This window comes from Chiloscyllium plagiosum, unplaced genomic scaffold (assembly GCF_037043375.1).
Source record: "Chiloscyllium plagiosum isolate Xiang-an unplaced genomic scaffold, Cpla_swu_hap1 HiC_scaffold_38, whole genome shotgun sequence".
In the NCBI taxonomy this organism is placed as follows: domain Eukaryota; kingdom Metazoa; phylum Chordata; class Chondrichthyes; order Orectolobiformes; family Hemiscylliidae; genus Chiloscyllium; species Chiloscyllium plagiosum.
In genome coordinates, this window is record NW_028270176.1 from 59,897,610 (window position 1) to 60,041,788 (window position 144,179).

The following is a 144,179-nucleotide window of genomic DNA, read 5'->3' on the forward strand; positions in this document are numbered from 1 at the left end:
TGGCAGTGAGGACGAAGGTCTTATGTCATAGAAAGATACAGATGGAACGGTCAGATGGTTAGATCAATGGCAGATGGAATGTAACCCTGATAAATATGAGGTGATACACTTTGGGAGAAGGAACCAGACAGGGGAGGACTCAAAGAATGGCATCACACTAGGAAGCTCAGAGGGTGCTTCTCCACACATCTCTGAATGCGACTGGATATGATAATTGATGCGTTCAGTATGACTGTAGATAAAGCCTTTATTCATTGACCCAAAGATTATACAAGTTTTATATAGCACTTCGGTAAGGCCAAATGAAATATTGTGTGCAGTTCTGGGACCCTCATTACAGGAAGGATGTGATTGTACTGGATGAGGTGCAGAGGAGATTTACCAGGATGTTCCCTGGGATGGAACATATGAGCTGTGGAGAGAGGCTGGGTAAGCTCGAGTTATTTATTTTGGAGCAGGGAAAATTGAGTAATTCAGGTTTAAGATTACAAGGAGCATGGACAGGGTGAATTGACATCGGCTGTTCTTTTTTGTCAAAGTGTCAGCTTCCTTCCAGTCTGAAACCAGGGAATGGAGAATGGAGAACAGAGAAACATGACACAACTACTTCAAATCTGCCTTCACAGAAAAATACATAAACAAAGCCTTCCCAGCAATAAGAGAAAACCTGAGTCTGATGAGAAAAGGATACAGAATGAAATTAGTAAATAACTAATTTGGAGAAATTATTGGAACTAAATATAATGGGCATAGAAAAAATTCAACACACATTGATGAAATGGGAAACATATTTGAGAAACTGACTAATTACAGGAAAAAAAAACAATAGAGGCACTGAACTTGGATTTTCAGCAAGAATTGTAATAGAGTCCCAAGCCTAGTGTGCAAAGTAAAAACACATGGGATAAGGGATAACATATGAACATGGTGTTTAAATGGAGTGTTGACAGGAAATAATGCGTATGAATAAATGGATGGTTTTCAGTTTGGAAGGCTCATGAGGGATCGCAATGATTGGTGCTGGGGCGCCAGATATTCACAATACATCTCAAACATCTCGTTGAGAATCAAATGCAAAGTTTCCAAGTCTACTGACGGAACTAGGATTTTGAAAAGTGAGGACGATGTGAAAAAATCTTCAAGGTGATTGAAACAAATGGATTGAAACAAATGGTCTTCATGTGGCAGACGAAGAGCAGTGTGGATAGATGTGATGTTGTCTAATTTGTTTGGAAACACTAAAATACCAGCGAACCCTTTGAAAAGGGAGTGGTTGAGAAATGTCAATCTATAAAGGGAACTGCACTTTTCTTTTGTTATTGTTTGGACAGACCTCTGAGTTCCATGCAGGGCTGTGAGTTATGAAGACAGAAGCCAATACTGGGAATACATTGGCACAGAGACCAGTTTACGCAGATCCACCAAGTGGGGAGCTGTAACACTGAAAAGGATCTGGGATCTCCCTGTACACCAGTCACTGAAAGCAATAGTTCAGGAGCAGAAAGCAGTCAGGAAGATAAAGGGGGAAATGACGCTTATTTCAGGGGGACTTGAGTCCAGCAATAAGGGTATCTCAGTGCAACTGTACAGGCCCTTGGTGAGACCTCAACTCGAACATTGTGCAGTTTTGTGTGCAGGTTTGGTCTCCGTACCTAATAAAGGACAAACCTGACATTGAGGGAGTGCAGCGAAGGATGACCAGACTGATCTCTGGGATGACAGGCTTGTTGTGGGAGCAGAGTATAGGGCGACTGAGCCTGTCTTCCATGGGGTTTAGGAAAATGAGTGGAGATCTCAGTGAGGTATGTAAAACACTGACAGGGTTAGATAGATTGGAAGCAGTGATGATAATTCCTCTGGCTGGGACGTCTAAAACAAGAGGTCACAGTGTTAGGTACACTCAGGTCACATTGCATTTAGATAAGAATAAATGTCTGCACTCAGAGACTGGTGAACCTGGGAATTCTCTCTCACATAAGGCTGTGGAAGACAAGGCGCTGAAGACTAATAAGGATGTCGAGACAACAAAAGGATGGGGGAGAGAGCAGAGATATGATGTCGAAATAAAGTGTCAGCCATCATGAAACTGAATTGGATAGCAAACTCAACAGACCATGGGGACGATCGCAGTTCCTAGTTTATAGCTTCACAAGGTTAATCACATTAAGGCATGTGTACAGTGAGTGGGAAAAGTGCATTGAGGAGATGTTCAGACATTAACTAGAATGGGGCAGGCTCAATGTGCTGTATGGCCTATTCCATTCCCGATGTTTCTGAGCGGTCTGGGGAAAGCTCTGTAAATGTTGTCACAAGTTCGCAGATGTTAGAAGGGAGGTCTCTGCAGGGTCAACAGGACTGTGATTCCCGATCCTTTTTCCACACTGAGGCTGGGCCTGGGTGTTCTGTCCGGTTTTATCCTTTAAGACCTCGGAGCAGTTTGATACAATAGTGTGCCTTGCTTGGCCTTTTCAGAGACCATTGAAGAGTTTATCACATGTCTGTGTGTCTGGTGTCACAGTTAGGCCAGACCAGGAAAGCACGGGAGATTCTTTTCCTGAAAGTACATTGGAAAAACAAATTTGTGTTTACAATCGACATTGGCTTCAGGCTCACTGTTACTGACACTAGATTTGAGATCTGGATATTTTATTAATTGTTCTTAACTTCCAACAGCTGCCAGAGCATTAGCCTGGTCTGGATTAGTAATCCAGTGACTTTTCCAAAACAGCACCATCTCCACATGGGGACCTATCAGAAACCACACTGAGCAAGTTATGTCTGTGCTGTTTGACAGCTCTATCAAAAAGAACTCCCAATTTGACTATCGTGATGAGACTGAGAGGGTTGTAATTGGTCAGATTGTAATTATTCCCCGACACTGAGCAATTTTCCACATTGCCAGGGAGATGTCAGAGTTGGAGCTGGAAGGAAACCGCCTCCCCAGGGATACGGCTTGTTGTGCAGCACAAGCCTTCAGTCCTATTGCAGGAATGGGGTCAGGGCCCATTGCTTTTGTCGTATCTACTGTATTCAGCTGTTTCTTCATGTCACGTGCAGCGAATCAAATTGGTTGAAGACTGATCTATGATTCTGTGGGCATCATGATGACGGTGAGTTGAATCATCGACTCAACACCCCTGGCTATGATGGTACAGATACTATTTTCTTGTTTTTTACACTGATGTGCAGAGCTGATCCATTGACAGAATGGGAATAATTCAGTTAATTGTTTAATCGTCTATCACGATTTTTGGCCGGATGTGGCAGGCTGCAGAGTTCGATCTGGGTCTATTGACCTTGTGACAATTTCGCTCTCTCTCCCATTAGATTTGGTTTCATTTGATTTGATAGGAGTCATTGTCGCATGTATCTAAGTAGAGTGACACTCTTTGTTTATACACAGTTTTGGCAGATCATAGTGAGAGTTGGAGCTGCCTTTTTTAGAGACATGGAGTGGCCGAAATTTAAAAGTCTGCTGCAGCTGTCTGTTTTTGAAGAGCCACAAAATAGCCAGAAATTAAAATAGATTGCTTCAGCATTAGTGAAAAAAGAGCCTTTTTAAGGGAATTATTCCAAGCAAAAGAAAGGATAATCTGATTCGCAAGATTCTGAAACATGCCAACATCGTGATAAAGAAAGTTCTTTTTTGAAAAATTGATGATTTGTAACAGAACGCAGATGAAATAATGAAATTGTAGCACAAAAACTTCGAAGAATCTCTGCAAAAGATAACTTATTCTGATCTCAGTAAGGATTCTGTTCATCCACAAAAACAGCAACTCAAGTTATCTTTCAGAAGCTAGCTGCGCCTTTGAAACTGTTTACAACAGTAATAAGTTCTAGTTAAATATTTGGTAACTAATCATGGACACAGATTTCCATGTAATTATAAAACCTTAAAGAGATGCCTGGCATGTCTTGTCTAATTCGCTGAGAAAAAGGTTAACAGTAGATATAATAATAATATTACGAATTTTGTAACAGAATCAACTTTCTAATGTAAAATATGATTCACGGAATTTGATAAGAGATAGCCTGCCCATTGGAGAATAGAATTTATGCAATCCTTCAAGATAAACAATGAGGGATATGACTAAAAAGAGCACAGCCCCGAACTTTGGAATGCATTATAGAAAGATCCCAAGGACCAGAGATAACAACAATCGTTAAACAACCGAAACAAATAAGAACCTCGGGCTGTCCATGCGAGTGTCCATCATTGATCAGTTGTTTTACAAGATTGGTTGTGCAGAAGGGGAGTGGAGGGGACACTGACAAAGTTGTGTTCGATCATTGCAACACAGAACTTATAAAAATACTGTATTTTTACTGCAAAATCGAAGTGGGTCATTGATTTGCCTTCTGATCTGAGCTAAACATTAAGTAAAGGATTTCTTCTCATGTCAAAGCCAGATTCGAGGAAGATCCTTAGGTATTCTCCCAGCATTAACCAGGTTTTGCTTGAATTAAAGTCCATTCCGTGCCTGTGTCCTGTCTGCCTCCAGAGTCTTTGTCCCTAGCTGGGGAATCTCGCTCCTACAATAAGCAAGGACATACAGACCATAGGGTAAAGGAAAAACTTAGTCTGAGGCATACAGGCTACACCAGAAAGGGCATGCTATCGGCAACATCAATGTGAGCAAGATCAGCATTATCTGAAGTTAGAGAGTCCATTCCTTAGTTTAATAATGGCTGGGAAGATGCTGTTCATGAGCAGCTGGTTTGTGTGTTCAAGGTTCTGTATTGCCTGCATGATGGAAGAGATTGCAGGAGATCCAGGGTGCGATGGGTCTTTGATAATGTTGTCAGCCTTTCCGCGGCAGTGAGCTGTGTAAATGGAGACAATGGATAGGACGTTGGTTTCCGTGATGGCATGGGCTGTGCACACAACCTTCTGTCATTTCTCTTACTGTCCTGGGCAGGGCTGTGGCCACACAAGGTCATTGTGCACGCAGATACTTTGCTGTCAGTTGTGCATTTGTAGACATTGGTGAGGGTCCTTGTGGACATGTCAAATGTCCTGAGCTGCCAGAGAAAGAAAGGGCGTTCTTGTGCCATCTCGGCTGTCACATCTAAATGGGATATCGGTTATCGTCACTCAAAGCAACTTAATGCTTTCCACTCTTTCAACTTCAGTTCCATTGATGTAGATGGGGGCATGTTCTCCTCATTTCTTTCTCAAGTCATTGATCAGTTGGTTAGTTCTGCCGACGTTGAAAGAGAGGTTGGTCTCAGTGCAACACATCATGAAGTCCTCTATTTCCGTTCTGTATTTTGACTTGCCTCATTGCATATCTGTCCTACTATGATGGTGTCATCAGTGAACATGTAGATGGCATTCGTTCAAAATTTGGCAATGCACTCGTGGGTGTACAGGGGTATAGTAGGGAGCTGAGGTCACATCCTTTGGGATTTCAGTGTTGAATGTTATTGTGGAAGAAACACACTTACCTATTTTCACTGATTGTGCACTGTATGTCAAAAAGCTGAGGATCCAACTTCAGAGGGCCGAGCCAAGACTAAGGTCAGGGAGTTTGGTGATCAGTCTGAAGGGAATAATGGTGTTGAAGGTGAACCTATAATCAATGAGCAGGAATCTGACGTGGGTGTCCTTGTTGTCCAGATGTTCCAGGGATATGGCACCCGCTATGGATCCATTCCACTGGTAGGGAAATTGTAGGGGATCGAGGCAGGCTGGGAGTCTGGAACTGATGTAGGCCATGACTGGCTTCTCGAAGAACTTCACTCCCCTCAGTCTCCGGCGCTCGAAAGAGAAATGTCCCAGCTTATCCAATCTCTCCATATGACTCAGACTCTTGAGTCCTGGCAACATCCTTGTAAAGTTTCAGTTTAATACCATCCTTCCTATAGCATGGTGACCAAAACTGTACACAATACTGAACCTGGAAATATCTGGAACTGTAAGTTTTACTCTGCTGCCAATTATTATGCAGCTGTGATATTGTTTTATTTTTTGTGTTATTCTGAAATCTTATTATTCATTGAATCCACTGAATGACAATCCCCTCGGGTGAATGTCCTCCTGACTGCTTGAATTTTAATCAATCTATTTTGTTTGGACTCATATTTTGAGGCCGCTGTATATCAGAAAACAGGAAGAGATGATGGATGACTGTGCAGTGTGTGTCCTTTACTGGACCAGCTTGTCTCTCCAGGCACCTAAAGCTTTTATTGTGGGCCAGAGTACCTCAGAATCGTTACATCACAGAAGGAAGCTATTTAGCGCATTGTAGGTCCATGCACATAGAACATTACAGCTCAGTACCTACAACATCATTCAGCACTGCCGACAGATCCACTGACCTTTCTGCCAACCGTACATTTACTAACCCATCCTTCTATACCCTCATTAATGTCATTTTCAGAAGGACAAACAACAGTCATTCCAAAGCAGATCCTTGCAGTATACTACTAGCTATTAAACTCCAGGATGAACATTCCCCATCAACTACCACCTTCTGTCTGATTTCAGCGAGCCGATTTGTGATCCAAACGCTAAGTCACCCACAATTCCACGTCTCCATATTTTCTGGGAGAAAGTAAGGACTGCAGATGTTTGAGATCAGAGTCGAGGGTGCGGCGCTAAAAACACACAGCAGGTCAGGCAACATCCGAGGAGCGAGGAGGAAATGAAGACTGCAGATGTTGCAGACCAGAAAACTGCTTCCTGATGAAGGGTTGACAAGAGAAACATCAACTTGTCTGCATCTTGGACGCTGCCTCATCTGTTCTGCTTTTCCAACACCACACTCTCCATATTTTCTTCAATAGCCTACCATGGGGAATCTTATCAAACGCTTCACTGAAATCCATACACCTCACTTTACCCTCATCCACTGTTGGATGTTGGATTACCTTCTCAATGAACTCGGTAAGATTTGTGAGGCATGACATACGTTTCACAAAACCTTGTTGACTATTTCTAATCAAATGATTCCTTTCTAGATGATAGTAAATCCTATCTCTTATAATCCTTTCCAACACTTTACGCACAACCGAAGTAAGACAGGTATATAATTACCAGGATTGTCTCTTCTCCATTTCTTGAGCAAGGGGACAATGTTTGCTGTCCTCCAATCTTCTGGCACTGTTCCTGTCGACAATGACGATGTAAAATTCCGAACAAATGGTTGCATAACCTCCTCTCTAGCTTCTCATAGAATCCTATGGTAAATCCCATCTGGCCCAGGGGACTTATCTGTTTTCACACTCTCCAGAACTGCTAACATATCCACGTTGCCTCCCAGGTGCAAGGGTACGTGATGTCTCTGATCGTGTTTTCCGGGTCCTGGAGGGGGAGGGGGAGCAACCCGAAGTCGTGGTCCACATTGGCACCAACGACATAGGTAGGAGGAGTGCTGAGGATGTTAGACAGGCTTTCAGGGAGCTAGGTTGGAAGCTTGGAGTTAGAACAAACAGAGTTGTTGTCTCTGGTTTGTTACCCGTGCCACGTGATAGAGATTCGAGGAATAGGGAGAGAGAACAATTAAATGCGTGGCTTCAGGGATGGTGCAGGAGGGAGGGGTTCCAGTTTTTGGATAACTGGGGTTCTTTCTGGGGACGGTGGGACCTCTATAAACAGGATGGTCTACACCTGAACCTGAGGGGAACCAGTATCCTTGGGGGGAGGTTTGCTAGTGCTCTTGGGGGGGGTTTAAACTAACTCGGCAGGGGCATGGGAACCCAGATTGTAGCTTCAGGGTGCAGGGCCTGGAGTGTAGGGAGGTGAGGAACATGGCATCAATTTCCAAGGAGGGTGCCTGTAAACAGGGAAGTGGCTTGAAGTGTGTATACTTCAATGCAAGAAGTATACGAAATAAGGTAGGTGAACTTGCAGCGTTGGTTGGTACCTGGGACTTCGATGTTGTGGCTATTACGGAGACATGGCTAGAACAGGGACAGGATTGGCTGTTGCAGGTTCCGGGATTTAAATGTTTTAGTAGGTTTAGAGGTGGGGGTAAAAGAGGGGGAGGTGTGGCATTGCTTGTCAAAGATAGTATTACAGCGGTGGAAAGGACGATGGATGAGGACTTGCCATCTGAGGTAGTTTGGGCTGAGGTTAGGAATAGGAAAGGCGAGGTCACCCTGTTAGGAGTCTTTTACAGGCCTCCTAATAGTCCTAGAATCATTGAAGAAAGGATTGGGAAGGTGATTCAGGAGATGAGTGACAGTAATAGGGTGGTTGTTATGGGGGACTTTAACTTTCCTGATATTGATTGGGAAAGCTATAGCTCAAGTTCGTTAGATGGGTCAGTGTTTGTTCAATGTGTGCAGGAGAGCTTCCTGACACAATATGTAGACAGGCCAACAAGAGGTGAGGCCATACTGGATTTGGTTCTGGGTAACGAACCAGGCCAGGTGTTAGAATTAGAGGTAGGTGAGCACTTTGGGGATAGTGACCATAATTCGGTGATTTTTACACTCGTGATGGAGCGGGATAAGTGTGTACTACAGGGCAAGAATTATAGCTGGGGTAAGGGAAATTATGATGCGGTGAGGCATGACTTAGGATGTGTGGCTTGGAAAAGTAGACTCCAAGGCAAGAGTGTAAATGATATGTGGAACTTGTTCAAGGGGCAACTATTGAGTGTCCTTGATAATTATGTACCGGTCAGGCAGGTAGGAAAGGGTCGTGCGAGGGAGCCGTGGTTTAATAAGGAATTGGAATCCCTTGTTAAATGGAAGAGGGCGGCCTATCTCAAGATGAGACGTGAAGGTTCAATTGGGGCGATTGAGAGTTATAGGGTAGCCAGGAAGGACCTGAAGAGAGAGCTAAAAGCAGCAAGGAGGGGACATGAAAGGTCCTTAGTAGATAGGATTAGGGAAACCCCTAAGGCTTTCTATAGGTATGTTAGGAATAAAAGAATGACTAGGGTAGGAATAGGTCCAGTCAAGGATAGTAGGGGGAAGTTGCGTGTGGAGGCGGAAGAGATTGGGGAGACACTGAATGAATACTTTTCTTCAGTATTCACTCAGGAACAGGGCATTGTTGTCGATGAGAATACTGAGGCACAAATAAGTAGAATGGATGGCTTTGAGGTATGTAGAGAAGAGGTGTTGGAAATCCTGGAAAAGGTGAAAATAGATAAGTCCCCTGGGCCTGATGGCATTTATCCTAGGATTCTCTGGGAAGCAAGGGAGGAGATTGCAGAGCCATTGGCCTTGATTTTTATGTCCTCTTTGTCTACAGGAGTAGTCCCAGAAGACTGGAGGATAGCAAATGTGGTTCCCTTGTTCAAAAAGGGGAGTAGGGATAGCCCTAGTAACTATAGGCCGGTGAGTCTCACTTCTGTTGTGGGCAAAGTCTTAGAGAGAATTGTAAGGGATAGGATTTATGCACATCTAGATAGGAATAATGTGATCAAGGATAGTCAGCATGGTTTTGTGAAGGGCAAGTCGTGCCTCACAAACCTTATTGAATTCTTTGAAAAGGTGACGAAGGAGGTTGATGAGGGGAAAGCGGTAGATGTGGTATATATGGATTTTAGTAAGGCGTTTGATAAGGTTCCCCATGGTAGGCTACTGCAGAAAATACGGAGATATGGCATTGAGGGTGAGTTGGAGGTTTGGATTAGGAATTGGCTGGATGGAAGAAGACAGAGGGTAGTAGTTGATGGCAAAGTTTCTTCATGGAGTGCCGTCACTAGCGGTGTTCCGCAAGGATCTGTTTTGGGACCATTGCTGTTTGTCATTTTTATAAATGACCTGGAAGAGGGGTTAGAAGGTTGGGTGAGCAAGTTTGCGGATGACACGAAAGTCGGAGGAGTTGTTGACAGTGAGGAAGCATGTGGCAGGTTACAGCAGGATATAGAGAAGCTGCAGAGCTGGGCAGAAAGGTGGCAGATGGAATTCAATGTAGCTAAGTGCGAGGTGATTCACTTTGGGAAGAATAACAAAAAGATGGGGTACTGGGCTAATGGTCGGATACTTGGTAGTGTGGATGAGCAGAGGGATCTTGGTGTCCATGTACACAGATCTCTGAAAGTTGCCACCCAGGTAAATAGTGCGGTGAGGAAGGCATATGGCGTACTGGCTTTTATTGGTAGAGGAATTGAGTTCCAGAGTCCTGAGGTCATGATGCAGTTGTATAAGACTCTGGTACGGCCGCATCTGGAATATTGTGTGCAGTTTTGGTCGCCATACTATAGGAAGGATGTGGAGGCATTGGAACGGGTGCAGAGGAGGTTTACCAGGATGTTGCCTGGTATGGAAGGAAAATCGTATGAGGAAAGACTGAGGCACTTGGGGCTGTTTTCACTAGAGAAAAGAAGGTTTAGGGGTGACTTGATTGAGGTGTACAAGATGATTAGGGGGTTAGATAGGGTCGACAGTATGAACCTTTTCCCGCGTATTGAGTCGGGTATTACAAGGGGGCATAGCTTTAAATTAAGGGGGAGTAGATATAGGACTGATGTTAGGGGTAGGTTCTTCACTCAGCGAGTCGTTAGTTCATGGAATGCCCTGCCAGTAACAGTGGTGGACTCTCCCTCTTTATGGGCATTTAAGAGGGCATTGGATAGGTATATGGAGGATAGTGGGTTAGTGTAGTTTAGGTGGGCTTGGATCGGCGCAACATCGAGGGCCCAAGGGCCTGTACTGCGCTGTATTCTTCTATGTTCTATGTTCTATGTTACGAACTTCAATCCTGTCTAGTATAATAGCTTGTATCTCAGTTTTGGCCTTGACAGCATTTTCTTTTTCCATTGTGAATACTGATTCAAATATTAATTTACAGTCTGTCCTATCTCCTCAGACACCACACATAACTTAACACTACTGTCCTTAGTTGCCATTAATCTTCATTTGGTCAGTCTTTTATTCATGACATACTGATAGAAAGCTTGAGGGTTTCCCTCGATTCTACTTGACAAAGACTTCTCATGCTCTCTCCTGGCTATTCTTAGCTCTTTTTTTAAGTCATTCCAGACTAACTTGTAACTCTCAAGCATCCGAACTGAGCTTTCACGTTTCATCTTTACATAAGCCCCCTTCTTCCTCTTGACAAGAGGTTCAACTTCTTCAGTAAACCACAACATCCTCACTCGACCACTTCTTCCTTTCCTGACATGTATAAACTTATCAAGGACACACAGTAGCTGTTGTTTGAAAACGCTCCGCACTTAAATTGTACCCATCCTCTGCAGGTTCCTTCCCGATCCTATGCATCCTAAAACCTTTCCTAATCGCATCATAATTGCCTTTCCCCCAGCTATAACTCTTGTCCTGCGGTATACACCTGTCCCTTTCCATCGCTAAGGTAAACATAACTGAATTGTGGTCACTATCAGCAAAGTGTTCACCTACCTCCAAATCTAACACCTGGTCTGGTTCATTCCTCAGTACCAAATCCAATTTGGCCTCGGCCCTTGTTGGCCTATCTACATACTGTGTCAGGAAACCATTCTGCAAGCAATGGACAAAAACTGACCCCTATAAAATAATTGAACTTCAGCATTTCCAGTCAATATTTGGAAAGTTAAATTCTTCCATAACAACTACTCTGTTATTTTCGCTCCTATCCAGCATCATCTTTGTAATCCTTTCCTCTACATCTCTGGAACTTTTCAGACGGCAATAGAGAACTTTCAACAGGATGTCCTCTCCGTTTTTGTTTCCAACCTCTTCCCATACTATCTCAGTAGGCAAGTCCTTATCAAGCATCCTTTCTACCAACGTAATGCTGTCTTTGATTTTCAATGCCACCCCACCCTCCCCCACCCCAACCCCCACCCCGCCCCACTTTTAGTACCTTCCTTGTTCTTATTGAAGCATCTAAACCCCGGACCCTCCAACGATCAGTCCTGTCCCTGCTCTATCTATTTCTCCAAAATGGCCACAACATCAAGCTGTACAACTGCACAATTTGGAAACAGGGATGTCAAACGAGGGTAAGTTGGATAGATCAGAAGACAGCATGAGGGGAGATAGACAGGAACGTGCAGAAAATGGAAGTTTTATTTAGAAATTCTCACGGACGGCAAGGTCTTTATCTATTGCCATACCGTTTGAGCACTGTGCGGATACTGGCTGTGGTCCCAGAGCATTTATCGCCAATTATATCACAGAGCTGAGTTGCTGACAGTTAAACAGAGTCCAAAAGGCCAAGTAATTTTTTTTTTCTCTACAGTGAGAAGGTGATTTAATTTAAACAGACTGGGTGAACAGTAGCAGGAACTGAGTACCCCTTCAATACTGAGATACTGTGCCAGAGAAACTCAGTGAGGTGGATCACTGACAGAGGGGAAATCAGCATCTCAGCTGTGAGCCAAATAATGATTGAAAAAGATTGCACACCACTTTCGTGGTTTTGTAATACACATTTCAATTTAAGGAGCTCAATATCATGAGTGTACCTTATTTCTTTGTACTTCCCATAATTTAGTTCGGACAGAAAATCATTTTGTCCCAGTATTTTGTGTTCAATAAACAAATTTTACTCCTCATTCCTCACTTTAGATGTATCCTTGAATCTGTTCTTCATATGAGTTGTAAAGAGTAACAATCCAATACTGATGACTGGGGAATATTATTATCCCTCCCTCCAGTCTGAACTGCCATGTCCCCCAATTCTCTCTGTTTTCTGTCTCCTCCACAATACCATATTCACACTGTAATTGAAGTCCAGTAAATGACACTTCATCACAGTTCACTAACATCGATAACATCAATTGTACAGTCCTCATTTGCCTCTCTCTCAACCTGGATTAACAATCTAAATTGCATTTGACACGTACAATTCTCTGTTATCCATGCTATTTGACTGTTACAACCCTACGTTTCTCAGACACACATTCGCCTCAGATCATGAATTATAAAAATTGTTTAATTGAAATTGTGATACTTGATCAATAGTTCCAGGATGCATGTTTCCATTTATAATCAGAGACGCATGTTTACGTTCTGATAAACTTATGGCATTACTCCTGCATGCAAGACAGATTGAATGGTTGCACTCAATTGATCTACCGTCCTCAAGATTTATTTTATCTGTCACCTTCACATAGCCCATCCAGAAAATGACAGTTTGAATCATTGTTTTGAATTTGAATAAAACAATATTGCATTGAAAGGCGTTGGCTGGAGCTATTTGTTCAGTGATTGTGATTGATGTCAGTCTCCGTGGATCCGAGATGTGTCACTGGAGGGTTTGCCTCTTCTATTAATTAAGGACTCGGTTCAATGTGTTATGCCAGTATGGGCGGGAGCATCAATGACTGGACTAACAGGGATCAGCAGCTCGAGAGATAGGGGGAGGAGAGATCAGACTCTGAGAACATTAGACTGGAATGTTCCATTAATGGATCAGAATCTGAGAACAATAGACTGGAATATTACAATAACAGGCAGGAGTTTATCCTCGGGTCTTTACTACCTTTCACAGCCTTGGATATCATTAGCATCACGGATCGAAGATATCCTTTGGATTATTCAAGGTGGTTACTATCCCATCCTCGCTATAGTTGGTGTTCCTGGTAAGTCATTCTATCTGACCATTAAACTGAGTTGAACTGAATTGCAGTTCATATTCAAATTTTAAAATTTGGAAGTGATCATTTTCAGATCCAGTCAAAAATTTTATTCATTACTGATTATAACATTACTATTCACAACTTACTCAACAATACACGAGGAGAAACCACACTGTTCTTAATCTCCATTATCTTTTTTCTTCATTCTTATTTACATTTCTACATATTCTCCCCATTCACCAATCCTGCCCAAGTCCACATACCGGATATTTCAGTCACCTTCTCAGCCTCAATGCAACTGCTGAATACTTCATCGTTTGTGCCTTTGGTAAATCCAGATATAACCGTTTCAAGCCCCTTCAAAGTATGCTTACGTCACAAAATATTTGCACTTGAGATGGGTAATTTGTTCTCTCCACAGAATCTGTCAGATGGACAGACAGTGCATGGAGGTCAAGTCATTTACTCATAATCGAGCGGCACAGAATAATAATCTTTTGGTGTCTCCTGAAGGAAGTTGATGAAATGCAAATGAAATTATCACCATTAGTTTTAAACAGAAGCATATCTGTTTTCTTCATGTCCTCGAGAGAAGGCAATAGGTTTTCCTTTCATGTTCAGGTCTCTGTGTGACTGCAAACCCACAGCAATGTGGTTCACTCTTTATTATCCTGTGCAATAGCTGAATCAGCCACTCAGTTCAAGATCAGCATTGTGGGTGGCACGGTGGCATGTGGGAGGCACGGTGGCACTGTGGTTAGCACTGCTGCCTCATAGTGCCAGAGACCCGGGTTCAATTCCCGCCTCAGGCGACTGACTGTGTGGAGTTTGCACGTTCTCCCCGCATCAGCGTGGGTTTCCTCCGGGTGCTTTCTGATTGAATCTCCCTCTGAACGTGATATACATCTCCATCGACACCTCTGGTGATGACTGACGCACAGATGTAAGAAACTTCAAAATTCCAGAGAGAATTCAAAATGAAGAGAAAAGGAATGGCTTTTTATACCACAGGAAAGAAGCTGAGACAGCTAAGTGAGGGAACAGAATTATTGTGATCAACCCTAGAGTGTTGTTGAGATAGTATTTGGAGTATTGTGCACAGATTTTCTTTCCTTTATAAGGAATAATCCTCTTGGCAGAAAGAGGAGAAAGGAGTTTCACCAGACTAATTGTTGGGATGATTGTACCTTCGGGAGTGCATGAGGATTAATCTGTTGCGCTTTGAAGAAATAAGAGGTGATTACATTGAAACTTAAGGTGATGGACAGTCACTCATTATATTCCGAACGGAACTAATACGGTGATGAATTCCATGTTTGTTTTAATTGATTTACATGATGCTCGGTGGCTTAAAAGACTCTGAGAACGTTCCTCTCAGTCCACACCACTCCCCATTTCGATTGAGAGAGAGAGAGACAGTCATAACTAAACTCTTCCAACATTAATATAGTGCATTTGGTGTGTGATCATGCATAGAACTTCACGTTATCCACCATCGCGACAGGAGCCGAAGTACCTTCATTGTAAAACAGTTAACTATTCCCACCAGCTTCTGAGCCCCACGGTGAACATGGGTCTGTCTTCTTGGAGATGGAATATGCCTCCTTGAGGCTTGGCACAAAACATTTGGCTTCCTTCCTCACTGCCAACAAAACATGTTAAAGTATAATTTGTTCCACAGGCAATGGAGTCACGAGGAACATTGTGAGCAGTCTATGAGTGCAAATCTGCTCCATTCGTTTTCCAGGTTGGAGCATCAATGACACCCTCCTATTCCTGTGTAAGTGTCTCGAGGGGTGAATGGTCTCCTCCCGGTTCCATAGAATAGGTTAGGGGTCTTAGTGGACTCTGCCTGTTCCTGTTTAACAGCTCAATGTACTGACCAGACGCCTCATCTTCCTGTGGAACAGGTAGGAGGATTGAATGGGCTGTCCCTCTTCTTGTTCAGTCATTTCGATGGGCTGAACAGTTTCCACATATCTGCGTGTAACCAGCTTGAGGTGCTGACTGAGCTCCTCTTTTAACTGTGGAAATGTGCAGTGCCTGGCCGTTCTGTTACATGAATATTACCGACACTTTAACAGCACAAACATGAATGTTGTTTGGGTTTTGCTGAATATAGACACAGACCACTTCAGGAGCTGAGTGGGGAAAAAATGTTCGGAATATTGTGTGATCTTCAGTGAACACTCCGCTTCTGATCTTGGGATAGATGGGGAGGGGGGGGGGGGGGCGCCGGGCATGGGACACATAGACGTTGACGAAGTAGCTGAAGATGTTTGTGCTGAGAAAGTTAATCTGAGGATCTCCTGAAGAGATGTCCCGGGACTGAGAGGATTGTCGGCCACCGACCACAAACATCTTCCTTCGTGCTCTGAAAGACCCCAAACAGTGAGGAGGTGAGACCTGATTCTCATTAAGCTCAAATAAGTAGATGGTCCCGATGACATCCTCAGTCAACTATTGCCTTGATATCAAGGCCATTCAGTCTTTCCTGAGCCCCTGTGTTCACCTCTTGTTCATATCAATAGGTGACGGTGTATGTGTAGGGAGTGTTTTCCTCTCACAGATGATAATCAATGTCAGGAATTATCTGGACTAGAGAGTTAGGGGAGCTACATCACTGAAAGTACTTAAAGATGTGGTACATGAATCTTTGACCTGTCAGAGAGTGGAGGAGTGTGAATAACTGGGCATTAAGGAGGAGTTAATGCTAACAGTAGATCAGCTATGGTCATATATAATGGATTGACCGTCCGAATTACGTATTCCTGTTCCTTATGTTTTCATTTTCTGTAATTTCAAAGTAAACAGCTGTAATTTTCCTGGATGTACTGTTATCGCATGTTGTAATCAGAGAGACCAAAGCACTTTTGAGTCATCTCTGAGTGAGGCTCTACCATGCACTATGATCTGATTAAGGTCTCAACAGCACTCTTCTGTCAGTGTACCATTTTCCTACATTCATTTGTCTTTCAAATGTCTTACATAGATAATTTTGAACAAATGGAAATATCCAGGCATCACAATCTTCTGTGGAAGGGAATTCACACCTTAACAACCCTTTGAGAATCTCTTGTTCATGTTCTGCCCAATGTTGGAGGGTCACTGATGTCTTCTGCCACTCCTCTATTAGTGAAAGCAAAATTTAAATGTAACCAGTTGAGTGCTGAGTCCAATGATGTAGGTATTGGACTGGGTAGTTTTTCTTGAAAAATCTGAGACACAGAAAGTTGAACTGTGAACAAATGGTAAAATGATAGAGTGTTCCAAATGTTTTTTCTGACTTCGAACTTATTCTGCTGACACAAATATCTGGGAATGCGGATTTCTTCCCGGAACAGTTGGATTTGGCTGAATTCCCTTTACTTCGAGCTGTACAGAGATTCCTATGAATCCTCATCAGGAATCCTCCACGAGTGGTAAAGATTACTCAGGATTTTTCTGCTCTCACACCTTGTTTTCAGGCAGAACAAAGTAAGAGAGAGAGAAAGACCAATTGGCTGCTACTTCTGAAGCAAGTAATATTTTTCTCCGTCTGTGTGTGGAAAAATTCACGAATGTCAACTGAAAACCGAACTGGACCATGTGCACTCTCCATGTACATTCTCTGGAATGGGTGATAATGGACTGTATGCTGTATGCAGCATCATTGCTGTTCTGCACAGTGCCTTTCATTAGCAAAAGAAAATAATGTGCCCGTTTTATGATTTGATGAGATGTTTATATACATCTGAGTAATTTTTAAAAATGGGTTGATATCTTCATAATATTTGTGTTAATACCAATGCATCTCATTCAAAAATTATTATCTAGCTTTAGTCTTCTTAACAAGAGAAAATATGTATCCAGCTGAAAGACTTTTCTGAAAATCGTGGTTTAATAAGCTTTCTCATCTGAGACCTAAACAGATAATCCCCGATAACAAAAGGCTTTCATTTCAGGAATGAGTAAAGGGAAGCATCTTTGAACATCTTTGAAAGGAATTGTATCCAGTTGTATTTTTAGTTTAGAGGATTAGAACTGCTCCCAGTGTATCTGATGTGGTCTCAGCAATGCCCTGTACAGATGCAGTGAAATGTTCCTAATTAAACCCAATACCCGCTGCCACAAACAACATAATTCCACTTACCTTCTGAATCACTTGCTGCATCTGCAGACAGACTTCATATGATTCATGTACCAAGAATATGAAAAACATCTGCATCACAGAGTTCTGCAATCTCCCTCCATTTAAATTGTTCCCGACTGCAATAGACAACTCACGTTATATTATTTCTGCTGAGGGTATGCTCACTAAACTTCCCTGTCTACATCATAATGCAGATTCTCTACTCCATTTGAAGATCTAATGAATGATCATTTTGGTGTACAAGGTAGTTCAGCTTTGATCAATTCCGTCCCTTCATCCAGATATTTTACATAGATTATTGATCGTTGATGACCCTACAGTGATCGCTGAGTCAAAACTAGTTACAGTTTTGTTTAAAAAAATCATATATCACTACTGTCTATTTCCTGTTAGTGACAGCATCCCTGTTCCTGTGCAGCCGTTCAGGGGGGTTGAATGGCCTCGCCCTGGGCTGTGTAATGTACTCAACGAGCTGAATTACTTCATCCTATATTCCTGTGTAATTCTTTTGAGGGGCAGAATGGTCTCCTCCCGTCTCATTGTAACGATCCAGTCTGGTTGAATGGGAATGGTCGTCTACCCTGTAATCGCATTGAGAGGTGGATTGAGGGAACAACTCATGGGACAGGGGCAGCAGTATATCTCTGTAACGGCCGGGAGCATGGATTGAGGGAACAACACATGGGATAGGGGCAGCAGTATATTCCTGTAACGGCCGGGAGGGTGGATTGACGGAACAACATTTTGGAAAGGGGCAGCAGTTGGCCATTTAGCGGCACCATTCAGAATGCTCATGGCTGATCCGAGTGTGTCTGACCATCCGTCTCCTGTCTATTCACAATAAACATTGACTCTCCTGTCCGGCAAACATCAGTCAAGCTCAAACTAAAATATCTTAATTAACCGAGTCTTCACTACTCCCTGAAGATGAGGACACCACAGATTGCAGAACTGTAAAGGGAAAGGGACATCCTTCTTTCATTGTGGGACACATTTTTTAAAAACTGTGTTCACCTCATATCAAATCACTGCCCCTTTTCGGATATAGTGGTACAATAACTGGGAATAGCATTTAACTATTCTGCCCTCCAATCTTTTCCCACATAACCACTGACTGTTTCAAAGCAAATATGCTGCTGCTGCTGTCTCAGGAAGAGAATATCTGATTGCATAACACCACACGAGCATTAAAAAAAGGAGCAAAATTAGACCATTTGGCCTATCGAGTCTGATATACCATTCAGTCATTTCTAATATGCTCCTCAATACCATTCTCCTACCTTGTCCCTAGAATCCTTGATCTCCTTATAAATCAAAAACTTATTTATTTGTGCCTTAATGGCACTCGTGTCTGTGTCTTAATGTGCATTTATGTGTGTGTGTGTACATGTGCTTGTTATTTTTGTATTTGTGTGACTATGTCCGTCTGTCTTAGTTTCAGACTGTGTGTTTCTATCTGTGTTTGTGTCTATTTGTGTGTGACTGCTTATGTCTTTGTGTGCTTCTGCGTGTGTGCATGCTTATATCCTTGTATACATTGTGCATGTTAGTCTCTTGGGGTATTTACCAATACGTCCATGTATTTCACTGCCTGCATCTCTGTGCAATGGGGTATCTGTTCTTCTGCGAGTGAGAGAGATGAAGTTGGAACTGACAGTAGGTTTGAATTGAGAATTGCTCTTTATTGAACACTACTCCTTATTCGGTTGGTGGGACGTGGGTGTTTCAGATACTCCACAATAGGTCTCCTGGTCCTCTCCGGCTCTTTCCAGGTTCCTCCCCTCATATCAGGGTAGGGGGATGAGGGAACTGATATCCGGCACTCCACCACCCGGCGTGGCCCTTTCTGTCCTATTCCAGGCTGTTTCTCGTGGAATGGAGAAAGGGAGAGAATGAGTGAGGGTGAGAGTGGATGACCCTGCTGCTAGTGCTGGGTTAGGTGAGGTGTGACATGGTGAGGTGGCCGGAGGGAGACTGTCCATATTGTTGTATCCATGTAGTGCTATTAGTGTGCGGGGCTATTGCATCAGGGACAGAAAATGTGAGGGAGGGAAGGTGCTGAATTCAGCAGCAGGAATGGTCGTGCTTAAGCCTTATTTGGAGATAGAGCGTGAGCCATGGTTGAGGGTAGGTGCTGTAACAGATATACAGTGAGTGTGAGGGAACAGCAAGAATATACGGTGACACTTATCCTGACAAAGCGGAATGGATATTGATGCTTGTATTGCTGGACATGTCTGCAGATCATCTCAGCATCGGGGTGAGCCTCCCCGAATGTCTTATCCAAGTCTATCACTTATAACGACACAGGCTCTGTCCATCAGATTCCACAGAATCAGTTTGGGTGGGTCTAACAAATACCAAGGAGAAACAAACTTGTTGTGTTATATATCTGAACCAAAACTGTCGCGCAAATATTTTGCATCATCGGCTCTGGAAATTATATATGCAACTATACTCAAAGGGAAGCTATGACATAATGATATTATCGTTGGGCTCTTAACCCAGAGACCCAGGTAATGTTCTGGGGACATGGTTTCAAATCCTGCCATGGCAGATTGTGGAATTTGAATTCAATAAGTATCTGGAATCAAGGGTTTATGATGATCAGGAATCCATTCTTGATTGTTGGAAAAACTCATCTGGTTCACTAATGTCCTTTAGGGAAGGAAACGGCTGTTCTTACCTAGTCTGGCCTCCATGTCACTCCAGATCCAAGGCAACGCTGTTGATGCTTAACTGCCGTCTGGCATGGCCAGTAAATGCTGGTTATCCAGCTAAGCCCCCATCCTATGAATGAGTAACAAATACTCGTGGGTTCTGCAGTAATAATGGATGGTGTCAAGTTGCATCGTGACTGAGTTAGCTAAGTGACTGCTAATGTTGTGAAAAATAAATTCCATAAGTGTACATCAGGTAGGTTGAAGAGTATGTTGTGAACCAAACTAGAGAGCAGATCATTTCGGATTTGGAGTTGTGTGATACTGATTAAGGATGATCAGCCATGATCTTATTAAATGGTGGTGCAGGCTCGAAGGGCAGAATGGCCTAGTCCAGATCCTATTGTCTTTTGTCTATTGACTATTTTCTATTGTGTGGTCGGAAGGACTAATTACTAACCTTGCTCTGAAGCAGATTTGGAGGAATAGTGACATTAATATGTTGTATTTTACACGGCGTCTGCATTCAGTTTGGAATGTTTGAACATTCTGGTCAAACATCATGGAAGCCCAGAGGCTAGAGTGTCAACTTCGCTCCAGTGAATTGGGAAAATACAATATAACATTCAGTAGGAGAACAATGGTTGTTAGACCTATATACTATTACAGTACAGAGACAGGCCATTCAGCCCAAACTGGTCCATTCCAAACAAAATGTCCATTCACACTAACCCCATTTCCCTGCCATTTCCCTGTATCCTTCTAATCCGTTCCTACCTGTGTATTTGTCCAAATAAATTTTAAATTTTGTAAATGTACCCGCTTCAACCACTTCTGCTGGCAGCTCATCCAATATGCATACCACCCTGTGTGTAAAAGAAATTGCCCCTCAGGTTCCCTTTTACTCTTTCCCCTCTGACATTAAATTGCTGCCCTCTAGTCCGTTATTGCCCAATCCTGGGGAAAAACGACTGAGAGCATTCACTCTATCTATGCCTCCCATGATCTTTTACACTACTATCAGATCCCCTTCAGCCTCATACATTCTAAAGTAAAAACTCCTAGCTTGTTCAACCTCTCACTATAACTCAGACCATTGAGTCTTGGCAACATCCTTGTAAATTTCTTCTGCACTCTTTACAGTTTAATAACATCCTTCCTCGAGCAAAGTGAACAAAACTGAACATGACGCTACAAGTATGGACTCGCCAACATCTTGTATAACTGCAACATAACTCCCTAATTTCGATACTCTGTGCTGTGATTGATGAGAGGCCAGTGAGCCAAATGCCTTTTTCACTGCCTTGTCTACCTTGGACTCCACTTTCAGACAACCGTGCACCTGAATTCCAAGGTCACTCTGTTCCAATGCACTCCTTAAGGCCCTGCTATTCACCATTAAATTCCTGCCTTGATTTGACTTTCTAAAATGCAAGAACTTACTCTTATCTGAATTAAACTCCATTTGCCATTCCTCGGCCCACTTCCCCACTTGATCAAGGTACTGCTGTAAATTCTGAAATTTCTGATAACCTTCCTCACTGTCCACGATACCACCTGTTTTAGTGTCACCTTGAAACTTACAAATCATGCCTGTACATTCATATTATATAGTGCCAGCACCGATCCCTGAGGTATTCCATTCATCACAGGCCTCCAGTCCGACAAGCATCCTTCCACGATTACTCTCTTCTTCCTATCATCAAGCCAATTTTGGACCTAATTTGCCATGTCCCCCTCAATTCCATTTGATCTAATCTTCCAGAGCAGAGTACCATGTGGAACCTTAGTGAAGGCCTTACTGTAATCCATATAGACTATATATACAACTATGCCCTTGCCAAAGTTACTGGTCACTTCATAAAAGCAGTCTAACAAATGTGTGAGCCATAATCCCCCATTCACAAGACCCTGTCTTTCCAAATGCATGGATATCTTCTCCCTCAGAATCTTCTGAAGTAACTTACCTGCTACAGATTTTAGGTTTTCTGGTCTATAGTTCCCCGGTTTTTATTTGCAGCCCTTCTTGAATAACGGCACACCATTCACTACCCTCCAGTCCTCCAGGACCTCACCCGTTGGCTACCGATGATGCAAAAGTACCAACCAGGGCCCCCGCTATTTCTTTCCAGTCCTCCTGCAGTGTTCCTGAATATATATGGTCAGGACCAGGAGATTTATAGAAATACTACAAAGTCTAAAAAAAGTCTATTTATTTCAAGTAAAACACCCAAGAGTGAGAAAGTGAGTTAACAATGATTAGCATAATAAATTAAAGATTATATTAATCACAGGAAGTGACTTCAGTAGAATTCCAGACATTGTGGAATCCTGAGAATTCACAGAAATTTACGATCCAGAAAAGGAGCGCCATGAAACGGGTAAGGAAATCAAAAAGCGAACATGCATGCAAACAAACAGGAACACAAAGACTGCATAAATCTATGATCTATATTTCAAAGGAAAGAGAAAAGCAAAGTCAAATGTGGAAATCTGCAATCAGGAGAGACGAGCTTATTATGGATAACAGGGAAATGGCCAAGCAAATAACCAGTTACTTTGCATCTGTCTTCAGGGAGGAAGATCCGGAAAATCACCCGGAAATACGAAGTGATCATACAGGACTTGTAGATCGAAAGACATAAAGTCAATTTATATTAGTAACAAGGCTTTACTTGAACATGCAGCTGGATTGAGCATTGCTAATCTTGACAAAGCAGGTGTACTTCATACCAAAATCTTCAGAAATAAACCACTAATAGAAGTATGAGTTGCAATGTCGATGACTGTGTTCCATTTCCCAGTGCATTCTGCATAGTCTGAAAGCCGTTGTAGATAAATAGACATTAGTAAACGTGATCCAAGCACTATGGATGTACGGTAGTGATCCAAGCATCTACAAAGGGGAGAAGAGATAGTGTGGAGAACTGCAGACCAATTAACTTGACATTTGTAGGGAAACTGTTGGAATCTATTATATAGGATGTGATATTCGTTATTTAGAAAAAAAAACAGCAACATTGGAGCATGCATTTCTGAAAGGGAAATTATACTTGACAAGCTTTTGAATTGTTTGAAGTTGATTCTTACAGCATAGATAATGGGGAACCAGTACAGATTAGATGATCAGAAGGCTTTCTATAAGAACTCACACAATGAGTTCGTAAATGCAATGAATGTGAAGGGTATTTGGAGGAATATATGCAAGTGGTAAATTAAAGTTTGGATTGCCTTCCTTTAAAGGACTCAGAATATAGATGTAAAGACATGTTGAAGCAGTTTAACAGTGTGTTGGTGAGACTGTACCTGGAATATTGAGTACAGTTTTGGTCACCAAATCTGAGAAAGAATATACTGACCACAGAGGAAGTTCAATGGACATTCTCCAGATTAATCCCTGAGTTGGCGAGATTGCGTGATGAGGAAACTCCGCCTGTGTTCTCTAGAGTTTAAAATAATGACAGATGGTTCACTGTGAAATTTAAAGAAGTCACAAAACATGTGACAAGTTGGAAATTAACAGGATATTTCCCCGGCTGTCTAATCCGCATTCAAGGGAAATAATGGCAGGATAAAGGACAGACCATTTAAGGCTTCAATAAGGAGGAAATTCTGCACGCGTAGGGGACTAACTAACACAGTGGCATGGAAACCTGCTGGCAGGGCAAGAGTAGGGAGAATTCCAAGATATCCTACAAGTGTGTCCAGCGGAATCAGAACAACCAGGGAACAGGTAGGACTCATTAATGACTTGCCAAATTGCATCCAAATGAGGTTTAGTGGTAGGACACAGAAGGTGGTGGTAGACGGCTGCTTGTGTGACTGGAGGCCAGTGTCCAATGGTATACCACAGTGATCAGTGCTGTGTCCCTTATTATTTGTGATTTGGAGGTGCTGGTGTTGGACTAGGTGGACAATGCTAAAAATTGCAAAACACCAGATTATACTCCAACAGTTTATTCGGCGGCACTAGCTTTCGAAGTGTTGCTTCTTCATCAAAGCGCACAATCACCTGATGAAGAAGTAGCGTTTCGAAAGCTCGTGCCTCCGAACAAACTTGTTGGACTCTAACCTGATATTGTGTGATTTTCAACTTTAATATTTGTGGTACTTATAAATGATGTAGCTGTGAATATGGACGAGGGGTGGGGAGTATGATAAGTAAGTTTGCGTTTGATACGCAGATTGGCCGGTTGGTTGGCAGTGAGGAGAAAGGCCTTAAGTTACGGGAAGATACAGGTGGAATGGTCAGCTGGGAAGATCAATGGCAGATGGAATATAACCCTGATAAATATTAGGTGATACACTTTGGAAGAAGGATTCAGACAGGGGAGGATTCAATGAATGACACGAGGAAGGTCAGAGGGTGCTTCTACACACATCCCTGAACGTGATAGACTGGTTAATACACAATTTGGGAAAGCATTGGGGACTGTAAACATAACCCTGATTCATTGAGGTACAGATTATAAGAGCTATGCGTAACTTTGGTGAGGCCAACATGGAATACTGTGTGTAGTTCTGGAAACCACATTACAGGAAGGATGTGAGTGCACAGGCGGGTGTGCGGATGAGAAGCTGGATAATCTTTGGTTGGTTAAACTGGAGGAGAGGAGGCTGTGGGGGTCGTGATTCAGAAGCATAGGATTAAGAGGAGCATGGACAGGGTGGATGGACAACCGCTGTTCCTTTTAGTCAAAAGGCCACAAATATAAAATGAAGGGTTTGCGGTTTATTGAGGATTTGAGGATTGCTTTACCCCCAGAGTGTGTTGGGGTTGAAATGCACTTCTTGAGAGGGGAGTTGTCATGGTAAACTCAAAACCATTAGAAAATACACGGTTGTCCTCTAGAAATGCCTTACGATTCACGGCTATGGGTATTGTGTCGGGAAATGGGACTCATTTAGACCGTGCTGTATTTCTGATGGTACAGCATCTTTGCTTCTGTGATTGTATGGCTGTGGAAGGCCAATCACTGAGTACCTTAAAATATGAATTGATAGGTTTCTGAAGAATATCTTAACAAAGTTTATAATAGTATTATAAATAGAATTATTAAATAGAATTATTAGTATTAGAAATAGAATTTGTAATAGTTTCTGAACATATGCCAATGGAAAAATTAAGATTAGATTAGATTACTTTACAGTGTGGAAACAGGCCCTTCAGCCCAACAAGTCCACACCGACCCGCCGAAGCGTAAACCATCCATACCCCTACCCCTACATTTACCCTTTACCTAACACTACGGGCAATTTAGCATGGCCAATTCACCTGACCTGCACATCTTTGTGACTGTGGGAGGAAACCGGAGCACCCGGAGGAAACCCACGCAGACACGGGGAGAACGTGCAAACTCCACACAGTCAGTCGCCTGAGACGGGAATTGAACCCGGGTGTCCGGCGCTGCGAGGCAGCAGTGCTAACCACTGTGCCACCGTGCCGCTCCACGATTAAGAGAAAGAAATGTGCAGCTTTCTTACAGTTTGATACCAGATAATTGAGGACCGGGAAATAGCAGAACTATGGATCAAATGCTTCAGTTATGCCTCCACAGAGGAAAACAAAACAATAAAGAAAACTTCCTAGCAATACTCGGGATCTTTAGTCTGGTGAGAAAAAGGGAATAGAATGAAATTAGCAACTAAACAGTTTAGAGAAAGTATCGGACTGACATTAATAGGCATAGACAAAGTCAACAGCGATTCATGAAATAGGAATCATATTTGAGAAAGTGGCTTTTAGCAAAATAATGGAGAAGCTATCAATGCAATATCGGTGGAATCTGAGAAAGATTTTTGGTAAAGCCGAAGCCTATTGTGCGAATTCGAATCCTGTGGGACTGAGGCTAATACATGATCATGGTTTTAGAATGGGAGAGCTGGCAGGAAATACTGAGTAGGAATAAAACAATGTTTTGTTTAAAAAAAAATGGAAGGCTAGTAGGATATAGCAAGGATCGTGGCTTGGGCCCCAGCTATTCCCAATACACATCATACATTTGGTTGAGGGGCTCAAATGCAACATTCCCAACTCTGCTGACAGCACTGAACGAAGTCAGCATGTGAGTGGGTGAGGGGGATGTAAAAAAGCTCCAAAGTGATTGAGATAAGTGAAATTACTGGGAAAATACGTGGCAGATGGAGACCAATGGGAGAGATAAGATGTTGTGCACTTTGATGGGAACAATAAAATGGCTCTCATTTTATTTGAAAAGGGAGTGGTTGAAAAATGTTGCTCTATAAAGGAACGTAAGCTGCATTTTCGATTATTTCTGCGCAGCCCTCTAGGTACATGTAGGGCAGTGAGTTCTGAAGCCAGAAGTCAATACTGGGAATGGCATTGGCACGCTTACCAGTGTACATAGACCCTGCAAGTAGATAGCTGTAACATTGAAATGAATCTGGATCTCCCTGTACATCAGTCACTGAAAGCAATATTGCAGGAGCAGAAAGCAGGTAGACAGATAAATGGCGTGCTCACCTTCATTTCAGGGCAATTGAGTACAGGAGTAAGTGTATTTTACTGCAGCTGTACAGGGCCTTAGTGAGACCCCATCTCGAACATTGTACAGTATTGTGTGCAACTTTACCCAATAAAGGACAAACCTGACATTGAGGTAGAGCAGCGAAAGATGATTAGACTGATCTCTGGGATGACAGGCTTGTTGTTGGAGCAGAGTTTGGGGCAACTGGGCTTATATTCCATGCCGTTTAGGAAAATGAGTGGTGATCACAGTGAAATATATAAAACTCTGACAGGGCGAGACAGATTGGAAGCAGGGATGGTAATTCCCTGGCTTGGACGTCTAAAACAAGGGGCCACAGTATTAGGTAAAGACAGGCCATTTTGCATTGAGATGAGAATAAATGTCTGCACTCAGAGACTGGCGAACCAGGGGTACTCTCTCCCAGATCAGGCTGTGGAAACCAAGGCGCTGAATATAAATAAGGATTTCTGGAAATTATAAGGATAGGGAGAGAGCAGGAGTATCGTGTGAAGATAGATCAGCTATCAGTCCAGGTTGTTCTCCAATAACGCAGAAGCTGTGCTCCTGTGCAACACCGTGTTGTAGAAAATCGTGCAATAAGAATAATGGCGTCTATGGGAAAAAGAGGGTAAGGGACAAACCCCCAAACTATCAATAAAACCAAAAGTTAATTTTAGTCTATCGCACACACTAGCACAGTCTAAATACATCTTTAAATCACATATTGTAATGAAACTGTCCTCTAAATGTAACACTTTCAAACTACAGTCACTGACGACAGCAGTGTACCTTTCACCACAATCTTCAACAGAAAGTGCGTGGGGCTGACTGACCACGTGATGCCGATGGGGAAATTCCAGTTCTCCTCAAGAGTCTCCCACAGTTTGAAATAAAGTTCCTTCTAAATGTAGACTACAATTCCCCGTTGCAGGCTCAGTTTCAAGTCTTTCAGAGCGGATTGCATTCCTGTTTTAGTTGAACACATTGATTGGACATTTTGCAGACAGAGGATCCTGAGGCTGGGTTTTGCTGTTCAGCTGGTTCCCGGCAAGGAATTGCGTCACAGTGAACGGGAGTTCACTTTATGGAAAAAGATTCATGAATCACATTGCGCCAAATTGTATTTAATCAACACGTGTTATCTGAGAACTGCGTGTATATTTAATGGAGGAGCAAAATTGATGGGCTGAAGGGACTACAGCAGCTCTCATTTTATATTTCACAATGGTTAACCATATTAAGGCATACGAATATTGTATGGGTAAAACTGCATGAAGGTGATGTTCGGCCATTAACTAGCACAGGGAAAGCTCAAAGTATTGTGTGACGTACTCATTTCCCGATGTTCCTGTGCAGTCTGTGGGAAAGCGCTGTAAATATTGTCACAAACCGTCAGACATTAGGAAGGAGGTCTCTGCAGGGTCAACAGGACTATGTTTCCCGTTCCCTTTTCTGACACCAAGGTTGGGGCCAGGTGTTCTCTCCGGGTATATCTTTTAAGAGCTCGGACCAGTTGATACAATTGAGAGTCTTGCTTGGCTGTTTCAGAGTCCATTGAAGAGTGTATCACATGTCTGTGTGTCTGGAGACACTTTTAGGTCAGAGCAGGAAAGCACGGGGGATTCACTTCCTGAAAGTACATAGGGTAAGGAGATCGATGTTTACAATCCACATTGGACAAAAGATCACTGTTACTGACACCAGATTTTAGATCTCGATATGTTAATAATTGTTTTTATTATTCTACCAGCTGTCACCAGCTGCCCAAGCATTAGCCTGCTCTGTATTCATAATCGAGGAGAAAGTGAGGGCTGCAGATGTTGGAGATCAGAGCCGAAAATGTGTTGCTGGAAAAGCGCAGCATGTCAGGCAGCATCCAAGGAGCAGGAGAATCGACGTTTCGACCATTCCTGAAGAAGGGATTGTGCCCGAAACGTCGATTCTCCTGTTCCTTGGATGCTGCCTGACCTGCTGCGCTTTTCCAGCAACACATTTTCAGCTGTATTAGTAATCCAATGACAATTCCATAACAGCACTATCTCCACATAGGGACCTATTGGAAACCACATTGAGCTGGTTATTTCTGTGCTGCTTGACAATTCTGTTAAAAAAAACTCCCACCAATTTACTGTCGTGATGGGACTGATGGGGTGGTAATTGGTCAGATTGTATTTATTCCCCTCTTAATGAACTGGACATAGCTGAGTAATTTTCCACATTGACAGAGAGATGTGAGAGTTGGATCTGGAATGAAACAGCTTCGCCAGGGACACGGCTTGTTGTGCAGCACAAGTCTTCAACCCTGCCACAGGAATGGTGTCAGGGCCCAATGTCTTTGTCTTATCTACTGTGTTCAGCTGTTTATTCATGCCACCTGCAGCGAATAGAATTGGTTGAAGACTTTCATCTGTGATTCTGTGGGCATCATGATCGGATGAGGTGGATCATCCACTCAACATGCCTGGCTGAGGATAGTGCAGACACCACATACTTGAATTTTACACTGATGTACAGGACTGTTCCATTATTTAGGATGGGGATATTTGTGGAGTCCTCTCCTCGAGTAAGATGTTTAATGGTCCATCGACATTTCTGCTTGGATTTGGCAGGATGACAGAGCTTAGATCAGATTTGTTAGTCGTGGGATCATTTCTGCCTCTGTACCAGACGTTTGTTCTGCTGTTTCGAATGTAACCAGTCAATTGCAGTAGCTTTAATGGGTTGTCATCAGGTAAAAAATACACATGGTATTGACCCTGGCGTCTTTACCCACACTCGTCACTGAACCATAGATCTGCTTGATGGTAATAGTGGACTGAGAGATTATCCTGAGGGAAAGGTTACAGATTGTCATTGAATACAATTCTGCTTCTGCTGCTGCTGTGATCTACAGCATCAGATGATAACCCAGTTTAAGCTACAAAATCTACAATTCAATTCCATTGACTATCCCTCAGTTCACACCGAGACCCATTCACCCAACACCCCTGTCTTCACTGACCTACTCTGGTTTCTGATGCGCAACTCTTCCATTTTCATATTCTCATTCTACTGAAATTCTTTCCTTGGTGTCACGCCTCCAATTTGTTACTTTTCACAATCAATTTAAGGTACGAATCTAAATCTTTTCCTTTCAGTAATGCCATTTTCTGTATTTGAAGTGAATGTGTTTCTTTCTGTTTTTCTCCCTGACGATGAGTCAGAGCTCTGCAGTGTCAGTGATGCCAGCCTTATGCAGTTTCAGAGTCAAGGAACTTGCCACCATGCGTTATCATTCAGTTCCCAGTGTACTGGACAGGATGTTTGAGCATCTTTGACATATGTCGTTGGAAATTGTTCAAAAACAGAAATTGCTGAAGCTGTTGCAGCATTTTCTGGAGTGAATGCAGATATAAACTTTCAGGTCCATTGAACCTTCTGCAAAGCTCCCTGTTTCTCAAGCAATTTTTGGTATTTTTATTTCCAGTATTAATCGTTATTTGTTTAATTGAAAATTTGTTCTGTGCCCCTATTCATTTCTGGATAAACTCAGCAGGTCTGTCAGCATCTGCAGAGACAGAGAAAAAGAATTAGTGTTTCACGTCTAGTGTGACACTTCTTCAGAACTGAAAATGATTGGAAAATGTGCTTTTAATCCGTAGCCAGGGATAGGGAATGGGTGACAGGGAAAAGAGGGTGTGACAAAAGATAAAAAAGGAGTATGTAAATCGTGTTTAAATTAAGATGTGACGGGGGAAAGGGGTTCTCTCTATTGAGTGCAAGGTAAGGAAGACACAAGCACACAAGGCCATAGGGAGGCCAGGAGGGGGAATGTGGAATATATGGTATTATGTAGATCTGGCCATAGATACGTTTTCATTGTCGAGATAATCACCCCCTTTAGACAAATAAATTCAGGTGTGTGACTTCTTATTGGCACTCGTAAGCGTTTCATGCTGCCTCAGTATTTTAATATGGAGAAAGACAAATAACAGTATGAAGGTTGGGCTGAGTGTTGTTTTACTGTCATGTTTAATATAGTTTCAAATTTGCAGCTCTTATCTTTAAATGCTTGTTCTTGAAGTTACTATCAGATGGAGTGTAGAAGGTTGTGGGCTGATAATATAGAAGTTTACGAAATCATGAGAGGTATGGATCGGGTGAATATCCAAGGGTTTTTCCACAGGACGGGCGAGTTCAACCATAGAAGACATATGTTTAAGGTGAAAGGGGGAAGATTTGAAAGGGACGAGGAGGCAATGTTTTAACACAGAGGGTGGCGTGGGTATGGAATGAGCTGCCAGAGGAAGAGTGCTAGATCCATGTACAGCTGCAACATTTAAGACTCATTTGGACAAACATATGAATGGGAAACATTTAGAGGCATATGGGCCAAATGAAAACAGATGGGATTAGTTTAGTTTGGAAAACTTGGCCAGCATGGACATTGAGGAAAACTTCACGCAGAGTCAGTGTGGTTTTGTTAAAGGGAAATTGTATTTTGCCCTGTAAAATCATGCAAAGTTTTTCTGGAGATGCCTGAGAATGTAACAAGCGGACTTGATAAAGCGGATCTGGTAGACAAGAGACTTTCCAGTGATTTTCCACAAGGTATTACAGAATAAAAGATCTTACTCAAGCCAGAAGATCGTAGGATGACGGATAATGTATTAACATGTGATGATGATTGGTTAACACATAGAAATCGGAGAGTCATGATTAATGGATCCTTATGATAAAGGGGTATCTGCTGGAGTACCATACACATCAGTCCGATGGCATCAGTTATTTACAATCTATGCTGACAGCCTGAAGGAGGGAGCTGAGTGCAATATATATCCGAGTTTGTGGAAGACGCTGAGAACCAAAAGACAGACTGCTATTTCATGGAGAGGACTTCCAGAAAAGGAGCAGCACAAAATTATTGGAGTGTTCCAGTGTATGAAACATAAAGTCAGCATGCTGATGCAGCAGGTAACCAGGTTGGATCATTAGCTGGCTTCCAGAGATGAAAGGGTTGAGTTATTCAGAATCTCTATAAGGGTGAGGTGATTATTCATTGGGGTTTAAATGAATGAAGATTGATACTGCTGAAACATACAAGATACAGAGCGGGCTTGAGAAGGTAGATGCTGAGAAGTTGATTCCATTCGTGGGCAGAGTGTCGAACTCGAGGATATAGATACCGAATAAGGAACATCGATTTCAATCTGAGATGCAAAGTGATGCATTCTTTCAGAATGTAGTGAATATCTGGAATTCCCTAACCCAGAGAGATGTGGAGGGATACAGGAGTCGGCAAAAGGTGGAGTTGAGCCCTGGAGTAGATCAGTGATGTTCTTAATAAATGAAGGGGCTAGCTTGAGGGGCCGAATGACCTACATCTGTTACTATTTATTAATTTCACATGTTATGCTCTTGGAAATTAACAGGTTATTTTCCTGGAAATCGTGTTGCACAATGTTGCATTCAGGGACAGCAGATGATTTGTGTGAGTTAACCATGGGTGGGGTATAGGGGCTGTATTCCCAGCGTATCTAGGTCTGTAACATGACCCACATCTAGAGAAGAGGTTACAGAGAGGGGAAGCCTGGAAAGAGAGCTTGGGGGTGGGGGGTCGATTCCTGACCCAGGCTGGATTTTCCAAGTACATTTCCAAAACTACACCTAACCATCGGAGTGGCCTCGATCTACCCCTGTGTAGCAGGTCCGAAGGGCTGAATGAAACATCAGAACACAGGGCTGAGGGACACGAGAGGGCCATTCGGCCCTTTGACACTACCCCACCAGTAAATAAGTTCACGGCTCATCCCGTTGTGTTCCCAGCTGCACTTTGCTCTCCATGCACCATTATTCCTGATTCACCTGTCTATGCAAATTCAGATTAAGCCAGCCTCGATATAATATAAAGATTCAGTCCTCCCAAACTTCTGGGAAAGAGAATTCCCACTGCAATGAATGCCCACTTGGCGATTTTTCCTAATTACTGCTCTGACTGAGGTTGCAGGGTGTCACCGTTTCCTTTTCTAGTCACACTCTTCCACTGCTCCCAACAAATTTTAAATGTAACCAGGTTGGTGAAATGACCGATCATAAAGGTCTCAGACCGGGGTCAGGTTCAGTGACAGGAACAAGTCAGGCAGATTTCTTTAGTCAGCCACAAGTAACTACTAGAACTAACGGGTGGGCATGTGGATCTGTGGTTAACACTGCTACCTCGCATCCCCAAGGAGCTGGCTTCAATACCAAACTCGGGCGACGCTCTGTGTGGAGTTTGAGCATTCTCTATGCAGGTATCTATGAGGGTTTCCTCACAATGCTCCAATTTCCTCCCACAGTCCAATGATCCACATCTTCGAGTGGATTGGCCATGCTAAATTGCCCATAGTGCCCAGGGATGTGTAGATTAGGTAGGTTAGTCATGGAAAATGCAAGGTTATATGGATAGGGTAGGGGGTGCAGGTCCGGGGGATGCTGTTCTGAGGGTCAGTGTGGACTTGATGGACTGAATGTGCAGCTTTCACACTGTAGACATTCTATGAAAATGACAATAAATTTGGACTATACTCAATGAGTATCTATCTGATCTACTCTCGTCTTGGTCTTGTATGTTTCAATAAGATCAACTCTCTTTCCAAGAGTGACATGTTAAAGCTTTCATAATATAAGGTACTCATTCCTGGAAAACGTGAAGTGAAACATCTCCGAACTGCTTCCAATGTAATTTTATGCTTTCTCAGATAAGGAGACAAAGAAAAATTAATCTCACACTCAGATCTTGAGTTTTATTTTTGTTTTCTCAGTGTTGTGGTTCTTTGTAACTCTCTTCCCCACAGAGCATTGGAGGCAGAGATATTGAATATGTTTGAAGCACAGACAGAAGTTTCATACATAACAACGGAGTCAAGGATTATCGGGGATTGGCAGGAATGTGCGTTGTGGGGGAAATATAGACAGTGGTACCAAATGACACGGCTCCAGAACATCCAGGAATATAATTTAGAACGAAATGATAATATCGATAAAATGTTAAGGGGGAATTCAAGATGGCGGCGATGCAGAAGGTCTGCTTTGCTGGGCTCTGCATCACAGCACAGGCCAAGTGGTTCTCTAAGTCACCCCATCCCAGCCATTTACTTAAAATTCAACACTAAAAGAGCGATAGAATCTTTACTAATCGCGTTTTGTTAAATGGAAATAACAAAACATGGGAAAGGATCGAGTAAGTTCCAACACACGGTGCACACCTCAGAAGCATCGAGCCTGCCTGAGGTTGTAGCTGCAACCCACTATGCTCGTTCCATGGACCCAGTTATTCACCAGGCCTTGGTCACTGAGTTCATCAAGTTACATGAAATGATGGAAGCCATGATTGAACAAAAGTTCAGCAGTAGGCTAGAACCGCTCTCAGCCGTTCTCCAAAAACAGCAACTTGACATCCTTGGAAACAGAACAGACAATGTCAAGCACCGAACTGCATTGACAGAGACCGCGGTCGATTCCTCTCGGGAGAGGATCCTCGCCCTTGAAATACAGGTCCGTACCTTAGCTGAACAAGATGACCAACTCGAGAACAGGGACAGGATGAATAATGTTCACATCGTGGGTATGCTGAAACAGACAGTAGGTGGTCAGCCAGTGAGATTTTTCTGGATCTGACTGCTGTGATTCCTTCACTTCGAAGCTGAAGAGGGACTGGTGAAGACTAAGACCATTCATCGGGTTATGGCGCGCAGGTCAGACTCAGGTCAACGCCTTCGCCCTGTCCTTGTGCAGTTACGTAGTTATGGGGATAAACAAAGACTAATGGAAGCTCAGTGTGGTTTCCAATGGCTTTAATTCACGAGAGCTCCAGGATTAAATTTTTTCAGGACTTTTAAGTAGCAGTGATTCAGAAAAGAACATCTTTTGATATCTCTAAGACCATTCATCGGGTTATGGCGCGCAGGTCAGACTCAGACCAACGCCTTCGCCCTGTCCTTGTGCAGTTACATAGTTATAGGGATAAACAAAGACTAATGGAAGCTCAGTGTGGTTTCCAATGGCTTTAATTCACGAGAGCCATTGATATCAAGAGAAGAGTAAGGGAACTCAGGATTCAGTATACCTTACGGACCCCAGCGATGCTCCATATTGCTTCCAATGGATCCATACACTCTTCTGACTCTCCAAAGAAAGCGTAAACTTTACAGACATTTTAAAGTAAGCTGGATATTTAGATAGTCATGTTCCCCTCTTAAAGAAATTTTGTTGGATTTTTTCTGGTATTAACCAGTGTTAAATTAGAGTCGGGGATGGGTAGAGTTCTTTTAACTTCTTCGCTAGTATTACTACTCGTTTTCTCTTTCTTTGCTTGTGTCAGGGGTGTGGCTTAAGGTGGAGGGAATGACAAATGTGGTTGTGATGACAAAGTGCCGACCTAAGGGCAGTTGAAGCCCGATTTTTGTTATTAATTGCCCTAGATGCCATATTGGTAGCGGGCAGAAAATAAAGTTTTGGGATATGTAAGCGTCCCCAGTGGGCGGGGGATGGGGTAAATTCCCCTATCGAGTGTCATTGTCACTTTGGATTTTGTTTCGTTCATTGTTTTTTATGTGTTTAGCTTTGGAAAGTTTTTAGAGTTTGTTAGTTGTAGTAGTTTTATGTTGTACAGTTTTTAGGCTCAATGAGTCTTTTGTCATTAATGTTCTGCGATGTGTAATTTGATGTGAAACTGTCGAGAGTTCAAATGTTGCTACAGTGTGTTATGGATAATGATGTGCTTAAATGGTGTTCCTGAAATATTAAGGGGAGCCATCTGCCAGTCAAGAGGAAAAATGTACTTTCTCGTCTTAAAAAAGAGAGGGTGGATGTTGTCCTATTGCAGGAGATGCACCTTGATGACAAGGAATATTTGAAGTTACAGCAGGCTGGATTTGATCGAGTTTATTTCTCGTCTTTTAATACTAGGAGTAGGGGAAAAGTTATAATGCATAGGAAGAATCTTCTATTTAAATTACTAGATTGTATTAAACACCCACGGAAGGATCATAATCCTCAAAGCCTTGAACTATAGGAAATAATACAGTACTTTGAATGTTTATTGTCACCCGGCGCACCCTCTTAAAATCTTGTTAGCTCCATTTTCCAAAGTAAGTTATCTTACATCGTGGTACATTATTGTGGAAGGAGATTTCGACTGTCTTACGGCCTCACGGTGGACAGAATATCCAAAGGTCCCCCAATACCCTCGTTATAATGTAAGCAATTATTGGATTTGTGTGCAGAACTAGAACTGGTGGAAGTCTGGGGCAAATTTATTTTCTTCTTTAACTCGCAGAAATGGAACACGAGGGTTGATCTCTTCCCCATCCCTGCCACAATCTTAGATTCGGTGGCATCCTGCACAATTGGGAATATTACCCCAACATACCTGCCCTAGAGGTGTGATAGAATTCACATAAGATTATGTTGTAAGCAGATGGTCTTATGTTTTTGTCAAATCCCGCAATTTTGGTAGCTCACGTGATGCAATGTATTAATTTGCTTTTCGCTTTTTCGGGCTTTAAGATTCACTTTGCAAAGTTGGAGGCCATGCTTATGGGAGGTATTGGGGAAATACCTGATGTTGAGTGCAAATCCTTTTAAATGGTCACGGGGGGGCGCTGTGGTGGGGGAGGGTTTTCCTATTTCGGTATATTCATTACTTCCGTCTTTGATCATTTATTTAACATGAACTATGCGCATTTGTTTGACAAATTTAAACAAGACCATCAAAGATAGGAGGCACTTTCAATATCCTGGCTGGGTCTTATAGTTGGTATTAAAATGAATGTCCTTCCTCATTTACTATACCCCGTGTGAATGCTTCCTTTGACGTTTCCTAGACAGACATTTAGGAGACTTTATGGCTGGTTTAGCTCTTTTATTTGGCACCATAAGCGACTCTTTATCAAGCTAACCAAATTGCAACTACCCCACAGATTGTGGGGAGTAGATCTCCCAGATAAAATCTATCAATTAAGCTCTTTATTATCCTATGTTAGTGCCTGGGCTGCTGAGGAGTCGGCGTCAAGAGGGCTAGATATTGAACCTTCTCAGACAGAGTGAACCCTTATTAGTCTGTTGGTCTCAGACAGATTGACAACATTTATGGAGTATTGCCATAACCCAATAATTATCAATGCTGTTAAGGCATGAATGACAATGCGTCAGATTGAGGCCAATACAGCCAAAACCATGTTTCTTACTCCGATAATTGATATACTGGGTTGTCATCCGGGGTTAATGGATTCCAGGTTTAAACTGTGACGTCGATTCTCCTGTTCTCTAGATGCTGCCTGACCTGCTGCGCTTCTCCAGCAACACATTTCCATCTCTGATCTCCAGCATCTGCAGACCTCATTTTCTCCTCTGAAGAGTAACCCATCCAGACCAATTCCCCAACCATCCTATATTTGCCCAGACTAATGCCCAAACCTACACATCCCTGAACACTATGGGTGATTTATCAATGGCCAATTCATCTAAACTGCACATCTTTGGACTGTGGGAGGACACCCACACAGACACAGCGATACTATGTTAACTCCACACAGCCAGTCACGCAAGGCCAGAACCAAAGCCGCGACCCTGGTACTGTGAGGCAGCAAAGCTAACCACTAAGCCACCACGTGTTATTTGAGGGGTAAACAATGATATCATTTGATCAAATAACTCGTTCGTATGGACTACCTAGTAGAGACCTCTTCTGTTATTTTCCAGATCAGAGATTCGATTTTAAAAAAACACACTTTTAACAGACTCTTACAGTTCTAATAGAGAGAAGAGGATGCCTATTGCTTAGAATACACTCTCTGTCAGTACCCTTTATCATTAGTTGGAGACTGTCCCCTCAGGCGAGACTGTGCAGCTTTGTGATGTCAGCGAGAGAGAGTTGGGAGTTCAGAACACTTCGGAGCCATGGGAGGATATTTGTGAAAATGCTCGAAGAATTTTGATCTGTAATAGGACCCATTCCATGCAGTTGAAAATTCTTCATAGGGTCTATCTGACCCCAGATTGTCTCTCAAAATTCAAAGTGGGAATATCTTCAGCACGTACTAAATGCAGAATGACTACAGGCACTCTTACACATTACTTGTGGTCCAGCCGCAGGCTTCAGATATATTGGAGCACTGTGGTAGTTGTGATAGAGTGGGTCTTGGGGACTGAATTGGAGGTGGACCTGGTTTCTCTTTTCCTTGGCCTGTCCAGGGTACTTTACACGGATGCACATGGGAAAAAAAATCCTTATTTTTTGTGCTAGGAAAAATCTTTTGTTGGATGTCTGAAACGCCCCGGGTAAGTTGGATCGTCGTAAGCTCTTCATGCACTAGTATGGTACACCAAAAAACAGAGATTTACATAAGACATGGCATCCCTTTTTAGATTACCGCGATACAGGCTTATCTGCCATTCTAAGAAGGGCTTTTATATAGCCTTGACGATATTGTCTAATGAATCAACATCCAGAAAGGAAGAACTATGAACATAAAAATGTGTATCAGTTAATGTTTGTTGTTGAATGAAATCTATCGTTATGTTATGCTGAGCTGTATTATTTATTCATTATTTATTGTTTATTTTTGTTTTTCATCTATCTGTGTAGTGTTTTTAACTTGTTTTGTATATAAATGCAATTGGATGTATTTTTGTTCAGTTATTTGAGTTATCTTGTTATTTATTTATTATAATATTAAAAATCTCTTTTTCAATTTTTTTTAAATGAAAATGCGAACATCGATGGAATAGAGTCCCAAAAACTGTCATTACAGAGACCACTCATGGTGGTTTATATTGAGGATCACCACACCTGGGGGGATGGCGTGAGGTTGAGAGAGCATCCCCTTCATGGTAACCTCTGTCAGTGTGAGGAACTGAACCAACGCTGTTGGCCTCCCTCTACATCACAAACCAACCGTCCAGCCATCTGACTTGGAGACAATGTAACTGTTACAGACAGAAACAGTCACAAACAAATGGTAAGAGAAACATTCATAACAAGGAAAGTGGTACAATTCAGATAACAGTTAAGATAACACCTGAGGGTAAAACCGTTCTCTGTTTGCAATTGTATGTTATAACAAGATGTGTTTAGAAGCTGTCTTTGGTTTAATATCATTAAGATGAGTCAAGTGAAATAACCAGAATTACTAAGTGTGATTGCATATCTATAACATAAAATAAGTGTAGATTTTTGTTTGGTCTGTGTAATACATGCTGACAGTTGCATGAAAGTATAAACATGATGGAATATATTGTTAGGAATATACGTCCACGTGGGAAACGCCCTCAAACAGGTGCTTGAAAAAATCCGGGGTAAAGGTGCCTGAGTGCAATCTAGTCAGTGACAGGAACCCAGGGTGTTGAATAAGTGAAAGTTCCTGTAACATATAGTTGAGAAAACAGTCAGATCAGCGGGGACCTTATTAAGTACCAGAACACGTTTGAAGGGCTGAATGACTTCAGCATTATTTGAATTGTGTGTAAATTGAAAAACATACATCTCTACTCCTTCCTCTTATGTGTTACACACTGGGACACTGCCATTTTCCAGAAACTGAGAATTATTTGGAACATTATCTGGGACATTCCATAATCGGCATTCTCCAGAATATTCTATAACTGTGTGTGGGTTTTTTTTTTAGATTACTTACAGTGTGGAAACAGGCCCTTCGGCCCGACAAGTCCACACCGCCCCGCCGAAGCGCAAACCACCCATACCCCTACATTTACCCCTTACCTAACACTACGGGCAATTTAGCATGGCCAATTCACCTGACCTGCACATCTTTGGACTGTGGGAGGAAACCGGAGGACCCGGAGGAAACCCACGCAGACACGGGGAGAACGTGCAAACTCCACACAGTCAGTCGCCTGAGGCGGGAATTGAACCCGGGTCTCTGGCGCTGTGAGGCAGCAGTGCTAACCACTGTGCCACCGTGCCAAGGCGAAAGTTAGAGACAGAGAGAGAGAGAGAGGGGGAAGGTGCTGCATGCGGTAGTGAGAGTGGGGGATCATGAGCCTTGTTCAGGGTTCGCTGCCATAACAGATATACAGTGAGTGTGAGGGAGCAGAGAGAAGACAGTGATACTTATCCTGACAGAGCAGGGAATGTTATTAATGCTTGTCCTGTATTGCTGGACATTTATTCAGACAGCAGATACTGCACTGAGCTGGGTGGTGAGCTCAGAGCATGTTCGGTGGGTCTGGTGATGTGGCTTCCTCTGGGAAGAGAATGGTCCCCCTCTGTACTAGTCCATCCACTATATCCACCATGGTGTAATTGCCCCTTATCTGCCAATCTGCCATTTCCCTGCCCTTGCTCTGTATCCATCTCATCTTTTTCTATCTGTGTATTTGTCCAAATGCCTTTACAATGTTGTTATTGTACCCACCTCAAACACTTCCACTGGCAGCTCGGTCCATATGCGTACCACGCTCTGTGTAAAAACGTTGACCCTCAGGTTCATTTTTACTTTTCCTTTCCAAACATTAACGGATGTTCGCTAGTACTCGATTCCCGAACCTTACAAAAATATTTTGAAGTATTCACTCCATGCACGCCTCTCATGATTTGATAAGATGTACACATGCATAAGAACCCTCTCAGTTTCCTACGCTGTAAATAAATAAATTCTAACCTATCCAACCTCTGCCTATAACTCAGACCCTTTAGCCCAGGAAACATCTTTGTAAATTTCTTTAACAGTCTTTCTTGTTCAATAATATCCTTTTCTAGAGCAAGCTGAACAAAACTGAACACAATACTCCAACTGCAGCCTTACCAACATCCGTACAACTGCAACATTACGTCCCAACGTCTATACTCAATGCCCTGATGAAGGCCAGTGTGCCAACAGCCTTCTTCACTGTCCTGTGTATCTGTGACTCAAATTTCAGACAACCGTGCACCTGATCGCCAATGTCCTTTTGTTCCACTTACACGCCTTAAGACCCTCTCGTTCATCATTAAACTTCTATCTGGATTTGAGTTTCCAAAACGCAAGACGTCACACTTATCTATATTAAGCTCCATTTGCTATTTCTCAGCCCACTTCAGCAGCTAATCAAAGTACTGCTGCAATTTCTGATAACCTTTTAATGTTCCTCACTGTAAACGATGGCTCCTATTTTAGTGTCATCTGCAAACTTACTAACCTTGCGTTGTGCACTCTCATCCAAATCATTGATATAGATAACAAACAGCAATGGGCCCAGCACCGATCCCTGAAGCACTCCACGAGTCACAAGCCTCCAGTCCGACAAGTATACATCCACCATAGTCATTTGTTTCCTAATGCCAAACCAATTGTGTCGCCAATTTGCCAGTTCACCTTGGATTCCATGTGATCTAATCTTCTCGAGCGGCCTACTATGTGGAACCTTATCAAAGGTCTTACTAAAATCCATATAGAATATATCCACCACCCTGCCCTCGTCAACCTTCCTGGTCACTTCCTCAAAAACCTCTAACAAAATTTGTAAGGCATGATCCACCACGCACAAAGCCATGCTGACTGCTCCAAGTCCAACTCTGTCTTTCCAAATGCTCGCACATCTTATCTCTCAGAACCTTCTCAAGGGTTTACCGAAAACAGGTTTGAAGCTTACGGGTCTATATTTCCCAGGCTTTTCTAAGCAGCCATTCTTGAATAAGGGCACAACATTTGCTACAGCCCAGTCTTCTGGAACCTTGGCCCCTAAACTTTTGCTCTCGCCTCTTGCAGTGCTCCTATATATATCTGGTCCGGACCAAGAGACTTGTCTGATTTTGTGCATTCTAATATGTCCAACAGCACCTCTGCTGTGATATGGGCAATAGCAAGATATGACAATTAACCTCCCAAAGGTCACAGGTATTCATGTCTTTCTTCATGTTAAACACAGAGGGAAAATTGAGGACTTCACCAATCTCTTGAATTTTTACACATGCATGCCTATTTTGGATTTTAAGACATCCTATTCTCTCTCTAGTTGATCTTTTTCTCTACTATACAGAATTTGGATTCATCTTCGCAGCCAAGCTTATCTCATACCCCCTTTCCGCCTTGCTGATTTCCTTCTTCAGTAAACTCCTCAATTCTCTGTGTACCTCCAGGGATTCCCTTGATCCGAGCTGCATGAAACTGAGGCACGCCTCTTTTATTCTGGTCAGAGCCTCAATATCTCTTGTCATCCAGGGTTCTCTCTTCCAGCCTCACTGGGCGATGGTGGGTACCTCCAGCCAAAGTGGGTGGGAGAATCGGTTTAACATTGAATGAGAGTGACACCATGGGTTAGAGTGGGTAGTTAATGAGGTGAATTCGATAAGATAGCACCAGGAAACTAGCTCGGCCTCGTGCAGAGAACCCCCCTGTCACACTCAATGAAAATCACTCAAAGATAAATTATTGTTAGATTCAGGCGGATGAGTTGAAGACTCTGCTGACCCCATTCACTGTTACAGAGCTGCAGAACAAATCCTCATCCACAACTCTCCATCATCTGAACTCACACCTATATTCTGTTCACCATCATTCCTGGTAATACTGGCTTATTTTGCCTGATGCTATCGAAATGTCTATATCTCAGCATTCTGAAACTTGTGAGCAAATCCTTTCCATGATATTGTTGCTCAATCTCACCCTCTCTGTCGATACCCAAAACCACTTTCATTTAGAGTCATGCACGGAGACAGGCACTTCAACCAAAACTGGTCCATACCAACCAAAATGTCCGTCCACATTAATCCCAATTCCCTGCACTTGGCCCATATCCTTCTCTGCCTTTCCAATTCATATATTGTTCGAACAAAGTGCAGCGAGGTTTTGTGACATCAAGAAAGGCCTCAGGAAAGATCTCGCTGAATCTACCATTCATCTCACCCTAGCAATCAGATTACACAGAAACAATTTGACTGGAGGTTATAAACAAGAAGTACAAGCAAACACTGGTGGGAGATGTGTATGGAAGTCAATACTGCAGGGAAAAAATGTGTACGTTCCAAACAGGAATTTATATATACAAGCGTTTGCAGGCAAAACCCGACGGGTCTGGTGCCATTTGAAGGAAGAAAGTCGAAAGTTTGGCCCTCGAATAGCACAGCAGGTCAGGGTGCATGCAAGGAGCAGGCAAGTCTATGTTTCAGTCATAAGCACTTCATCAGGAATTCACTATAGAATTCACTTTTTCCTAATCCTTTGTAGGAAGAGAGAGAGTCAACATTTTTAATTTGGGAATTCTTCATCAGAACAGCTTTTGTGTTTTGATCTCCAGTATATGCAGCTCTTTGTTTTATTTTAGATCAGCAATTATCTTGCATGCTGAAGCATTAACTTGATCTGGGAAGAGGGGAAGGGGTGAGGGCGAAGAGCAGGCAATGTGTCAGTCTCAGCTTAAGGCCCTGTTGGAAGCTCTGCACTGGATTTCGGCATCTTTTGAATAGATGTGACAGATCCAGAGAAAGAGGGAGGATGTAGTTTCTCGTGCAGCTGGTCATTGAGTGTCACAGTGCCAAGCGATACTGCCTTACAGCATCAATTACCTGGGTTCGATTCCACCCTTTGGTGACATTCTGTGCGGTGTTTGTACGCTCTCCTTGTGTGTGCGTGAGTTTCCTCTGGGCGTTTGGTTTTCCTCTCACAGCCAAAACTGTCCAGGTTGGGTTCAGTGACCTCACTAAATTGTTCCGCAGTATCCAGGGATGTGCAGGTTCGGTGGATTGTCTATGGGAAATGTCGAGTTTACCGGGGTAACGTTTGGGTTTTTTGGTCGGGATGTTATCTGGAGGGTCAGTGTGGACTCGGTGGGCCAAATGGCATGGTTCCACACTGCAGGGGTTCTATAATTTCTATGTAGCTGCCTGTGTTTGAAAACACTTCCCAGGATCCTACCTATAAGTGCTAACACAATCTCCCTCAACAAAATGTTACACCTTCCGTTTGTCTAACATGAACTCCACCAGCCACTCCTCGGCCCTTTAGCGTATCTGATCAGCGTCCCGCCTTACTCTGAGTTCACTATCGTCACTGTCCACTACCTCACCAATTTTAGTGTTATCTGCAAACTCACAATTCCTACTGTATTCACATCCAAATCATTTATATAAAATGACAAAATCCATTCGATCCTTGTGGTACACTGCTGCTCACAGGCCTCCAGTCCAAAAAAAATAACAGTTCACAAACATTTACTTCGTCTATTACCTTCGAGCCAATTACCTCCAACTCTCCCTGTATTCCTTGTGATCTCACCATGCTAACCAGTTTACCATGCGGAACCTTTTTGAATGCTTTACTAAAGTCTGTATTCTATTCCACAGTTCTATTTCTGTGCCTTCGTCAATCTTATTCGTCACATCTTCAAAATGCTAAACAAATTAGAGGGACGCGATTTCCTCACAAAAAGTCATGTTGACTATTGCGAATCGGAATTTGCATTTCTAAACAAAAGTTAATGCTGTCCCTCAGAATCCCCTCCAACAACTTACCCACCAATGACATCAGTCCCACTTGTCTACAGTTTCCTGCCTTTTCCTTTCCAACTGTTCTTAAAAAATGGCACAACCTTACCTGCGACTGTCCATGATACAAATATCTCAGCCAGAGACCGAACAATTACTCCGCTAGCTTCCCAACGGATCTGGGATACACCTGATCAGTTCATGGATCATAGAACAGTGCAGCACAGTACGGGGCCTTGAACTGCTGATGTTGTGCCGGCAGTTTATCCTACTCAAAGGTCAGACTAACCTTCATGCCCTTCATTGTACTAAAATCCATGTGCCTAACCAAGAGTCCATTAAAAGTTCAGAGGGGGTTAACCACCTTAATGCATTTTAAAATATCCAGCTCCTCATCTTCTGTAATATGGACAAATTTCAAGATATCACTCTTCATTTCCCCAAGTTCTCGACCTTCCATATCCTACTCCACAGTAAATACTGATGCAAAATATTTATTATCTCATCGATCTTGTGTAGTTCCACACATAGGTTAATTTGCTGATCTTTAAGGGGTCCTGTACTCTCTCTAGTTACTCTTTTGACCTTAATGTATTTGTAGAATCACTTTGGAATGTCCCTTACCTTATTTACGAAAGATATCTGATGTTCCCATTTTGCCCTCCTGATTTCCCTCTTGGGTATTAGCCGACATCCCTGGTACTCCACAATGGATTCACTCGATCCCTACTGTCTGTACCTATCATATGCTACCGCCTTTTCTTGAACAGAGCCTCAATTCTGCTCGCCATTCAGCATTCCCTACACCTACCAGCCTTACCCTGCTCATGGACAGTAGCATGCTGTCGGTAGACTCTGTAAATCATTTGTGAAGGTCTCCCACTTTCCCGCCAATAGCTTCTCCAAAGCAGATTTTGAAAGTGTCAACATAAAACGTTCAAAGTTGGCCTCAGTCAACTTAAAACTTTAAAATTTATATTCGCAGTATTCTTCTCCATAAGTATTTTACAACTGATAGTTACTGTATAACAGACTCAAGAAACAGAATGACACCCTCCTGCCCCTCTGTTACAGACTTGAGAGGCTGAATGGCCTTCTCTGTCCCTTTGTAAGAGGGGCGTGTGGACAGAATTACTTCCTGCTGTTCCTGCGCAGCAGTCTCGATGCTCTGAATGATGTCCCAAGGTTATGGAAGAATTTGACAACAGTGCACATAAAACAAGGAGCAATATTAGACAAAGTAAATGGACAATAAATATATACACTGGTTTATTGGCTCTGGAAATTACCCCACCAGTCACCTTATGCAGCGGGTCTGTTACTTTTTCACTGTCGCCGTTTATAAACAGTATGTAATATACACAGTCCTACAGTGTTCTGGCACTACTCTCACATACAAAAGAAGCAATAAGAATATTGTAAGATTTATGGTCCATCCCTAAGCAATTCCCATCCATTCCACCCACACCAAGTAAATGTTCCCTTTTATTGGGATATGAAAAGTGATGTCAGGAAGGGGTTAACTGAACCTGTTTGTTCAGTGACTGTGATTAATGTTAGTCGCCATGGGTTGAAATTACCCCAATGGACGGTGTCCATCTTTTAATGATAAGTGAGCTCCGTTCAATGTGTTATCCCACGTTATAGTGGGAGCATCGTCGACAGTGTTAACAGGAATCAGCAGCTCCAGAGAGACAGGGGAGAGAGATCAGAGTCTGAGCACAAGAATCTGGAATTTTTCAACAATGAATCAGTATCTGAGAACATTAGACTGGAATGTTACAGCAATGGATAACAATCTGAGAACATTCGACTGGAATGTCCCAAGAATGGAAAGGAGTTTATTTTGGGATGTTTGGTTTCTTTCTACATATTATGATCGAAGGTCATTATCGTGGCGGATCAAATATGTACTTTACATTATGCAATATTTTTATTATCCAATCCTGGCTTTTGTTGGTGTACCTGGTAAGTCGCACTGTTCAGTCATTAATTCTATAGATCATGTTTGACAGTAATACTGTTCTTTCATTCACTCTACCCTCCTTGCCACTGTTATTGTTCCTGCTAATACTCTAAATCCACATATTCACTTTACAAACCACTACTAAATTGTTAAACCACTCTCTCCCTCCTTGCTTCTGGCAGTGTTACTCATAGGTTGGTATGTTGACTTGCTCAGTTTCAGCTGTGAACCATGATTCGTTGTATCACTGAACTTGCTATCTAACTATTGAAAGCATTGAGGTCACTATCTTCTGTTCTGGTTACAAATTGCATTTCCTACCTCTGACTCCATCTCATTTCCGGCCAATATCTGAAGCTAAAATAGACAAATAACAACAGTGGTGATCCCTTTGAACATGAACCAATTCCTGACACAATACCCTGACCATTCCTAATTATAACTACTGATAAATCCAGTATATACTTCACTGTGTTATCCCATCTGCTATTTGAACCATGAGCTGTGAAATACAGTCTTAAACATTGCATTCGTCTGTTGCTGACACTCACAGCGGCAAACCTGCAGAAACAACTCTGCGTCAATACTCCACACCTCATATCTTATATCACACAGAACTCCCCATCCATCCATCATTCCTGTGCGCACTGATCTATAATGCTATTGGGTCTGGCAATGCCTTTATTTAATATTCTCAAGAACGTCATTAACAGCTGCCCATGAACTATCTCTCTCTGTCCATTACACCAAGCCCGATCAGTTGTTCATATTTAAACTGATTTCCTCCAAGTGTGCTTTGTCTTAGACAATGAGTTTCACATCTAACACTGCCCCAGAACCACACACACATGCACACATAAAACCCCTTGTCTTGAACTGATGCATGAAGATACAGAGACATTAATTTGTGGGAGCCCATTTACTGTCACTCGCAGTATGGGTTGCAAATTGTCCTGTGTTAGGCAGTTACGCAGTGCAAATGTAGCAGCAATATACCGGCAAAGCTTTACCATACTGCTCTGCTGGGCAGCTGGTCCAGCTTACTGAGCAATATACTGGCATAGTCAGCACAGCTCCCCATGCTGGGCAGATAGTCCACCTTACTGACCAATACACTAGCATAGTCTGTACAGTTCCTCATGCTGGGCAGATATTCCACCTTACCGAGCAATACACTAGCACAGTCTGCACAGCTCCCCATGCTGGGCAGATAGATCAGTGTACTCAGCAACACACTGGGATAGTCTGCACAGTTCTCCATGCTGGGCAGACAGACCAGTGTACTCAGCAATACACTGGGATAGTCTGCACAGTTCTCCATGCTGGGCAGATAAATCAGTTTACTGAGCAATACACTGGCACAGTCTGCATAGCTCTCCATGCTGGGCAGATAGATCAGTTTACTGAGCAATACACTGGCACAGTCTGCATAGCTCTCCATGCTGGGTTGTCTACTTGTCCCAGTGTATAGTTTCTGCGTTTATTCTGTGAGGCAAATTCAGAATTTAGTGAACAAAATTGGTCAGCTGATCTGGCAATGCCTTTATTCAATGTTCTCATTCTTGTGACAACATTCTCAACAACATGCTCTGTTTGTGTCTTAATTGTCCGTTTCTATCTTTAACGTGTATGTCTCTGTCCATCTGTATCTTTCTCTAGCCTTGGTTTTTGGTTGTGTATTGTATCGAATGCTGGCATCATGAAGTTCGGAAATAATATAATGCTGTGTGTCAGGCTATTGTTCACTTCCCGCTGTGTCTCATGTGTTACTCCTTGGACAGGGGAGTGTGTGCTGGACTGTTGTTCACTTCCTGGTGTGTCCCTTAAGGTGATTCATGAAGAGGTGTGTGTGTGTGCAGGGCAGCCGTTCACTTCCCGGTGTATCCCACGTCGTCCTCCATGTTGGACAGCGGTGTGTGCGCTGGGCTGTTGTTCACTTGCTGGTGTGTCCCATGTGGTGCTCCATGGACAGGGGGTTGTGTTTCGGGTTATTGCTCATTTCCCGTTGTGTCCCAACTTGTGCTCCATGTTGGACAGGGAGTTTCAGCATCTTTGACTCATGTCTTTAAAATTTGGTCTGTGCCTGTCTCCTGAACGCCTGTGTTTGCCCCTCTCAGCTGATCACGTGGTCAGAAACACGAGGAGGACCCTGAAGTATAATTATAAAGGAGTAGATATCTCACTTTTAGTGAAGGAAAGTCTGATTGTCTACTGTTATTGAAAAGTTAGTGGAGGGGATGGGGATGGGGATGGTTTGCTGGAGGTTGTGCTGTGAGCTACCTCAGACATTCAGGGAGCCCAGAGGGTTTGGTGACCCAACTCTGGATGGAGCATGGAGACTGTAATTACTTCATCATTGTCTGTAACATGAACAACAAATGGAGCAGAGGCTGCAGAGCATGGACGCTCTGAAACCATGGACTGGGTGTATGTGGGGAAAGGGATCTGCCAAATCTGTGTGGTCTTAAAGTGAGCACAGGCTTTTACTCTCTTCCTTAAACATACACACATACAAACACCCGCTTTTGCTCACACACATGGAAACAAACATACACATCATCTCTCTCTCACTCGCACGCCACCCCACCGCCCCACCACACACTCACACACACTCCACATCTCTCGCACAGACACACCTATAAATCTGAGAGGCTAATTTGCGTTTGCAGATTTATATTTGCGGAGAGATTGTATTTTGTTCAAAACAACATTCAATTTGTACGCAGCCAATCATTGTGGCATTTTATAAAGCCCTGCTTTGGAAATAAAACCAGTATGACTCCAGGGTAAAACAAGTCGGACTACACACACGACCTTCCATGGTTTGTGCAGGGAAGGTCACATCTTAGCAAACATAATAGAATTCTTTGAGGGATGACAAAGTTGATAGTGCGGAAAGGGATGTAGATGTCACATACATGGACTTCAGTAAGGCGTTTGATGAGATAGACTGATGGAGAAGGTGAAGTCGCAGGGGCCCATGGTGTACTAGCTAGATGGATTAGAGAACTGGCTGGGCAACATTAGACAGAGAGTAGTCATGGAAGGGAGTTTCTCAAAATGGACAACTGTTCTGTGTGGTGTTTCACAGGGACTCGTGCTGGCACCACTGTTTGTTGTGATATATTTACATGATCTGAAGGAAGGCATAGCTGGTATGATTAGCAAGTTTGCAGATGAAACTAAGATTGGTAGAGTAGCAGAAAATTGAGGGGATGTCAGAGAACACAGCTGAATGTAGATAGGTTGGAGAGTTGGGTGGAGAAAGGGCAGATATGAGGTGATGCATTTTGGAAGATCCAATTCGAGAACGAATTATACAGTAACTGGAAAAAGCCCTGGGGAATATTGATGTACAGAGAGATCTGGGTGTTCAGGTCCATTGTTCGCTGAAAGTGGCAGGTCGATAGAATGATCAAGAAGGTATACAGCATACTTCCTTCCTGCATTCCTGTGGAGAACCACAGTGGTTAACTCGTCACCAACAGGAGGGAATCTGTTGGAATCTATTGCGTACAAGTATAGGCAGGCCATATTACAGTTGTATAGGACTTTGGTTCGGTCACATTCGGAATACTGCGGACAGTTCTGGTTGCCACATTACTGAAAGGATCTGGATGCTTTGGAAACAGGGTAGAGGATTTTCACCAGAATGTTGCCTAGTATGGAGAGAACGACATATAAAGAGAGGTTTGGTAGATTAGGATTATTTTGATAAGAAAGACGGAGGTTGAGGGAGGACTTGATTGAGGTATACAAAATCTTGAGAGATGTAAACAGGGTGGATAGCAAGAAGCTTATTCCCAGAGTTGGGGACTCAGTTACTGGGGGTCAAGAATTCAAGATGAAAGGGGAAAACTTTATTGGAGATATGTTCAAAAGGTTCTTTGTGCAGAGGGTGTTGGGTGGCTGGAATGCGTTGCCAGCTGAGATAGTAGAGGCGGGGACGATAGCGTTATTTAATATGAGGAAGCAGAGGTGTACAGGTCCTTAGAAAATAGGCGACAGATTTAGATAGAGGATCTGGGTAGACACAGGTTTGGAGGGCTGAAGGGCCTATTCAAGTGTTGTGATTTTCTTTGTTAATTGTAAATACTGGAAAAAAGCGTTTGTTGATACTTGAAAGGAAAATGAAATCAAGATCAAATGTGGCACATCGAATGTGTGGATACGATAATTTATTGCAGAGAACGAAAGGAGACAAGGAGACGAAACAGTTACGTTGCATCTGTCTTCACAGAGGAAGATCCAGAAAATCTCTCAGAAATACCAAGTCACCACGGGACCTTTGTAACTAAAGACTAAAATAATTCATATACAGTTACGAGGTAGTATTTGGAAACAGAACTGGGATGAGGATTAATAAGTCTGACAGACCAGATATAATTCAAACTGAAATTTCAGAGAAAACAGCAACACACATATTGATTGCATTAGAGACCATTGTATTTCTCTGTATTCACTTTGGAAGGTTATAAATGCATTCAAATGATTTACGAAGGAGAAGAAGTAGGAGAGTGGAGGACTACAGTCCAGTTCGTTGTCATCCACAGGAGGGAATCTGTTGCAACCTATTAGATTACATTACAGTGTGGAAACACTGTAACCAAGATCTTATTGGACACTGAGAAAGTAATAGCAAATTTCGAGTGAATTGTTCTGCATTTATGAAAGGGAAGTTACAATTTACAAAATTTTTCTTGAAGATATCTCTTGTATTTGTAAATAATGGCGAATCAGTGAATGTGGTGCAGTCATATATTCAGGAGGAGGTTTAATTAGCACACACAGTAAGTTAGCAGAAAACATTAAAGCAAAGTGTATTGGGAGGAACATATGCAAACAGGGGAAGGTAACCATTAGAGAAACTATTGGAGAACATAGGTGGTGGTAGAAGGCTGTTTGTGTGAACGGTGTACACTGTTGTGCCACAGGTGTCAGTGCTGCGTCCCTTTAAACGCCTTCCTTTAAAGGGAATCCGAATACAGACGATGAAGAATCAGCTAGACTGAAAGTGTCAGCTTGCTCTCTCTTTACGGTGCTGTCTGACTCACTGTGATCTCTAGCATGTGTTGGGTTCAGTACAGATTCAGCTTCTGCAGTGATTTGCTCCTACTAGAAGTAAAGACATTCTGCACCAGTAACACAGAGAGTTGGTGATACCGTAACTGGACTGGACCTGTACAATTTTGATGTCTTGATCTAAGTAAAATATACTGATCACATATACTGAATGGGCATTCTCCAGATTAATCTCTCAGATGGCACAATGGTCTGCTGAGGAGACTGAGTCTGAGATCAAGGCGGGAATCTGTGTTTGAAACTGGAGAAAGCTGATTGATTGTTGTATGAGAACTTCACGTCTATTTACTTGGGAAAAGGCGGAGGTAGGTAGAGAATTCAAGAAGATTGACTGGGAAGCTCTTGAACAGATTGATGTAAGATGTGAGCAGGGATTGATAGTTTTGGCTGGTATAAAACTGGACCAATCCCCAGGTCTAGATCAGTTATATCTCAGGCTGCTGTTGGAGACAAGGGATGAAAGGTGTTGATGCAAATGTTTAAATAGAATCTGGTCACAGGTGAGGTGAACACCCTTTATAGGAAGGGTGGTAGAGATAGAGCAGGGAACTATAGACCAGAGTGTTTCAGATCAGTGTCAGAGAAAAATCTGCAAAACATAGGTGGTGGTAGATGGCTGTTTGTGTGACTGGAGACAGGTGGCCCCTGAAGTACCACAATTATCAGCACTGTGTCCCTTATTATTTGTGGTATTTATAAATGATGTAGATGTGAATGTGGAGGGGGAATGCCAGCGTGATAAGTAAGTGTGTGTTTGACACAAATATTGGCTGGGTGTTTGTCAGTGAGGAGGAAGGTCTTATGTTACAGGAAGATACAGATGGAAAGGTCAGATGGGTGGATCAATGGCAGATAGAATTAAACACTGATAAATATGAGGTGATGCACTTTGGAGGAAGGAACCAGACAGGAGAGTATACAATGAATGGCAGCACACCAGGAAGCTCAGAGGGTGCTTCTCCACACATCCCTGAATATAACAGGGAAGGATAAAAGGTTACGCAAGAAATAATTGGAAACAGTAGGCATAGCGTTTGCTCATCGAGGCATAGATTACAAGAGCTATGTAGCACTTTGGTTAGGCCAAAATGGAATAAACCTTGGGGGTTGTGGGAGCTACATTACAGGAAGGATTTGATTATTCTGGAGGGAGTACAGAGATTCACCAGGATGCCCCCAAGGATGGAGCATATCAGCTATGGGGAGAGGTTTCACAAGCTCCATTTGTTTACTTTGGAGCAGAGAAGGCTGAGAGGGACGTGATTCAGATGGATAAGATTACGAGGGGCATGGACAGGATGGATAGACAGCAGCTGTTCCTTTCAGTCAAAGTGCCAAGAAGAGAGGAGCACACGTTTGAAAGGAAGGATTTACGTTTTAGAGAGGATTCATGGATTGTTTTTTTCACCCAGAGGATGATGGGGTCCGGATTACACTTCCTGAGGGGGGTGGGGTGGCGGAGAGCTATCACTGGTAACCTCACAGCCATTAAAAAGTATCTGGACGAGCACTTGAAGTGTCAAACCATTCATGGCTATGGGACTGATGTAGTAAAGTTGGAATAACATACTGTAATTTTGATGCTACACAGGCTATGCTTCTATGATTGTATGTCTGTGGAAGGCCAATCATTGAACAGCTTAAGACAGGAAATAATAGGTTTCGGAAGAGTACATTGAACAAGCGTGAAACGTAAAAGCTTTTCAAAATGCAATATATCAAGATGAAATGTTGGAGAAGATAATTGTAGCTGCCTTACAGTCCAAATCCAGTGAATGGAGAACAGGAAGATGGCAGACTATGAAGTAATTACTTCAGTTCTGCCTTCATGAAATAAATAAATTAAAAACTTCCAAGCAATTCTTGGTCTACTGAGAAAAAAACAGAAAATTCAATCAAATTAGTAAATAAACAGTTTTGGAGAAAATATTTGGACTGAAATCTGATAAATCCCCATGGCCTGATAATCTTTATCTCTGATTCCTAAAGGCCATGGAAAAATGGATACTTTGCTTACTGTCTTCCAAATTCCTGATGATTTTGACAGGTTTGAGAGCAGCAAATATAACCCCAATATTTCTAAAGGAGACAGGGAGAAAGCAGGGAATTACAGTCTGCCTAGCACCAAAGAAGCAGTCAGGACAATACAATGTGCTTTGCCAGGGAACTTTGAGAATTAAATTAGTTTGAAAGTAATGAACATGGATCATGTCAATGCCAACTTATTAAAGGTGAATCATATTTGTGAAACCGACTGGGAAATAAATTATGGTGAAGCAGTAGATGCAGTGAATTGGGATTTTCAGAAACTTTTTGATGAAGTCCCAAGTCTAGTGTTGCGAAAATGCTACTCCTTTAACAAGGACGTTGCTGTCCTTGTTTTTTTTTCCAAAGGTGTCTTAAAAGCAGTGAATCCGAAATGTCTGTGTTTAACTGCTCTAAAATACAAGCACGTACAATAAGGAGCAAGCTACGCTAGATCTGGTCCTGTGTAATGAGACAGGAATAATGAATGACCTCATAGTTAGAAATCAACTTGAAAGAAATGATCACAGTATGGTTGAATTTAAAATACAGATGGAGAGTGTGAAGATAAAATCCAATACCAGAGTCCTGTGCATAAACGAGGGAGACTACAACAGAATGAGGGAGGACTAAGCTAAAGTTGACTAGTAACAAATAATTTATGTTGAGAGGTGACGAGCAGTGGAGGATTTCAAAGGAATTTTTCAAAGTCTTTAGAAAAAGTATATTCAGTGGAAAGGAAAGACGCTAAGAAAAGGGGTAATCTGCATCGGGTGTCTAAGCAATAAGCGATGCTACCAAGTTTAAAGAGAAGGTATGCAAAGTGACCAAGAAAAGCAGGAACCTAGAAGATTGTAAAATCATTAATACTCAACAGAAAGCCACGAAAAGAGCGAGAACGAAAAGTAGGATAGAACACAAGAAAAAAAAAACTAGCACAGAATATGAAAAGAGGAAGCAGATGATTCCCTAAATATATAAAATGAAAATGAGTGGCTAACGTAAATGTTGGTCCTTTAGAGGATGAGATGGAGAATTTAGTTATAAGATAGGATGAAATGGCCGAGGCATTGAGAAGGTATTTTGTATCGATCATCATAATGGAGGACACTAATAACATGCCAGTAATTGACAAAGAGACGAGGGTAGGTAAGGACATGTATACAATCATTATAACGGTGGAGGTAGTGTTAGGTAAGCTAATGGATCTAAAGGCAGACAAAACCCTGATAAAATGCATTCCAGGGTACTAAAAAGATAGCGGCGGTAATATCAAGTTCAATTGTGGTACTTTTCTAAATACTTGCTGAACTTTGGGGCAGTTCCAGCTGATTGGAAAACAGCAAATGAGACGCCACTGTTTAAAAAGGCTGGTAGATAAAAGATGGGGGACTACACAACAGTTAGTTTAATCTGTACAGTGGGTAAGATGCTTGAGTGTTTTATCAAGGGAGAAATAGCAAGACATTTTGATAGAAATCGGCCCATTGCGCAGACACAGCATGGGTTCCTGAAGGGCAATTCATGCTTAACAATTCTTTTGGAAATTTATGAAGACATTATGAGCAAGGTAGACAGTGAGGCTTCAGTGGATGTGATATATTTAGGTTTCCAAAAGATGTTCGACAGGTGCCACACAATAGGCTGCTGCATAAGATAAAGGCGTTATGAGTAAAGTATTAGCATGGATAGAAGATTGGTTGACAAACAGGAAGCAAAGGGTGGGCCTAAATGAGTGCTATTCATATCTGGACATCCGTGACTAGTGGCGTGCTTCAGGGATCAGTGTTGGGGCTGCAATTATTCAAAATTTATAGAGATGATGTGGTGTTGGGAGCATCCGGAGTTTGTCAAAGTTTGCAGATGACACGAAGATGAATGGCAGAGTGAAGTGTGCAAAGATCTGTGAAACATTTTAGAGGAACACAGATACCTTGCGTGAGTAGGCAAACGTCTGGCAGATGGAATACAATGTAAGTAAATGTGATTTCATCTATTTGTTAGGAGTGCCAGTAAAAAGGATTATTACTTTAATGGTAAAACGTTGCAGTATGCTGCTCTGTTTAGTGACCTGCGAATCCATGTTCATGAAACACACAAGTTTGGTCTGCAGATGCAGCAAGTACTGAGGAAGGCAAATGGTATGTTGTCCTTCATTGCTGAAGGAATTGGATTTAAAAGCAGGTAAGATATGTTGCAGCTGTACAGGGTGATGATGAGGCGACACCTGGAGTATTGTATGAAGATTAAGCCGCCTTACTTGAGAAAGAATGTACTGGCACTGATGGGGTCAAGAGGAGTTTCATTGGGTTGAATCCGAAGCTGAGAGAGTTGGTTTATGAGGAGAGACTGAGTATACTGGGATGATAATCTTTGTAATTCAGAAGGATGGGGTTCGGACCTTATCGAAACATACAAAATAATGAAGGGAATGAATAACATTCAAGTAGGGAGGATGTTTCCACTGGCAGGTGAAGGAAGTAGATTTAGAATTTAATTGAGAACGAACTTCTTCATCCAGAGTGTTCTAATTCTATGGAATTGCCTGCTCAGTGAGGTAGTTGATGCTTTTAAAGCTAAAGTATTTAGAAGGATGAAGTAAATAAAGGATACGGTGCGAACATGGGTCAGTTGATATGAGTGTACGAATAGATCAGCCAAGATCTTATTAAATGGCAGAGCAGGTTCGAATGGCCAGACGGTCTACTCTTGCTCCTAGTCGTTCTGTTCTTCTCTTCTGAGGAAAGGGAAGTGAGCAGTTCTCCCAGCGCAGACCCTCTGCTTTGTTTTGTTTGGCTTGATGTTTCGCAGTTTGGCTGTTTACTGAAAGCAGGCAGTCAGTCGTGTAGCTACCGGAATCAAAGAAGCAGACCCATTCTGATTCGCCCTCACTCTGACATCTCTCCTGTAAGAACCTGGGGTTTATTTATCCTTTTATTTTTGCCATGGTGTGTTTATGGGGATTGTTTCAAATACTTGGAACAACATCCTTAAATTGGAATAATTTGTTGATTTTTCAGATAGTTAAGTTATTCTGTCTGCTATCCTCTTGTGTATGTGTTTCATTCAGCTCCTCACTCCTGGAATATCCACCTTAAACCTGCTTAAATCAATAAGCAAATGTTGGGTCTGCGCTACTTCCTTGAAATGATTTGAGGAGGTCTGTCCTGGACATAACAGTGTGTAACAGCTAGATCTAATTTACTGGCATGGGTTGAGAATGGGACAGTTGAAAGGAAAACGTGAATCAGCAAAAACAGTTCTATATATTTTGGAGTGGAAAGCAATAACTAGTATGATAATCCAGAAATTGATGTTTGCAACCCAACTATTCAGAAAGCATATCAAACATTTCTTCAAGGGTATTTAATTTAATCTTTCCAAATCTGCTGTTGGCCCCAAATTGAGAATGTGAGTGGGTGGTCAGGATGTAAAGAAGTTCAAAGGTGATTGAGGCAATTGGAGGGAATGGGGAAATGCCTGTCAGGTGAAGAACAATGTGGATAGACGTGACATTGAGCACATTGGTTGGAAATATAGAATAACAGGCTAGCATTTCAAAAAGAACTGATGTAAACCTGTTGCTCTATGAAGGTACTTCTGTGCATACATTTGTTGATTTCTTCACTAAACTCTGAGGTCAATGCAGGGCAGTGAATTCTGAAACCAGAAGTCAATACTGGAATTGAGATTGGCACATGCCCAGTGTACATGGAGTCACCAATTGGGGAGCTGTATCATTGAAAAGGATCTCAATCTCTTTGTATATCAGTCACAGAGAGCAGCAACAGAAAGCAGATAGGAAGATAATTAATATGCTGTCCTTCATTTTCAGGAGACTTGAATCCAGGAGTAAGGGTGTCTTACTGTAGCTGTACAGGGCCTTGGTGAGTCCCCATCTCGAAAATTGTGCAATATTGTGAGCGCATTTGGTCTCCTTACCTAACAAGAATAAACCTGACATTGAGGGAAAGCAGCGAAGGATAACCAGACTGATCTCTGGGATGACAGGTTAGTTGTGGGAACAGAGTTTGGGGCGACTAGGCCTGTATTCCATGGGGTTTAGGAAAATGAGTGGAGATCTCGGTTAATATATAAAACTCTGTCATGGCGAGACAGGTTGTCAGCAGGGATGATAATTCCCTTGGCTGGAACGTCTCAAATGAGGGGCCTACAATATTAGATGCAAACAGGTCACTCTGCATTGAGATGAGAATAAATGTCTGCACGCAGAGACTGGTTCACCTGGGGGATTCTCTACTACATAAGGCTGTGGAAGCAAAGGCACTGAATATAAATAAAGATTTCTAGACACTAAAGGGATGAAGTTGAAGCACTAAAGGGATGAAGTTGAAGCACTAAAGGGATGAAGTTGAAGTTGAAGTTGGTGTGGGGATGCATGGTCAGCCATCATTATATTGAAAGGGAGAGCAAAATTGATGGACCGAAGTTCCTACTTCAATTTTTAATCCCGATAGTTAATCAGTTCAACGGATATAGAGAATACAGTGTTTGGGAAAAGTGAATTGAAGAGATGTTTGGCCAAATACTAGATTGGGCAAGGTTCAATGTGTTAAATGACCTACTTCTTTCCCGATGTTTCTGTGCAGTCTGTGGGAAAGCTCTGTGAATGTTGTTACAAACTGTCAGATTTTAGGAAAGAGGTCTCTGCAGGTTTGACAGGACTGTGAATCCCGTTCTCTTTTCCAATACAGAGGCTGGTTCCTGGGGTTCTGTCCAGATTTATCCTTTAAGACATTGGAGCAGTTTGATACAACGGCCTTTCTTGGCAGTTTCGGCGACCATTGAAGAGTTTACCACATATCTGTGTATCTGGAGTCACGTTTCGGCCAGACCAGGAATTCACTTCCTGAGAGTACACTGGGGAAGCGAATTTATGTTGACAATCGATATGGGCTTCAAGGTCAGTATTAGTGGCACCAGATTTTACATCTCAATATTTTATGAATTGTTTCTAACTTCTACCAGCTGCCAAAGCTTTTACCTGGTCTGGATTAGTAGTCCAGTGACATTTCGACAACAGCACCATCACCACATGGGGATCTATGCGAAACCACACTGAGCTGATTATTTCTGTACTGCTTGACAGCTCTGTCAGGAAAAGCTCTCACCAATTTTACTGTCGTGATAGGACTGAGGGGGTGATAATTGGTCAGATTGTGATTATTCCCCTTTTAAGGGACCGGACATAGTTGAGTAATCTTCCACATTGTCAGGGAGAAGTCAGAGATGGAGCTGGAATGAAACAGTGTGCACAGTGACACGGCTTGGTGTGCAGCACAAGTCTTCTGTTCTATTGCAGGAATGGTGTCAGGGCCCATTGCCTTTGTTGTATCGACTGCATTCAACTGTTCCTTCATGTCACGTGTGGCAAATCGAATTGGTTGAAGACTGGCATCTGTGATTCTGTGGACATTATTCAAGCAACACTTCTGGCTGAGGATGGTGTAGACACTGCATCCTTGTCTTTTACACCGATGTACAGGAAGGTCCCATTCGTTCGAGGAATGGTAGAGCAATAGCCTCAGCAATAACTGCTAAGATGTTAGTCTAACAACCCCAGTAATGTTCTGGTGACCCTGAGATCGAATCCTGTTACAGTAGATGGTAGAATTCAAATCCAACAAATGTTTGGAATTAAGTGAGTAATGATGATCATGAATCAATTGCTGATTGTGGGAGAAACCCGTCTGGCTCACTGATGCCTTTTTTGGAAGGCAATTGCCATCCATACCTGCTCTGGACACAGGTAACTCTAGACCCACAGCAAAGTAGTTGACTCTTAACTAATATCTGGGCAATAAATGATGACCGAACCAGTGACGCCGTAATCCCATTGAACAATCTTGATTTTAAATAGTATTTGTGGAATCCTCTTTTATTGCCAGTTGTTTCATAGTTCAACTGCATTTCTGACTGGATGTGGCAGAACTGTAGAGCTTCTATCTGATCTGTTTGTTTTGTATTCATTTCGTCCTCTCTCTCAGATATTAGTCCTGCTGTTTGGAATGTCAGTACAGTGGTCAAGTGCAGTAGCTTTAAATAGATTGTCAACATTTTTAGGTACATATGGTTCTGACACTGGTACATTCACCAACTTGTCACTGAAACATCGATCAGCTTAATGGGAATGATAGACTGAGGGATTATCCTGGGCAAAATGTTACAGATTGTGATTCAATACAATTCACCTTCGGTCCAGCTGTGATCGACAGTACCACATAAATTCCCAGTTTTGAGCTGCAATTTCTGCATTGCAATTCTGCTATCTGTCCCCCAGTTCACACCGACATCCATTCACCCATCACCCCATGACCTACTCTGGTTACTGATGTGGTAACACTTCCATTTAAGTATTCTCATTCTTCTGAGCGTTTGTCCATGGTGTCACACCTCTTACTTGTCATGATTCTCAAACCCCTAAAATTGCCCCGCCGGGCAACACAGTGGGTCTGTGCTGAGCGCTGCTACTTCACAACACTGCGGCCCAGGTTCAATTCCATCTTCTGGTGACTGTCTATGTGGATTAGATTACTTACAGTGTGGAAACAGGCCCTTCGGCCCAACAAGTCCACACCACCCCGCCAAAGTGTAACCCACCCATACCCCTACATGTACCCCTTACCTAACACTACGGGCAATTTAGCATGGCCAATTCACCTGACCTGCACATCTTTGGACTGTGGAAGGAAACGGGAGCACCCGGAGGAAACCCACGCAGACAAAGGGAGAACGTGCAAACTCCACACAGTCAGTCGCCTGAGGCGGGAATTGAACCCGGGTCTCTGGCGCTGTGAGGCAACAGTGCGAACCACTGTGCCGTCGTGCCGCCGTGCCGCCGTGCCGCCCACAGTGGGTTTGTTCCAGGTGCTTCGGATTCCACCCACTGTCCAAAGATGTGCAGTTTAGGTGCATTGGCCTTGTTAAATTGTCCATAGTGTTCAGTTATGTCCATTAGTCGGAGATAAATGTAAGATGTGGGAATGAGTCTGTTTGATTTAATCTTCAGAGAATCGTTGTGAACTTGTTGCGCCAAAGGGCCTGTTGCCACACTATAGCGATTCTAATTCTAACATTCATCTGAATCCTTTCCCTTTCAGTCATGCCACCTTCAGTGTTTAAATTGAATGTGTTTCCCTCTGTTTCTCTTCATGGTCTTCATTAAGCTCTCTGTAGCGGCAATGATGCCAGTCTTACGTCGTTTCAGAAACAATGAATTTCGGCATCTTGCGTTATTGTTCACTTCTCAGTGTATGGCGCTTCATGTTGGACAGGGCATTTGGGCGGCTTTGACACACGTCTTTAAAGCTGTTCAAAACCAGAAATTGCTGGAGAAATTCAGCGTGTCTAGCAGCATCTGTGGAGACAGAGAAACAGAGATAGTGTTTCAAGCCCCGTGTGACCCTTATTGAGAACTGAAAAGAACTCCTTAATCATTTGACAAAAATGGACGAGGGATGATGGGAAACAGAGCATGTGGAGATGCAATGCCACAAAGGAATAAGCTTTTAATTGTGGTGAAAGGGAAGCATATATAAAATGGGTGTAAATTAAAGTATAAATGGGAGAAATGAGTTCTCTCAATTCAGTGCAAAATAAACAAGTCACAGACAAGCAAGCAGAATGCATGAAAAATGGAAAACAGACGTAATGGGGTCAGGCTGTGAAGTCATGGGAATGAATATGAACTCCTTCAGGCTGGAACGTACCAAAGTATAAAAGGAAGTGTTACTCCAGCTTGGGCTGTGCTTCATTGGAACATTACAGCAGATCAGGACCGAAAAGTCAGCATGAGAGCAACGTAAGTTATTGGAATGGGGAGCAATGGCAAGGTCAGAATTATTCCTACAGGTAGAGTGGAAGTGTTCCTTAAAGCAGTCTCTGCTTGGTCTCCCCAGTGTAAAGGAAACTGCATTGTGAGCCGCAATGACAGGAGACTGGATTGAAAGTGTAAAGTGAAATGCTGCTTCACCTGCAAGTTGCGACTGGAGCCTTGGACAGTGAGGAGTGAAGAGGGGGTAGGGCAAGTGTTGCACCTTCTGCAATTGCATGGGAAGGTGTCATGGGGGGAGTGGGGAAGTGTTCAGGGTGATGGGGGTGTCACAGAAGGAATGGTCCCCATGTAATACTGACAGTGGACGGGAGGGGAAGATGTGTTTGATGGTGTAGTCCTGCTGGAGGTGGTGGAAGTGGCAGAGGATGATTCCATGAATGTGGATCCTAGTGCAGTAGGAAGTGATGACAAGAGGAGATATATCATTGTTCTGGGAAGGAGGGGACGGAGTGAGGGCGACACGGTAGGCGATGGGACAGTGACAGCTGAAGGCCCTGTCCACCGGAGTTAGGGGATTTCTGGTTTGAAGAAAAATGAGGTCAGATCAGAGACAGTTCACTGGAATGTGACTTCATCAAACAGAAACAACAGAGATGGAGAAACTGGGAGAATGGAGACAGCATCCGCTGATCGTGTATTCAGCCACATGCAGAAGTGCCTCCTGAATGATTGAAAAGAACCAAACATTTAAATTGAGGATTTCTGTCTCTCATCTGGTCTGAAGAGGGATATGGAAATAGACCCAGATGAAGGTCAGTGTACATAGAGGAGCAGACATTCAAGCAGATATCCCATAACACTCAGCAATTATTGTTTCTGTTCAAAAAGGACTCCGAAGAAGATTAACTGCCCGTGGTTGACGAAATCTATCAAGGATACTATTCATTCGCAAATTAACGAGCATTGTGTGTGCCCAGACCTTGGGCATGAATTTCAGCTGTGCTTCCTGAATTACCTCCAGATACCTCTGCCATTTCTGCTGCATCCTCTTCCCTGCTCATCTCCCCTTCCTGATTCCAGGTTATTCCTCTCCAGTTACAGAGCACATTCTCTCACATTATGGTTCCTATCTGAAGCTTTTTGAACAGGTCTACCTGCCATGCACGAGCATCAAGCTGTGTTTTGTGCTGCCACTTTGCCTCTGGTTTCAGTGTGACTCGACCTCTCCATTCATGTTGTTTTACACCTCCCACTCTCATCTCATTCTGGAAAGTTTCCTTCTTGGAGTAAACCTTATTGAAAATATCTCTCCCCCTTTGTACTGAATTCACACTGTGATCCAAATTTCAAAAGATATACTCAGCCTTCATCTCACTCTGCTAAAGGTAACTGCATCCTTACTGTGTGGTGAAAGAATTCCCTTTCTTACTTTGGATTTGGCTAGATGTCCGCTTTCAGTGTAGGGATCATCACCCTCTTTCGACAAAGCAATTTAAGTGTTTGAATTCCTAATTGCACTGGTAAGGATTTCACGCTGCCTTAGTATTGTTACTTGGAGAAAAAACAAATCACAGTATAACGTTTTGTCTGTGTTGTTTATCTGTCATTTTGAATATTGTTTCAAATTTGCAGTGCTTACGATCAAATGCTTGTTCTTGAAGTTAGTATTAGATGGTGTGGATAAGTTTTAAATGTGACGTCATAACGTTTTTAAAATCACGAGAGGCATTGATTGGGTGGAGAGCCAAGGTATCTTCCACTGGAGAGGGTTGGCGGGAGTGGGGGTGGTGGTGGGGAGTTCAACATAGAGTACATTGCTTTAAGGGGAAAGGGAGAAGACTTAAAAGGGCCAATGGTGCAACGTTTACACATTAACGGTGATGTGTGTATGGAATGAACTGCAAGAGGAAGAGTGTTAGATGAAAGTACAGCTGCAACATTTAAAAGACATTTGGTCAAATATATAAATGGGAAACGTTTAGAGGCAAATGGGACACGTGAAAGCAGATGGAACTAGCTTAGTTAAGCATGGACAAGTTGGACCAAAGGGTCTGTTTTTGCGTGATGTGACTGTATGAATCTAGAAAGCGAGAAAAGGGGAACAAAAGATATGATGTAAGTAAATTGGCAAGAAATATAAAAACAAGCATCACAATATTTTCTGTGTTTATATAAAACAGTTCAAAATGAGTGTGTGACCTTAGGTAGAAATGAAGTCTGGAAAGTATATTGAGGTCATTTGGAGGATGTGACTGGGGAACTGGCTACAGTGAACAGGCAAAAATTACACCAGTACTTTGCCTTGTTCCTCACAGGGGAAGGCACTGTAAGTATGTCAATGATATAAACAAACTGTTAATCAGAGGCAAGTTTCTGAACTCTCTCTAACAAAAGAAACAAGGTTTTTTGACAAATGGACAAGACTACGGGTAGACCGGTCAGCAGTAATTCATAGTTGTTTTTTTTTTTAAAAGTCGTTACAGAATGACTGGTGGTACTGTGTGAAAGATTCCATGACTCTAGATTTCAGGAGTATTCCAGCGAAACTGGAGAACCTCCAACGCGGCACCTGTCTTCAAGAAAGGAATGAGACAGAAGGCAGGAAACATTTAGCCCAGCCATAATTACTGGGAATCTGCGAGAGTCTATTATTAAGGAAAGACTTGAAGAGCATTTAGCAAAGCATGGTTTTGTGAATGGGAAACTATATTTTGCCTGCAAAGTTATTCTGAGAGCCCTGAAAATGTAACATAATACTTGATAAAGGGGAACTGTTAGGCATGTGGCTTACCAGAGATCTTCCACAAGGTATCACAAAATAAAGGTTCTTACACAAGACAGAAGCTCATAGTGTTACGGACAATGCATTAGCATGGGATGACGGGTGGTTAGCACATAGAAATCGGAGAGTCAGGATTAATGGATCGTTATGATGAAGACATATCTACTGGGGTATCACAAATACCAGTCCGATGGCATCAGTTATTTACAGTCTATTCTGACAGCCTGACGGCTGGAGCTGAATGCAATATACATCCGAGTTTGAGGATGACACTGCGAACTACAAGGCAGACTGTTATTTAATGAAGAAGACTCCCAACATAGGGGCAGTAAAAAGAGATTGGAGTGTTCCTGCGTATGAAACATAAAGCCAGCGTGGTGATGCAACAAGTAACTAGATTCATACAGTACGCAGGTTCCTGGGATGAAAGGGTTTAATTATTGAATACATCTAAAATGGTGAGGCGATTATTCATTGTGCTTGAAATTAATGAGCGTGATATTACTGAAACGTGAAGGACACAGAGGGGACTTCACAAGGTAGATGCTGAGAATGTGTTTCCACACCTGGGCAGAGTCTCGAACTGAGAGACGAATAAGGAATATCGATTTGAAACTGAGATACAAAGAAATGTCTTCTTTCAGAAAGTCGTGAAGTCTGAATTTAACTAACCCAAAGAGTTGTGAAGGCTGGGTCACTGAATGTTTTTACAGATGGGCTGGATTGGATTTTGACATATCAGCGAGTTGAGGGATATGAGGGGTAGCAGGAGAGTGGAGTTCATCCCTGGAGACTGAGAGAACGTCCCCATCATGGTGATCTCTGTCAGTGTGGGGAATTGAATCTGCGCTATTGGCCTCCCTCTGCATCACAAAGCAGCCGTCCAGCCAACTGTGTAGGAGCCTGCATAACTGTTTCAACAGAAACTCTCACAGACAAAGGGCAAGAGAAACTTTCATAACAAGGAACAAGGTACAATTCAGGTACCAGTCAAGGTACCATCTGAGAATAAAATGGTCTCTGCTAGAAATTGTGGAAACAAGTGTTTAGATGCTATCTTGAGCTGAATGCAATAAAGTGACACAAGCAAAATAACCAGATTAATAATTGTGTTTATATATCGACAACTATTAAATAACAGTATATTTCTGATTGGTCTGTTGGAAGGATGCTTACTATTGCATGAAAGTAGAACGCTGATGGGACATATTGGTAGGAAAGTCCCTATAACATGGAGCTCAGGAGACAAAGGCTAGAGAGAGGAGGGGGAGGTGCTGCTTACAGCAGTGAGAATGTTGGAGCATGAGCCTTGTTCTGAGGTAGGTGCTATAACAGATGCACAGTGAATGTGAGGGAGCAGAGAGAATGCAATTACCCTTATCCTGACAGAGTGGGGAAGGTTACTGATGCTTGTCCTGTATTTCTGGACATTTCTTCAGACTGCAGATACTGTACTGATCTCAGACCATGCTTGGTGGGTCTGCTGGTGTGGCTTTCTTTGAGAAGAGAATGGTCACCCTCTCCACTACCCCATCCAACAGGACATCAATGCCCCTGTCGACAAACCCGTGGTGTAATTGCCCCTTATGGATGGATAGAACTCTTAAAGATGGTGGAATCAAGGGTTATACGGATTAGGCAGGAACAGGATACTGATTGTGCATGATCAGCCATAATCATAATGAATGTTGGTACAAGTTCGAAGGGCCGAATGGCCTGCTCCTGCACCTATTGTCTATTGTCTATTATCTATTGTCTTATCTGCCATGATCGGTTTCAACTCGGCAGGGATCTCCGAACTGGGAAAGTTCAATTATTTGCCCACTGGCGTTTATTTATGGCATCAGTGACAGGGATCACGGAATATCCAGGGATTTCAGGCGATGATGAATACCTCCAACAGTGCTGAGTGGGAGAATCAGGCTGACATTGAATGACAGGGACACCATGCAGTGGAGCGGGTAGTGAATGAGGTGAGTTCGATAAGATAACACCAGGAAACTAGCTCAGTCTCATGCAGACAATCGCCCTGACACCCAATGAAAATGATACTGAGAGAAATTAGTGTTAGATTCAGCCCAAAATCAAAGACTGATCCCACTCCCAGGTACAACGCTGCAGAGCAAATCCTAATCCAAAACTCTCCATCATCTGAACTCACAGCAATATTCCATTCACCCATCATTGCTGGTCATGTTGGCTTATGTTGCCAGATGCTATCGACATGTCTACATTCAGAATTCTGAAACCTGTGAACATATCTTTCCATGACATTGTTTCTCAAACTCCCCCTCTCTGTCTATATCCCAAACTACTCTCATTTACAGTCGTACAATCCTACTGCACGGAGACAGGCCCTTCAGCCAGAACTGGTCCATTCTGACCAAAATATCAGTCCACATTGACTCCATATTCCTGTACTTGGCCCATATCCATCTCAGCCTTTCTTATCCATGCGTTTTCCGAACAAAATGCAGCGAGATTTTATAACATCCAGAAAGGCATCAAGACAAATCTCGCTGAATCTACCATTCATCTCACTATGGTGCTCAGTTTATACAGAAACAGTTTGACTGCAGCTTAGATCAAAGAAGAAGAAGCAAACATTGGTGTAAGATATGCATGGAATCCAATGCTGCAGGAAAAACTTTGTTTATGTTATAAACAGGAAATTAGATACACGATAATTTGCAGGAAAACCTCAACAGGTCTGGTTGCATCTGAAGGAGGAAAGTCGAAAAGTGTGGTCCCCGAAAAGCACAGCCGGTCAGGCAGAATGCGAGGAACAGGAAAGACTATGTTTCAGTCATAAACCCTTCATCAGGTATTCACTTTAGAATTCACTGCATTTGCAGTTGTCACTTTCTCGCAAACCTTTGTCAGAAGAGAGCAGAGTAAATGTTTCAATCTGGGGAGTATACAAAAAACATTATTGGTTACCGATCTCCAGTGTATGCAGCTTTTTATCTTATTTTAAATCAGCAATTATCTTGCATGCTGTAGTATTAATGGACCACTTATTCTGGATAGGACGAGAAGGGGTGAGGGCAGCTGTGCAGGCAATGTGTCAGTCACAGCTTAAGGCCCTGTCCATTAGAACGTGAATGCTGTGGTGAAGGTTAAGGAGGGCTTGTCAGAGGCACCACGCTGGAATTCGACATCATCTGAACAGATGTGACAGATCCAGAGAAAGTTGGAGTAATAAGCCACTCACTCTGATGGTCGTTAGGTGGCAAAGTGGCTCGCGATAGTACCTTAAAACACCAATGACCTGGGTTCAATTCCACCCTTTGGTCATTCTTTCTGTGGTGTTTGCTTTTTCTCCCCATGTTTATGTTGGTTTCCTTCGGGTGCTTGGTTTTTCTCCCACAGTCTAAAAATGCACAGGATAGGTTCAGTAGCCTCACTAAACTGCCCCAAAGTATCCAGGTAAAAGCAGGTTAGGTGGATTGTCGAAGGGAAATGTAGGGTCACTGGGGTAACATATGTGTGTGTTGGTCAGCATGTTATCTGGAGGGTCAGTGTGGTCTCGATGGGCCAAATGGCCTGTTTCCACACTGCAGTGTTTCTATAGTTTCTATTTAGCTGTCTGTGTTTGGAAACACTTCCCAGGATCCGGCCTACAAATGCCGACCCAATTTGACTCTCAAAAATTTTACACCATCCGTTTGTCTGACATTAACACCATCAGCCACTCCTCGGCACTTTGGCACAGCTTATCAGGGTCCCGTTTTACTGTGAGTTAATCATCGTTACTGTCCACTAACTCACCAATTTTTGTATTACCTGTAAACTCACTAACCAAAATCCATTAGATCCTTGTGGTACACTGCTGGTCACAGGCCTCCAGTCCAAATAAAATATGCCGCACCAGCATTACCTTCATCTCTTACCTTTGAGCGAATTATCTACAACTCTCCCTGTATTCCATACGATCTAACCATGCTTAACAGTTTACCACGTGGAACCTTTTTGAATGCCTTATTAAAGTCCATATCCTATTCCACAGTTCTATTTTTGTGCCTTCATCAATCTTATTCTTCACTTCTTCAATAAACTAAATCAAATTAGTGAGACAAGATTTCCCACATGCAAAGTCATGTTGACTATCGCTAATCAGAATTTACCCTGCCAAACACAAGTAAGTCGTGTCCCTCAGAATCCCTTCCAACAACTTACCCACCAATGACATCAGGCCCACCGGTCTATAGTGTCCTTACTTTTCCTTACCAACTGTTCTTAAACAATGGCACAGCCTTACCTGTGGCTGTCTATGATAAACATATCTCAGCCAGATATCAAACAATGACTTCCCTAGCTTCCCATAAGATTCTGGGGTACACCTGATCAGGTCATAGAACACAGATCAGTGCAGCACAGTACAGGGCCTTGAACTGTTGATGTTGTGCCGGCAGTTTCTCCTACTCTAAGATCAGATTAACATATGTGCCTTTCATTGTACTAACTTCCAAGTGCCTATCCAAGAGTCACATAAAGGGTCAGAGGGAGTTATGTACCATAATGCATTTTAAGATGGCCAGCTTCTCATCTTCTGTAATCTGGACGCTTATGAAGATATCACCATTCATTTCCCCAATTTCTCTACCTTACATATCCTACTCCACAGTAAATACTGATGCAAAATATTTATGTACTATCTCACCAATTTCCTGTAGTTCCACACATAGGTCACTTTTCTGATCTTCAAAGGGCCCTGTCCTCTCCCTAGTTACTACTTTGACCTCAAAGTATTGGTAGAATCTCTTTAAATTGTCCCTTACCTTATTTTCGAAAGATATCTAATGCCCTCAGTTTACCCTCCTCATTTCCCTCTTGGGTATTAGCCTACAGCCCTGGTACTCCTCTATGGATTCACTCGATCCCTCCTGTCTGTACCTATCATATGCTTCCATCTTTTTCTTGAACAGGACCTTAATTCCGCTCGCCATCCAGCATTCCCAACCATCCTTGCATTGCTCATGAACCAGAACATACTCTATCTAGAACCCTGTAATCTCATTTGTGACGGCCTCCCACTTTCCTGTCACGATCTTCTCCCAAGCAGCTTTTGAAATTGCCAATATAAAACGTTCAAAGTTGGCCTGATTCAATTTAGAACTTTACCATTTATGTCAGGGCTGCTCTTCTCCATAAGTATTTTAAAACTGTTAGTTACAGAATAACAGGCTCAAGAAGCAAAATGGTCTCCTCCTGTCCCTCTGCAACAGACTGGAGAGGCTGAATGCCCTCCTTCTATCTCTCTGTAACAGGGTCAATAGGCTGAATAGCCTTCTCCTGTCCCTCTGTAACAGGCTCAATAGGCTGAATGGCCTCCTCCTGACCATTTGCAACAGACTCGAGGGGCTAAATGGCTTCCTCCTGTCCATTTGCAATAGACCTAAGAGGCTGAATGGTCTCCTCCTATCCCTCTGCAAAATACCCGAGAGGCTTTATGGCAACCCTCTTTCCATCTCTAACAGGGTCGAGAGGCTGAATGGTTTCCTCCTGTCCCTCTGTAACAGACACATGGGGACAGAATTACCTTCTCCTATTCCTGAGCACCAGTCTCAATTATCTGAATGATGTCACAAGGAGCAGCACTGCACAACGCCAATGGGCAATAAATAGTGGACACTGGTTTATTGTCTATGGAAGTGTCCCCACTGGTCACCTTATGCAGCCGGTCTGTTTATTTATCTCTATCTCCCTTTATAAACAGTATGTAATATAAACAGTCCTGCAGTGTCCTTGCACTACTCCCACATACACGGAAGAAAGAATAAGAAGATTGAAAGATTTATGGTCCGTCCCTAAACAACGCCCATCAATTCCGCCCAGACTGAGTAAATGTCCCCTTTTATTGGGACAGGAAAAGTGATGTAAAGAAGGGGTTAACTGAGCTTGTTTATTTAGTGACTGTGATTAATGCCAGGCTCTATGGATTGTAATCATCCCAGTGGAGGGGTTCCATCTTTAAATGATAAATGGGTTCCGTTGAATGTGCTATTCCACAGTATGAGTGGGAGCACCACCGACTGCATTAAAAGAGATAGGCAGCTCAAGCGATGCAGTGGGGAGCGATCAGAATCTGAGCGCAAGTGTCTGGAATGTTCCAACAATGAATCAAAATCTGAGAACATTAGACTGGAATGTCTCAAGAATGGACAGGAGTTTATATTGGGATGTTTGGCTTCTTTCTACATATTATGATCGAAAGCCATTATGGTGGCGGATAGAATATGCTCTTTACATTATTCAATATTTTTATTATCCAATCCTGGGTTTCGTTGGTGTCCCTGGTAAGTCTCAATGTTCAGTCATTAATTTTATAAATCATGATTGACTGTAATACTGTCCTTTCGTTGACTCTATTATCATTGTCGCTGTTATTGTTCCTGCTGAGACTCTAAATCGAGATGTTCACTTTACAAACCATTACTAACTGCAGCAATGAACTTGTTAATTCACTCTCTCCCTCCTTGCATCTGGCAGTGTTACTCATGGGTCTCTATGTTGACCTGTTTCGTTTCAACTGTGAAACATGATTAATTTTGGGCGGCACGGTGGCACAGTGGTTAGCACTACTGCCTGACAGCGCCAGAGACCCGCGTTCAATTTCCGCCTCAGCCGACTCACTGTGTGGAGTTTGCACGGTCCCCCCGTGTCTGCGTGGGTTTCCTCTCACATTCCAAAGATGTGCAGGTCAGGTGAATTGACCATGCTAAATTGCCCGTAGTGTTAGGTAAGGGGTAAATGTAGGGGTATGGGTCGGTTACGCTTCGGCGGGGCGGTGTGGACTTGTTGGGCCGAAGGGCCTGTTTCCACACTGTAAGTAATCTAATTTTATCACTGCCCTTACTGCTTAAGTATGGAAAGCATTGAGGTCACTATGTTCTGTTCTGTTCTGGTTACAGATTGCATTTCGTCCCTATGACTATATCCCATCCCCGGCCAATATGGAGCTGAAAAACACTGGCATAGTCTACACAGCTCCCCATGCTGGGCAGATAGTTCAGCTTACTGAGTAATACACTAGCACGGTCTGCACAGCTCCCCGTGCAGGGCAGATAGTCCACCATTTTGAGCAATATACTGGCACGGTCTGCACAGCTCCCCATGCTGGGTAGATAGTTCAGCTTACTAAACAATGCACTTGTACTGCCTGCACAGCTCTCCATGCTGGGCAGATAGTTCATCTTCTAAGCAATATATTGGCATAGTCTGCAGAGCTCCCCAGTTAGTCACACTGCCCTGTCTTTTTTCCCATATTTCACCAATATGGCCTATCTTAATTATCTATCTTAATTTCTATCTTAATTACCTGTTTCTATATTTAATGTGAATTTTTCTGCCCTTCCGTATCTTTCCCTGGCTTTGCGTTTTTGGCTGCCTAATGTATCGAGTGTTGACATTGTGAAACTCAGAAACAATAAAATAGTATGTGTGGGCTGTTGTTCACTTCCCCGTGTGTCCCACGTTCCATGTTATATATGCAATCCTGCAGTGCTCTTGCACTACTCCCACACACATGGAATAAAGAAAAAAAAGCTGACAGTTGGACAGGAGGGGTTCAGCAGTTTTGACTCACGTCTTTGAAACTTAATCTGAAGCTGTCCACGGAAAACCTGTGTTTGTCCCTCTCAGCTGATCGTGTGGTCAGTAGCACGAGGAAGCCCCTCGAATATTGATTAGATTAGATTACTTACAGTGTGGAAACAGGCCCTTCGGCCCAACAAGTCCACACCGACCCGCCGAAGCGCAACCCACCCATACCCCTACATTTGCCCCTTACCTAACACTACGGGCAATTTAGCATGGCCAATTCACCTGACCTGCACATCTTTGGACTGTGGGAGGAAACCGGAGCACCCGGAGGAAACCCACGCAGACAAGAGGAGAACGTGCAAACTCCACACAGTCAGTCGCCTGAAGCGGGAATTGAACCCAGGTCTCTGGCGCTGTGAGGCAGCAGTGCGAACCACTGTGCCACTGTGCCACCGTGCCGCCCCTTATTGTAAAGGGACAAGCATTGAACTTGCGTCAGAGGCTGAGAGGTGCCCTTATAGAGGTTTGCAAAATATGAGCGGCATTGATAGAGTAAATAGACAAAGTATTTTCCCTGGGTTCGGGGAGTCCAGAAAAAGAGGGCATAGGTTTAGCGTGAAAGGGAAGGAGACCTAACGGGCAAGTTTTTCACACAGTGTAGTACGTGTATGGAATGATCTGCTGGAGGAAGTGATGAAGGCTGGTACAATTGCAACATTTAAGAGGCATTTGAATCGGTATGTGAATAAGAAGCGTCAGGAGGGATATGGGCTTGGTGCTAGCAGGTAGGACTAGATTAGGTTGTGATATCGGGTCGGCAAGGACAGGTTGGACCAAAACGTCTGTTTCCATGCTGTACATCTGTGTGACTCTATCATTATATGAAAATCTTCTTACTGACTCCTGTTATTCAAAATTTAGTGGAGGTGTTGTGGATGGTTTGCTGGAGGGTGTGCTGCGAGCTGCCCCAGACAGTTAGGGAGATCTGAGGATTTTGAGACCCAACTCTGGATGGAGCATGGGGACTGTAGTTACAGTCTCTGGGTCTGTAACATGAACAACAGATGGAGCAGAGGCTGCAGAATGTGGAAGCTCTGAAACCAGAGCGTTAGTCTGTGTGTGGAAAGGGATCTGCCAAATCTGTCTGTGTCTTAATGAGGACGCACACACCTGACACCCTTGCATGCACATGTGCACACACACACGCTCTTTTTCTTACACACAAACACACATACACGCGACCTCTCTCTCACTCTGCCCCCACCCCCCGCACACACACTCCGCATTTCTCACATGCATACACGCATAAATCTGTGGGGGTGAATTTGAATTTGCAGAGTTGTACTTGCAAACGCATTCAATTTTGTTTTTTTTTAAAAAATGCACTTTGTAGACCGTCAGTCAATGTGGCATTTTATAAATTTCTGCTTGGATCTAAAACCCGTTTGATTGCAGAGCACAACACAGACGGACTCCAAACAAGTCCTTTCCTGGCTTTGTTCCGGGGAGGTAACATCTTCGCAAACATAATAGATTTATTTGCGGAAGTGAAAATTGATAGCATGGAAAAAGCTGTAAATGTTATATAATGTAAGGTTTTTGATGAGGTAAGCTGACGGAGAAGGTGTAATTGCAGGAACCAGGGTCTACGAGCTAAATTGATGGAGAACAGGCTGGGCAGCAGCAGACAGAGAGTTGCAGTGGAAGGGAGTTTCTCAAACTGAAGAACTGTTCTGGGTGGTGTTTCACAGGGTTTAGTGTTGGCACCGGTATTGTTTATGATATACATAAATGAACTAAAGGAAGGTAAAGGTGGTCTGATTCATAAGTTTGCAGATGCCACTACGATTGGTGGAAAAGCAGAAAGTAAAGGGGACTGTCAGAGAATGCAGCAGAAAATAGATAGATTGGAGAGTTATGCAGAGAAATTGCAAATAGAGTTCAATCTGGACAAATGTGAGATGATGCATTTTGGAAAATCCAATTCAAGAATGAACTATATGGTAAATGGAAAAAAGCCCGGGGCGAAAATGATGTACAGAGATCTGGATGTTCAGATCCATTGTTCCTTCGAGGGGCAGATCTATAGAGTGATCAAGAAGGCATACAGTATACTTTGCTTCCTGCATTCCACCATTTTAAGAAGGGCAGAAAAGAGAAAGTGGCGAAGTACAGACCAGTTAACTTGTCATCCACAGGAGGGATTCTGTTGGAGTATATTTTGTACAAGAGATGACAGGTCATGTTACAGTTGTCTATGGTTTTGGTTCAACAACATTTCAAATAGTTCATAAAGTTCTGATCGCCACCTTACCAAAAGCATGTGGATGCTTTGGAGAGGGTGCAGAGGAGTTTCACCAGGATATTTCCTGTAATTGGAGGGAACTGGCTATGAAGATAGGTTTGGTAGATTAAGATTATTTTCATTAGACTGACGGAAGTTCGGGGGATCTGATTGAGTTCTACAAAATCATGAGAGGTCTAGACATGGTGGATAGCAAGACGCTTATTCCCAGAGAGGGGTACTCAATTTCTAGTGGTCAGGAATTCAAGATGACAGGGAAAATGTTTATGGGAGATATGTGCAGAAAGTTCTTTGCACAGAGACTGGCAGATGCCTGAAATGCAATGCCAGCGCAGGTGGTAGACCTGGTCACGACAGCGACATTTAAGATATATGTAAGGACAGATACATTAATGGATCGGGAGCAGAGGGATATAGAACCTTCGAAAATAGGTGACAAGTTTAGATAGAGGATCTGGATGGGTGCAGGCTTGGAGGACCGGAAGGATCTGTTCCTGTGTTGGATTTGACTTTTTTTGTTGTTCTCGTTAAATACTGGCACAAAGTGTCTGTCCATATTTGAAAGGAAAATGAAAACAAGGCCAAATATGGCACAGTGAATGTGTGGACAGGATAATTTATTGTCGAGAACAGAAAATTGACAGGGAGGCGAAACTGATACATTATGTCTGCCTTCACGGACGAAGATTCAGAAAATATGCCAGAAATACCATAGGACGTTTGTAACTAAACACTAAAATCATTCATACGAGTGACGTGGTAGTATATGATAATATACCTGGATTGAGGATTGATAAATCTGACAAGCCAGGTGTACTTCATACTGCAATTTCAGAGAAAGCAGCAATACATAGATGGATTGTATTGTGGATGACTGTATTTATCCGTATTCAATTTGAAAGTATATAAATGCATTCCAACGATTTAAGAAGGGAAGAAGAAGGAGAATGGAAAACTACAGACCAGTTTACTTGTCATCTGCAGGAAATAATCTTTTGCAATCTATCATAACGAATGTGATATTGGACACTGAGAAAGGAAAAGCAAGCTTCAAGAGAATTATTCGGCATTTATGAAAGGAAAGTTATAATTTACAAACGTTTTGTTTGAAGATATATCTTGTAGACCTAACCATAGAGAAGCAATGGATGCGATATAGTCAAATATTCAGGAGGATTTTTAATCAGCACCCATAGTAACTTAGCAGAAAACATTAAAGCAAAGGGTATTGGAAGGAACATATACAAACAGGGAAGGTAATAGTTACGTTTGCCTTCATTTAAAGGGAATCCAGATACAGACGATGAAGGGTCAACTAGACTCAAATCGTTAATTCCACCCTTTTACTGATGCTGTCTGACTCACTGGGGTGTCTAGCATGTGTTAGTTTCAGTTCAGATTCCAGCTTCTGCAGTAATTTGTTCAGATGAGCAGTGAAAACATTCTGCACTAGTTACACAGAGTGCTGGTGAGACTTTTCCTGGAGCTGAAAAATGTGTTGCTGAAAAAGAGAAGCAGTTCAGGCAGAATCCAAGGAGCAGCAGAATCGACGTTTCGGGCGAAAGCCCTTCTTCAGGAATGCTTATGCCAGCAACACATTTTTCAGCTCTGATCTCCAGCATCTGCAGTCCTCAATTTCTCCTAGATTGTACCTGCAGCATTGTATACAATTTTGACGTCTTGATCTAAATAAAATATAATGATCCCATATACTGAATGGACATTCTCCAGATTAATCCCTCAGAAAGCAAGGTTCTCTGCCGATGAAACTTGGCCTGAGATCAAGGCGGGAATCTATTTGTGAATCTGGTGAACATTGATAGATTGATATATGAGAGCTTCATGTTTGTTTTACTTGGGAGAAGGAGGATGCAGACACAGAATTCGAGAAGATGGGCTGAGAAGCTCTTGAGCAGATTGATGTAAGATGTGGACAGGGATTGATAGTTTTGGCTTGGTATAAAATTGGACACGTCCCTAGTTCCAGTTCAGTTACATCTCAGGCTGCTGTTGCAGACAAGGGATGAAAGGCGCTGATGAAAATGTTTAAATACAATCTGGTCACAGGTAAGGTGCCGAGGACTGGAGAACACCCTTTATGGGAAGGGTTGTAACGATTAACCAAGGAACTACAGACCAGTGAGTACCAGATCACTGTTCGAGAAACTATTGCAGAAAATAGGTGGTTGTCGAAGACTGTTTGTGTGTCAGTTTTGTGTCCCTTATCATTTGTGGTATTCATAAATGACATAGATGTGAACTGAAGGGGCATGGGGTGAATGTAATAATTAGGTTTGTGTCTGACACATAGATTACTCGGGTGTTTGACAGTGAGGAGGAAGGTCTTGCGTTACAGGAAGATACAGATGGAATGGTCAGAAGGGCAGATCAATGGCAGATGGAATGTACCGCTGATAAATATGAGGTGATGCACTTTGAAGGAAGGAACCAGACAGGGGAGGACTCAATAGATAGCAGCAGACTCGCATGTTCAGAGGGTGTTTCTCCACACATCCCTGAATGTGACGGAACTGGGTAATAGATTAGTTAAGAAGTAATTGGAGACAACAGGCATAGCCTTTACTAATCGAGCCATAGATTACAAGAGCTATATGGTACTTTGGTAGGCCAAAATGGAATACTGTGTGCAGTTCAGGGATCCACATTACACGAAAGATGTGAATGCACTGAAAGTGTCGCAGAGGAGATTCAACAGGATGTTCCCTGGAATGGAGCATATCAGCTATGGAGGGAGGTTGGTTACTCGGGTTGATTACTTTGGAGCAGAGAAGACTGAGGGCAACGTGATTTCGAAGACCAAGATTACGAAGGACATGGACAGGGTAGATAGACAGCAGTGGTTCCTTTAAGTCAGTGGTTCCTTTAACTCCAAGAACAAATGAGCACACTTTTAATGTGAAGGGTTTGAGGTTTAGAGAGGATTTCAGGATGGTTTTTCACCCAGAGGATGTTGGGGTCTGGAATGCATTTTTTGAGAGGGCAGTTGTTGTGGGTCATCGCACAGCCATTAAAAGGTACGTGGACAAGCACCTGAAGTGTCAAAACACTCACGTCTATGGGTCTGATGTATGAAAGTGGGACTAATGTAGATTGTACTGTATTTCTGAGTGTACGGAAATTGCTTCTGTGATTGTATGGCTGTGGAAGATCAATCACTGAGCTGCCTAAGACAGGAAATGATGGGTTTATGAAGCGTACAGTAAAAAGAGTGAAATGTAAAAACTTTTCAACATACAGTATACCAAGGTGAAATGTTAGAGAAAATCAGTGTATCTTCCTTAAAGGCTGAAACCAGAGAATAGGAAAATGGCAGGATTATGAAGCAACCACTTCTGTTCTGCCTTCACAAAAGAAAACATTTCAAAAAGTAAGCTCCAAGCACTTCTCAGTCTACTGAGAAAAAGTAAAAAGAATCAAATCTGTACATAAACAGTTTTGGAGAAATCATTTTGACTGAAATATAACAAATCCCCATGACCTTTTAATCTTCTCGTTGATTACTAAGGGAGGTGGTCAAGGTAACAATGACTACTCTGTTTATCCTCTTCCAAATTATTGATGATTCTGGAACTGAATTCACAGATTTTTCCCCTCTGACCTTAAACCTATGTCCTCAAGATTTGGAGGGTGCAACCCCGGGGAAAAGACATTAGCTATTGACACTATCCATTCCACTTGTGAGTATATAAACTTTTATGATTACTTCTCAATCGCTGATGCTCCAGGGAAAGTAACGCTGGCATATTCAGCCTCTCCATAAATCTCAAAGCATCCAACGCTGGATGTTTATAAATCTTTTCTAAATCCTTTCAGGTTTCACACATCCTTCCTCGAAGAGCGAGACCGTAATTGTATGAAGTATTCAATAGTGGCCTAACCAATGTCCTGCACAGCCACAATATAAACTTCCAACTCCTACATTCAATGCACTGTCCAACAACGACAAGCATATGAAACACCTTCTTCAATATCCTATATACCTGAAAAGCCACTTTCAAAGTACTATGAACCTGCTCTCCAAGGTCTCTTTGTTTAGCAACAGTCCCCAGGGAGTTAACATTAAATGTATAAGCTAAGCCTTGATTTTCCTTTCCAAACTGTAGCACATCAGATTTATCTAAATTAAATTCATCTGCAACTCTTCAACCTATTAGTCCATCTGATCAAGATCCCGTTATAATCTGAGGTAATCATTTTCTTTGCCCTCTGCATCTTCAATTTTGGAGTCAAATATGAACTTACTGACCATACCTCCTGTGTTCACATCCAAATCAATTATGTAAATGATGAAGAGCAGTGGGACCAGCACCAATCTTTATGGCACACCACTGTACACGAGCCTCCAGTCTGAAAAAAACACCCTTCACCACAACCCCCTGTCTTCTATTTTTGAGCCAGTTCTGTATTCAAATGGCTAGTTCTCCATGAGATCTCACCTTGCTAACAAGTCTTTCATGGGGAACCTTGATGAATGCCTTACTGAAGCCAACATAGATCATGTCACTGCTCTGCCCTCATCAATGCCTTTTGCTACTTCTTAAAATAAAAAGTAATCCCGTTCGTGAGACATGACCTCCCATGCAGAAAGTCATATTGACTTTCCTTTATTAGTCCTTACATTTCCAAATACATGTAAATCCTGTTGTTAGGATTATCTCCAACAACTTTCCCACTACCGATGTCAGGCTCATAGAACACTTGTCTATTGTTCCCTGGGTTTTCCTTGCCAGTTTGTTTAATAATCGCACCACGTTTAGTCAGCCTCATGTATTCCAGCACCTCAGCTATGGCTATTGATGATAAGAACATCTTATCAAGATTTCCAGCAATCGAGCTTCCCACAGAGTTCTTGTGTATATCTGATCGGGATCTATGAAGATCATTGTGACTACACATCGTTTGATTCGTGAATGGCATGAATGTCCTCAGAAATGATAGATGTGGGTAAAGTTACAATGTTTAAAAGACATTTTATTAAGTACAAGAATAAGTGAAGGTTTGGAAAAATATGTTCCAAGCACTGAAACGTGGGTCGAGTTTAGTTTGAGATTATCGTTCGAATTGAGTGTATGGGCTGATATGTCTTTTTTCAAACCCCCTGTATAACTCTATGCTTGCATGTGTGTTTGTATGTATCTGCATATTTCTGTCCACGCTTGTCGATTTGCGTGTCTCTATATGTGTATCTATCTCTTTGTGTATTCTGCATTAGTGTGTGTATGTATGTTTGCATCTCTATTTCTGCATCTGTGTGGAATGGGAACTGTTTCGTTTTGGTGTGAATCATTTGATGGTGTTCAAAGCCTCCCTTCCTCCCCTCCCTCTCCCTCTGCCTCTCCCTCTTGTGCTGAACATGATACAATGCCATGCTCTGTTGGAGCGTTTTAGGACTTTTCGATCCTTTCTTACATCTAAGATTATTTGTAATGGTAAATCACTAAACATTGCATTTTACTGGATGTGTGTGTGCGTGCCAGTGTGTGTGTATGTGTTTGTGTGCGTCAATGTGTGTGTCTGCATCTGTGTGTGTGTCTATGTGTTTGTATGACTGTGTGGGCAGCTGTGTGTATGTATGTGCGTCTGCGTGTGTATGCATGTATTTGTGTATCTGTGTGTTAGTGTGTGTCATTGTTCTCTGTGTGTGCGTGTCTGTGTGTGACTGTTCATCTGTGTGTGTGTGCATGTGTGTGGGGAATTTGGGTGTCTGTGTATGGGTGGTTGTGGGTATCTATCTGTGTGCGCGTGAGGTTGCTTGCCTGTGTGTTGGTTTGTATGGGTGTGTTTTCTGTGTGGTTTACGTCACTGAGTGTGAACTTCTGTCTGTATGCCTGTGTGTATATCTGTCTGTTTGTGTATCTTTATGCCTATGTGTGTGAATGTGTCTATGCGTGTTTGTGTCTGTGTGTTCATGCGTTTTGCATGTGTCTGTGCCTGTGTTAGGGTGTGTCTATTTGAGTCTGTTTGTGTGTGCCTGTGTTAGGTAATATGTGCATGTGTGGGGATTGTGGGTGTGCATGTGACTGTTTGAGTATGTCTGTCCGTGTGGGTGTGTGTGTGTGTGTTTGTCTGTGTGTGTGTCTGTGTGTGCCTGTGCGTGCCTGTGTGTGAGCCTATGTGTGCGCGTGTGGGGAGTGTGAGTGTCTGTGTGTGGAGGGAGAGTGTCGTTGTCTTCGTGGGAGGGAAGTGTGGCTGTCAGTGTGTTTGTGTGTGTGTCGTTACGTGTGTCTGTCTGTGTCTGAGTCTTCTGTGTATTTGTTTCTGTGTCTGTGTGTCTGCGTGCGTGTGTCTGTCTTGAAAGAGTGTGGTGCTGAAGAAGCGCAACTGTTCAAGCAGCATCCAAGGAGCAGGAGAGTCGAAATATCGAACATAATCCCTTCATTAGGAATTAGGCTTGTGGCCAAGGGGTCTGAAGGATAAATGGAAGGCGGTGGTGCTGGGGAGAAAGTAGCTGGGAAGGCGATTGTTAAATGAAGGTGGGCTGAAGGTGATTGTTTAGAGTGGAAGGTGGAGTGGATAGGTGGGAAGGAAGACGAACAGGTTGTACAGTTCAAGAAGTAGAGGCTGAGTTGTAAGGTTGGATCTGGAATAAGGTGGGGGGAAAGGAAATGACGAAACTGGTGACATCTATGGCTGTGTGCGTTTTGTGTGTGTGTGTGTCGGTCGGCGTGTGTACATCTCTGTGTGTCTGTTTGTGCACCTGCATGTCTCTCTGCATCTGGGCATGTGTGTGTATCTGGGTGTGGGGTAGCTGTGCGTATGTGTGTGAATGTGTGTCTGTGTTGAAAGAGTGTAATGCTGAAAAAGAACAACCGTTCAGGTCGCATATAGAGAGGGGAAGACTGGAAAGATGGATTGGGAGTAGCGGTTCACTTCCTGACCCAGCCTGGATTTTCCAAGTACATTTCCGAAACTACACCTAACCATCGGAGTGGCCTCGATCTGCCCCTGTGTAGCAGGTCCGAAGAGCTGAATGGAACATCAGAATGTAGGGCTGAGGGACACGAGTGTGCGCGTGTAAGTCAGTCGGCGTATGTACGTCTCTGTGTATCTGTTTGTGCGTCTGTGTCACTCTGCATCCGGGTGTGTGTGTGTGTTTGTGTGGTTGTGTCTGTGTGGGTGTGGGGTTTCTCTGAGTATGTGTGTGTGTCTGTGTGCAGCTGTATGTGTGCCTGCGTGTGTGTTTGTTTCTGTGAGTGTGTCCATCGATGCATGTATCTGTTTTTGACGGCATCTGTGTGTGTATGTGTGTCTGTGTCTGTGTCTGTGTGTATGTGTGTGTTTGTGTGTGCGTGTCTGTTTGTGTGCGCGCGTGTGTGTGACTATGTGTTGGATTGTGTCTGTGTATCTATGTATGTGTGTTTGTGTGTCTGTCTGTGTTTGGATGGTGCTGTGAGCTGCTACCCTCCCTCTATCCCTCCCAAACTGAATCCCTATTGATTATCACCCTCCACTCCCACGTGTACAGTTGTATGGGAAGGTCAGCAGAGACTGGCAGCAATAGAAAGCTCAGCCGGTCTGACAGCATCTGTGGACAAAAGTGAATGGACCCTTCATTGGATCTCGTATCTGGGGGGTTCTACATCACTATAAGCACCATAAAGACTGCAGACTCACCTCACACTGATGCACACAGATAGATACACACTAATGCCGAGTCATAGAGACACTCACTCATACACAGAAACACACAGAGACATGGACTGCCTGTCAGTAGTTCTCTTGCTCCATGGTAGCCTTGTCAATATTTCAATATTCTGTCTGGTGTTTGCCAGTGTTTAGGTCTGTCCTCAGGGAGTGTGTTAGTATTGCACTTGATCACAATAGTGAGTGAGTCAGTATTTCTGTGTGGAGTGTGACTGTAGGGAAATTTCAATGTTTGCAGATACCAAACCTGGATGAATTTTAAAGTTCGTGGAGATCAGCGTGGAACTCCAGCAGGACAGTGACACAATGGCGAAGGGTTCAGGTTTGTGGGAGATCAGAATCAATGTGAGGTGCAGTGTGAGGTGATGCACTTTTGTAGGAATAACTCTGAAATAAATCTAATACATTCTGTACCAGTATAAAGGGGTGTTGGAGCAGAGGGCACTGCGTGTATATGAGCACAGATTATTGAAGATGTCAGGACAAGTGTGGAGAGCAGAAAATATTACAGATTGGTTTCAGTATCTGAGATGTTTACAGGAGGAGGTGAAGGAGGGAGTCTCCATGCTCCCTTCCTGGGAGGTGGTGGTGGTGGTGCGTTGTGAGCCTACCATTCTGCCCACCGAGACCTTGGGGATTCATTTGTACCAGCTCAACCTAAAAGGGAGATGGCATCAGAGCCACGGATTTTATGTTGTGTTGGGGTGAATAGAACTGCCAGTGGGTTTAAAGTGAGAATTGCTCGGTTGGTGGGACGTGGATGTTTCAGAATCTCCATACGAGGCATCCTGGTACTCTCTGGCTCCTATCAGAGTCCTCCCCACATGTCGGGTGGGGGTGACGGAATGTATCTCATGCACTACACATAAGCCACTCCCGACTTGGCCCGTTCTGCCCTATTTCAGACTGTTTCTCCTGGAATAGGAGAAAAGGAGGGAGAAGAGTAGGAGTGGGTGGCCTTGCTGTTAGTGCTGGTGTAGGTGGGGGACATGGTGAGGTGTCCGGAGAGAGTCAATATACACTGTTTTATCTATGCAGTGTTATTGGTGTGGGATGTAAAGTGGAGGGAGAGAGAGAGAAAGGGAGACTGCTGGCAGTAGTGAGAGTGGTGGAACATGAGCCTTGTTCAGAGGTCGGTGCTATAACAGATATGCAGTGAGTATGAGGAAGCAGAGAGAATACGGTGACCCTTGTCCTGACAGAACGGGAAAGGTTATTGGTGCTTGTCGTGTATTGCTGGACATTTCTTCAGACCGCAGAAACTCTACTGAATTGGGTGGTGAGTTCAGACCAAGCTCGATGGGTCTGGTAGTGTGGCCAACTTTAGGAAGAGAATGGTCCTCGTCTGTACTAGCCCATCCACCAGGACTTCCATGACTCTGTTGACAAACCGTTGTGTAATTGCCCGTTATCTGCCATGCACAGGGTAAACTGTGCTGGGCAGCTCAAACCGGAGAAAGCTGAACTGTGTGCCCTTCGGCCTTTTGAAGATGACACCAGTGTCAGGGATCACGGAATATCTAGGGCCATGCGGACGTTCATGAGTACCTCTAACCATGAAGGAAAATCGAGCTGGCATTGAATGAGAGGGATGCCCTGGGGTAGGATAGGTAGTTAATGAGGTGAGTTCGTTGAAATATCAACAGGAACTAGCTCAGTCTCATTCAGACAATCCTTCTGTTATACTCAGTGAAAATGTCACTGTGGTAAATGATTGTTAGATGCAGCCCAATGTGTCGAAGATTCTGCTGACCCTAGTCACAGTTACAAAACTGCCAAACAAATGCTTATCCTCAATACTCTCCGTCATCTGAACTCACACCAGTATCTGATTCACCCATCATTCCTGGGAACACTGGCTCATGTTGCAGGATACCGTTGAAATGTCTTCATTTCAGAAATCTGTATCCTGGGAACACATCCTTCCATGACATTGACTCTCAATCTCGCTCTCTCTGTCTATTACCCAAACGCCTCCCATTTGTTGATTCTTAAACTGATTTCGCCGCCATCTTTCCCTGGCTGTGATGTTCACACCCACAGCATCCCTGTGTCAAGATACAATGGAGATATGGAGCTGTAAATGGATTGGAGCTGTACATCATGTTACTTCCAGCATTGCCTGCAAGTTTCCCCACAGTGGGCAGTGATCTAACACAGTGTTACTGAGCAATGCACTGAGATGATGGACACAGTTCCACACTCTGGTCGCATATCTCATTTTGGTTTATAAATCAATGCACTGCTGTGGTCTGCATACTCTGGGTAAATTGTGGTTGCATTGCACATTACACCAACCTCGTCTGCACAGTGCTTCCTGTTGAACACATATCTCATCTGGGTTTATAGATTAATGCACAGCTACAGTGTGCCCAGTATACTGCTCTGGACTGTTTGCAGCGTGGTGTTCAGCAGTACACTAGCCTGGACTGCGCAGTGTTCCATGCTGAACAGATATCTCCTCTGGGTGGATGGTGTCTGGTCTGGTTCGCTGAGGTGGATTGAGAATGTGATACAACTAATCCTTTCAGTTGATATGGCAATACCTTTATTTTTATTCTCATTCATGTGATTGGAACCTCCAAATTCTGACTCCTCCAGCCAGTCTCATTCCCGAACGATAGAGTCTACCTCTATCGTTCGGCAACATGTTGTTGATGAATAATTGTCCAGTTTAATGTGAACAATTGTGCTGACTATTTCCCTCGCCTTTGGCATAGTTCACCCTGGAGCATCAGGATTAACCACGATAAACCTCAATAAGGTCACTCCTCAGAAACAACGCTCCTGGGAATATAGCCCCAGCCCATTTTCTCATTTACTACTCTCCGTGCAGCTCAGCATCACTTGCCACCACCGCCCCACCCAACACTGTCAATATACTTGGAAATCTTTTTGACATGCTTTCTAGTTTAACAACATATTTCCTACAGCAGTGAGAACAAAATTAAAGGCAGTACTACAGAACTGGCAGAACATAGCGTGTAGGCAAAAGTGAATATTGCAAATACGGGAGATTACAGTCGAGAGTGCTGTGCTTGTAAAGTAGATCAAGTCAGGCAGCATCCGAGGAGTAAGAGAATCAATGTTTCGGGCAAAAGCGCTATTCCTGATTAAGGACTTTTGCCCAAAACGTCGAATTTTCCTGCTCCTCCGATGCTGCCTGACACGTCCTGTTTTTCCAGGACCGCACTCTTAACCCAGTGTTAGTCCCAGATGGCCTCCTTCTTCAAAGATAGTAAATTCCCTTTCCACATGGTCGATGGTGCCATCCAGAACATTTTATCCACTTCCCATAGCTTTGCCTTCAACAATCACCCCTCCAAATTCAACAGGTAAAAAAACATTCTGTTCCTCACCTTCAATCCAGCCAAATTTCCAGAAACAATGCATTATCCTCCCCCATCGGCGCCACCTACAAACAGGCCCCCACCGCCATGGATATATTTCCCTCCCCACCTCGATCTGCGTTCCATAAAGAACATTCCCGGCGTGACTCCTTTTTCAGCTCCACGCCACCCAACAACCCATCCGCCACTCTTGGCACCTTCCCCTTCCACCACAAGAATTAGAAAAGCTGCACCCTCACCTCCCCCTCATCTCCGTCCGAGATCCCATAGAATCCTTCCACATCCTTCGGAGTTTTACCTGCACTTCCACACACATTGCCTACACTACCCGTTACTCCTGATGTCTCCTCGACATTGGGGAGACCGGACGCCAATGTGTGGAACACTTCAGAGAACATCTCTGGGACACCCGCACCAACCAACCCCACCACCCCGTGGCTGAACACTTTAACTCCCCCTTCCACTCCGCCATGGACATGCAGGTCCTGGGCCTCCTCCACGACCAAACCTTAACCACACGACGCATGGAGGAAGGAAGGCTTCACTTTTGCCTTGGGACCCTGCAACCACATAGGATCAATGTGGATTTCACCAGTTTTCTCATTTAACCTCTCTCCAACTTATCCCAGTTTTCAACCTTCCAACCCCATCCTACCTGTTCAACTTCCTTCCCATCTATCTGCCCCACCCTCCTCTTCCACATATCATCTCCAACCCTTCCTTCATCTACCTATGAAATTATTAGTTATCTTCCCCAACCCCATCCCCTTCTCATTTATCTCTCAGTTCGCTTGGCCACAAGCTTCATTCCTGATGAAGGGCTTAACAAGAAATGTCAATGTTCCTCTGATGCTGCCTGACCTGCTGTGCTTTTCCAGCACCACTTTCCCGACTCTGACCTCTAGCATCTGCAATCCTCTCTTTTTGTCTTGCCTTAATGTATCCAGAAATTTCCCCAGCAGGCATCTTATGCAGCTGCTCTGTTATTTTATCCCTTTCCCCTTTCTAAATAGAGTGGGACATATACAGTCCCGCAGTTCTCTGGAAAGACACCCACGTACAAGGAAAACAAATCTATAGTCCGTCCGTCAGTAACCCTCATCCATTCCATCGAGACTGAGTAAATATTCTCTTTTATTACGATATGAAATGTTATGTAAGGAAGGGGTTAACTGAGCCTGTTTGTTCGGTGACTGTGATTAATGTTCGTCTCCATCGACTCTAATTATCCCAGTGGAGAGTTTCCATCTTTTAATGATAAATCGGAATCGTTCAATGTGTTATCCCATAGTATGAGTGGGAGCAACATCGACAACACTAACAGGGATAAGGAGCTCCAGATGGAGAAGGGGAGGAGCGATCACATACTGAGAACATTAGTCTGGAATGTTCCAACAACGAACAGGCATTTATCCGATTATATTTCATCCCTTTCGCTATATTATGATTGGCTGTCATTATCATGGCGGATCTATTTTGCACTTCGCATTATTCAATATTTTTATTATCCTTTCCTGTCAATCGTTGGTGTCCCTGGTAAGTCGCACCGTCCAGCTAATTTTTTTTTTCTAGAAACTAGTTATGACTGTGTTACTGCTCTTACATATAGTCTTCACTTCTTGTGACTATTATTGTTCATGTTGAGACTCTGAACCCAGATATTGACTCCACAGACCACTACTAACTGCATCAGGGAACTTGTTCAATTAATTTCTCCTTCCTTGCTTCTGGCAGTGTTACTCATTGGTCTCTGTGTTGACCTACTCAGTTTCAGATGTGAACCATTGTCTCACTATCCATGTTATTTAAATATTGGGAGTGTGGAGGTCATTTCCCACTATTATGTTTACAAACTCCATTTCCCTCCAGAGACTCCATCCCATACCTAACCAATATTTATTTAATTCAATTCTTGGACTTCGGAATCCCTGGCTGGCCAACATTGACAGTCCATTCCTATTTGCCCTGAAGCAGGTGGAGGTGAGCTGCCTTCTTGAATTGCTGCAATCCACTTGCTGTTCGTTGACCCATAATGCCGTTAGGGAGGGAATTTCAGGATTCTGACCCAACGACTGTGAAGGAACAACGGTATATTTCCAAGTCAGGGTGGTGAGTGGCTTGGAGGGGAATTTGCAGGTTGCGTATGACACAGACGAATGACAACTTTGGTGATCCCTTTGGCCATGAGCTGATTCCTGACACCATGCCCTGACCATTATTAATTTTAACTACTCACCGTTCCAGAATGTACTTCACTGGCTTAACCCATCTGCTGTTTGAACCTTGAGCCGTGAAATACAGACTTAATGATGACAACAATCTGCTGCTGACACTCTCGGGTTGAAACCTGCAGAAACAAATCTGCTTCGGGCTCAGACAAAAATCCCATCCAACTGATGTTCCTGAACACGCTGATCTATATCGCTATAGTGTCTGTAAATATCTTTCTTTTAATATTCTCAAACACATAAACTCATCTGTCCATGAAACATCCCTCAGTTTCTTTCTGTCGATTATCCAAATCTCTGAGAGTTGTTCATATTTAACCTGGTTTCCTTTCAGTGTATTTTCTCTCATGCAATGATTTTCACATTCAACCACCCCAACTGCACACCCCCCACCACACGCATACACACGCGCACTCGCACAATTTGTACTGGTCTAATGGAGATAGAAATCTTTCCCAGCTCTGTGTATTTGATATGTGTATCATTCTCATATAATAGTAAACGTTTCCAATACTCCCCATGCAGGGCAGATAATCCAGTTTACTGGGCACTAGCATGGTCTGCACAGCTCTACGTGTTAGTCGGTAATCTTCTCCCAGTTTATGTCGCTTGAAGTGTTCTGTGAAACCAATTTAGAATTTGATTAAACAAACCATTTCAGCTGTTCTAAAAAAACCTTTTTTCAATATTCTCATTCTTGTAATTTTGCTCTCTAAGAGTCGATCCTCCAGTTAGTCACATTACCCAGTCTTTTTCTCCTTATTTCCACAACATGCTTTCAGTTAATTAACTGACTGTTTCTGTCTTTAATGTGAATCGTTCCGTCCCACTGTATCTTTTCCGGGCCTTGGTTTTTGGCTCCCTTGTGTATAGAGTGCTGACGTTGTGAAATTCCAAAACAGTCAAATCGTCTGTCTTGTGCTTTTGTTCACTTCTCGGTGTGTCCCATGTGGTGTTCCATGTACAGGTCTGGCTGTTGTTCACATCCCGATGTGTTCTATGCGATGGTTCATGGACAGAGGTTTGTGCGTCGGCTTGTTCTTCACTTCCCGGTGTGTCCCATGTGGTGTTCCATGGACAGGGGATGTGTGTCGGGCTGTTGTTCACTTCCGGATATGTCCCATGTGGTGTTCCATGTTCAGGAGTCGGGGTGTCTGTCGGGCTGTTGATCATTCCCCGGTGTGTTCCATGGCGGTGGTGGGGGGTGTGTGCCTGGCTGCTGTTCACTTCTCGGTGTGTCCCATATGGTATTCCATGTATTCCATGTTCCGGGGTTGGTGTGACTGCTTTGACTCACGTCTTTGAAAGGTGGTCTGTGCCTGTCCACTGAACATCTGACATCTGTGTTTGTCCCTCTGAGTTGATCGTGTGGCTAGAAACATGAAGAATCCCCTTGAGCATTATTGTAAAGGGCCAGGTATCGAACATCTCTGACAATGCTGTCACTTTTTTAAAAAGGTTCATTTTCTTTGAAGAGAGACCTTAAATGCTGTACTGTCTACTGCAAAAAGCTGAAGTAAATAACTTAGGAGGCTTGTAGGGTTTTTTACATTAATAATGATAAAAATGGCCAGCTCTCACATTCCAGGCTTTCCAGTTTTTCTGAGCTATAACAGTCACCAGGTGCTTACAGTCGGAGATAAGTTGGATGCTTCAGTAAATGGTGCCTCACTGCTATTCTCTCTGAAATTTGTCTATGCTGTGTCCTCCTGGATTGAAGAACTGCGTGCAAGACTGATTGACGTTGGATGTGCCTTTTTGCCAAGGGATGAGTTTAAGGGATGTTAGTACATTGGAACAGTTCTTTAGTAGACGGTACTGTATCTATTATTCTGTTAAGATTCCCAGAAAAGTTATTATAAACTCCTTTTCTTTTTGTATATATTTTTATTAGAGAGTTTAAATAAATTGTGTTTTGCTTAAAGTTACGTGATTTGACCAGCCGCATCACATCTGGAACACCCGTTTGACAACTGCATTTACTGTAAGGTAGTGGGACGGCACAGTGTCTCAGTGGTTTGCACTGCGGACTCACAGCACCAGGGACGTGGACTCAATTCTCACGTATGACTGTGTGGCGTTTTCACATTCTAGCTGTGTCTGCATGGGTTTCCTCTGGGTGCTATGGCTTCCGCCCACAATCCAAAGATGTGCAGGTCAGATGAATTGGCCATGAGAAATTGCCCATAGTGTTAGGTGCATTAGTCAGGGGCAAATATGGTGTAGGAGAGTGGGGTTGGGTGGTTTGGTCTTCCGTGGGCCAGTATGGACTTGTTAGGCCGTACGTTTCCATACTGTTGAGAATCTAACCTTCGACAAGGTTGGCGTCCAGGTTACCATCTTAAAGTATTTTAGCTCAGTCTGCTCTGCTCCACAGCAAACTGGGGGCATTTGTCCTGTTCGAAATCAATAATCCCAAATTGGCTTCAGGATGAGAATCCCTGCAATGTGGAAGCAGGTCATTTGGCCCATCAACTCAAGACCAACCCTCCGAAAAGTAAATTACCCAGATGCATTTCCCTCCCCATTACTCTATATTTACCCCTGACTAATGCAAGTAACCTACACATCGTTGAACAGTACGGGCAATTTAACATGGCGATTTCACCATTTATTTAGGCTGTGGAAAGAAAATGGCACACCTGGAGAAAACCAACGCGGGGACGGGGTGATTGTGCACAGGGAGATGTTTGGGCTCAAAGACAGCGTCTTTTGTTTGTTTCGTGTCTTTTGGTCTGGGTGTTGAATTCGGTTGGTTTGTACAGTGTTTTGTGCAGCAATGGCTATTTCTGTCTCTCAGACTTCTCTGGGTGTGGAAGAAGTGAAGGTGCAGATTTTCAGAAGGTGAGCAAGGCAAAGCTTTTAGAATTAGCAGACAAGCTGGAGTTGGGGGTGTGTTAGCCTGTGAGAAAAGGAGAGATAATTACAGCTGTAGCTTTGCATTTAAATTTTGTTGGAAACACCATCAGAATCTTGGGAAATGGCTGGAATTCGTTTGCAGATAACAGAACTTGAACACAAAAAGGAATTGAGACAGTTGGAAATATGGTTAAAAGAAAAGGAGAGGAAAATGAAAGACAGAAAAAGGAAAAAGAAAAGCAAAAACGAGAGATTTCCAACTTCAAAAGTTAGCAGTTTGAGAGGAAAGTCGACTAAGCATGGTGGCGATGAAGGGAGACGGTAGGGTGGATGAGGAAGATAGTGAGGATGAGCAACTCTATGGTAGCCAAAGGCCTGATGGGGATCTGTTTAAATACATCCAGGCATTGTCTACATTTGATGAGAAGGATGTAGAAGTTTTTTCAATTTCACGAATGCGGTGGCCAGTGACCATGTGAATTTTGTTGATTCAAACAAAGCTGATAGGTGTAAGATGTGAGATATTTGCATCCCTATTGGAGGAGGTATCTGGCCAGTAAGAGGAGGTGACGAAAGCCATTTGAAGTGCATGTTATCTTGTGCCAGGTGCTTTCAGATAGTGTTTTAGAATTTATAATTTCCTCCATGGTTAAACGTACATTGAGTTGAAGGAATTAAACAAAGTAATTTTGAAAGGTGAGTCAGGGTATTATTAAAGTGTTAGAGAGATTCTTACTTTGAATTTGTTTAAAAACTCACTTCCTGTAGTCGTGAGAACTCGTGGGGAAGGATAGAGTGTTGAAATGACACGATTAGAATCTGAAATAGCTAATGATTATCAATTGGTCCATAAATCAAAGTTTGGCTTCTGAGATGGATTGAGAAGAATGTGCTAGATCATAAAATATATAACCGTGAGAGTAAGGTTTAGTGGCATCGACCAGAAGTAGCAGGTAAAGGGGTTACAGCATTAAGAGGTACAGAAATATGTAAAACACTTAAGCTTAGGCATGAGGAGATATGTCATTCAGAAGGACTATTGGAGAGATGAAAAGTGCTCTATTATGTAACGTGTGATTGGAGTGTCCGGTATAACCGTCAATAGAAATATTTAACACTTGGGAAGGACGCCTTGAGCTTGGTGTTGGCGTTACAACATTTCAGCATTTAAATTGCCAATAACATGTCTTAGACAAATATATAGACTGATCATAACGCCTGAACGTTTTTAGAGAAACGTAGGGTGAAAACTTCCAGTCTGTTCAAATAGTGCTATTATTGCTGCCATTCAATTTGGAAGTTCTACAAGTGACAGGACGAGAAACCGTATTTGCTGACACGTTGTCGAGACTTGGATGAAGAAAAACAGAGGCGTTCTATGGCAGGAGTAAACTGACTGAAATAGAATGGAGCTGTGAATGCTTTCAGTGTAAGAAATACATATTGTGACATACTGAAACTGTAAGAACAGAGGGTTTAAAATGAGTCCATCTTTGTATATTGATTTTTTTTTCAAACAGGGAGTTGTGACGATGCTGCCACTTTTAAAAGTTATTTTCTCTTGTTTATTTTTTGTGAAAGGAGGTCCTAAAGGCAGAAATGCCGAACTGCCGCCGGAAAACAGCTTAACTATCTAACTGAGGAGGCGTTTAGATTTTATTAAAACTGTGGGAACAATGGAAGGACAGCGCCGAGCTCTCACAGAGCAGGTCTTCTCGTTTTGATTTTAGCTGCAGCATTCAGAAACTGCTCGGGGTCACAGAAAGGTTGGAAGTTTCAATACATGATCCCTAGCTGCTATTCTCTCTGAAAACTCTCTTAAAGTTGCTTCCTTCTGGACTGGAGAACTGCACATAAGATTTTGTGTCTGAATTAACTTTTTGCCAGGAGGTGTGTTTATGGGATATTCCTGTATTCGCACAGTTAATTAGTAGAAGGCACTGTATCTGTTGTTTGCGTAGGTCTTCCTTTAGAGAAGGCATCACAAACTGTTCTTCTCTTTGATTGTGTTTTAACTACAGCGTTTGAATGGATTACACTTTGCTTAACGTTGAGTGGGGTGACCAGTTGCAACACATCTGGAACACACAGTTCACATTTACATTTAAAATAAGGAAAAGTTAAGGTCGAAGCTGCCTGCTAAAAAAATATTTTGACGGGGTCTGATCTGGTCAGGTCCATAACATTTGTAGCTGACGGGCTACTGACTGCCCACTGCTATTGAATGTTAGTGGAGGGATTGGGGATGGTTTGCTGGAGGTTTGAAGTGAGCTGCCTCAGACATTCAGGGAGAACTGAGGATCCGGTGACCCAACTCTGGATGGGGATAATAGTTACAGCATCTGAGTCTGTAACATGAACAATAAATAGACCAGAGGCTGCAGAGAGGGGAAGCTCTGAAACCACAGAGTCAGTGTGTGTGGGGAAAGGGATCTGCTGCATCCATTCTGGGTTTTCCAGGAACAGATTCCAAAGCTACACTTAACCCAGGAGCAGATTGTGAGGGGACACTGATTGAACATGGAGCTGGTCACAGAGCGGTGTCACCTCCTTCAACACAACTTGCAGCTTCACACCAGGGGGAGGATGGTGCTGCCAATGGCTGTTAGGGTCACTATTTTATTCAGTTTCTATGAACCGGAACTTCCAGGTAAGATTGGGTGATATATACATCATCTCCCAGTATGGAGACATCAATGTCAACATTCGGAAAAGTAGGATATATATGCTGGATGAGATGCATATTTTCTCTCTCAGCAGAGAGCTGCCGGATGTATCCGTGTTTTCTCCGTATAACAGGATTCCTGATGATGTACTTGACTCTGTGCCCCCCCCCGTGTTAATGAGGAGAGCTTCAGGAACTGAAGGAATCTCACTCCAATAATGTTACAATGTGCCCATGGACAGGACATCATGTTGGTAAAGAACCCACTATCCTGGCAGCAGCCACCTCCTCTTCATTCAGAATCAGTCAGCCATTCACATCTTCTTTAGGTCTACATTGACAACAAAGGATAGCCTCTTGGCTAAAGGCTATCCTCTGGATACACGGCTCAAAACACCCACCATTCCCCACTGCCAACCAACCTCATTAAAATATCCTGTGTATACTGAGAGCAATAGGACCACTGGGCTTGTCAGGGAGCAGACCATCATGGAGATAGAGCAACACTTCCCATGTCGGAATGGGTCAGAGTGAATCCTCCAGAACACACTATCACTATGTCATTTAATCCCTCTACATTTCAGTAACATGCCGCCTTTCATTCTTGCTGAAAAAGCTGACAGGGTATACATTCCATTATATTCCACTTGGCAAAGTATTAGTCATTTACTTTACCTGTCAATATCTCCACATTCACTCTCCAAATTCTGTTAATAACTTCATGACTTTCTTACCTTAGTGTCATCACCAAACTTAGTAGCAGTACATCTGTTATATCGTCCTGATCATTGATATCAATTGCAAACAGTTGAGGACCCAGCACTGGTCACTGTATGACTCCACTGGTTACGTTCTGTCAAACTGATTAAGACTGATTTATCCGGAGGGGCTGCTTCCTGTTTGGTAACGGTTCCTCCCCCGTTCCTGAATAAGAACGAGGAACAATCCAGCCCCTCAAGCCTGTTCCGCCATTGAATACAATCATGGCTGATGTCATCGTCAGCTCCGTTCCATTTCCCTGTCTGCTCTCCATATCCTTTCATTTACTCAACGTCCCAGCACCCCTGCACATTGGGGAAGTGAATTACACAGATTCACAGCCCATTGAGAGAAGTAAGTTCTCTTCACCCCTGAATTAAATCTGCTTTGCCTAATCCTAAAACTATGATCTCTTGTTCTAGTTTGCCCCACATGAGGAAATATCCACTCACACCGACATTATCAATCACCTTTAACATCTTCCAGACCTCAATGAGGTCCTCTCTCATTCTTCTCAACCTAGAGTGTATCGGCCCGAACTGCTCAAACTCACTTTTAAAGACAAATTCGTCTCTGGAATCAATCTACTGTATTTGTTCTGAACTGCCTTCGTTGTAACAATATCACTCCTGCAGTCAGGACCACAAACCTGAACACAGTACGCCAGTTCCCGTCTCACTAATACCTTGCAGAGTTGCAGCAATTCTTCCCTCCATTTATACTCTATTCTTTTACAAGTAAATGCTGAAATTGCCCTTGCCTTTCTCATTCCCTGCTGTACCTGCATGTGAGTTTTCTATGGTCTGCACGTGGACACCCAGATGCCTCTGCACGAAAGCACTCTGAAGTTGCTCTCCATTTCCCTAACATGCTGGATTCCTCTGATCAAAATAGTTAATCCCATATTATCCACGTTAAACGTTAGCTGCCACACGTTGGAACATTCATCTAAACTTTTCATGTCCATTCGTAATTTTTCTACATCTCATTTACATCAACCTACTTTTCCACTTGCTTTAGTTTCAGCTGAAAATGTAGCTGCAGTGTTTTCTCTCCTCTCATCCAAGTAATACAATAGATGGTAAATTGTGGGTGACGTGGTCTGAACTGTATGGAACCCCAAAAGTTGCTAATGAAACAACTATTCCATGTCTCTGCATGTTGTTGGCTCACCAGCCCTCTATCCAGGCGAATGATCTCTTCCCAAACCCACGTCCTCTTATTTTACAGCTTAATATTTTGTGCAGCATTTAATCAAGGCATTTTCAAAGACCAGGTGCTTTACATTTCATGGATCCCTATTGTTTACTTTGCTTGTCACATCTTTAAAGAATTCGAGCAAGCAAATTCTTAAAGAAAATCATGCTGATTCTGATGTATTCAGATTTTACTTTGCAAATCCCCTGTTGTTAATTAAATAATAACGGAGTCTCACAATTTCCCGTAATTCACAACAGTTTGCTCACAACCTTTTAGTGACAAGTGAAGATGATTATCCTAATTCCTAACTTTTTGCAATCTCTACCTTCCCTTTCCCGTGTTCCTATGTCACAGGCACAAAGCTTTAAAATATCTGCTCCAATCGCTGTGAAATAGGCATGAGTGTCTGAATGGATTCACTCAGTTTCTGGTTTATACCCTCAATAGGCTGAATGTCCCCATGGTGTTCCTATACTATAGTCTTGGTGGCCGGAATGTCCTGATTTACAGATTCAAAATCTGCTTCTCCTCCTCCTGATAATACGTCAGAAGCCTGAGGGATTGTGGAATGTTCCTGTTGCTGTACAACATTTTGAGGGGCTGAACGGTCTCTTCATCTTGCTTCACAACAGGCTCGAGATACTGTATAATCACCTCCTACATCCCTGAAATGGGATTGAAGGAGTGATTTGTCTCTTCCTGTTCAGATACAACTGACACATGGGTGAATTGCCTCCACCTTTGCATAACAAGTCTCAAATGATTGCATCTCCTTCTTTAGTTCTCGTGCTGAATGGCCTCCTGTTATTCTAGTGTACCAATCTGTTCCGGTTCTTGTGTTAAAGACTTGAGGAGGCTGAATGGACTGATTCTGCTGCTGCATAACAGGATACTGGTGCCTCATGTTCTACTCAGCGTGCCATGTTATAGACTCGAGGAGCTGATTAGCATTCTCCAGTAACTGTATATCAGGCTCCAGGGGCTGAATAACCTCCTCCTGTTCTGGTGTAATAGGGTCAAAGGCCTGAATATCCTTCTGCTGTTCCTGTGTAACAAGCTGGAGAAGTGGAATTAGCTGTGTAATTGTCTTCTGTTGCGGACTATTTCCGGTGTTCTTACCAAACTGCTGTAAGGTTTCCTCCCAGGTTAGAGCAGTCTCAGCTGTCTGGGGGAAGGCATAGCATTGTTGAAAGAACATTGTCCTTCTCTACTCCACCAGCATAACGAGAGAGCAGGTGATAATGTCATAATAACACTTGAGAAGAATGAATAACGTGACGAGATAATCTTAACGTCGAAGTAGGCTTCACCAAATATTTCACCTGAATCTACCATTAATCTTTCCAAAGGCCACATCGCTCATATTCCACAGAATCTAGTAAGGTGAATCTTAGAAATAGCAAGGAGAGGCAAAGATTGACGGAAGTTATATGTCAAAGTGAAAGTTGCAATACAAATTTTGGGTCTATCATAAAACAGGAAATTAGGTACCCAGGTTTGTGGGTACCGCAGTAATAATGATCACTTTTAAACTGCATCAAAACTGTTGTAACCCAAGTGAATAATAATGCTAGGAAAATGGATTTCATGAGCGTATTTGAGATGGTTTCCTTTCACAGTATGTTGAGCAATGAGGTAGAGGTGAGGCTGTTTTGAAATTGGTGTTATGTGATCAGAAGTGCTAATTGAAAACCCTGCTGAAAAGGAGGTTCAGGAAATAATAATATTGATTTTTATACGACGTCTGAATACAAACCAATTGTTTTTGAAACTGTGGTTATAAACCTTGTGTCATGCAATTCACGAAAGTATGAGGCTAAAATTAGATTCAGTGAATTGGAGAAGTACATGAAAAAGATTTACTGGAAGACAGGCAATGGTTTTTGTTTAAGTAAACATCTTAAAATGTACAATATACACATGTCCACCACAGTCTAAACAGCAAAGGGGTACGGTGACTTAACAATAGTTAACAAAATAAGTTAAAGATTGTATTAGATCAAAGGAAGCAGCTCATAAAATTGCCAGATATTGTTGAAAGCCATGGATTTATAGACATTTGAGGACCAATGAACTGATAATGAAATAATTATTAAAATGCAAACTAACAAGAAAAGTTAGTATAACCAAACGTTTCTGTCGACACTTGAAGGGAAAGTGGAGGCAAGGACACGTGTGGAATGAGGAATACCCACACACGATAATTTCTTGCAGAGAACTTGGAAATTACAGAGAAACTAAAAAGTTACATTCATGCCAATCTTATTAGAGGCAAGATTAACTAATGGAGAAAATCAGTTTGAGTTCTCCGGTGATTGCCAAAATGAAAGGAGATCGAAGTGACGCTTAGAAAGTTCACACAGAAAGACGGACTGAAACAGCGGCATGGAGAAGTGCTGCCAGGCAAGGTTAGGGAGAATCCCAAGATGTTGTCCACGTACATTAATCAAAACAGAATAACCAGGATACAACTGGGGCACCTTAGAGACCAAGGGAGCACTCTGTGTGAGAAGCAGGAGAACATTGATCGATTGTTATATTAGAGCCCCATATCTCTTTTACTTGGAGAAGGAGGATGCAGGGACAGAATTCAAAAACATGGGTTGGGAAGTTCTTGAACAGACTGATGTAAGATGGGAGCAGGGATTGGAGGCTTTGGCTTGTGTAAAATTGGACTGATTGCCATGTCTGGATAAGTTGCATTACAGGCTGCTGTTAGAGACAAAGGAGAAAAGGCGTTGACTCAAATTTTTAAGTCAAATCTGGCTACAGGAAGTTGGAGTTGCCAGATGACTGGGGAACAACGAGTATGGTCCCACTTTACAGGAAGGATGGTGGAAATAGCCTGACTGTTAACCAGTCAGTATTTGATCCGTGTTAGGGGAAGTACTGGAGAAAAGAGGAAAGAAGAACATTTATCTCTATTTGCAGAGGCAATGTTTGATCAGGGGGTGTCAGCATGATATCATAGGCGGGAAGTCATACCAAGTGAATGTTATTGTTTGTTTTCGAGCATGTTGTTCTTATTGTTTTTTAGCAAGACCATTGACAGAGCCCCATATGTGAAACTGATTTAAAAAGTCATGATATTAAGGGTAACTTAGTGAGTAACATCAAACATTGTCTTACTCGCAGGAGACTGAGGGTGGTGGAGGATGGCTGTTTGTGTGACTGGAAACCAGTGTCCCCTCTGATGTGCCACAGGGATCAGTGCAGTGTATCTTATTATTTGTGGAATTCATAAATGATCTAGATGTGAATGTGTTAGCGGGGTGGGGGTGGGGGGTGGTGAGGGTGTATGCTAATTAAGTTTGCATTTGACACAAAGTTTGGCCGGGTGGCAGTGAGGAGGAAGGCCTTATGTAACAGGAAGATACAGATGGAATAGTCAGATGTTCAGATGGAATGTAGGCCTGATAAACATGTGGTGAAAGAATGGGGGTATATAATGAATTGCAGCACACAAAGAAGCTGAGAGGGTCTTCCTCCACAGATCCCTGAATGTGACGGCACAGGGTAATAGGTTAGGGAAAAAATGAGGACTTCAGATGTTTGAGATCAGAATCAAGAAGTGGAGTTCTGCTAAAGCACAATCGGTCAGGCAGCATGCAAGGAGCAGGAGAGTCGACGTTTCGAGCATAAGATTTTTATCAGGATTGGTAGCCACATTACTGATGAAAAGCATACTCTCAAAAAGTCGACTTTCCTGCTTCTCAGAAGCTGGATGATCTGCTGTGCTTTTCCAGCAATATACTTATTAACTGAGGTTAATACGTTAGTTAACAAGGCAGAGGGAACCATAGGCAGAACCTTCATTCGCCGACGTATAGATTGTCAGAGCTATACAAGTCTATGGTTAGGCCATGTTGGAACACTGTACGTAGTTCTGGGAGCCATATTGCAGGAAAGATGTGATTGCAGTGGAGGGGTGCAGAGGAGATTCACCGGGATGCTCCCTGGGATGGAGCATATCAGTTATGGAGGGTGGATAAGCTCGGGTTGTTTACTTTGGAGCAGAGAAGGCTGAGGGAGAGGTGATTCACAAGGATAAGATAACGAGGGGGATTTCCAGAAAGATTTTTGCTGAAGTCCCATACCCAGTGTTCAAAATCATATCTTATGGGATTGTGGCAAATATTTGGACATGGTTACAGAATGGGACAGCTGGCAGGAAAGAGTGAGTAAAAGTTTGTAATTTTGATTTTATGACTAGGTGCATTTTCCAGGATAAATACAATAAAATACAGTGAAATGTTTTCACCTGTTGCCACAAAGTGGTGCAATTTTGGATAATTAAAGACAATGGAATAAACAGAGGATACAGCCTGAAGAGAATTTTTGGTTTGTGAGACAGCTCCTCATCATCGACCACCCCTGCAACCCAACCTTTCATGACAGCTTCAACCCTATCTACACCAGACCCCAGCAACATTGAAGTTGCTGATCCTCAGGGACCATCTTTGCCACTGGGCAGATACTCCTCCATCACCAGCTCATTATCTCCTCTGCCAGGCCATTCCAATGTCAGAGCCATGTCTCTTACTGCTGGGCACACCTCATCAATGTTACCATCATGGCCTTCCACTATCCGCTTCACCACAACCAGTGCAGAACCCAAACAACATCAAGTCTCCAATCTTCAGGCACCACATTTTGCTGCTGGGCCCTATCTCACTCACGTTGACTCTGCTGATGTTTCAGCTGCCATTTCCAGGTCATGTGCTTGCTCCAGAAAAGTAAATAAGGACTCACTCTCCTCCACATTGGGCTTAGCTTGAGTTCCAAACCCTGGGTCCAGCTTGAGGTCAGTAAATTACAAAAAGAAAGGAGGAGGAGAAAATAAGAAATAGAAAGCAAGTCAGCAAAGGAGCCCCTGGACCGAAAAAAAAACAGGAATAAAAGGATCCTTTTATTGGAAATGAAGGTTCGTGGAGTATCTCAGGATTATGTCGTTGGATCTCAGCTATTCGCAAACACCTCAAACATTTGGTTGATGGAATCAATTGCAACATATCTCACTGTGCTCTGGGAGAAATGCATTGACGAGATTCTCGGGCCATGATAAGAATGCGGGACGCTCACTGCGTTGAATGACCTTCTCCTTTCCCAATGTGTTTCTACGTAGTCTGTAGATAAGCACTATCAATGTTGTCACAAGCTCTCAGATGTTAGGAAGGAGGTCTCTGCAGGGTTAACAGGCCTGTGTTTCCCTTTTCTGATGCAGAAGCTGATGCTGGGTGTTCTGACTAGCTTTATCCTTTAAGACTTCGGAGCAGTTTGACACAATTGAGTGTTTTGCTTGGCCATTTCAGAGACCAATGAAGAGTATATCACATATCTGTGTGTCTGGAGTCACTTTTAGGCCAGACCAGGAAAACACGGGAGATTCACTTCCTGAAAGTACATTGGGGAAGCAAATTGGTGTTTATAATTGACATTGGCTTCAAGGTCATTATTACTGACTCCAGATTTTAGATCTCGATATTTTATTAATTGTTATTAACTTCCACCAGCTGCCAGAGCATTAGCCTGGATTTGATTTGAAATCCAGTGACATTTCCATCTCCATATAGTAACCTATCGCAAACCACACTGAGCAGTTTATTTCTGTTCTGCTGAACAACTCTGTCAAAAAGAACTGCCATAATTTCCATAATTTCCATAATTCAATTATTGAATTGAGGGTGTGATGTTGGTCATACTGTAATTATTCTCCTCTTAAGGGACTTGTCATATTTGAGTTATTTTCCACATTGCCATATAGATGTCAGAGTTGGAACTGGAATGAAACAGCTTCCCCAGGGACACAGCTTGTTGTATATTGCCTTTGTCATATCTACTGTGTTCAGATGTTTCTTCATGTCACATAGAGCGAATCAGATTGTTTGAAAACTGCCATCTCGAATTCTGTTGGCATCCTGACGAAGTGAGGTAGATCATTGACTCAATACTTCTGGCTGAATATGTCGCAGATAAATAAATGCATGTCTTTTGCACTGATGTGCAGGGTTGTTCCATTATTAAGGATGGGGACATGTGTTGGGTCCTCTCCTGCAGTGAGTTGTTTAATCCATTAATGGCTGGATCTGGCAGGATAGTAGAGCTTCGAACTGATCTGTTGGTCTTGCAATCATTCCGCCCTCCCTATCAGATGATAGTCCTGCTGTTTGGAATGTAAACAGTCAAGTGTGGTAGCTCTAGGGTTTGCCATCAGTTTTAGGTACACGTAGTTCTGCCTTGACATGTTCACCACACTCTTCACTGAAGCTTATTGATAATGGTAGATTGAGGGATAATCCCAGGCAAAAAGTTACAGACTATGTTTGAATATAATTTTGCTTCTGTTGCTGTTGTGGTCTACAGCATCACATGGAACTCGCAGTTTGAGCTGCAATATTTCCAATACAGTCTCTCCATGGTGTCACACTTACAATTTGTCTCATTGCCCAACACCCTTTAACATAATCATCTGAATATTTTCCTTTCCAGTATGTGCTACCTTCTGTGTTGAGAGTGAATGCGTGTCCCTCTGTTTCTCTCCCTGACTAACAGTTAGAACTCTGTAGTTTCAGTGATGTAAGCTTTACGTCATTTCAGAGACACGGAAATTGTGCATCTTGTGTTAACTTTCACTTCCCGGCATATGGCGCTCAAGGGTGAACAAGGCGTTCGAGCCAAGGTGACACATGTCTTTGAAACGTGTTGAAAAGCAGAAATTGCTAACGAAATTAAGCAGCTCTGGCAGCATCTGCGGAGAGAGAGAAACACAGTTAGCCTTTCAAGTCCAGTGTGACTCCTTTTCAGAACAGAAAAGGATTGGAAAATGGGCTTTTAAATCCCTTGACCGAGGTAGAGGAGGGGTGACGGGAAACAAGATGGTGTGGAGGATCAATGCCACTGACAAATTGACTTTTATTTCTGGTAAAAGAGAATCAAATGTAAAATGAGTATTAATTAGATTGTGAAGGTGGGAAATGGGTTCCTTAATTAAGTGCAAGACAAACGATTCACAAACAGGGCAAGTTCATTTGGAGACCAGGAGAAAGAATGTGGGAAGAATGGAGAACAGCCATAATGTGGTCAGGCTGTGGAAGTATGGAATTGAATAAAAACTCCTTCAGGATAGAACGTACCAAGGTCTAAAGTGAGGTGTCACTCGAGATTGTGTTGTGTTTCATTAGAGCATTACAGCAGCCCAGGACTGAAATTTTAGCATGAGAGCAAGGTACGTTATTGAAATGGGAAGCAATGAGAAAGTCAGGGTTATTCCCACAGACAGAGTGGGAGTGTTCTTCTAAACAGTTTCTGTTTGGTCTCCCCAATGTAAAGGAGACTGCATTGTGAGCAGCAATGCTAGGAGACTGGATTGAAAGATTACAAATGAAACGGTGCTTCATCTGGAAGGTGTGTAGAAGGTTGTTAAGAAATAACAAATGTGTCTGCGTTCTTTTCAAATGTCCAAATTTATTTCTTCTTATATGTAGACCACCTAGTTCCACAGCTTGGAGAGAGGAAGTACTATAGGTGCGGGAGGCCAGAGGTAATAAACTTGGAAATGGATAAACACAGCAGACCAGACAGATTCAGAGGAGGAGCAAAGGCAATATTTTGATCTTGGACCTTTCGTCAGGTCTGGTGAGGGGGAGGGGAGCCCAGAAATGGAGTGATGGGATATGGGAGTGCGGCGGGTAGGTATGATGGTGGTAGGTACATGCAGGTATGATGTTGCTGTGATTGGTCAGTGGGAAGGATGGACCAGATACGGGTGGGTTTGGTCAGGGAAATGGGACAAGTGATAAGGCTGTGGGTGGAGGGCTTTTGAAGCGGCTTCAGTCAATATTTAGGCCATTGGGCTGTCAGTTTCAAAAGTAAACTCTCAGGTGGTGTTACTCTGACCATGGACAGGCTAAGGATGTTCATGTCGCCGGGCGAGTGGGAGTGGAAATTAAGATTAGATTACAGTGTGGAAACAGGCCCTTCGGCCCAACAAGTCCACACCGACCCGCCGAAGCGCAACCCACCCATACCCCTACATTTACCCCTTACCTAACACTACGGGCAATTTAGCATGGCCAATTCACCTGACCTGCACATCTTTGGATTGTGGGAGGAAACCGGAGCACCCGGAGGAAACCCACGCAGACACGGGGAGAATGTGCAAACTCCACACAGTCAGTCGCCTGAGGCGGGAATTGAACCCGGGTCTCCGGCGCTGTGAGGCAGCAGTTCTAACCACTGTGCCACCGTGCCGCCCACCGAATGGTAAAATGAATGGTAACTGGAAAGTCGAGTTGGTTGTTTCGTGCAGAGCACTAATGGTCCACACAGAGCCTGATCCTGGCCCACCGAGCTCGTCTCCAACTCCCAACGTGGTCTCCTCTTTATTGTGGAGTCCAAATGGAGACTCAGGGACATATTCATGGAGCATCTGCTCTCTGCACGCTTTAACAAACTCAGCATTCCCGTTGCCATCCATTTCAATCACTCCCCTCCCCTTGCTCATCCGGCAACAGGTCCATCTTTGGCCTCCTCCACTGTCAGAGTGAAACCAGACAGAAACTGGAGAACACAACTGGATAGTTCAGCTGGATACCTTACAGCTTAATGGTCTCAATATTTACTTCACTGGCTTCAAAGTCTCTCTACCCATAGCTTTGCCCCATGTCCCCTTCCCTGACCTGACCAAAGCTGTCCATCTTCCCATTCGCATGTCTGTTGCATCCTTCCCACTGACTAATCACAATAATTACCTGCCTGCATCCCCCTCTCGCCATTCCACCTACCCTTGCACCAGCCCCACGCCCCTCCCTCCATTTACTTCCCGGCTCCCCTTCCCCCACCCCAATCCTGATGAAGTCTTTCAGCATGAAACGTTGACTTTCCTGTTCCTAGGATGCTGTCTCACTTGCTTTCCTTTTTCAGCTTCATATGTATTGGCTACATAGTTGCACGTTGAGACCTTATCAGCAACAGATTGTATTGTGCTTTTTATACATTCGTTGTCTGTTTACTGACAAGCTTATCTCAACATTCTCACTGCAGTATCTAGGCAACATTCTTTTTGTCACTAATGCTCCTGCCTGCTTCGAACTGATTTCCGTTATTTTAACCATACTTTCAACTCTGCTGTTCACAATGGCATTGTAAACGTAACTCTTGTTATGCTGTAGCTTAATCACACCATTTCCAATATACTTCACAACCTCCTTGTTCTAATACTCCACACATCTTTTCATAAACCCAAAGATCCAATAGGTCCTTCTATAATTTCCTGTCTTCTGTGTCCCTCTCTCCTTAAACGGGGAGGTTACATTTACCAGCCCTCCCTCACTCCTACGTTTACTGAAAGATCACCAGCAATGCCTCCACAATCGCCTTCGATATCTCTTTAGAATTACGTGCTGTTGTCCAAATGGTCTCGTTGATTGATTCAACTTCACCTTCCCCAGCACCTCCTCACTACTGAGGTCAGTATACTCACCTCTATACCCTGACTGTCTTGAAGTTCTGGCATTTTGCTGGTGTCTTCCACCGTGAAGACTGACGTAAAGTATCTGTTCAATTCCTCTGCCATTCCATAACTACTCAAGCCTCATTTTCCAATAGTCCTTTGTTTGTTTTTTTACTCCCTGTCTTCCTTGTTATATATCTAAAAATCGCTTTCATCATTCTTTTACACGATTAAGAAGCGTAATGTTATATTTCACCCTCTCCTCCCATTTGCTGTTATTAGTCATCCGTGCTCGAATTTGTAGACTTCGTAATCCTTTGGATTCCCAATAATCTTCACCACATTGTGTGTATTTTATTTGGTTTTTATGCTTTCCCTGAGTGTGTTATCACTCACGGCTGTCTTGTCTTCTGCAGAATATTGTTCTTCTTAATTGTGATGAGTTTCTGATGTGCTGCTGAATTATCTCCAGAAATTCCTGTAATTGTTGCTTCACCATCTTCCCGTGCTCAGCTTCCCTTCCAACTAACTCTGGCCAACTGCTCCCTCATGTCTTGTAGTTACATTACTCAATTATAAGACATCACATCCAAAAGTGAGCAATAGCTGTAAACAGAAGGAGGAAAGTCTGAGGCATCAGACAGAAAGAACGATTGGACGATGTATCAATTAGATTAAAAGAGAAATCGAGACACAGAGAGAGACAGAATTTCGACATGGAGATATAAAAATAGAGAAGTCTACATGACTGATAGATATAGATGTACTTCTGTGTTTTGTTTGAGAATTCCTGTCTGTTGTGGTCCTTTTTACAGTGTATGTGCAACAGAATAATATGTTGAAATGTCGGTCTGATGCCAGAACGTTTCTTTCCAACAATATGACAGCCAACAGTTTTTGAAGAGCCCAGCAGGCCAATGTATATGTTTCCCGGTAGAACATTGATTAACTGAAATAAATTGGAACACGAAGCAGGAATTTATTACATACATCCTGATAAAAATTAGAGATTAGGTGTAGGAATGCAAGGAAGAGGCAGGAGGCAGAGGGTGCGTTGAAAGAAGGGGAACATAACATCACAGCTGAAGATTAAATAACATGTGAACGTTTTATAAATTTTGTCCATCACATGCCTCATTTTTGTTAACTATGTCTCCCTTGTTCATTCTGAATATGGTGAACACGTTTGACCAGTCTTATGTATCTGCACACATGCGCGCAATCGTGCGCGCGCACACACACACACACACACACACACACCCAAACACTCAGACACACTCACTCACACACACAGACACATACACAGATACACACACAGACACCCACACACAATCACACACTCAGGCACACAGACACCCACACACACAGAGACATACATACAGACACCCACACCCACTTACACACACAGGGACACACATACACGCACTCACACGCACACAGACACACACTCACTCTCACACACAGACATATACGCACTCACACAGACACACACAGACAGACACTCACTCACACACACAGGCACACACAGATTCACACACACACACACACAGAGGCTCTCTCTCTCACACACATACACTGACACACACACACACACACACACACACACACACACACACACACACACACACACACACACACACACACACACACACACACACACACACACACACACACACACACACACATCAATCGTTGTTCGGCCATTCCATGTCAAATGTTCCTGTTTTATTTACATTGTCACTTGCAATTCCTTCTTCCGAATATATTATGTTTCTTTCTCTACATTTGATGCTATTCTGTCTGGCAAGAAGACATTGGGGACAGGGGGGATGTCACTTTACTCCTCGTCAGTCTCCACAGTCACTGTGTTCTATTCCTTTCTGTTTCTAAGCCCATTAAAAATACATACTGTGTCTAATCCTTGAATCCCGATAAACAGGTCACTTTTTTTGGATTATTTACAGTATGGAAACAGGCCCTTCGTCCCAACAAGTCGACATCGAACCTCCGAAGAGTAACCCACCCAGACCCATTCCCCTACCCTCTATTCATCCCTGACACTATGGGCAGTTTAGTATGGTCAATTCACCTAACCTGCATATCTTTGGACTGTGGGAGGAAACCGTAGCACCCGGAGGAAACCCATGCAGACACGGGGACAATGTGCAAACGCCACACAGACAGTTTCCCAAAACTGTTCCGTAAACAAAACATTTACTTTTTGGCTAAGGCTACAACAAATCTAAAAACGTAAAGGCATACACACTGTGCAATAAGATGTTTGCACCTTTGCAAACACATTATTGAAGTACACTGTGTAAACGATAATTAACTGATAAAAGATATAAGAGTATAATCCAGCGAAATACGGAGCAAAGCGAGTGAATAACAAGTGATTACATTCAAACTTGAGGATTATGGACGAACATTTATTGTGTCCAGAAAAAAGCTGGTGATTTTGTGAGAAATTGCATTTTACCCATGATATGTAATTCCCAGTAGTTCACGTACAAATGTGGAGACCCCATGTTGGTTGAGAGGGAGCTCCAGGCTCTGAATGAATTCTCACCGTCTCAATGTGCAGTTGGTTTGTGTCTCTGCACTGTTCATAAATCTATCAGCTGCTTTAATGCCTTACTCCTGAAATAGTTCGCCAGCTTCTGACCTCGATAGGAGTGCAATAATGTCTTCTCGGAGATAGAAGGCATTTCCTTGAGACTTGGCACAGACCATTCACTTTTCCCTCTCACTTTCAGCAAACCAAGTTAAAGTGACACATGTGTACCACGAGCAAAGGAACCAAGAGGAACAACATAGAGCAGTCTATCTGTGTAGACTCTGCTTCACTCTTTGTCATGTTGGGGCATCGAAGACATCTTCCTATTTCTGCACAAGTGGTTTGCTAGACTGAATGGCCACCTCCTGGTCATCTGGAAGCAGCTCAAGGACCTGACTTGGCGACTCCGGTTCCTGTTTAACATCTCGATGTGCTGACGACACTCCTTCCCTCCTTAAGTAATAGGCAGGAGGGTCTGAATGGGCTATCCCTATTCTTATCCAATAGTTTCAATGGATTGAGTGGCGTCCGTGTATTCTGTTGAAACCACGTTTCGGGCAGAAACGGATGCTCAGAAACGGCGATTCTCCTGCTCCTTGGATGCTGCCTGACCTGCTGTGCTTTTACAGCGCTACACTCTCGAGTCTTCAGTCACTGAATGGTCTCCTCTGTTTCTGTGCACCAGATTATCGGAGTAAATGAACTCCAAATGCTCCTGTCTTGCAGTTTTGAGGAACTGAATGGAACATAGGGACGTTGGACTGAGGATAGGAGTGTGTCATTAGACACTTTAAGCCTTCTCAACTAGGCAGTAAGGTCGTGGCTGATCTGGATGTGTTCTCAGCCGCAACTTCCATATCTGTAGTTCATAGTCATTTACTATCCAATATCTAAATTCTTTGAATAAACGCAAACACACAGGCACCACAAACTTCTGGGGAAGAGCATTCCCATTCAAACAACCCTTTGTGAAATTCTCCTTATCCGTGTTCAGACTGAGGTTGGACGGACCACTGTTTCATTTTCTAGTCCCTTTCCTCCATTGATCATGATAAATTTTAAATGCAACCAAGTTGATGATATGACCAAGGAGAAAGGTTACAGACTAGATCAGGTTCTTTGCTGGTGACGTCAGCTCGATATCTTACATTTGCAAAAATAATTCACCAAAGCAAAGTTACTCAAAGCTAAGATGGAAAAATAAAGTGCAAACAGTTTGGACAAATATGTACATTAATATTTATCTTTGAATGCATACTGAGATGCAGTCCGTGCATACACACAGACACACATACTAAGACATACACAGTGTTTCACACACGCAAGTGCACACAGACACACACATATACACATGCCTAAATACAAGCAGGAACAAAAGCGTGTCTGTGTATGTCGGTGTGTAGGTCTATGCGTGTCTGTGTGCATGTGTTGTCTGTGTGTTTGTGTCTGTGCGTGTGCATGTGTCTGTGTGTCTCTGTGTGCGTGTTTTTGTGTGTTTGTATTTGTGTATGTGCATCTGTGTGCGTGTGTGTGTGTCTGGGTGTGTGTATCGGTGTCCGTGTCTGTATACGAGTCTGTATATGTTTGCCTAATCGCAGGAGATAGCATCATCGAGGAGGGGTGTTTTTCAGACTGGAGGCCTGTTGTAATGGACTAGGCCAGACCACTCAAAATTTGTACAGCAGGGAAGCAAACACTTTTGACCAACTCGTCCATGACAACATGATTTCTGAAATTAATCGTGCCATACTTGGGGTGGTGCAGTGGCTCAGTGCGACTGCCTCACAGTAACAGGGGCCTGTGTTTGATTGCTGGGTCAGGTGACTGACTGTGTGGATTTTGTACATTCTCGCTATGTCTGCATGGGTTTCCTCCCACAGTCCAAAGTTGTGCAGGTTATGTGAATAGGCCATGCAAAGTTGTTTTTAATGTCAGGTGCATTAGTTAGGGGCAAATGTGGTGAGATGGTTCTGGGTGGGTAACTCTTCAGAGGTTTGGTGTGGACTTGTGCTACACTGTAGCTAATCTAATCTATTTGCCAGCAATTGGCCCATATCACTCTACATCCTTCCTATTAATATACCCATCTGCGTGCTTTTTAAATGTAATTGCACCAACCTCCATCACACCGTCCGGCAGTTCATTTCCACTTTCTGAGTTAAAAAGTTGCCTTGAGGTCACTTTAAAGTCTTTCCCCTCTCACATTAAATCTATGCCTACTAATTTTGGACTTGGAAACGTGGGGAGAAGATCTTGACTACTCACCCTCTATCCATGCACTTCATGAATTTAAAAATCTCCAGAAGGTGCAAATGAGTCTCCCTCCCAAGGTCTGTGCTTCCGGGGCTTAAATTCTGAAATTCAATACTGACACCTCTTCCATCATGATCAAACGACAATTTTAAAATCATTTTAGTCAACGTGTTCAGACATATTATAACACACCTCTAGTAGGATTAGAACCTAGACCTTTGGGGCCAGAGGCAGGGACACTACCATCACCCCACAGTAGATTCGAAAGTCACAGCATTATTCTCCTGTGTGTATGTTCATCAGCCTGTTCTGACACGCTGCACCAGAACCTAGAAAATATGATCTCGAGCTAGTGAAACTACTGGACAAGTTCAGGAATTGGAATAGAATCCAGAGCTCTGCCTCAGAGGCAGGGATACTACCGACTACATAAGGTCTAAATCATGCCCAAATTTTTAACTTTAAATGCCAGCTTTCAGATCGGTATGGATTCATTGAAATCTGGTTCACTTTACTGAATTACCAGTTAGAATAATCATGTTGTTAAAAATGCAAGGTACTTGCCTCAAATGTAGGATATCGAGTTTATGTGCTCTGCCTTCGAGATACACTATGTACGTCTTTAAATACTTGGCTATTGTTTTCAGTTTGAATGGCTATTATCAGTAGTCGCTGAAAATGTGTTGCTGGAAAAGCACAGCAGGTCAGGCAGCATCCAAAGAGCAGGAGAATCGACGTTTCGGACATGAGCCCTTCTTCAGCCCTCTCTTCCAGCTCCTTGGATGCTGCCTGACCTGCTGCTCTTTTCCAGCAACACATTTTCAGCTCTGATCCCCAGCATCTGCAGTCCTCACTTTCTCCTATTATCTGTAGTCTGCAATATGAGGAATGAAATCCTGTAGACACACTCTGTACTGTGAAGGAACTCAAATAGATATCAATACTGAATATCAGAGACAAAGCCAGAGCAGACTTTCTGGCCTGAAACACCGATCACCGTTTCCCACCTCTAACGTGTGACTGCCCTCTTCCTGAAACCATTAAATGATACAAGGCAACTGATTGCTTTCCAGCCTTTCTTCCCCAGTATTATCATTCACTGGGCTAAAGAATTGTAGATGGCGTTTAATGTTGATAAATGCAAGGCTCAACATTTAATTATACAATTAAATGTTGAGCCATTGGTAGTGTTGTAGAACAGAGCAACATAATTGTTTCAGACATAATTCTTTGAAGTTTGCTTCATATGTAGATAGGGTGGTTATGAAGGTGTTTCACCTGTTGGCCTTCATTATAGAGACATAGAGTCATAGAGATGCACTGCACGGAAACAGGCCCTCTGGTATAACTTGTCCATGTCGACTAGATACCCTAAGCTAATCTTGTCAATTTTGCCAACTCTTGCCCATATCCCTCTGAACACTTCCTATTAATATACTCATCCAGATGTCTTTTAAATACTTTAATTTGACCAGCTTCTGTTAACTCATTCCATACACATACAACCCTCTATGCATAAAAATTGCCCCTGAGGTCCCTTTTAAATTTTCCCCTCTCATCCTAAACCTATGCTCTCTAGTTGTGGACTCTCCAATCCCGGGGGAAAAAAAACATTGTCTATTTACCCCATGCATGCCTCTCATGATTTTATAAACCTCTGTAGTTCACCTTCCAGCCTCTAATGATTCAGAGAAAACAGCGCAAGCCCATTCCGGCTCTCGCTACAGCTCAAATCATCCAGCATGGCAACATTCTTGTAAATCTTTTCTGAACTCTTCCAAGTTTCTCAACATCTTACCGATAGGAATGAGACAAGAATTGTATGCATTATTCCAAAAGTGGCCTAACCAATGTCCTGCACAGCCGCAACATGACCTCACAACTCTTGTACTCAGTGGTTTGAACAATAAAGGAAAGCATTTTAAACACCTGCTTCACTATCCTATCTACCTGCAACTCTACTTTCAGGGAAATATGAACCTGTACTCCAAGGTATCTTTGTTCAGCAACACTCTCCAGGACTTATCATTAAGTGTGTAACTCCTGCTCTGATTTGCTATTCCAAAATGAAGTACCTCGCATTTTTCTAAATATACCTTCATCTGCCACTCCTCAGTCCGTTGACCCACCTGATTAAGATTCCATTTTACTCAGTGGTAACGTTCTTAACTGTTCATTACACCTCCAATTTTGGCGTCATCTGCAAATTTACTTGCTATATTTCATATATTCACATCCAAATCATTTATATAAATGACGAATGGCAGTGGATAGTCCTTTGAGTACAGGAGTTGGGGTGTTGTGTTCTGGTTGCACAGGACTTTCGTGAGACGTGCTGGAGGACTGTGTGCAGTTCTGGTCGCCCTGTTATATAGAGAATATAACTAAGTTCGGGAGAGTTCAGAAGAGGTTTATCAGGATGTTGCTGGGAATGGAGTGTTTGAATTATAAGGACAGGCTCAACAGACTCAGACATTTTCTACTGGAGCGTAGGAGGCTGAGAGGTAACCTTGTAGAGGTTCATACTATCATGAAAATTATCGATAATGTTGAATATTAGGTCTCCTCTACATGGCAATCACGGACAATCCTCTACATGAAGATAGAACATAGAACATAGAACATAGAAGAATACAGCGCAGTACAGGCCCTTTGGCCCTCGATGTTGCGCCGATCCAAGCCCACCTAACCTATACTAACCCACTATCCTCCATATACCTATCCAATGCCCGCTTAAATGCCCATAAAGAGGGAGAGTCCACCACTGCTACTGGCAGGGCATTCCATGAACTTACGACTCGCTGAGTGAAGAACCTACCCCTAACTTCAGTCCTATATCTACCCCCCCCCTTAATTTAAAGCTATGCCCCCTTGTAATACCCGACTCCATACGCGGGAAAAGGTTCACACTGTCAACCCTATCTAACCCCCTAATCATCTTGTACACCTCAATCAAGTCACCCCTAAACCTTCTTTTCTCTAATGAAAACAGCCCCAAGTGTCTCAGTCTTTCCTCATACGATCTTCCTTCCATACCAGGCAACATCCTGGTAAACCTCCTCTGCACCCGTTCCAGTGCCTCCACATCCTTCCTATAGTATGGCGACCAAAACTGCACACAATATTCCAGATGCGGCCGCACCAGAGTCTTATACAACTGCATCATGACCTCAGGATTCCGGAACTCAATTCCTCTACCAATAAAAGCCAAGATGTTGCCCGTTAGAAGCCTTTTTTTGTCTTTCCCATCCCACCTTAAACCTTTGCCATCGAGCTTTTTACTCCACTACCCATGGAAAAGACCTTGGCTATTCACTCTATCTGTTGCGCCCATGATTTTACTAACCTCTAACATCAACCCTCATCCTCTGATCCTCCAGGGAAAACAGGCTCAGCCTATTCAGCCTCTCCCTCTAATTCAAACCCTTCAACCATGGCAAAATCAGCGTCAACCCTTCTTGAACCCTTTCAAGTTTCACAACATCCTTCCTACACAGCAGGGAGATCAAAATTGCATACAGTATGCCAAAAGTGGCCGAACCAATGTCCTGTACAGTCGCAATCTAGTCTCCTAATGCTTATACACAATGCACTGACCAATATCATATCAAATACTTTCTTTACTGTCCTATCTACCTGCAAATCCACTTTCAAGGAACTATAATCCTGTGCTCTGAGGTCACTTTGTTCAGCAACACTCCCCAGTAATTGTATAAGTCCTGCCAAGATATGCCTCTCCAATATGCAGCATCTCACAATTATCTAAATTAAACTCTGTCTGCCACTCCTCGGTCCATTGGCCCATCTGATTAAGATTCCTTTCGTAATCTGAGGTAACCTTCTTTGCTGGCCACGACACCTCCAATTTTGGTCTCATTTGCAAACTTACTAACTTTCCTATGTTCATATCGTAATCATTTATATTAATAATGAAATGTAGCGGACCCAGCATCGATCCGTGTTGCACTCCGCTGGTCACAGGCCATCAGTCTGCAAACCAACCCTCCACCACCACCCCCTGTCCTCTACCTTTGAGCCAGTTCTGTATCCAATTAGCTAATTCTCCCTGTATTCCATGTGATCTAACCTTACTAACCAGTCTCTATGGGGAACTATGTCGAATGCCTAACTGAAGTCCATATAGATCACATCCAGCATTCTGCCATCATCAATCCTCTCCGTTACTTCGCAACAAAAAATATATCAAATTAGTGAGACATGATTTTCCATGCATAATCCCATTTCACTATCCAGATAAAGGGTTTTTTCCCATAATGTCGAATTTCCCACTCGTCAGATGCTGCCTGACCTGCTGTGCGTTTCCAGTACCACTCTCATCTAGACTATGATCTCCAGCATCAGTAGTCCTCAATTTTGCCTATCCTTAATCAGTTCTTGCCTTTCCAAATGCATGTAAATCCTGTAGCTCATGATTCCCTCCAACACCGTACCCACCACTGATGTCAGGATTCCCAATCTATAGTTCTTGGGTTTTTCTTTCCATTTTGTTTAATAGTAAAACTTTAGTCAAACTCGAGACTTCCAGCATCTCACCTGTGGCTATTGATGATGACAACGTCTCAGCAGGAGTCCCAGCAATTACTTCCTTAGCTTCCTACAAATTTTTTGGGTCCACCTGATCACGACTCTATGAGGTGATTTTCTTTTTAGACAGCATGTTGTTCGTGTAGGGAATGAATTTCCTGAGGCAGTGATGGATTTTGGGTAAAGTTATAATTTTTAAAACGCATTTGGTAAAGTACAAGAATAAGAGAACACTTTGACATAATGGGCCCAGCGCAGGCAGGTGGGAATGATTTAGCTCGGGATTATGGTCAGCATGGACTGTATGGGCCGATAGCCTGTATGCAAATACGCTGTATAACTCGATGAGTCTGTGTGTGTTTGTATGTTCATGTATATATCTGCATATTTCTGTTGGTGTTTGTCTATTCCTATGTGTCTATATATGTCTCTGTTAACCTCTGTGTGCATGTCTATCTCTCTGTGCTTGTTACATGTTTGCCTGCATTAGTGTGTGGATCTCTGTCTCTGCATCTCTGTGCAGTGGGAATTCTTCTTGTTTTGGTGTGAATCACTGAAACTGGGTCAAAACCACTTTCCCTTCCTCTCCCTTTCCCTCTTTTCTTTAAAGTGATACAAGCCCAGACTCTGCTGGTCTAGTTGAGGTCTTTTCAATCCTTTCTCAAAGGTAATATTACTTGTAAGAGTAAAGCATTAATAATTCCAAGTTAAAGGAAGTGCATTAAAATTAATCTCATCGCCTTGGAAAGTGGCTCACTCGGAATTGCTTGGTTATAATTGCAATGGAAATATGCTTTAATGTGTATTCTGTGTGTTGGAAATATTACCCACTGAAAAACAATTTCCACATTTTAGAAGGAGCGCAGACATTTCTCCACATGAACATGTTCCAATCTGAGGGCCTAAGTACAATGACAATCCTCTCCAAACCAACCAAGTGCGGGCATGTGCATGCGTGTATATGTTGAGACCGTGGGGATTCCATTTGTACCACCTCGACACAAAAGGGAGATGGCATCAGGGCCACGGCTTCCAAGTTGTGCCGGGGTAAACGGAGCTGTCAGTGGGTTTTAAGTGAGAATTGCCCTTCACTGAATATTGCTCCTTACTCAGTAGGTGGGACGTGGATAGTTCAGAATCTCCACATGAGGCTTGGTCATTTCTGTCTATTCCAGGCTGTTTCTCCTGGAATGGGAGAAAGGGAGGGTGGGAGTGGGTACCCCTGCTGTTCGTGCTGGTGTAGGTGGGAGGAGATATTGTGAGGTGTCTAGAGGGAGTCAGTGCACAGTGTCATATCCATGCAATGTTATAAATGTGTGTATGTGTGTGTGGGGGGGGGGGGCGATAATGGGGAGAGGGAGAGAGGGAAGGTGTTGCAAGCAGCAGTGAGAGTGGTGAAGCATGAACGTTGTTCTGGGTCGCTGCTGCAACAGATATACAGTGAGTGTGAACGAACAGTGTGAATACGGTGACCCTTATCCTGAAAGAACCGGGCAGGTTATTGATGGTTGTGCTGCATTGCTGGGCATTTCTTCAGGCCACAGGTACTGCACTGAGCTGGGTGGTGAGCTCAGACCATACCAGGTTTGTCTGATAGTGTGAGCCGCCTCTGGAAAGAGAATGGTCCCCCTCTGTACTAGCCCATCCACCAGGACCTCCGTGCCCCTGTCGACTAACTGTGGTGTAATTGCCCCTTATCTGCCATGCTCGGTGTCAAGTATACAAACCAGCTCCAAAATCAAAAAAGCACAACTGTGTGCCCACTGGCCTTTTAAAAATGGCACCAGTGCCAGGGATAACATAATATCCAATGGCATCAGTGCGATGGTGAGTTCCTCCAGCCGTGATAGGTGGGAGAATAGGGCTGGCATTGAATGAGAGGGGTACCATGGGGTGGGGGAGGTAGTTAATGAGATGAGTTCGATAAGTTAGCACCAGGAAACTAGCTCGACCTTGTGCAGACAATCCCTCTGCCACACTCAATGGAAATGGCACTGAGATAAATTATTGTTCCACTCAGCCCAATGAGACGAAGTTTTACTATGGAGATGGAAAAGGATGAACTGGGTTTGAAAGATAATTCTCTAAATTGGAGGAAGGCCAATTTTGATGATATTAGCAAAAGCTTCCAAACGGGATTGGAACAGATATTCGCAGTTACTGGGCCAGCTGAGAAGAGGGAAACCTTCAAAAATGAGATGTCAAAATCACAGAGACAGTCTGTCCCTGTCAGAGTGAAGGGTAAGGCTGGTAGGTGTAAGTAATGCTGGAGGACTGGAGAAATTGATTGTCAGGTTACAAATAAGAGGGAAGCATATGTCAGGGAGAGAGGGAGAGCAAGAGTCAAGGTTTTATTCAGTACTCAGTCACGGAATGAGGGTACCACTGGTTGGGTCTGCATTCATTACCCAACACTAATTGTCCAGAGGGCAGTTACGAGTCACACACATTGTTGTCGGTCTGGAGTCACATGTAACCCATGCCGGGTAAGGAAGCAGTTTGCTTCCTTCAAATCCGTCAGCGAACCTGATGGGTTTTTTCCAAAAATCGAAATTGGATTCATCATCGTCATTTTGCTCTTAATTCCAGATTTAAAGTGACTGTCGAGAAGGGTCTAAAGCCAGTAGGAGTATACATAAGAGGGAAATCCGGAGGCCATAAAGGGGACATAAGATAGTTCTGGCAAATAGGGTTAAGGAGAATCCAAAGGGATTCTACACATACATTAAGGACAAAAGAGTATCTCGGAAGAGTTTTGGGCCACTTAAAGATCAGCAAGGTTGCCGATGTGCAAAACCGCAGGAGATGGAGGTGATACTAAACAAGCATCGTGCGTCAGTATTGGCTGTGCAGAAGGACATGGAAGCTGAAGAACTTTGGAAATAAACCTTGACATGTTGAAAAGTGCCTGCATTACAGAGAAGGAGATGCTGGAGTTCGTAAAGCCCGTAAAGGTGGGAAAATCTCTATGACCTGATCAGGTGCACCCTAGATCTCTGTGGGAAGCGAGTGAAGTGATTGTTGGGCCCATTGCTGAGATATTTGTATCGTCAATTGTCACAGATGAGATGCTGGAAGATAGGAGGCTTGCGAACTTGGTGCGATTACTGACAATGTTTAAGATGGTAAGAAAAGGTAGTGAACCTGACTTCAGTGGAGGGCAAGTTGTTGGTAAGAATTATGAGGCACAAGGTTTGCATGGATTTTGAAAAACAAGGACTGATAAGTGATAGGCAACATGGCTCGAAGCATGGAAAGTTGTGACTCACTAAATGACTGAGTATGTTTGAAGAACTGACTAAGAGGATTCAGTGAGGCAGAGGTGTATATTGTTGATATGGACTTCAGTAAGGTATTTGACAACTTGCTGCATGGTAGGTTGGTTAACAATTTTAGTTCATATGGAATACAGGGAGAACTAACCATAGGTATGCAGAATTAGCCCGAAGGCAGGAGACAAAAGGTGGTGGTGAAGGATTGTTTTTCGAACATGAGTGTTGTGACCATTGGTGTGCTACAAGGGTTGGTGCTGGATGCGATACTTTTCCCTATTCACATAAATCATTTGGATGTGAAAATTGCAGCAATAGTTGCTAAGTTTGCAGCTGAAACCAAAATTGATGGTGTAGTGGAGAGTAAAGAAGGCTTACCTCAGACTACAATGGAAACTAGCTCAGATGGGCAGATGGGCTGAAAATTGGCAGGTGTTTTTTTTTAATCTAGATAAATGGGAGGTGCTGCATTTTGGAAATGCAAATCAGGGCAGGACATATACACTTAATGGTAAGGTACTGGGGAGTGTTGCGGAACAAAGAGACATTGGAATGCGTGTTCATAGCTTCTTGAAAGAAGAATCGCATGTAGATAGGATCGTGAAGGAGGCATTTGGTATGCTTGCCTTTATTGGCCAGTGCTTCGACTATTTGAATTGGGTGGTTATGTTGCTGCTGTACAGCACATTACATTGGCCACTTTTGGATACTGCATTCATTTATGATCTCTCTCCTTTTGGAAATATATTGTGAAAATTGAAGAGAGTCAGTAACGATTTGCAAGGATGTTGCCACGCTTGGAGCTATAGGGAGCGTGCGAGTAGGTTGGGTTCTTTTATTCCTGTAGCGTGAAGAGCATGTATAGGGTGTATAGCCAAGGTATTTTCCCCAAAACTAGAGGGCATCGATTTCCGATGAGAGGGAAAAGATTTAAAAATTACCTAAGGAGCAACTTCTTCCTACAGAGGGTGGTGCATGTGTTGATGAGCTGCCAGAGGAGGTGGTAGAGGCTTTTACAATTACAACTTCTAAATGAAATTTGGATGGGTACATGAAGAGGAAGGGTTTACATCGATATTGGCCAAATGCTGGCAAATGTGATTAGTTTAATTTGGGATATCCCATCAGCATGGATGATTTAGTCTGAAGCGTCTTATTCCGTGCTGTACATCTCAGAGACTCAGACTCTATCTGACGTTGCACCAATATCATATTAATTAATCATTCCCGGACATACCAACCTATATTGCTAGATATTATCGAAATATTTTCATTTCTGCATTCTGAAGCCTGCAAACACATCCTTCTGTATCACTGACGCAGAGTCTCTCTCCCTCTGTCTATTTCCCAAATCCCTCCCATTTTTTGGTGTTTAAACTGCTTCTCCGCCATCCAGTTTTAATTGTCCAGTTTTATTGTGAATAACTGTCCTATATCCTTTCCTGACCTTGAATGTTGCTCACCCAAGAGCATCAGCTTCCAACACTAAGAAACTTAGAAACAATGTTCAAAAAGCATTGCTTGCATTTTCTTTGACTTCCTAGTGTCCTGCCCTGTGCTGCATGTTGGGTAGTGGGGTTTTAGCAGTTTTGAGTCGCACCTTTGTAACTTGTAGATTAAGAAACGACTTGATAACAGGGAATTTCAAACTTGGAGCAGCTTTACACAAGGGTATCTAGAAACGTCTCCACCAAACATTTTATTCAGCTGCTTTTTTTTATTCCTGCCTCCTTTTATAAACAGGGTGAAACGTATACAATAGTGCAGTGTTCCCACAATACTCCCACATGCAGGGAAGACAGATTATAAAGATTGAAAAATTTATGATCTATCCCTCAGCAACCCTCATCCATTCTATACAAAACAAGTAAATGTTCCCTTTCATTGTGTTATGTAAAATGATGCAAGGAACTGGTTAACTGAAACTGTTTGTTTGGCGACTGCGACTAATATCAGTCTCCCTGGATTCTAATTAACCCAACTGGAGGGTTTCCATCTTTTAATGATAAAAGGTCTCCATTCAATATGTTATCCCAATGGTATGGGCTGGAGCATCACCGATAGCACAAACAGGGATCGGCTGCTCCAGATAGAGGGAGAGATCAGAAACTGAGAATATTAGACTGGAAAGTTCCAACAGTGGATCAGAATCTGAGAACGTTCTACTTGACAGTTCCAACAGTGCAACATAATCTGAGAACAATAGACTGGAATGTTCCAACAATGGACAGGGGTTTATCCTATTATGTTTGGATTCTTTCCACATATTCTTGGTGGCCGTTAACATCGCGGATCAAATATGCACTATACATTATTCAATGTTTTTATTATCCTATCCCGGCTATTGTTGGTGTCCCTGGTAAATTTCACTGTCGATTTATTATTTGCATTAACCATGTGCGACTGTACTACTGTTTTTTCATTTACTCTATTCTGTAAGTATTCACGCTCCAAACCACAACAAACAACAGTGAACTCTTTCTTTCCTTCTTTAGTTCTGGCACTGGGCCTTGTTGGTTGACCTACTCACTTTCAGTTATGAACCAGGATTCATTGCATCACTGCCCTTGCTATTTAAATATTGAAAACCTCGTGGTCACTGTCTTCTGTTCTGGATGAAAACGCCATTTCCTTCCTCTGACTCCATCCCATATCTGGCCAAGAACTGAGGCTGAAACAGACGAGTCACAACTATTGTGTTCCCTTTGGCCACAAGCTGATTACTGACACTATAACCTGGCCATTCCTAATTTCAACTATTGACAACTGCAGAATATACTTAACTGGTTCATCCCATCTGCTGTTTGAACCTTCAGCTATGAATCTGCTGCTGCTTAACCAAATCTGAGTCGGTATTCCATGGCTTTTATCTAAACGCAGACTAAAATCTCATCCTTCCTGTACGGATTGGTTTTTCTTGTTGTTGGGTCTGGCAAAGCCTTTACTTTAATATTCACAAGCACATCGTCATCTCTGTCTATAACACGGTCCTCAGTCTCCCTCTGTTAATGACACAAAGCCCTGTCAGTTGTTCACATTTAAGCTGATTTACTCTATGTCTATTCTCTCTCAAATAGCAATTTACAAATCTCCTGCCACCAACACACACACACACACACACACACACACACACACACACACACACACACACACACACACACACACACACACACACACACACACACACACACACACACACACACACACACACAGTCTCTTGCCTTATATTTCTGCAGTGGAGATACAGAGCCATACATTTGTGGGAGCCGATTTACTGTCAGTCACTGCATGGGATACAAATCTTCCCATGCAAGACATTTCTGTAGTGTAAGTATAGTAGCAATATACTGGCAAAGGTTTGCAATGGTCCCCAAACTGGGCAGGTAGAACAGTTTATAAAGTAGTCCACTAGCATGGTGTGCATACCTCTCCATTCTGGCTGGTCCCTTGCCCCAGTTTATGTTGTCTGGGATGGTTCTGTGAGGCAGATTCACAATTTGGTGTAACTAACCATTTCAACTGATCCTGCAATAATTTTATTGAATGCTCTCATTCTTGTGATTGGACCCACCATTGTCTCACTTCTCCAGTTACTCCCACTCCCCTGTCTCCTTATCCTTATTTGCACAACATGTTATCAGTTAATAAATTGCTTGTTTTTCTGTACCTTTCCCTGGTGTTGTTTTTTGGCTCTCGAGTGTATCGAGTGCTGGTATTGTGAAGCTCAGAAACAATGAAATGGTATGTGGCAGGTTGGTGCTCCAAGTTGGAAAGCGGGTCCAAGCAGATTTGAGACACGTCTTTGAAACTTGGTCTGTGCCTGACCACTGAAGGCCTGTGTTTGGCTCTCTCAGATGATTGTGCGGTTCATAAGATGAGGAAACCCCTCGAGGATTATTGTCAAGGAACAGGTCTCTAACTTGGAACTAAGGGGCTTCTGACTGACTCCTGGTATTTTAAAGTTAATGGAGTTGCTGGGGATGGATTGCTGGAGGTTGTGCTGTGAACTGCCTCAGACAGTCCGGGAGACCTGAGGATTTGTTAACCCAACTGTGGATGGAGCATGGGGACTGTAGTTACAGCATCTGGGCCTGCAACATGCACAACAAATGGAGGAGAGACTGCAGAGAGGGGAAGCCCAGAAACCACAGTGTGTGTGGGGAAAGGGATCTGTTAAATCTGCCTGTGTTTTAACGAGGAGACACACATCCTTTCCCTCCCCTTTAAATACACCCATGCAAATTCACCCTCTCCTCCCGCACACAAACACTCCCCCTCACTCAAATGCACACACACAGTCTCCCCTCTCTCACACGTATGCACACCCTCTCCCTCCCTCCCAGAGACAGACATATTCCCCCTCACTCTCTCACAAACACACACTCTCTCTCTTCCTCCCACAGACACTCCACCTTGTTATCAAACACGCATACGCACGTGCGTGCAAACACACAGACACACAGACACGCACGCACACACATCTAATTTGTAAGATGAATTTTCATTTGCTGGTTTTTATTTTCAGATGCATAATATTTTCTCAAAAAATATACAATTTATAGTCAGTCAGTCATTGCGATATTTTATGAACTCCCACTTTGGAAATAAACCCAAACTGATTCCAGGTGAAGACATATCCGGACTGCAATCAAGACCGCATGCCTAAAATACGTTGTCTGACTGGAGGGGTCACCTCCTTTACATCGATAATACCTGACTATATCTCCAGGCAGGAATTGAAAGGAACTCTTGGATTTGCATATTCCTCAATCAAAATCTGCATCTCCATTCTAACCGATTAATGATTTAGCAGCCATCTGCATGTGTTATACAATCCGTTCACCTTTTCCTTATACGTTTTGTTCCTAAGGTCTTCTCTCTCTAACACCTGACGAAGGAGCAGGACAGTGAAAGCTTGTGTTTTCAAATAAACCCGTCAGACTATAACCTGTTGCCATGCGATTACTGACCTTACTCCACACAGTCTAAAACTAGCAACTCTATATCATGGTTTTTTTTTTGATTAGCAAAATTTCTCTCCAAGCAAATAAATTGTCCTAACCCCGTGCGCTCTTGTCTTGCATATTAATCTTTTGTCAAGCATGTTATGCATTGTCTTCTTGAAGTCCAGATATAATAGATCTTTCAGATCCCCGTTATTCAACTTGTTTGTCACATTTTTAAATAAAAAAGTTAGGAAAATCATTCAAACATAATTAATCATCAATAAAATCATGTCGATTTTGATGGATTGCGGTTTGACTTTCGAAGTCTCCTGTTGTTAATTCCTTAATAAAAGATTCGAACAATTTGCCTTCATTCCCAATCCTTTGCTCATACCTTTCCATTCCCGGTTGAAGTTGGTTATTTTAAGTTCTTCCCTTTCCATAACCTCGACAGTCCGTTTCAATTCCTGTGAAATAGGCAAGAAGTTGAAAAAGATTTGCTCAAATTGCTGTGTAAGAGGTATGAGTGGCTGATTGGACTCTTTCTGTTCCTGCTTTCCACATACGATGGGCTGAATGTCCTCCTGATGTTCCTACACTATAATCTCGATGGCTTGAATGTCCTGTGCCTGTGCCTGACCAAGCCGCTCAAGATCTCAATGTCCTCCTCCTGTTGCTCAATGACAAGTTTGGGGACTTATGGAATCTCCTTGCTGTTATGCCACATTTCGAGTGTTGAATTGTGCAGGCAAGTTGCGTTGCCCACAGTGGGGAGCTCAGTGGTTAGCACTGCTGCCTCCCAGTACCAGAGATCTGGGTTCAATTTCAGTCTCGGGTCACTGTTTGAGTGGAGTTTGCACATTCTCCCTGTGCCTGCAAACAATAGCACAGGCTACATAAATCTTTAAACCGTATATTGTAATGAATTAGTAATGTAAATGTCACATTTTAACACTGCAGTCACTAATTACAGCACTGTACCTTTCACCAAGATCTTCACCAAAAAGCGTGCGAGCTGACTGACTGACCACGTGATACCTATGCGGAATTCCAGTTCTCTCCAAGATATTCCCCTCCCGGTTTGAAATTAATTTCCTTCTAAATATAGACTACAAATCCCACATTCAGTCTCCGTTTCAAGGCTTGGAGAGCAGATTACATTCCTGCTTTAGCTGAACACACTAAGGGTGCATCTGGCAGACGGACGGATCCTGAGTTTGGGATTTGCTGTTCAGCTGGTGCCAGAGACGGTCTCCCATAACAGTGAACGGGAGCTCGCTTTATAAAGAAAAGGGCACAATTCACCAATTGTGTTGCAGCGAAATTGCGTTTAATAAACACATCTTATTGGATAACTGCCTGTATATTAAATGGAGGATCAAAATTGATGGACCAACGCGAATACAATAGATCCGATTTTATATGTTCCTATGTTTAAACATGCTAAAGGATATGAACTCTGTGTGGGGAACACTGAATTGAGGAGATTTTCACCATGAACTAGAATGGAGGATGCTCAGTGTGTTGAATGACCTACTCCTTTCCCGATGTTTCTGTGGAATTTGTGGGAACGCTCTGTAAAGCCTGCCACCTGCTCTCAGAAGTTTCGAAGGAGACCTCTGCAGCGTCAACACAGTAGTATTTCCCGTTCCAATACTGAGGCTGGTGCTGGGTGATATGTACGGTTTTATCTTTTAAGACCCCGGAACAGTTTGATACAAGAGAGTATCTTGCTTGTCCGTTTCCGAGACCATTGAAGAGTTTATCACATGTCTGTGTGTCTGGAGTCACGTTTAGGCCAGACCAGAAAAGCACGGGCGATTCACTTCCTGAAAGTACATTGAGGAAGGAAATTGGTGTTTACAATCGACATTGGCTTCAAGGTCACTGTTAGTGACTCCAAGTCTTACATCTCAATATTTTATTAATTATAACGTTCACCAGCTGCCACGGCATTAGCCTGGACTGGATTAGTAATCCAGTTACTTTTCCACACAACACCATCTCCTCATGGGGACCTTTCTGAAACCACACTGAGCTGGTTATTTCTGTGCTGCTTGACAGCTCTGTCAAAAAGAACTCCCACCAATGTGACAATCGCGACGGGACTCAGGGCGTCGTAAATGGATAGACTGTCGTTATTCCCTTGTTATGGGATTGGGCGGAGCTGAGTAAATTTCCAAATTGCCAGGGAGATGTCAGAGTTGGAGGTGGAATGAAACAGCTTCCCAGGGACACGGCTTGTTGTGCAGCACAAATGTTCAGTCCCATTGCAGGAATGGGGTCAGGGCCCATTGCCTTTGTCGTATTTACTGTGTTCAGCTGTTTCTTCATGTCACATACAGCAAATCAGATCGATTAAAGACTGTCATCTGTGATTCTGCGGGCAGCATGGCGAGAGTGAGGTGGACCATCAACTCATCATTTCTGGCTGAGGACGGTGCAGATAATACAACCATGTCTTTTACACTGATGTACAGGGCTGTCCCGTTATTTAGGATGGCGATATTTATGGAGTTCTCTCCTCTCCAATGAGTTGTTTAATAATCCATCGACATTTATGTCCGGATGTGGCAGCACTGCAAAACTTCGATCTGATCTGTTAGTCTTGGGATCATTTCACCCTCTGTATCAGATATTAGTCCTGCTGTTGCGAATGTAACCGGTCAAATGCGGTAGCTTTAATACATTATTATCAGGTTTAGGTACACATGCTTCCGACCCTATCATGTTCACCCACACTCGTCGCTGAACCATAGATCAGCTTGATGTTAATGGTAGGCTGAGGGATTATTCTGGTAAAATGTTACGGATTGTAGTTGAATACAATTCTGCTGCTGCTGTGAATCTACCCCACCACATGAATGCCCACTTTGAGATCCAATATATTCAATTCAATTCTACTGACTATCCTCCAGTTCACACCAAGACCCATTCATCCGTCAGCCATGTACTCAGTGTCTTAAACTGGTTTCTGATGTGGTCACACTTCCATTTTCCAATTCTCATTCTGCTCTCCCTGGTGTCACGCCTCCAAGTTGTGACTTTACTCAAACCCCTTCACATACGCATCTAAATATTTTCCATTCACCCAATACTATCTTCTGTGTTTAATGTGAATGTGTTTCCCTCTGTTTCTCTCCCTGACCATGATTAAGAGCTCTCCAGTGTCAGTGATGTCAGCCTTATGTAGTTTCAGATCAAGGAATTTGTGCACCTTGCATTATCGGTCAGTTCCCAGTGCACGGCGTTCCGTGTTAGGCAAGGCATTTGAGCAGCTTTAACACACATCTGTGGAACTTGTTCAAAACAAAAGCCGCTGACGAAACTCAGCAGGTCTGGCAGCATCTCGTACAGTGAAAGCAGAGTTAATCTTTCAGGGCCAGTGAACCTTCTACAAAGCTCCCATTTTCTCCAGCAATTTTTGCATTTTCATTTCCAGTATCCAGTTATTTGTTTAATTGAAAATTTGTTCTGAGCCTATTCATTTCTAGAGAAACTCAACAGGTCTGCTATCATCTGCAGAGACAGAGAAACAGAGTTAGCGTTTCAAGTGCAGTATGACACTTCTTCAGAACTGAAAAGGATTGGAAAATGAGCTTTATCACCCCTTGACTGATGTGGGGAGTGTGTTGACGGGTAAAAGAGGGTGTGGCAAAAGATAAACTTGCTTTTACTAGTGAAGAATGAGAAGACCATGTCAAGTAGCCTAATAATTAAAATGCGAATGGGGAAAAGGTATTCTCTCTATTGTGTGAACGATGAAGAAGATACAAACACACAAAGTCATTGGGAGGCCAGGAGGGAGAATGTACGGAAACTGCAGAACAGTTATAATGGGGTCAGACTGTGAAGTTGTGAAATTGTACATTAACTCCTACAGGATGTAACATGCGAAAGTGTAAAGTGAGTTGTTACTCGAGCTTGGGTTGTGCTTCCTTGGGACATTGAAGCAGCCTATGGCCGAAATGTTAGCATGAGAGCAAGGTACGTTTTTGTAATGGGTAGCAACAAGAAGGTCAGGGTTATTTCTACAGACAGAGTGGGAGTCTTCCTCAGCGCAATATCTGTTTAGCCAATATAGAGAGACTGCACTGTGATCAGCAATGACAGGAGAGCAGATTGAAAGTTTACAAGTGAAATGCTGCTTCAATTGGAATGTATATTTATGGCCTTGGAAAGTGAGGAAGGAAGTGGTGAGTGGTGAACTTCTGAAATTGCATGGGAAGGTGCCATAGGGGAGTGGGGAAATGTTCGGGGTGATGCAGGGTGACACAGAGGGAACGGTCCCTGTAAAATACTGACAGGGGGGGTGAGATGATATGTTTGATGGTGCTGTCCTGCTGGAGATGGAGGAAACGGCGTAAGATGAATATGTGAATGTGGATTCTAGTGCAGGAGGAAGTGTGGACAAGGAGGAATCTATCATTGTTCTGGGATGGAGGGGACGGATTGAGGGCAACACCGTGGGAGATGGGACAGTGACAGCTGAAGGCTCTGTGCACCAGAGTTAGGAGGTTTCTGGTTTGAAGGAAAATGAGGTCCCATTAGACGCAGCTCACAGGAATGTGGCATCATCAAACAGAAATAACAGAGATGGAGAAACTTGGAGAATGGAGTCAGCCTCCGCTGATGATGTGTCCAGCCACATGCAGAAGTTCCTCCTGAATGATTGAAAAGAACGAGGCATCTAATTGAGGTTTTCTGCCTCACATTTGGTCTGAAGCGGAATCTAAAAATTGGCCTAAAGGAAAGCCAGTGAGTATACATGAGCAGACATTCAAGCAGATATCCCAAACCGCTCAGTCATTATTGTTTCTGTTCAAAAGAAGAACTCGATTAACAGGTGATCCACCCATGGTTGACAAAAGCTCTCAAGGATACTATTGATGAGCATTACTGGATGGCCAGGTTTATAATGTTTATTTCAGGGACCATACGCTGATGTTAGGCATGAATTGCACATGTGCTTCCTAATTTACCCCCAGAAAACACTGCCATTGCTGCTCCATCCTCTTCCCGGCCCGTCTCCCCTTCCTGATTCCAGGTTCTTCCTCTCAAATTGCAGAGTACATTATTTCACATTATGATCCCTACCCACTTCACCTGAAATTCTTTGATCAAGTCTACCTACTCTGCTGTAGCATTAAGCTGCGTTTTGTGCTGCAAATTTGATCTGGTCTCAGTGTGGCTCGGCCTCTCCATCCATGCTGTTTTACACGTCCCACTCACATCTCACTCCGGAAAGTTTCCTTCTTGGAAGTAAACCTTATTGAAAACACCTCTCCCCCTTTGCACTGAATTCACACTGTGATCCAAATTTCAAAAAGTATACTCACCCTTCATCTCACTCTGCTAAAGGTCCACGTTGACCGTGTGGTTCAAGAATTCTCCTTCTTATATGGTTCAGGCCAGAGATACGCTTTCACTGTAGAGATCATCACCCCATTTGGAAAAAGCTATTCAGGTGTTTGACCTCTTATTGGTACTCGTAACGGTTTCCTGCTGCCTTTGTATTGTAACATGGATAAAATCAAATCACAGTATGAAGCTTGGGCTGTGTGTTATTTAATGTCATTTGAATACTGTTTCAAATTTGCAGTGCTTATCTGTAAGTGCTTGTTCGTGAAGTTAGTGTCAGATAGTGTGTACGAGGTTGAGGCATGACATTGTAAAAGTTTATAAAATCATGAGAGGAATGAATAGGAAAGACCAGCCAAGTTCAACCATAGAAAGCATAGCTTTAAGGTGAAAGAGGTAAGATTCGAAATGGACGAAGGGTCAATGTTTTCACACAGAGGTTGATGTGTGTGTATATGGAATGAGCTGTTAGAGGAAGAATGGGAGATGCAAGTACAGCGACAACTTTTAAAACTCATTAGGACAAACATATGAATGGAAAGAGTTTAGAGGCATATGGACAAAATGCAATCAGATGGGACTAGTTTAATTTAGAAAACCTGGTCAGCATGGACAAGTTGGACCAAAGGACCTGTTTATGCACTATATGTCTGTCTCAATCTAGAAAGCGAGAAAAACGGGAGAAAGGCATGATATAGTAAATTGGCAAGAAACAAAATAAAACAAGCAGCACGAGCTTTCCCGAGCATATAAAAAATGTTCAAGACGAATGTGTGACCTTAGGGGAAATTAAGTCAATAAAGTATTCTAAGGATAATTGGAGGGTGTGACTGAAGAATTGGCTACAGGGAGGAGACAGATAATTTACACCCATATTTTACATCTTTCCTCACAGGGGAAGGCACAGTAAGTATTTCAATGATGTTAACAAAATGGTAATAGTAGGGAAGTTCTTGAACCGTCTCTAACAAAAGGACAAGGATTTTTCTAACAGACAAGAGTAAGAGTGGACAGACCAGCAGTAATTCATAGCTGATTTTAAAAGAAATGGACACAGTCTTGGGATCATGGCGCCCTCTTTATCTGCTGTTAGTTCTGCTGTTTGTTAATGTAAGCAGTGAGTGCGGTAGCTTGAATGGGTTGTAATCAGGTTTAGGTACACACGGTCCTGACCGTGGCATGTTCACCCACACTCATCACTGAACCGGAGATCGGCTTCATGGTCATGGTAGACTGAGAGATTATATTGTGATTGAATATAATTCTGCTGCTGCTGCCGCTGCTACGACAGCTGCTATGATTTGCAGCATCACATGAATGCCCAGTTTGAGCTGCAATATCTGCAGTACAATTCTGCTGCCTGTCCTCAATTTCCATGGAGATCCGGTCACCCTTCTCCCCTGTACACAGTGCCCTATCCCGGTTTCTGATGTTGGAACGCTTCCATTTTTAAAAATTCTCATCCCATTAGGGTATCTTCATGATGTCATGCCTCCAATTTGTCGCATTCCTCAAAAGCATTTAACGTTTTCACCTGAATATTTTCCCCTCCAGTAATGCCATCTTCTGTTTAAAGCGAATGTGTTTCCCTCTGTTTTTCTCCATGACCATGATTAAGAGCTCTGTAGTGTCACTGATGACAGCCTTATGTAGTTTCAGAACAAATGAATTTGTATACCTTGCGTTATAATTCACTTCCTGGTGCATGACGCTCCATGTTGGACAGGGCGTGTGAGCAGCTTTGACACACATGTTTGAAACTTATTCAAAAACAGAAATTGCTAAGACACTGACAAGTCTGACAGCATCTGTGGAGTGAAAGCAGAATTAATCTTTCAAGTTCTGTGACTGTTCCTCAAAGCACCCAGTAAGCTATATTGAAAATGTATTCTGTAACTTTCCATTGTTTAAAGAATTCAGTGGGTCTGGCAACATCTGCAAAGATAGGGAAACAATGTTAAGGTTTCAAGTCCAGTGTAACTCTTCTTCAGACGCGTGAAGGATTGGAAAGTGAGCGCTTTAGTATCTTGACAGTGGTGGGAAAGAATGTTTGGAAGCCCAGTGTGAAAGAGCAATGGGCTTTAAATTGTGGTTAAAGAAACACAGATATATAATGGGTGTAAATTAATGTGTAAATATTAGAAGCTGATTTTCTCTGTTGAATGCAACATAAACAAGACACGAACTTAGGGAGCCCAGGAGGGAGCGTGGACGGAAAACGGAGAACAGCCATAATGGGTTCAGGCTGTGAATTTATGGAATTGAATAACGTGTAAAGTGAGGTGTTACTCGAGCTTGGATTGTGCTTCATTGGAACATTGCAGCAACCTGCATTTTCTTAGAATCTCTACAGTGTGGAAACAGGCCCTTCAGCCCAACAGGTTTATACTGACTCTCCAAAGAGTATGCGAACCAATATCCCATTCTCTACCCTACTACTATACATAGAGCCTTTACTATTGCACAATCGGCAATTCAGCATGGCCAGTTCACCTAACCTGCACAACTTTGAACTGTGACAGGAAACTAGAACACCCAGAGGAAATCGAACCCAGTTCACTGATGTTGTGAGGCAGCAGTGCAAACCAGTGAGCCATCGTGCCATCAAGGACCGAAATATTGTAAGGCCACAACTCTATACGAACAGAAATGAAGCCATCCGGATCATCAAGTCTGTTCCGCCATTCGATCACAACTGACAGATTTTCAACTCCATTTTCCTGCTTCCTCTCAGTAACCTTTGTTGCTCTTGTCAATCAAAACCTATTTGAGTCTGTTTTAAATATACAAAATAGAACGTAGAACATAGAACAGTGCAGCACAGAACAGGCCCTTTGGGCCACGATGTTGTCCCAAGATTTACTTCTAATGTAAAATGTAGTAATCTAACCTACGCACCCCTCAAATCACTGCTATACATCTACATGTCCAACAGTCGCTTTAATGTCCCCAGTGACTTTGCTTCCACCATCACAGCTGGCAATGCTTTCCGTGCATTCACAACTCTCTGCGTAAAGAGTCTACCTCTGACGTCTCCCTTTTACCTTCCTCCTCATATCTTCAAACTATGACTCCTCGTACTCGTCAATCCTGCTCTGGGGAAAGGTCTCTGAGTATTGTCTCTATCCATTTCTCTCATTATTTTGTACACCTCGATCAGCTCTCCTCTCTCCTCCTTGTCTCCAGAGAGAAAAGTCCAAGCTCGTTCAACTTTTCTTCATAAAGCAAGCCCTCCAATCCAGGCAGCATCCTAGTAAACCTTCTTTTCATCCCCTCCAAAGCCTCTGTATCTTTCCTATATTAGGGTGTCCACAACTGTACACCATATTCCAAGTGTGGTCTCACCAGCGACCTGTAGAGCTGCAGCAAAACCTCACGGCTCTTAAACTCGATCGCCCTATTAATGAAAGCCAAAACACCATAAGCTTTCTTAACACCCTATCCACTTGGGTGGCAACTTTGAGGGATCTATGCACGTGCCCACCAAGATTCTTCTGTTCCTCTACACTGCCAAGAAGCCTGTCTTTAATGCTATATTCAGGATTCGAATTTGATCTTCCAAAATGCATCACTTTTCATTTATCCAGGTTGAACTCCATCTGCCATTTCTCAGCCTAGCTCTGCATCCTGTCTATTTCGCGCTGCAGCCTAGAATGGCCCTCTATACTATCGATGTCACCTCCAACCTTTCTGTCATCAGCAAATTTACTAACCCACCCCATAACCTCCTCATCCAAGTCATTTATAAAAACTGCAAAGAGCAGAGGGCCAAGAACATCGCCCTGTGGGATCCCTCTCAACACTGTCCTCCAAGCAGAATACTTTCCATCTACAACCTCTGTCTGCCTTCTGCCAGCCAGCCAATTCTGAATCCAGATAACCAAATCTCTCTCTATCCAATACTTCCTGACTTTATGAATGAGCCTTCCATGGGGAACCCTATAAAATATCTTGCTGAAGTACACATGCACCACATCCACTGCTCGACCGTCATCGACCTGTCTTGACACCTCCTCAAAGAAATCAATAAGATTTGTGAGGCATGACCTGCCCCTCGCAACGTCATGCTGACTGCCTTTAACCACACTATGTTTTTCCAAATAGTCATAAAGCCCATCCATCAGAATTTTTTCCAAACTTTGCTGACCACAGACGTAAGACTGACTGGTCTCTAATTGCCAGGGATTTTCCTATTACCCTTCTTGAAATATTAGCCTCCGTCCAATCCTCCGGTACGACTCCTGTGAAGAGTGAGGAGGCAAATATCCTCGCCAGCGGCTTAGCACACTCCTTTCTTGCTTCCCGGAGCAATCTCGGATAAATCTGGTCTGGCCCTGGGATGTATCCATCTTAATGTTTTCCAAATTTCTAGGACATCAACTTCATCAATCTTGACCTGGTCAAGACTGATCTGGCCCAGCTCCTCTAAGTTTTCATTTACAACAAGTTCCCTTTCCTTGGTGAAAATCGAAGCAAAAAACTCATTTAGGGCTTCCCCTATCTGCTCAGACTCCACGCATAATTGCCCTATGCTAATCATGATCAGCTCTACCTTCTCCCTGGTTATTCTCTTATTCCTCACGTATGAGAAAAATGCTTTTGGATTCTCCCTAATCCTTCTTGCCAAGCCTTTTTCGTGCCCCATCATGGCTCGCCTCAGTCCATTTGTGAGCTCCTTTCTAGGAAGCCTGTAATCCTCTAAAGCTGTGCTAGATCCTTGCTTCCTCTATCTTATGTAAGCTGCCTGCTTCCTTTTTATGAGATGTTCCTCTGTTCTCGCCATCCAAGGTTCCTTAATCTTACCCCTTCTTACCTGTCTCAGAGGAACAAATTTGTATATCACTCGCAACAGCTGCTCCTTAAACAGTTTCCACATGTCTGCTGTGCCCTTTCTGTGGAACAATTGCTCCCAGTCTACTTCCCAACTCCTATCTGATAGCATAATAATTTCCTTTTCCACAATTAAATATCTTCTCTGGGAAATTGCTCCTTTCACTCTTGCAGAATATGCTACATGTGAGGCAGTTGTGATCACTTTCACCAAAGTGCTCTCCCACCGTGAGTTCTGACACCTGTCCCGGGTCATTGCCGAACACCAAATCCAAAATAGCCTCTCCCCTCGTCGGTCTGTCGACACACTGAGCAAGGAAACCATCTTGGACACACCTGACAAAAACGGATTCATCCACACCATCTGCAGTTAGGAGGATATTGGAACCCATAACTATAATCCTGCTTCTTTTGCATTTTTTCAGAATCTGCGCGCCTACGAAATTTTCAATCTCTCTACAGTTATTAGGTGGTCTGTAGAAAACCCCCAATGCGGTGGCTGTTCCCTTGCTGTTCCTAACTTCCACCCATACTGACTCAGTAGACAAACCTTCCTCAACAACCTTCATTTCTGTCGCTGTGACGCACTCTCTGATTAGCACTGCTACACCCCCTCCTCATTTTCCACCCAACCTGTTCCTTTTTAGATTAGGTTAGATGACTTACAATGTGGAAACAGGCCCTTTGGCCCAACAAGTCCACACCAACCCGCCATGGAGCAACCCACCCAGAACCATCCCCCGACATTTACCCTTTCATATAACACTGCGGGCAATTTAGCATGGACAATTCACCTAATCTGCACATTTTTGGATTATGGGACGAAACCGGAGGAAACCCACGGGGAAAATTTGCAAACTCCACACAGACAGTTCTCTGAGTTGGAAATTGAACCCGGGTTTCTGGCGCTGTGAGTCAGCAGTGCTAACCACTGTGCCAGCGTACCGCCCCGAAACATTTTTAAACGTTCTAAACTCTGGAACAACAAGCAACCATCCCTGCCCCTGTGAAATCTACGTCTCCGTTATGGCCTAGACATCGTAGCCCCAAGTACTGATCCATGCTCTAAGTTCGTCAATCTTATTTCGGACATTCTTTGCATTAAAGCAGATGCACTTTAACCGATCCATTTGTTTCTTCGCGTGAGAAACCTTCCTGATAGATTCAATATATCCTGTCACTGTCCTGTCTGCAACTGACCCCTCTCAGACATGTGGTCTGATTCCTACCCCCCTGCCAAACTAGTTTAAACCCGATTTGGAGGTGCCGGTATTGGACTGGGGTGTACAAAGTTAAAAATCACACAACAAAAGGTTATAGCCCAACAGGTTTAATTGGAAGCACACCAGCTTTAGGAGCGTCGCTCCTTCACAATCACCTGATGAAGGAGCGTCGCTCCGAAAGCTAGTGTGCTTCCAATTAATCCTGTTGGACTATAACCTGGTGTTGTGTGATTTTTAACTTAGTTTAAACCCTCTTGAATCACATGAGAAAACCTCGCAAACAGGGTGTTTGTGCCCCTCCAGTTCAGATGCAACCCGTCCTTCATGTACAGGTTTCATCTTCCCCAGAAGGTATCCCAATCGTCAAGGTACCTGAAGCCCTCTCTCCTGCAGCAGCCTCGCAGCCACGTATAACGCTGCATTCGCTGACTGTTCCTCATCTCACTAGCCCATGGCACTGGTAGCAAACGTGAGATCACTACTCTACTCGTGCTACTCTTCAGCTTCCAAACTAACTCTCTGTAGTCACTTTTCAGATCCGCAGTCCCTTTTCTGGCAATACCGTTGTTGCCAAATGATCTGGTTTCCACAGCCTTCTGTGGTAAGGATTTCCACAATTTCACCACTCTCATCTTATCTCCGTTCTAATGGGTTTTCGCTTTGCTCTCAGCCTGTGCCCTCCCGCCTGTGCCCTCCCGCCAGTGCAAACATCCTCCCAGTTTTCTCTGTATCCAGGTCATCCAGTATTCTGTAAGTTTCAAATGGATCCCCGCATATCCTTCTAATCTCCATCGAGTATAAATCCAGAGTTCTCCAACGTTCCTCGTGTTAAGCTTTTCATTTCTGGTGAACCTTCTCTTGACACACACCAAGGTTAATACATCCTTCCTGAGGTATGAGGCACAAAATACTGGAAATGTGGTCTCTCCAGAGCCTTAAAAAGCCTCAGCATCTCCACCATTATATACTACTCCTCTCGAGATGAATGACAACATTGTATCTGCCTTCTTAACTACTGGCTCAACCTGCAAGTTTATCTATGGCGAATCCTGGGCTTGGAAGCGTAAGTCCCTTTGTTACTCACATTTCTGAATTTTTTTACAATTTATTCTTCACACCAAAGTACATGACTTCACACTCTCCCACATTGTATTCCGTCTGCTACTCCTTTTCCCACTCTCCTAAACTGTCGAAATCTTACTGCACGCTCCCTGCCTCCTCAATAGTGCATACCCCTCCGCCTACCTTTGTATCATCTGCAAACGTAGCCAGAATGGATTCTGTACCGCCACTCAGATAATTAACCTATAAAGTGAAATGTTGTGGTCTCAACACTGACTCTTGTGGAACACTGCTCGTCACCGACCGCCATCCTGAGAGGGACAATTTTATCCTCACTCTGCATCCTGTCAGAGAGCCAACCTTGTATCCATGCTAGTACCTAGCATCTAACACCATGGGTCGTTATCTTCCTTTGCAGCTTCCTGTGCTGTACCATATCAGAGGCCTTCTGGAAGTTCAGATAGATAACTCTCTCTGGTCCAACCCGTCGTTACCTCCTCAAAGAATTCTCAGTATCTTGAGAGCAATGTATTGAAATGGAGAGCAACCAGAAGGCTAGGGCCATTCCTACAGACAGAGTGGAGATGTTACTCAAAACAGTTTCTGTTTGGCTCACTAATGTAAAGGAGACTGCACTGTGAGCAGCAATGACAGGAGACTGGATTGAAAGAGTACAAGTGAAATGCTGCTTTACCTGGAAGGTGTGTTTAGGGCCTTGGACAGTGTGGAGGGAAGAGGTGAATGGACAAATGTTGCAGCTTCTGCATTTACACTGGAAGGTGCCATGGGGGTGTGGGAAAGTGTTCGAGGTGCTGGAGGGTGCCACAGAAGGAATAGTTCCTGTGAATTACTGACAGTGGACGGGCGGGGAAGATGTGTTTGATGTGCTGTCCTGCTGGAGGTGGTGGGATTGGCGGAGGATGATTCTGTAAATTCAGATTGGTGAGCATTAGTATCGGCCACCTTTGGGATGTTTATTTTTGGAACCAGAAGCAATTAGTATAAAGCAAAATACAAAGAAAAATATTCCAAAACTGGCAGGACATGTGTATATATATAAAAGCTGCAACTCTTTTTTTCATATCGATTAAAAACGAAGTTCATGATGTGTGTAACAATTGGAATAAAGGCAGGAAACTATATGTGGGATACCTGGAGCATGTGACTGGGGATTTGGTTTCAGGAAACAGGCAGAGAATTTCAACAGTATTTTACATCGTTCCTCACAGGGGAAGTCACAAAGATTTTCAATATTATAAATAAAACTGCAGTCGGATGGAAGTTCTTGCACTGTCTCCAACAAAATGAAGAACACTTTTCGCAAACAATTAAGACTGAGGATAAACAGATCAACAGCAATTCATAGGAGATTTTAATAGACGTGCTTACAGAGTGTTCTGGTGGCACTTTGTGAAATATTCCACAGCTCTCTGGATTACAGGAGTGTTCCAGTGAAACTGGGGACCGTCCAATGCGAAGCCTGTCTTCAAGGAGAGAGTGAGTCTTCAAGTCTTTAGGTGCAACATTTATCTGAATAGTGGAGCACATTTGATGGCTCATGCTGCACCTTCATCCTGAGTGATTTAAAAACAAAACTCTGCTCCTTCCTCTGAATTGAAAATCATCTGGAACAGTGTACAAACGACGTCATCCAGCGAATTGTAGAAAAAGCACTCTCCAGAATATTTTATAATCACGAGGGAGTATTGAGTAGGTGAGAGATAGAGACAGAAGGTGCTGCATTCAGTAATAAGGGTTATGGAACCTTATTCGGGGCAAGCTGCTATAACAGATACACAATTTCTATGAGCGAGCAGGGAGAATACCATGACACTTTTCCTGGCAGAGCGGAGAAGGTTATTGATGCTCGTCCTCTATTGCTGGACATTTCTTCATAATGCAAATACTACAATGAGCTGGGTGATAAGCTCAGACAATGCTCGGGGTGTCTGGTGGTGTGGTCCCCTCTGGTAAGAGAATGGTCCCCTCTGTACAAGCGCATCCACCAGGAACTCCATGGCCCTTTCGACACACCGTGATGTAATTGCCCCTTAACTCCCTTGCTCGGGATAAATTGTGCAGGGAGCTCCAAACTTAGAAAGTACCCATTGTTCTTTTGAATATGGCAGCAGTTCCAGGATTCATGGAATATTCAGGGACATCCGGGCGATTGTGAGTAGCTCCAGCCATTATGTGTGGGAGAAGTGGGATGGTATTGAACGAGGTGGGGTGGGTAGTTAATGAAGTGAGTTTGATAAGATAGCACCAGGAAACTAGTTCAGCCTCGTGCAGACAATCCCTCTGTTACACTCAATGAAAATGGCACTGAGACAAATTAATGTTAGATTTAGCCCAATGAGTCGAAGCCTCTGGTGGATCTGCTCCCAGTTACAAAGGTGCAGATCAAATACGCATCCAAAACTCTCCATCATCTGACCTCACACCAATATCCTGTTCACCTGGATACAGTGACCCATATTGCAAGATGCTATTAAAATGTTTTCATTTCACAATTTTAAAACCTACCATCAGATCCTTCTCTGACATTCTTTCTCAATCTCCACTCTTTAAACCAAGATCCTCCCATTAGATGGTGTTTCAACTACTTCATGGCCTCTCTCTGGCAGTGAGTTTCACACCCACAGCACCCACTGTCATGGCTCAATGGAGATATGGAGGTGTAAATGGATGGGAGCTGCACTTGCTGTCACTTCCAGCATGGGCTGCAAGTTCCCCCACACTGGGCAATGATCTAACACAGTGCTACTCAGCAATGCAGAGATTGGTGTAGACAGCTGTGCATGCTGGGAAGGTAACTGCTCCAGATTAACACATAACACCACTTCAAAACACTGCACAGCTCCCCATGATGGACAGACACATAGTCTGTATTTATCGAACAATGCACTTGTGTGTTCTGCACACCACCCTGTGCTGAACAGATTATTTAGTCCAGGTTTAAATATCAATGCACTGTTGGAGGGATAATGGACTGGTGAGCTCTGAACATTGTTTGAAACTGGAAAGATTGCTGAGCTGTACACTAGTCTGCTCTACGCAGTGTTTCATGATGAACAGATATCTCATCTTGGATTATACATGTCCGGGCAGGATCTGTGAGGTGGATTGAGTATCCGATATAACTCCTGACATAACTATCACTCCTCCAGCTCGGCCCATTCCGCTCCAAACCCCATATTTCTGCAACATGTCGTTCATTAAATAATTACCCGAGTAAAATGAAAATATCTGTCCCTTTGATATGGACCAGAGCAAATCCCCTCCAAATACATGGAGAATGTAACCTTGGGGCGAATATTTTCTTATCTTTATGGTAAATGTGAGGTCCTGCTTTTTTAGATACAATTCGCTTGGTCACAATATTCGACATTAAGCAAAACACAGTTTATTCAAATATTGCCGTCAAAATACAACAAAAGGAAGTCTAACTTAGAATAACTTAATTCTGTTGTAAAACTTAATAGAATAATATGTTATTTAACTACTATACAGTAACTGCTCAAACATGGTAACATTCAATAAACACAGACGTGTCAAAAACAAATTCAGGAAACATGTAGTTCTCCAATCCAGGAGGAATGAACATCAAAAGACAATTCTGAGAGAAATATCAGACAGAGAGTGTAGCAGATGGGAGAGGTTTACTGCCTTTCAACACTGCTAAGACCCCAGCAATAACTGTCGAAAGGTAAAACCAAGAATTCTGGTTGCGTGAGAGTTTGATTGTCACTCCACAGTACCAGGAAGCGGCTGCAAGGAACACACGGAATGCACTTTATCTACACCATCTATACACCTGTAGGAGCCTCTCAAAAATGTCTAAACACACTGAAACTGTTAAATGATGATAAGATAAATGTCAAAGTTTAACATAAATAAATGAAACAAAAGGATGCATCAGGCCTGGTGATCAAACACGGACGGCCTCAGGAGCCCAACAATTCCTACCCTGCTAAAACATCGTAGGATAGTCGAGCTCATGAAGAGAAAGCATCATCTTTCCCCCTCATCTCTAACTTCGCAATTGAGATGTGTCATTCACCCAATAGTCAGCGATGTCAACATCCCACCCACACCAATTATTATTGCGTTAAATCTGGGTTCTCGTGAAAGGGGTTAACTGGAGCTGTTTGTTCAGTGACTGTGATCAATATCAGTCTTCCTGGATCACTGGAGGGTTTTTCTCTTCCATAATTAGGTGATTCTTTCAACTTGTTATGCGATATATCGGGGCAGCGTCATTCTCAACACGATTGAGATCAGCAGCTACCGAGCGAGGGTTGGATCAGAATCTGAAAGCATTAGAATGTTCCAACAATGGTTCAGAATCTGAGAACATTACACTGGAATGTTCCAACAATGGATCAGAATCTGAGAACAGTCGACTGGAATGTTCCAACACTGGTTCAGAATCTGAGAACAGTAGACTGGAATGTTCCAATAATGGATCATAATATGAGAACATTAGACTGAAATGTTCCAACAATGGATCAGAATCTGAGAACTTTTTTACTGGAATATTCCAACAATGGACAGGAGTGTATCCTGGGGTATTTACTATCTTTCTTGGGATTGGGCATGGTTAGATTTGGGGATACAAGCCGTACTGATGATTATTCAAGCTGGGTACTATCCCATCCTCGCTATTGTTGGTGTTGCTGGAAAGCCTCCCTCTTTCAATCCTATCAACGATGGTGAAGATTATTGCTGTTCCAATTAATTATATTTTACAGATATATGAACTTTCAGTCACAAACTCCATTTCCTTTTCATGCATTTCCAAACTGCCGACTCACAAACATCTAAGCAGGAATAAGCCCATTCGGAACTTTGAATCCCGTTTTTGACCTGAACTGTTTTATATCTCCATATTCTCTCTATCATCAAATTTCTCTCTGTCACCAACATCCATAATATCCCCAGTCTCCAGCTCTGCCACAGTGCTGTTGCTGAATTAGCTATCATCTACCCCTTTGTCAATGACAGATTTTACTGCTCCAGTTCTCTCCTGACGTCTCTTCCAGTTACAAATATTTTGCCCACAAGCAATTTCTTATCTCTACAGTTACTTCACAACAGAGACTCTGTATCTGAATAATAATGTCACGGAGCATGTAATTCAGAGGCATAGGTTATGATTCTAAAAGCATTGTTTGAAATCCTACTATCGCCAATGACTAAACTATAATTCAAATGACAAAAATTGCAATGAAACCTAATTTCACTCATGGCAACCATAAACCATCAGGATTGTTTTCCTTATTTTACTGATAAACTTTTGTAAAGAATCTTAAAATTTTTACCCCATCTGGACTAAGTGTAACTTCAGACCCACAACAATGTGGTTGGTTTATATTGCCTTGACAAGTAGCCGCGTGGTCAAGGGTCATTAGAGATGGACAACAAATGCTGGCCTTGCCAGTGATGCTGGCATCCCGTGATACAACAGCATTAAAGGTGAAAAACTAAGGGAATATGGATGCTGAAGATCTGAAATAAAATTCTCCACCGTCTGAAATAATTTTGGAGAATCTCAGCAGGTATGGCAGTCTGTCGGACTGGAGAAACACAGATAACTTTTCGAGTTCAGTGACCCTATCAAGACTGAATGCAACTAGGAAATAATATCATTTGTATCAGGGAGGATTAGAAGGGTGAGTGGAAGGTTTGTGTTGAATGGATGGAGAAATGTCCAGCAAGAGGGGTGGGAGAGAGAGAGAGAGAGTTCGAGATAAAGAGAGAGAGAGAGAGAGGAAAAGCAAGCAAAAGGATGGCTATTGATGGACCGGAAGTAAAATAGGATGGGAGGCTATTCTAACATTTCCCCTTTTCCCATTTTCCTGAATACCACCTCCATTTCAGGATGGCATGTTTAAAGTGATTCATGTTCCCACTGTCCCTCTTCTCTGAACGTGGTGATCACGTCCTTTGGCAATACTGGTGCTGCCCTTAAAATTGCTGAGATACGGAGAAATACAATTTTACATTGTCAAATTCTCTTTTGGAGAGATAAACTATTACTGTGAGACTGCGTGGAGATGTAACGGCTTTCTCAGCTATGAAGAGAAACTGACGAGACGGAGGTATTTTCAACACTGAATGGGTGAAACATGTGTTTGGGGAATTGACATACTGCTGTCATTAGAAAGTCAGTGGAGATTCTGTGCATGGTGTTTTCAGGTGTGTGTTGTCAGATGCTGCGTTCATTCAGGGAGACCCGAGGGCCTGTTGACCCCACTCGAGACACTGCATCTGGGTATCTGGGTGGATGGGAAACAAATGGAGCCGAGACGACACAGAAGGGAAGCTGTGAAAACAGGATCGGGCCGGGCACTGCACATTTATCCCTGGGATTCCCAGGAACATTTGTCTAAGCTGGACACGTTCCAAATGTAAAGTGTGAAAACAGTTTGTTTCAAAAATGTGGTGCTCACTGAGCTGTGTCCCCTCCTTCAGTATAACCTGTAGCCTCATATCAGTGACAGGACGGTGCTGACTCTCACCGAGAAGTGAACTGGATTGATTCTGGAACTTTCCAGGCTGGAGTGGGTAATATATCCACCATCTCTGAAGTACAGTCCTCCGTTGTATTCACGTGCTGAGAGAAGCCACCTTCTTGCTGACAGAAATACATTGGTTCCATCTCCACAGGGGAACGTACAGAAACTAACTTCCAAAAATACGAGAAAACAGAGTGACTGGTAAAAATGAGAAACAGCAGGAAATTAAAATTAAGGAAGAGTACGAATTTGAAATTCTAATTGAATTGAAGTTTCATTATTTGCTGCATCTGATGAGCTACATCCCAGAGTATTGAGGAAGTGCCAACTGAGCCAGTGAAAGAATTACTGATTATTCTTCAAAGCTAGTTAGATTCAGGAAAGGATCCTGTAGACTGGAAAGCAGCTATTATAAGCCTAAATATTTAAAACAGAACGGAGAGGGAAAACATAAAACTGAATAGATTCATGTCAGCTATGAGCAAACATTGTAACCTTTTATTAGAATGTGACAACTAGACACTTGGAAAACAGTGATATGATTTGGAAGATTCGGTCTAGATTCAGGAAAGGGAAATGATCATTGATTAACCTGCTATAGTTTGTGGAGATTGTCCATTGTAACATTAACAATTGAGAACCAATGGGAGTGGAATATTTGAATTTTCAGCAGACGATTGACACGGGTGAGTGGGTAATGTTAAATTCCACGAGTAGGTACGTGTGGAATATATACGACTTGGATTAAAAATTGGATAATGGATACAGTGAAGGCAGTAGTGTTTTTCTCTGGACTGAAGGCTTTTGGGTATCAGAAGGATCAGTGCTTCGTCAATAGCTGTTCATAAGGTATAAAAACGGAATCAGATGGGAACAACAAATATCATCATTCACATTTATATTTATTAAATGGTGAGAGGTTGGCGAGTGCTTTTGTAGAAGAGGACCTGGATGTCCTTGGTCATAAGTCACTAACAAAATTCTTACGGGACAGGAAGTAAATGACACGTGGCTCTTTTTACAAAATGATTGGAGTACCAGGGTTAGTATATCTTCCCAATGGTAGTAATTTGTTGAGACAGTATTTGGTGCATTGTGTACAGATTTGATCTGTTTTATAAATAATGATCTCTTTGTCACCGAGACAGTGCAAAGGAGTTTCACCAGACTAAACCCTGGCATGATGTACCGTGACGAGAGAGTTCAGGATCTATGTGTTTAATCTGTAGCGCTGTCAGAGCATAAGAAGTTGAAACTTGATGGTTATGGACGGGCACTCATTATGTCCCAAACAGCTGAATAGTGGGATAATTCCATACTTTTCATGGCATGTGTGATTCCTGATGTGTGCCTCTGCAGAGCCCCCATGTTGTTTGACAGTGAGGTACACGCTCTGAATGAACTCTGAACACTTTAATACACAGTTACTGTGTGACACGGCATTGAATGTTACTTTGTAGACAATCCTGTCAGCAGTCAAAATGCCTTCAGTCTGAAAGATTTAACAATTCTGTACCCGCATCTGACCTCCATAGCGACCGTGGGTCTGCTTTCTTGAAGATGGAAGACATCTTGGAGAATGGTTAAAAAAGGTTGGCTTCATTCCTACTACCAGAAAACTATGTTAAAGTAACACATAGGTAGTATCAGTAATTACGCCATGTGGACCAGGTTGGAGCAGTCTATCTATTCAGTCACTGCTCCATTTGTTGTGATGTTGGAGGATCTGTGACAACTTCCTGTTCCTGTATTAGTGACTTGCGAAGCTGAATGACCTCTTCCTGTTTCTTTTTAATCACTCCGAGTGTGAAATGGTCTCTTTCTGATCCTGTGCAAGTGAAGTGTGGGAGTGAGCAGATTTATTCTCTTCCAATGTAACAGGCAGGAGGGACTGAATGAGCTACCGCCCGTCCTGTCCAATAGTTTGATAGACTGAATGACTTCCCCATATTTGTGTGAACTCAGCTTGAAGTGCTGAATGAGCTCCTCCATTTATTGTGGAAATTTGCGGTGTCTAGCAGTGCTGTTACATGAATGTTACCCAGACTTTAAAAATATGATGTTGAATAGTGTCCAGTTCTAGTTGCACACTGACTACTTCAAGAGCTGAGGAGTGGCAACTTGTTTTACACATTAACTAACCTTCCATAATATCCTCATTTCTGCTCAGTTTGGACTCAATGGGATGAATGACCTCCTCCCACATTTTCTATAATAACCAATTGTACATGCCCGGGCTGATGGAGCTACCCTGAGGATCTCCTACACATGCATCCCATAGCTGAGATGATTGATGTCGACTGACGATAAACATCTTCCCTTATGCTACAAATGACTCCAAACAGTGGAGCTATCACTACCGATTCTCATTAAGTGCGATTTTCCTCAGGATCCTTAATGTCATCCTCAGTCTAACACTGCCTTGAGTTCAGGGCCAGTATTTCTTACCTGAGACCATGTGTCCCCTATTCTGTTCATATAAATAAGTCACGGTGTAGAAGCAGGGAATGTTTTCTTCAAACAGACGGTAGTGAATGTCAGGAAGTATCTTACACAGAGAGTTAGGCGAGCTAGCTCACTGATAGGGACCACTGGTGTCCTGCAGGGATCGGTTCTGGCACCTCTGCCCATTGCGACTTTTATACATGACTTGGATAAGGAAGTGGAAGGGTAGTGTTAATAATTTGCTAATGACACGAAAGTTTGTAGAGTGGTACATAGTGTGGAGGGCTGTTGTTGGATGCAACGGGACATTGACATAATGCAGAGCAGGTCTAAGAAGTGTCAGATGGAGTTGAAATTGGAATACTGTGAAGTGATTCCCTTTGTAAGCTTGAATTTGAATGCAGAATACAATGTTATATGCAGGATTCTTGGAAGTATGGAGGAACAGAGGGATCTTGGTTCACACGTCCATAGATCCCTCAAAGTTGCTGCTCAAATTGATCGGATTGTTAAGAAGGCAAATGGTGTGTTAGCTTTCATTAACAGTGGGATTGACTTTAAGAGCCGTAAGGTTATGCTGCAGCACTATAGAGCCTTGGTTAGACCACCCTTGAAATATTGTGTTCAGTTCTGGTCACCCAATTATAGGAAGGAGATGGAAACTTTAGAAAGAGTGCAGAGGAAAATTGTCAGAATGCTGTCTGGACTGGAGGGCAGGCTTTAGGAAGAAAGATTGATGGAGTTAAGGCTTTCCTGATTGGCGTGAAGACGAATGAGAGGTGACTTGATAGAGTAAACAAGGTGGTGAGAGGGCTACATATACATTACATAGCCAGAGGCATTTTCTCAGGGCAGAAATGGCTATCAGGATGTGGCATCATTTGGAGCAAGGTTTCGAGGAGATGTCAGAGGTCGGTTCTTTAACTGAGAGTGGTGGATGTATGAAATGCACTGCCAGCAGTGGTAGTATAGAGGTAGGTACATAGGGACATGTAAGCGACTCTTAGATAGGCACATGGGAAGATAGTACAAAGTATTTAATGTTGGTTAGTCTGATATGAGAGTAGGACAAAAGGTCGGTGCAACGTTGAGGGCCAAAGGAACTGTAATGCGCTATAATTTTCTATGTTCTATCTACTATGAGACTATTTAAAGAGGGGTTAGATGGATTTTGACCGATCAGAGAGGTGAGGGCTATTAGCAAGCAGGCATGAAAGAGGCTTTGAGAGCTAGAACAGATCAGTCATGATCTTAGTAAGAGCAAGGCAGGA